This window comes from Macaca mulatta, chromosome 11 (genome assembly GCF_049350105.2).
Source record: "Macaca mulatta isolate MMU2019108-1 chromosome 11, T2T-MMU8v2.0, whole genome shotgun sequence".
NCBI lineage: Eukaryota > Metazoa > Chordata > Mammalia > Primates > Cercopithecidae > Macaca > Macaca mulatta.
The window spans coordinates 55,462,593-55,606,771 of record NC_133416.1 but is presented as its reverse complement, the minus strand read 5'-3'; the positions used below and the strand labels follow the sequence as shown (position 1 = coordinate 55,606,771).

Genomic DNA, 144,179 nt, shown 5'->3' with positions numbered 1-144,179 from the left:
TTCTAGCACTATGCTGAAGAGGAGTGGTGAGAGTGGGCATCCCTGTCTTGTTCCCATTCTGAAGGGGAATGCTTTCAACTTTTCCCCATTCAGTATTATGTCGGCTGTGGGTTTGTCATAGATGGCTTTTATTACATTGAGGTATGTCTCTTGTATGCCGATTTTGCTGAGAGTTTTAATCATAAAGGGATGCTGGATTTTTGTCAAATGCTTTTTCTGCATCTATTGAGATGATCATGTGATTTTTGTTTTAAATTCTGTTTATGTGGTGTATAACATGTATTGACTTGCATATGTTAAACCATCTCTGCATCTCTGGTGTGAAACCCACTTGATCATAGTGGATTATCTTTTTGATATGTTGTTGGATTCAGTTAGCTAGTACTTTGTTAAGGATTTTAGCATCTATGTTCATCAGGGATATTGGTACGTAGTTTTCTTTTTTGGTTATGTCCTTCCCTGGTTTTGGTATTAGGGTGATGCTGGCTTCATAGAATGAATTAGGGAGGGTTTCCTCTTTCTCTGGCTTGTGGAATGGTGTCAATAGGATTGGTACCAATTCTTCTTTGAATGTCTGGTAGAATTCCACTGTGATTCTGTCTGGTCCTGGACTTTTTTTTTGTTAGTAATTTTTAAATTGCCATTTTAATCTCACTGCTTGTTATTGGTCTGTTTAGGGTATCTAATTATTTCTGATTTCAGGTAGGAGGATTATATCTTTCCAGGACTTCATCTCTTCTAGGTTTTCTAGTTTGTGTGCATAAAGTTGTTCATAGTAGCCTTAAATTATCTTTGTGTGCATAAAGTTGTTCATAGTAGCCTTAAATATTTCTGTGGTGTCAGTTGTAATACCTCCTGTTTCATTTCTTATTGATGTTATTTGGATTTTCTCTCTTCTTTTCTTGGTTAATCTTACTAATGGTCTATCACTTTTATTTATCTTTTCAAAGAAGCAGCTTTTTGTTTCATTTATCTTTTGTATTTTTTTTGTTTCAATTTCATTTAGTTCTGCTCTGTGATCTTGATTATTTCCTTTCCTCTGATGGGTTTGGGTTTGGTTTGTTGTTCTTCTAGTTCCTTGAGGTGTGACCTTAGATTGTCAGTTTGTGCTCTTTCAGTCTTTTTGATGTAGGTGTTTAGGGCTATGAACTTTCCTTTTAGGACCGCCTTTGCTATATCCCAGAGGTTTTGATAGGTTGCGTCGCTGTTGTCATTCAGTTCAAAGAATTTTTAAATTTCTATCTTGATTTCGTTTTTGACCCAATGATCACTCAGGAGCAGGTGATTTAATTTACATGTATTTTCATGGTTTTGAAGGTTTCTTTTGGAGTTGATTTCTGGTTTTATTCCACTGTGGACTGAGAAAGTGTTTGATATAATTTCAATTTTCTTAAATTTATTGAGGCTTGTTTTGTGGCCTATCATATGGTCCATCTTGGAGAAAGTTCTATGCATTGTTGAATAGAATGTGTATTCTGTGGTTCTTGGATGGAATGTTCTGTATATATCTGTTAAGTCCATTTGTTCCAAGGTATAGTTTAAATCCATTGTTTCTTCGTTGACTTTCTGTCTTGATGACCTGTCTAGTGCTGTCAATGGAGTATTGAAGTCCCCCACTATTATTGTGTTACTATCTCATTTCTTAGGTCTAGTAGTAATTGTTTTATAAATTTGGGAGCTCCTGTGTTAGGCGCATATATGTTTAGGATTGTGATATTTTCCTGTTGGACAAGGCCCCTTACCATTATATAATGTTCCTCTTTGTCTTTTTTAACTTGGCAGACACAAAATAAACAGAGAAAGCTTCAGGCCAATATCCTTGATGAACATTGATGCAAAAATCCTTGACAAAATACTAGCAAACTGAATCCAGCGGCACATTAAAAAGCGAATCCACCACAATCCAATAGGCTTTATTCTTGGATGCAAAGTGGGTTCAATATATGCAAATCAATAAATGTGATTCATCACATAAACAGAACTAAAGACAAAAACCACATGATTATCTCAATAGATACAGGAAAGGTTTTTGATAAATATCAGCATTTCTTCATGTTAAAAACCCTCAATAAACTAGGTATCAAATGAACATTCCTCAAAATAATAAGAGCTATCTATGACAAACCCACAGCCAACATCATACTGAATGGACAAAAGCTTGAAACATTCCTCTTGAAAGCTGGCACAAGACAAGGATGCCCTCTCTCACCACTCCTATTCAACATAGTATTGGAAGTCCTGGCCACAGCAATCAGGCAAGAGAAAGAAATAAAGGGCATCCAAATAGGAAGAGAAGCAGTCAAACTATCGCTGTTTGTAGGTGACATGATTCTGCATCTAGAAAATCCCATGGGCATGGCTCAAAAGCTCCTTCAGTTGATAAACAACTTTAGCAAAGCTTCAGGACACAAAATCAGTGTACAAAAATTATTAACATTCCTATACACCAACAACAGCCAAGCTGAGAGCCATATTAGCAATGCAATCCCATTCACAATTACCACAAAGAACAAAATAACCTAGGAATATAACTAACCAGCGAAGTGAAAGATCTCTACAATGAGAATTACAAAACACTGCTCAAAGAAATCAGAGATGACAGAAACAAATGGAAAAATATTACATGCCTAGGAACAGGAAGAATGAATGTCATTACAATGACTATACTGCTCAAAGAAATTTACAGATTCGATGCTATTCCCATCAAACTACCAATGACATTTTTTACAGAACTAGAAACAACAATTTTAAAATTCATATGGAACCAAAAAGGAGCCCAAATAGCCAAGAAAATCCTAAGCAAAAACAACAAAGCTGGAGACATCATGCTACCCGACCTCAAACTATACCTCAGGGCTACAGTCACCAATACAACATGGTACTGTTTTAAAAAAAAAAAACAGACACAAGACCAGTGGAACAGAATAGAGGACCCAGAAAGAAGCTCTCAAACCTATAACTATCTGATCTTTGACAAGATGACAAAAACAAGCAATGGAGAAAGGGACCCCAATTCAATAAATGGTGCTGAGGTAATTGGCTATCTATATGCAAATGATTGAAAATGGGCCCCTTTCTTATATTATAAACAAAAACAATTCAAGACAGATTAAAGAGTTAAATGTAAAATCCAAAACTATAAAAACCTTGGAAGACAACCTAGGCAATACCATTCTGGACATAGGAACTGGCAAAGATTTCATCATAAAGATGCCAAAAGCAATTGCAACAAAAGCAAAAATGGACAAATGGGATCTAATTACACTTGAGAACTTCTGCACAGCAAAATAAAATATCAACAGAGTAAATAGACAACCTACAGAATGGGATAAAATATTTGTAAACTATACATCTAACAAAGTTCTAATATTCGGCATCTATAAGGAACTTAAACAAATTTACTAAACAAAACAAACCAAAAAACAAAACCCAAACAACCCTATTAAAAAATGGGCAAAAGATATGAACCGATACTTTTCAATAGAAGACACACATGTGGCCCGCAAGTATATAAAAAAAGGTCAGTATTACTGATCATTAGAGAAATGCAAATGAAAACCACGATGAGATACCATCTCACACTAGTCAGAATGGCTACTATGGAAAAGTAAAAAAATAATAGATGCTGGCGAGGTTTCAGAGAAAAGGGAATGCTAATATACACTGCTGGTAGGAGTGTAAGTTCAACTGTTGTGGTAAGCAGTGTGGTGATTCCTCAAATAGCTGAAAACAGGACTACAATTTGCAACAGAAATCCACTACTGGGTATATACCCAGAGGAATAGAAATTATTCTACCATAAAGACACATGCACACATATGTTCATTGCAGCACTATTCACAACAGCAAAGACATGGAATCAACATAAATGTGCATCAGTGACAGATTGAATAAAGAAAATGTGGTACATATTCACCATGGAATACCATGCAATCATAAAAAAGAACGAGATTATATCCTTTGTGGGAACATGGATGGATCTTGAGGCCATTATCCTTAGCAAACAAACACAGAAAACCAAATACTGCGTTTTCACTTATAAATGGGAGCGAAATGATGAGAACACATGGACACAAAGAGGGGAACAGCACACAGTGGGGCCTACTTGAGGGTGGAGGATGGGTGGAGGGAGAGGATCAGAAAAAAATAACTATTGGGTACTAGGCTTATTACCTGGGTGATGAAATAATCTGTACAACGAATCCCTGTGACACAAGTTTACCTATATAACAAACCTGCACATGTACCCCTGAACCTAAAATAAAAGTTAAAAAAATTGCTTTTATTTTTATTTTAAATAAGCTTCACTGAGATATAGCCTACATATAATTCACCAATTTTCAGTTTACAATTTGATGATTTTTGAAAAATGTATATATGTATTAATCACCATGACAATCATAATACAGAACATTTCCATTGCAACAGATTGTTTCCTTCTCCCACCCCTTGGCCCTTGGCAACCACAGATCAACTTCCTATGACTATAGTTTTGATTTTCCTACAATTTCACATAAATAGAATCAAAATAAGGTCGTCATTTGTGTCTGGGTTCTTTCCCTTAGCATGGTAATGTTGATATATTTATCAATTCCACCATACACGTATATGAATAGAAGTCTTTGTGAAGACATATGTGATCATCTATCTTGGTAAATACCTATGAGTGAAATTGCTAGGCCACATGGTAAGTATGTGTTTAACTCTATAAGAAACTGCCTAAGTACTTTCCAAAGTGTCTGTACTATTCTGTATTCCCATTGGCAACATATGAGGATTTCAACTGCTCTCCAAATCCTTGCCAATATTTGCCATTGAAGATATTTTTCATTTAAACCATGCTAGTGAGCATCAAAAAATTGAATTTTTACTTAAAAATTTCTCATGAAGAAAACTCCAGGTCCGGATGGTCCTGAATTTTAACAAACATTTATAGAAAGAAATAATACTAATTATAAACCAAATTTTCCAAAACATAGAAGCGGTAAATATTTCCTAATTCACTTCTTGAGACTCTGATACCCAAACCAGACAAAAACATACAAGAATAGAAAACTCCGAACAAATATCCTCATGAATATACATGCAAAACTTATTATTTCAACATCATCAAGTGAAATCCAGCAATATTTAAATCAGTAACATTTCACGACAAGATGGGATTTACTCCAAGAATGCAAGGTTGCTCTTAGCATTCTAAAACCACACAATGTAATTCACCATATTATTAGACCACAAACGAAAAGCATATGGTCATCTAAACAGATGCAGAAAAAGTCTTTGATAATGTTTATCTTCTGCTTATAATTAAAAAGAAAACAACTCATCAAAGTGAGAATAGATGAGAACACCCTTAACTTGTAAAGGGACATATAAATTTTAAAAATTGAGCTCTACCATTATATTTAAAGGAGAAAACACTGAATGCTTTCCCTCTTAGATGGAGAACAAGGCAAGGATGCCTGTTTTCACCACTTCTATTCAAGACTGTAGTGTAGTTCTGGCCAATATAGTAAGACAAGAGAAAAAAAGATAGATTGAAATGAAAAGAGTAAATGAAATGAAAAGAGTAACACTCTCTTTATTAATAGATTAATGGAGAAAATTTAAGAAATTTACAAAATGTTAGTAGAACTAGTCAGTTTAGCTCAGTCACAAGGTACAAAGTACAAGATATTAAAAATCAATTGTATTTCTATATACTAGCAAGAAAACACAGTACATTGATACATTCAATTTTAATAGAGGAAGCTAGAGGGCTATTTAGCTTAGACTGAATCACTTTATTCTTCTTTAATTTGGGGGCATTCAGATGGGTACAAATCAAATGCTTGATTTTATGATAATTTTATTTCTGTGACCGCTACTGAATTTTTGCATATTTTCATTTTTTTGTGAACCATTTGGTGTTACACTCCTGTGGTATGCCTGTACTTATCTTCTTTGGAGCATTTGTATTTTGCTTATCTACATGTAAGTATTCTTCGAATGTCAAATAATCTTATCTCTTTTCTGTAGTATTTGTTGAAAATATTTTTCCAACTCTAATATTTCTCTATCGACTTTGCTTGTGGAATTTCTGTCTTTCAAAATTTTAATTTTATATAGTCAAATACACTTTTTATTATAGCATTTCCTGTGTAAATTTCTTATCTTGGCTGAGAAGTTCTTCCTCACCCCACAAGTGTATGTTGTCTACATGTTCTAGTATCTTCTCATATAAAACTAAAACAACTCAGAAATTATTGTAAACTGTATAAGATGGATATAAACTGTTTTATGTTATGAATATATAGCCATCTCTGACAGATGCATTTGAAATGAAAGTAGTTCCTTCTTCACAGAAGAAAAATAAAATCTGTGACATAGTTTGGCAACTCTGTCTGGGTTTACTATTTTATATTAATTCATGCTTTTCTTTAACAAATGTATTAGTTGTTCTAATACCTGGTAAAAGAAGTCTTCTCAAAATGCTTTAACTAGTGATCCTTTTCATCCCTTTCTTGTTTATTCTCAAGAATTTATTCTTCCATGTGAGTATCAAAATCTTATCAAATCATGAAAAAATAGGATTCTAATTAAATTCTCATCAGCTGCACATACTTATTTGAAGAAAATTGATATTTTCACTGTCTTTCCAATCATAAACATTGTTTCTCAATCTCTTCATATATTGTTTTATGTCATTCAAAGAAATATTAATTTTTCTTATAAAAGTTGCCTCTAAGAACTTCAGAGTTTTTTTGCCATTCTGAATAAGTATGTTTTCCTATTTCCATGATATGACAATTTCTAGTACAGAAAAATCTGTCAAGTTTTGTATACTCATCGTGTACTCAGTGTAGAAGATACTAGATTGAGTCATTCCAGTTTATTCCAAAACCCTTCTAGAGTTCAAAGTGTAGAAAGCTAAAAGCATGGCCTCCTGACATAATTCAGTTCTAATTAGTCAGATGCATTTTGCTCATATAAATCCTGATGGAAAGAAATGGTTCTTAAGCAGAAACTGTAGCAACTATATCCTAATTCAGCTTTTGGTTTCTCCATCCAGCAGGTGTTGTTACAATAGAGACAGATGTCTAGAAGTCCTGCAGTCAGCAGTAGCAATAGCAGCTCCCTGATTCATCAACTTCCTGCAATGCTGTTATCAGTATTTTTTTTTCAACAGAAGCAAAGCTATTTTCAGTGTAAGGATATTCATTAGAGAATCTGAGAATAGAGCCTCTTCTTTTAACCCTTCTCACAATTATTATTTAATACAACATTTACTGTTTTAAATCATTTTTTTGTTAGAGTGGATTCTATTTTCTGCTAATTGAACGTTAATAGATACACCATCTGCATAATAAAATTCTCTTTTTAATTCTTATTAGTTCTCTTAGTTTTGACTTTAGAGTCTCTTGGATTGTTCTTGGCAAATTAACATATTAGCACCAAATATATATCATTTACTTATTTTCTAGTGTTCATACAGTGGTTTCATTTTTGCATTCTTTAAAAAAGCAACCACTCACAACAATAATTCAAAATGCTGGCCGGACACAGTGGCTCATGCCTGTAATCTCAGCACTTTGGGAGGCTGAGGCTGGTGGATCACCTGAGGTCAGGAATTGAAGACCAGCCTGGCCAACATGGTGAAACCCCGTCTCTACTAAAAATACAAAAATTAGCTGAGTGTGGTGGCGTGCGCCTATAGCTCCAGCTACTTGGGAGTCTGAGGAGTCTGAGGCAGGATAATCACTTGAACTGGGGAGATGGAGGTTGCAGTGAGCTGAGATCGTGCCATTGCACTCCAGGCTGGGTGACTGGGTGAGACTCCATCTCAAAAAAAAAAAAAAAAAAAAAAAAAAAAAGCATATGATATGGTTTGGATCTGTGTCCCTACCGAAATCTCATGTTCAACTGTAATTCCCAATGTTGGAGGTGGGGCCTAGTGGGAGGTAATTGGATCCTGGGGGCAGTTTCTCATGGTTTAACACCACCCCCTTTGGAGCTGTCATTGCTACCTTGTTGAAAAATGTGTAGCACCTCCCTGCTCTCTCTCTTCTACTGCTCCTTCCATGTGAGACACCTGCTCCCACGTTGCCTTCTGCCATGACTGTAAGTTTCCCGAGGTCTTCCCAGAAGCCAAATAGATGGGAAACCTCATGCTTCCTGTATACCCTGCAGAACAGTGAGCCAATTAACCTCTTTTTAAAAATATAAATTACTCAGGCACAGGTATTTCTTTATAGCATTGCAAGAATGGACTAATATGGCATATAGACAAAAGGATAAGAATTAAGTACCTTAGAAGAGGTGCCTGTGCAGAGAGGAATAGGAGTAGAATATGAGGATAAAAGGAAACCAATGAAGAATAAAGCTTTTAAATGAACAATGATAATGAGGTGCTATTAACTAAGAAATTTTAACTCGACCTGTACAAGAGTTAAAATTAAATCCATCCATCAATACATACCATACAAGCAAATGTGGCACCAGACATATTAAACAGGCAAGGAAGACTTTATTCAAGACTATTGCAATAGCAGAGAGAGATTAAACTCAACTCCTCTGAAACCAAAGGCAGGGGAGTTTTTCAACACTGGGGTAATCATTTAGAAAAGTACTGGATGACATTAGCAGAGAGCTGGTCATTGGAATGTGTCCACCACATTAAGTTATTCCTGCGTTTGCTACATTTTTCTCTGTGATTAGGACATCTGTGTTTACGAATTGGCATCTAAGTTAGGCTCCTATCCTCCCACAGAGACTGGGAGATAGAGATGCTTTCTCCTTCAGTGTTTGCATTTCAAAGAGATGGTTCCCAGGTCCTTAAGAAAGATTATTCCCTGGGTTGTAAAACTGGCAAGAGGATTGGAGAATATTTACATCCATTTCAAAGAAGCAGAGAAAGAATTTGCAATTTCCAGTTTTCTAAAGTAAATGCTCTAAGAAAAGGGTGGCTAAGGCTTATATTCAGGAAGAAACTTGTCTAAAGTTTAGTCAAACTGAGGTGAATGTTGAGGCTGTCTTGGTCACTACATCCACACATATAAGGAAATTTCTAAGATAATGAGGTCAAAAATTTGCTTCTGGCTGAACGCCAAGGAATGCAAGACATCAACTCAGCTGCCTCCTGGGCTTGCAGGCTCAGTTGCCCACCCACTGGGTATTATCATCTAGCTGCTTTTCTGAATGGCTGGATTTTAGAAGTCTTTATTTGCATGACATTCTTGGGGTAATATTTAGAATGATAAGAGAAAGCAGTGAAAAAAAAAAAAAACCAACAGTGGAATCGTGTTTGAAATAGTCTAAGTGCTCAAATATGTTGTTAAGAATCAGAACTTCTCAAAATTATATTTCTCTTGTTTTTGGATCCAGCACAAGATTAGAACAATCTAGAAAAGGGTTTTGAGCTCTTTACCTGGAAGGCTCCTGGCACATGAACTAATATATTTCTTTTTTCTTTCTTTCTTTTTTTTTTAACAAGAGAAAAACAAGTAATTTTATTAATATATGCAGTGTACATCACACAGGAGAAAACTCAATGAAAAGGTAAACACAAGTAGTGACTTACAACTCTGGATTATATTATGTAGCATCTTCCACAAAGAATACGTTTCAGAGAAATGTGACAAGACAAAGGAAAGCAGTTTTAGGCTTCCAGAGGCAGAAACCGTGGGAAGGTAAACATATGGCAAGAAACTAACAGTAAGCTTTGTTTGTAGATTTCTCTGGTACTGTCTCAGTTGATTAGAGCCATCTTCTCATCTTGGTATCAGGAAAGCATCTTTCTCAAAGAAGTCTGTATGGCTTGCTACAGGTAGGAAAGGACAGTTAAGATAGCCATTTCTGCAACTACTGTTTCTCAAGTACCTTTAGCTTGAAATAATCAGTATGCCAAATTGGTGTATTTGGGGGTGGCATGTTCAAATTTCCCTCAGATCAAAAGAACAGAAAGGTCAGAATCTGGCCCTTATATAGTAACTGCATGACAGATGTTGCACTTGAAACATTGATACTAGGAGGAAGAGCTATAAATGTGCAAAAATAATTAAAACAAGATTCCAAAATCATGCCATAAACGAAAACAAATTTCAGTTGGACTAAGCATCTAAATGTTAAAAACAAAAATTTTGTAACTTTTGGAAGGCTGAATAAGACTATTTTTATGACATTTCCTATACAAAAACCAGAAAAAGCAAATCATTATGAAAGATTGGTAAGATTACATTAAAATTTAAAAATTCAAGATTTCATAACCAAAATATGAAGACAAACCAGACTAAACAAGATAATTGAAACATACATAACAGATTATTAGTATTCAAAATATGTGATATCTAACAACTGACAAGTAAAAAAACAAAATGGAAAAATGAGCAAAAATGCCTGTAATCCCAGTGCTTTAGGAGGTGAGATGGGAGGATCGTTTGAGTCCAGGTTTAAGGTTACAGTGAGCTGTGATCCTGCCACCACACTTCAGCCTGAGCAATAGAGTGAGATCTTGTCTCTTAAAAAAAAAAAAAAAAAAGGAGTAAAAAATATGGCCTCAGAAATCACACACTGCACTTGCTCAATATCCTGGTAGTTACAAAAGTCAGCACTGTAAAATGCAGGAGAAGGCTATATGGGGGGAATGAACACCAGGAGGCCAGGGATCACTGGTGACCATCTGGAGGCTGGTTACCACATACATAAAACAATATTTTATAGCGTTTTAAAAAATGTATTTGTATTAAAAATATAAAAACACACGCTAGAATATATGCCACCTCTAGTGGTTATCTCTGGGGACTCTGGGGAGGGAGGAAAGGGACAGGAACAAAGAGGTAACAAAATGAACTTCAAATGTATCTAATATTTGCAATTACATATATATGTGTGTCTGAAGAAAATATAGCCAAATCCTAACATTTATTACATCTGCATGGTAGAAATACATGGATTTTCTTGAACTCATTTACCTCTCCTGTATCTTTGAAATATGTCAGTAAAAAGTTTTAAGGTAATGAATCCAAAGAAATGGAAATAAAATGTGCTTTTAATAAGAATTTAGTTTTACACATTTAAAAAATTGCAATTTTCAGGACATGTAAGAATATTTTTCTAATACTGAAATAAGCATATCTTTGGCATAGAAATCACACCCTATGTGTGATCTTTAACTAAAAAATCTAATCAAGAACTATGACTAATATGTTAAACAAAACTATTCTTTGCCCATCCATCTGTCCCCTCTCATAGCCCCATTGCTAGGTGTTAGAATATAGTTCTGTACATATCTTCATATCTACAAAGAATTAAGATGTTGTATCAAAGATGTCCAGAAGTTATATATGGTGGAGGATTAGTTGGCTTAATCGTTGACACACAACACAAAATACCAAAAGCAACATAATATATAGGATGCAAAATAGAACTGTCACTAAGGTCAAATAATACAAAAAAAATCACATCATTTAAATTTGATGCATTGCAAACAAAATAACTTCTTTAGAATTATTATGTACGCAACTTGCAAAGCTCAAAAAGTAATAGCACAGAGCCATAAATCTGACAAGGCACCTTAAAAATAGCCATCAAACATATACAAATATCAGATACAAACACAGTTAAACTCCAAAAGCAGTAACCACAGAAATAAATAGGGAAAAAATATGCATTCTTTCTAGACAGTCTCCTTTTCTGAAGTAGTCTTAAAAAAAAGTACAAAAAATATTTATCATATATTTTAAAACCTATCATCAAAGTCCAAATCTCTGTTAAAAAAAGAATGTTTTTCTTCAAGTCAATAAAGTTCAGATTCATACATTTTCTAAAGAAACAATGACAGTCTTCATGCTAAATATAGGAAGAGAAAAAGCTTTTAATTTTGTTTGTTAACTCGTTTATTCAACAAACATTTAGTGAGTGTTGTGTGAACCTGTTTTAGGTGCTGGGGATATAGAATAAAGACACAATCATTAGCTGCAGACAACTTAGCCAAATGGAGCTGGATCCACCACTGGCAACCTTAAAGTTACCTCCCATGGTCCTTAAGATGAAACGCAACTTCAAACTCTGCCATGCTTAGCATCTTGTTGCAAAACAAATAATGGTCTACCTAGTTTGCTAATGGTAGCACTGTGGCTCTATTAATATTAACCATGTATTGATGAAGTTGACTTTCATAAAGGATTCTGTGAAAGTTCAGAGGCATAAAGTATTTAAGGACAAACTAGTACTGGTCCGCAACAAAAACAGCATCGGTATTCTGCTTTCACAGAAGCCAAGAAAACCAAGAAAAATTTCATTCTGAGTATATACAGAACTGCTTGACAGAGGTCATTCTATACGTGTGGTACATGTACAAATATGACATAAGACGTATGAATGATTGCAGTCGTTGTTAAATAACGAAGTATGCCAAATTAGTCATCAGGTTTCAAAGAATCATAGACTTCTTTCAAGAGGTCTCGCCACGTTTTAAGGAAACATGCATTTTCTGTACATTTGAAGGCAAGCTCTTCCACTTGAGCTGATACTGCAGATGTGGCTTCAAGAAGTTTGGTTAATGAAAAGGCTGCATCTCCCATCTGCAGCTCCACTTCCTCCAGCGGGTCCACCGTTCGGCCGCTGCTCCTGCTGGGAACTGGCCAGCCCAAACTCGCTGGGCCGCCCGGGGAAGATGCTGCAGAGGCGTCTCAAGAGGAGGGAGAAGAGAGAGGCGGCGGGGGCGGCAAAGAAACCTGCAACTCCTCAGCGTCTGCCATGGGGAAGGGCTGGGACTGCGGAATCCGACCCCAGCAGCCGAACCGACACCAACCGTCTTTTTAATATATTTCTTTTTTCTAATACTGATACCTAGATCGACAAAAGAAGTCTGTTCCTAGAGAAAGGTAGTTGTTGTTCTTTTCCTCCTATGTGAAGGTTTATTGGGGCATTTGTTAATGGGTCAGAGTACCTTGAGGCTCTCTCCATTGGGGATAACAAGAGTTAGGTCGACCTTGATGTCTCTGGCCAGCTCCTCAGGCACTCATCAGTTCTTTTCATCCCTTCCTCTCCTCCATGTCTCCCTTGCTGTGTACTTTCTTTGTCATTGAGCATTCCTGGGGCTCTGCTCTCATAGTAGGGTCATTCTCTCCCACCCCCCATCATCTATCCCTCCTTGATCTTGTTTTTATTTCTCTATTCACTAATATATTCTGATCTGCTCTCGGGATTGACTCTTCTTTTGCTTGGGAACATTAAAATATTAAAATTAAGGCAATGGGTAACATCAAAGTCTAATCATAACCAATTGGCTAATTGTGCTGATCACTGCCCATAAGTTATCTAAATAAAAGTCTTAAAACCATGCAAGAGAGATGTTACATGCCATTTTATGGCTGAAAAAATTAGATAAGAAAGGCCAGTGGATCTCCCAACACAGAGGCTGAGATCTGAGAATGGACAGACTGCCTGCTCAAGTGGGTCCCTGACCCCTGAGTAGCCTAACTGGAAGACATCCCCCACTAGGGGCAGACTGACACCTCACACCTCACAGGGTGGAGTACACCCCTGAGAGGAAGCTTCCAAAGCAAGAATCAGGCAGGTACACTCACTGTTCAGCAATATTCTATCTTCTGCAGCCTCTGCTGCTGATACCCAGGCAAACAGGGTCTGGAGTGCACCTCAAGCAATCTCCAACAGACCTACAGCTGAGGGTCCTGACTGTTAGAAGGAAAACTAACAAACAGGAAGGACACCCACACCAAAACCCCATCAGTACGTCACCATCATCAAAGACCAGAGGCAGATAAAACCACAAAGATGGGAAAAAAGCAGGGCAGAAAAGCTGGAAATTCAAAAAATAAGAGCGCATCTCTCCCTGCAAAGGAACACAGCTCATCGCCAGCAATGGATCAAAGCTGGACGGAGAATGACTTTGACCAGATGAGAGAAAAGGCTTCAGTCCATCAAACTTCTCAGAGCTAAAGGAGGAATTATGTACCCAGCGCAAAGAAACTAAAAATCTTGAAAAAAGAGTGAAAGAATTGATAACTAGAATAATTAATGCAGAGAAAGCCATAAACGAACTGACAGAGATGAAAACCATGACACGAGAAATAAGTGACAAATGCACAAGCTTCAGTAACCGACTTGATCAACTGGAAGAAAGAATATCAACGATTGAGGATCAAATGAATGAAATGAAGCAAGAAGAGAAAAATAAAGAAAAAAGAAGAAAAAGAAATGAACAAAGCCTGCGAGAAGTATGGGATTATGTAAAAAGACCAAATCTACGTCTGATTGGGGTGCCTGAAAGTGAGGGGGAATATGGAACCAAGTTGGAAAACACTCTTCAGGATATCATCCAGGAGAACTTCCCCAACCTAGTAGGGCAGGCCAACATTCAAATTCAGAAATACAGAGAACGCCACAAAGATACTCCTCAAGAAGAGCAACTCCAAGACACATAATTGCCAGATTCACCAAAGTTGAAATGAAGGAAAAAATCTTAAGGGCAGCCAGAGAGAAAGGTCGGGTTACCCACAAAGGGAAGGCCATCAGACTAACAGAAGATCTCTCCGCAGAAACTCTACAAGCCAGAAGAGAGTGGGGGCCAATATTCAACATTCTTAAAGAAAAGAATTTCAACCCAGAATTTCATATCCAGCCAAACTAAGTTTCATAAGTGAAGGAGAAATAAAATTCTTTACAGATAAGCAAATGCTTAGAGATTTTGTCACCACCAGACCCGCCTTACAAGAGACCCTGAAGGAAGCACTAAACATGGAAAGGAACAACCGGTACCAGCCATTGCAAAAACATGCCAAAATGTAAAGACCATCAAGGCTAGGAAGAAACTGCATCAACTAACGAGCAAAATAACCAGTTAATATCATAATGGCAGGATCAAGTTCACACATAATAATATTAACCTTAAATGTAAATGGACTAAATGCTCCAATTAAAAGACACAGACTGGCAAACTGGATAAAGAGTCAAGACCCATCAGTTTGCTGTATTCAGGAGACCCATCTCACATGCAGAGACATACATAGGCTCAAAATAAAGGGATGGAGGAAGATCTACCAAGCAAATGGAGAACAAAAAAAAGTACAGGTTGCAATTCTAGTCTCTGATAAAACAGACTTTAAAACATCAAAGATCAAAAGAGACAAAGAAGGCCATTACATAATGGTAAAGGGATCAATTCAACAGGAAGAGCTAACTATCCTAAATATATATGCACCCAATACAGAAGCACCCAGATTCATAAAGCAAGTCCTTAGAGATTTACAAAGAGACTTAGACTCCCATATAATAATAATGGGAGACTTCAACACCCCACTGTCAACATTAGACAGATCAATGAGACCGAAAGTTAACAAGGATATCCAGGAATTGAACTCATCTCTGCAGCAAGCGGACCTAATAGACATCTACAGAACTCTCCACCCCAAATCAACAGAATATACATTCTTCTCAGCACCACATCATACTTATTCCAAAATTGACCACATAATTGGAAGTAAAGCACTCCTCAGCAAATGTACAAGAACAGAAATTATAACACACTGTCTCTCAGACCACACTGCAATCAAACTAGAACTCAGGACTAAGAAACTCAATCAAAACCGCTCAACTACATGGAAACTGAATAACCTGCTCCTGAATGACTACTGGGTACATAATGAAATGAAGGCAGAAATAAAGATGTTCTTTGAAACCAATGAGAACAAAGATACAACATACCAGAATCTCTGCAACACATTTAAAGCAGTGTGTAGAGGGAAATTTATAGCACTAAATGCCCACAAGAGAAAGCTGGAAAGATCTAAAATTGACACTCTAACATAACAATTAAAAGAACTAGAGAAGCAAGAGCAAACACATTCAAAATCTAGCAGAAGGCAAGAAATAACTAAGATCAGAGCAGAACTGGAGGAGATAGAGACACAAAAAACCCTCCAAAAAATCAATGAATCCAGGAGTTGATTTTTTGAAAAGATCAACAAAATTGATAGACCACTAGCAAGACTAATAAAGAAGAAAAGAGAGAAGAATCAAATAGACGCAATAAAAAATGATAAAGGGGCTATCACCACCGACCCCACAGAAATACAAACTACCATCCAACAATACTATAAACACTTCTATGCAAATAAACTAGAAAATCTAGAAGAAATGGATAATTTCCTGGACACTTACACTCTCCCAAGGCTAAACCAGGAAGAAGCTGAATCCCTGAATAGACCAATAGCAGGCTCTGAAATTGAGGCAATAATTAATAACCTACCAACCAAAAAAAGTCCAGGACCAGATGGATTCACAGCTGAATTCTACCAGAGGTACAAGGAGGAGCTGGTACCATTCCTTCTGAAACTATTCCAATCAATAGAAAAAGAGAGAATCCTTCCTAACTCATTTTATGAGGCCAACATCATCCTGATACCAAAGCCTGGCAGAGACACAACAAAAAAAGAGAATTGTAGACCAATATCCCTGATGAACATCGATGCAAAAATCCTCAATAAAATACTGGCAAGCCAGATCCAGCAGCACATCAAAAAGCTTATCCACCATGATCAAGTGGGCTTCATCCCTGGGATGCAAGGCTGGTTCAACATACACAAATCAATAAATGTAATCCAGCATATAAACAGAACCAAAGACAAAAACCACATGATTATCTCAATAGATGCAGAAAAGGCCTTTGACAAAATTCAACAGCCCTTCATGCTAAAAACTCTCAATAAATTCGGTATTGATGGAACGTATCTCAAAATGATAAGAGCTATTTATGACAAACCCACAGCCAATATCATACTGAATGGGCAAAAACTGGAAGCATTCCCTTTGAAAACTGGCACAAGACAGGGATGCCCTCTCTCACCACTCCTATTCAACATAGTGTTGGACGTTCTGGCTAGGGCAATCAGGCAAGAAAAGGAAATAAAGGGTATTCAGTTAGGAAAAGAAGAAGTCAAATTGTCCCTGTTTGCAGATGACATGATTGTATATTTAGAAAACCCCATTGTCTCAGCCCCAAATCTCCTTAAGCTGATAAGAAACTTCCACAAAGTCTCAGGATACAAAATCAATGTGCAAAAATCACAAGCATTCTTATACACCAGTAACAGACAAACAGAGAGCCAAATCATGAATGAACTTCCATTCACAATAGCTTCAAAGAGAAAGAGAATAAAATACCTAGGAATCCAACTTACAAGGGATGTAAAGGACCTTTTCAAGGAGAACTACAAACCACTGCTTAGTGAAATAAAAGAGGACACAAACAAATGGAAGAACATACCATGCTCATGGATAGGAAGAATCAATATTGTGAAAATGGTAATACTGCCCAGGGTTATTTATAGATTCAATGCCATCCCCATTAAGCTACCAATGACTTTCTTCACAGAATTGGAAAAAACTGCTTTAAAGTTCATGTGGAACCAAAAAAGAGCCCGCATTGCCAAGACAATCCTAAGTCAAAAGAACAAAGCTGGAGGCATCACGCTACCTGACTTCAAAGTATACTACAAGGCTACAGTAACCAAAACAGCATGGTACTGGTACCAAAACAGAGATATAGACCGATGGAACAGAACAGAGCCCACAGAAATAATACCACACATCTATAGCCATCTGATCTTTGACAAACCTGAGAAAAGCAAGAAATGGGGAAAGGATTCCCTATTTAATAAATGGTGCTGGGAAAATTGGCTAGCCATAAGTAGAAAGCTGAAACTGGATCCTTTCCTTACTCCTTATACGAAAATTAATTCAAGATGGATTAGAGACTTAAATGTTAGACCTAATACCATAAAAACCCTACAAGAAAACCTAGGTAATACCATTCAGGACATAGGCATGTGCAAGGACTTCATGTCTAAAACACCAAAAGCAATGGCAACAAAAGCCAAAATTAACAAATGGGATCTAATTAAACTAAAGAGCTTCTGCACAGCAAAAGAAACTACCATCAGAGTGAACAGGCAACCTAAAGAATGGGAGAAAATTTTTGCAATCTACTCATCTGACAAAGGGCTAATATCCAGAACCTACAAAGAACTCAAACAAATTTACAAGAAAAAAACAAACAACCCCATCAAAAAGTGGGCAAAGGATATGAACAGACATTTTTCAAAAGAAGACATTCATACAGCCAACAGACACATGAAAAAATGCTCATCATCACTGGCCATCAGAGAAATGCAAATCAAAACCACAATGAGATACCATCTCACACCAGTTAGAATGGCAATCATTAAAAAGTCAGGAAACAACAGGTGCTGGAGAGGATGTGGAGAAATAGGAACACTTTTACACTGTTGTGGGACTGTAAACTAGTTCAACCATTATGGAAAGCAGTATGGCGATTCCTCAAGGATCTAGAACTAGAAATACCATATGACCCAGCGATCCCATTACTGGGTATATACCCAAAGGATTATAAATCATGCTGCTATAAAAATAAACACGTATGTTTATTGCGGCACTATTCACAATAGCAAAGACTTGGAATCAACCCAAATGTCCATCAGTGACAGACTGGATTAAGAAAATATGGCACATATACACCATGGAATACTATGCAGCCATAAAAAAGGATGAGTTTGTGTCCTTTGTAGGGACATGGATGCAGCTGGAAACCATCATTCTCAGCAAACTATCACAAGAACAGAAAACCAAACACTCCATGTTCTCACTCATAGGTGGGAAATGAACAATGAGATCACTTGGACTTGGGAAGGGGAACATCACACACCGGGGCCTATCATGGGGTGGGGGGAGGGATTGCATTAGGAGTTATACCTGATGTAAATGACGAGTTGATGGGTGCTGACGAGTTGATGGGTGCAGCACACCAACATGGCACAAGTATATATGTGTAACAAACCTGCACGTTATGCACATGTACCCTAGAACTTAAGTATAATAATAATAATAATAATAATAATAATAATAAAGAAAGGCTTAAAACTCTTCCAAAGATCATAGAGCTAGTAAGAAACAAAACTAGGACTATGTCCTAATCCCAAGCATGTCTTCAAGTCCGTCTTTATTTTCATATATCCTGCTGCCTTCTCTGGTCTTTGGAGCAAAGAGCCTACATTTCTTTAGGGTAATGAAACTTCAGGGAAGCTGAAATTAGAATTCTGGCACTTGCCAGTCTAGAAAAGATAGAAGAGAGGACATTAAGAAGGTAATTTGAGTTCCCTGTGGCTCAATAGATTATCTCAACCAACATCCCACTTCTATGGATGTCAGAGCATTGATATTTCTGCTCTTATAAGATCTCTAAATTCTGTCCACCTATCAGGACAGTGAGCTACAGGAAATGAAAAGGATGCAAGATTCATGCATTTTTTTTTTCTGGAGAAAATGAGGGCAGGTGCCATCTTACAACCAAACATCTAGGCTATCTCTGGGCTATGTTACTTGGGCTCTACCTTTTAAAATTGAAAACTGTAACATATTAAATTTTTTTTAACATCATGTGGCTTCTTTTCTAAAAGAGAAAGAACTAAACAACAGAAAAATCTTCATCTTAATTAAAATAACAGCAAATGAATTCCTTGTGTCCCTGTTTCCTTTACATACACTACCTTCAAAAACCTCAATTTCAACCACATTATTCTAACACAGTCACATATTTTCTAATTAATATGATTTGGTGTTCCCAAGCCAACCATTCCTCACATGCATTGAGAATGCTGATCCTTGTGTCTGCCACATTTTCATTCTCATGCCACTCATATCATCACTTCTCTTTTTACACAGACTAAATTCACTTCTTAAGTCATCTTTTCCTCTATCCCCTCACATGTCTGACATAAAGGCAACTTACTCTTCACATATGCCAAACTGGGGAAAAATCACAAAACAATGACCACTGGACTCAAATAAATAATAAAAATATTGAATAGACCTTCCACACTACTATCAATCCAACATTAGCCTCCCTAGCACACTCTTATTGATGACTTACCTTGCACTTTATTGACAGCACAGAGGAATAAATAGAGAAGGTCTTTCCCTTCCAGACACTACAATTCCTACCTTCCCTGTACCACTTTATACATGCTTTGCTTTCCTTCATTTTGCACGGATAAGGAATCCCTATTCCCAAGATGACCTCCACTATTCTCTGGATCATTATGGAATTCCCATTTGCAATAAATTCACGCCTTCAATCAGCCCCTTTGCTGCTGCATTAGCAATTTCTTCCTGCACTGGCAAATGCTATGGTCTGTTTTCCATCTAAATATTTTTTTTCTAGCAAAGACATGGAATCAACCTAGGTGCCCATCAACGCCGGACTGGATACAGAAAATGTGGCACATATACACCATGGAATACTGTGCAGCCATGAAAAATAATGAGATCATGTTCTTTTTAGCAACATGGATGCAACTGGAGGCCATTACTCTAAGCAAATTAGTGCAGGAACAGAAAACTAAGCAACTCATGTTCTCATGTATAAGAGGCAGCTAAATATTGGGTACTCATGGACATAAAGATGACAACAATAGACACTGGGGACTACTACCAGGAGAGGGAGGAAGGGAGACAAGGGTTGAAAAACTAACTGTTGGGTGTTACACTCGTTACCTTGGTGATGGGATCAATTGTACCCCAAACCTTAACATCACACAATACACCCATGTAAGAAACTTGCACATTTACCTCTAAATCTAAAACAAAAGCTGAAATTATAAAAAACTTTTTTTGAAAGACCTAATGGCATCAGACTGGACTAAGGTTGAGGGTATAGAATATAACAAAATCAAAGATGTTAATTGTGTCTAAAGAATTAGTGAAGATGGTTCAGAATTTGAGCTTTAATTCCAAGGTCAAGAAATAATGTGCAAACAGAATTAAGATTCAGAGGAAATAGGGAAGCAGAAAATGAAGTTTTAAAACATTTATTTTATTCCGAGGGAAAGTTTTCTGTTTGATTCTGAGGAACCACAGCATTATCTCCAAGTTCATCCTCCTTGGAATGTCTATTGACGCCCACATTCAGGTTCTGCTCTTTGTGCTGTTCCTGGGAGTTTACTTCCTGGCCGTGATAGAGAATTTGGTAATGCCACTGATGACCAGAACTGATTCCACATCTGCACACCCATGTGCTTCTTTCTGGGATGTCTTAGTTCATTTTTCTGCTGTCACATAGTACCATAGATTGGGTGATTTATGAAGAAAAAATTTATTTGACCTATGACTTTGGAGGCTGGGAATCCAAGGTTGAGGAGTTGCATCTGGTGAGGGCCTTCTTGCTGTGTCACATAACATGGTGGAAGGGCAAGCATGCACATGAGACTGAGGGGAAATCATATCAAACTCATCCTTTTAATCAGAAATACATCCCATGATAACAGCATTAATCTATTTATGAAGGTGGACCCTAATCATCTCTCTCTCTCTCTCTCTCTCTCTCTTTTTTTTTGTTTTTTTGGAGACGGAGTCACCCTCTGTTGCCCAGGCTGGAGTGCAGTGGCATGATCTCAGCTCACTGCAACCTCCACCTCCTAGGTTCAAGTGATTATCCTGCCTCAGCTTCCCGAGTAGCTGGGATTACAGGTGCCTGCCACCATGTCCAGCTAATTTTTTGTCTTTTTAGTAGAGAAGGGATTTCACCATGTTGACCAAGCTGGTCTCAAACTCCTGACCTCAGGTGACCCACCTGCCTCAGCCTCCCAAAGTGCTAGGATTACAGGCATGAGCCACTGTGCCAAGCCACCTGTTAAGGACTAATTGCCTCTTAAAGGGCCCACCTCTTAATGGTGATACAATAGCGATTAAATTTCAACATGAGTTTTGGAGGGGTAGGTGGTGTTTGAGTCAATATTGAATGACAAAAGAAGCCCACCATCCTCAGAAGGAAGGACATTCCAGTCAGAAGAAAGAGCTAATGCAGAGGCCTTGGCACAGAAGAAACTTGAGTTAATTGGGGACAGAAAGAAGGCTGCATGACTAAAGTTTAGCAAGCGATGGGTAAAAAAGGCTGTCTGCAGTCAGATCCCATAGTAACTTTTAGACCATGATATCAGGAATCTGTGTTTGATTCTCAGTGATATAGGAGAGTTTTGAAGGATTGCTCTGGCTTCTTTATGGAGCACTAATTATAGAAGGACAAGAGTAGAATCAGGGATGATGATTAGGAGCTATTGCAAGACTCCATGTGACATCTGATGGTATTTTTTACTAAGATTGATCAGAGAAAAAGAGAAGAGAAATTTGGAATATATTTTGGAAGTACAGTTATAGGGCTTGCTGCTACATTAGATATAGACCAGAAAAGAAAGAGAGGGCTTGAGGTAAGTCTAGATTTTTTCTTGGGCAACTGGGTAGATGATGGTACATCATTTACTGAAGTCAGGATAATTGGGGAAATGCATATTAGGAAGGCAAAAATTGAGGATTTGTTAGTGTGGCTGGTTGGTTGCATTTTGACTAAAAAGCCCAAGTCTGTATTAGATATCAGAGTGGAATGTCAAATATCCAGTTATATATATTATTTTGAAGCTCTAGGAAATGGTCAGGGCTAACATTTGGGGTGTAATGTAGTATTCAGAGCCGTAAGACTGGCATAGAACATCTAAGGAAAATGTTTTCGAGAACATCTAAGGAGAGCGAATTCTGGAAAGAAGCCCTGCAGCATGCCAACATTTCTAGTTCAAGCTGAGGATTATCCACCGAGAGAAACTGAGGCACAGCAGCCATTGAACAAGGAGGAATTTTGTATCACAAAAGCCAAGAGAAGAGAGTGCTTCAAGAATAGAGAGGTCAGCTGTGTTGAGTACTGTTGAAAATTCAAATAAAAGAACAGAAAAGCTACCACTGGATTTTGTAACATTGGATTTAAAAGTAGTTGATAATATTGATGAGAGAAGTTTCAGCTAGATAAGTTGAAAACAGAATGGTGGGTGAAAAAGTAGAGAGATCAACCACAGTTAATTTTATTGAGAAGTATTCCCGTGAAGGAGATTGAGAAAATAAAGCAGTATGTTTAGAGGATGTGAAGTCAAGGGAGCTATTTGTTTTTGTTTTTTGCTTTGGTTTTTGTTTGTTTTTAGTATTTTGAAAAATACTGAAGTTTGCGTGTTCATGGATATGGTCACATAGGTCATGTAATATCAGGATTATAGATAGGATGGAGGCAAACAAACTTTGAATCAATTCTACAACCAATGATGGGAATGAGTTCTTGATGACATTCAAATGGAGGCTGGATGGACACATTGGAGATGCTGAATGGGGCTCATGTATTAGTTGGAGACAGAAATAAAGTGATCCATGTGATCTTTTATCTCCATAGACTCCTGCGATTCTAGAAGGAAGGCTTGTCTGTTTGCATTTGTGTGAGAGAATGTGGGTGTGAGTATGTGTGCATGCAGGTGTATAGTGAAGATCAAACCTGAGGAGGCCCATGCTGGTCCCTGGCTAGCAGAAGGGTTAGCAAGCCTTCAGTGCCTCACTCCATGGTCTTTCCCTAGACCACAAAAGTGGCAGGAGTGGATGCCCATCTCAGGGGCCCAGATCACTGGATACTACTACTTTCCCCGTGAGTATGGATTAATCCCCAGCAACTTGGGGCCCAGATTACTCTCTCTCCTTCTCCGAGGGCCAGCCTGGTGCATGGATACCAAGTAGAAAAAGACTAGTAAAAGTGAAGAAAGTCACACGAACTGGCTAGGAGCCATCCTCTGAACCAGGAGTGGTAAAGGAGTAATGAGGTGGAAGAAAAAGAGGGTGACCCAAGCCTCTTAGCAGGTACTGACTGAAACCAGAGCCCACGCATGCCAACACACTAGCCTTTTCCAAAACTAAACACATGTTGAATATTGTTTAAATGCACTACCATACAGTTGTCAACTGGTTGGAAAAGAAAACCAGATTTTCCAGAGACCTGCGTGAGTTCTTTGAGCATCCCACATCATTTGTTTCTCAAAGTGAGGCAGTAGGCAGTAGCTCATCTCCAGGAAGAACTGGAGTCAACAGGCCTTGTCAGTCCTTCCCATACGGCCACATGTGAGGAATCTTAATAAGCAACTGTTCCAAACTTTTCATTGCACAGCACAGAGAACTGGCTCAGAAAGAGGAAGCAGAAAGCGCCTTGCCAAATTCACAAAAATAGGTCATGAACAGAGCTGGAATAAGATATTTTAGGAAGTTGAACAGTTTGTCACTTTATCAATCTGTAATTGTTTGTCCTTTTCCTTCATTTATCAGATTTTGGACAAAAGGCTAAGATTCCTTTGGAATAAATTAGTGGGGGTGAAGGGCCATAGTTGCTAGATGGGGAGCTGGATGGAAGCCAAGGAGGAGCAATCGTGAATTATGGGTAACAGTGAGTTTGGAGTATTCTCATTTTCTCTGGTGGGGGATTTCCTAACTAAATGCCAAGATCTTTGGCTGAAATTAATTTGAGAGGTCATTTATAGCTCAAGGTCCCATCCTCAAGCAATACAAAATAGGTAGAAAGCAGAGACTAATTGCGCAGTTCCATAGAATTTTTCAGGATAAAGCAAACTCTATAATCCCCGTTCATATTCTTGCCACAAAACATGTAAAAACGTTTTCATTCCTTAAAAGCCAAAACAACATGTGTCTACAAAGATTTACTCAGGGAGACCACAAAGTCTGCAACTAGGGTGTGGGAAGAAAGAGGAAAAGAACATCTTTGATACCACTTTCTTCCCACTCCACAGGAGCACAGCATGCTTCACTTCAAGACACTCTTCTCTTCAAAAGCTTTTCTTTTGCCTTCGCTACTAGGGACCTTTCAATGCAGAGAAACCCCAGCCTCCAACCTCCTCAGTGGCCTCAGGATGGTCCTCTTCTTCAGACAAGTTTCCTAGACCACAGATTTGGGATTGAAGAGTGCTAGACAGAGGGCAGGCAAAAGCAGAAAAACTAATAGAAAAATCAAACTGTTGAGCCATTTTTATTCTCCAACTGAGCAACCAAGCCTCCTTCTTAAAGGAATGGCTTCTCAGCCAAATGCAATTTTATTAGAGGGTATGTAGGGCAAAAATAGAATGGTAAAAGAAGAGGTGCATATTCCTTGTTGGAATTAGGCTTAGTTAATTGCTGAATTTGAAGCAAAAAGGTAGAATGTGAATTTATATTACTCCACCCAAAAAGATATTTTTCATTAAAAGTATAAAAAACTTATTTTTAAAAAAGTAAAATCAGGCTGGGCATGGTGGCTCATGCCTGTAATCCCAGCACTTTGGGAGGTCAAGATGGGCAGATCACCTGAGGTCAGCAGTTCAAGACTAGCCTGGCCAACATGTTGAGACCTTGTTTCTATTAAAAATACAAAAATTAACCGGGCATGGTGGCATGCACCTGTAGTTCCAGCTACTCGGGAGGCTGAGACAGGAGAATTGCTTGAAACCAGGAGGCAGAGGTTGCAGTGAGTCAAGATCGCACCATTGCACTCCAGCCTGGGTTACAAGAGCAAAACTCTGTCTCAAAAAAAAAAGTAAAATCAAAAGAATTGTTCACTCTGTTACCACCCTAACAACTCAGCTGTTTATTTTTCCATTTTAAGTTCCATATAAGCCCCTACAGTGTGCACATTTTTATATAATCAAATGAATTTAAACTAACTGTGTTTTCTGATCTTTTTACTAGATAGCATATCAAGAATATTTTCTGTTTTTGCCTCTCCTCTGTAATTATTATTTTAATCATTAGAAAATATTTCATTATGTGCTACTAAAATGTAAGTAGCTATTCCTCCGTTATTAGACCTTTGGATTGATCCTAGTGTAACTATCTTGAAAAAAAATACTGAAATATAAATTTTTCACACACAGATTATTTTTCTCTTCAATCATTTGCTTAGGATATATTTTCAAAAGAAATTTGAGATTTCATCTTGCCAAAAGTATTGTATCAACATATAATGCTTCCAACAACATGGAAGGATATATCAGTCTCACCAAATCTTACTAGCACTAGGTATTATCATTTAAAATAGTTTTCATATAAATAGATGTAGACCTGGTGTCACCATCTGGTTTCAATTTACAAGTCTTTGATTATAAGTAGAGTGGAAATCTTTCATTATATTGATAGTATATGCACAGGATTTCAGAGTATTTATGTTACTGTTTTAGTTTTGTCTCAGAAATTGCAGAAGCTAGAAATCATTGCAGAAGGAGAGAACCTGAAGGCAAAGGGGCCACGAATAAGACTTCTGAAGTCATTCAGTGCTAGATGCGAAATCTTATAAGGCAAATATGGTAGAATAATATTGAAAGAGGAAAATTTAAGAATACCGAGGAGACAAATAAAAGAGCAATAACATTTGTTAGGCGGAAATGGGAAGACTACCTTGTGCCTAGCAGTGTGTTTAGACTAAGCCAAGAAGAATCAACTAAGAACTAGTTAAGTTAGTTCCTATTAGAAATAGGGAGTTCATACACTAATAAGTTGCATTTGTTTTGCAATCAATTATATTCTATTAAAGACATGTTATTACCCCTAGTTTTTTTCAATAATGTAACAGACCCTCCCTGTGGTGAACTAAGTAGTCCAAAGTTTCCAAGCTAATCCAATTAGTGTTGGAACTAGGACCAGAAACCAGATTTTATGGTTTAAAATAATTCATTTTTATATAGTGTGTCATGTAAACCTCAAAAGATATCTCAGATGAGAAAATGAAGAATTAAATTTGTCTGTTTACCCAAAGTCAGATGCCTGACTAGTTGTAGAGCTGAGACTCACGTCAAGGTCCTCTGACTCTTTATACTGCCCCATCACTATCCATCCAAGAGAGCCACAGCAGCTTCAAACTGGCCCCTTCCTTGGAACAGGACCATAGGTATTACATCATATATGACATCTTACTCCCAGAACAGCTTGCAGTCTCACAAATGGGATTGCCTATGAATCATGCATTCATTTATATATTTGTTCTTTTATTTATTCAATAATCAAAATATGTTCCTGGGCCTGGTGTGGTGGCTCACACCTGTAATCCCAGCACTTTGGGAGGCCAAGGGCGGTGGATGACCTGAGATCAGGAGTTCGAGACCAGCCTGGCCAACATGGTGAAACCCCGTCTCTAATAAAAATCCAAAAATTACCCGGGCATGGTGGTGGGCGCCTGTAATCCCAGCTACTCAGGAGGCTGAGGCAGGAGAATCGCTTGAACTGAGGAGGCAGAGTTTGCAGTGAGCCAGGATCATGCCACTGCACTCTAGCCTGGGCAATAGAGCAAGACTCCATCTCAAAACTATATACATATTTTTATGATCTCCTAAAATGCATTAAAACAGAATAGACTTGTGCAAAAGGTAGCTTTGTGATGTTTTTATTCATTTACTCTATAAAACTTTACTAAGTACCTACTAAATGCCAGGCGCCATGCTTACCTCTGAAGATAAAATGATAAAAAATACTGACAGAGTCCCTGCCCTTATGGAACTTACTCAAAACATGGAGGGACATGAAACAAATTCATTTGGTCATTTAGCCATTCAGCAAATATTTACTGAACTCCTTCTACATTCTAGGCACTCCTCTAATAAATGCTAGGGATATAGCAATGATCGAAACAGATGAAGTCTGGATACCCCATTCTCCATGATGTGTTTATTTCACACTGCATGCCTCTATCAGAACATCTCATGGGCCCCGTAAATATATACACCTAGGTACCCACAAAAATTTTTTAAAAAGAAAAATTGAAGATGACCAAACAGGAACAGCTCTGGTCTGCAGCTCCCAGTGAGACTGACACAAAAGATGGGTGATTTCTGCGTTTCCAACTGAGGTACTTGGTTCATCTCATTGGGACTGGTTGGGCAGTGGGTGCAGCCCATGGAGGGTGAGCTGAAGCAGGGCAGGACATCACCTCACCTGGGAAGTGTAAGGGGTTGGGGGATTTCCCTTTCCTAGCCAAGGGAAGCCGTGACAGACTGTACCTGGAGAAACAGTACAATCCTGACCAAATACTCTGCTTTTCCCACAGTCTTAGCAACCGGCAGACCAGGAGATACCCTCCCGTGCCTGGCTCGGCAGGTTCCATGCTGACAGAGTCTTGCTCACTGCTAGCACAACAGTTTGAGATTGATCTGCGATGCTGCAGGTTGACGGGGGCGGCAGGGGGGCATATAGTATTGCTGAGACTTGAGTAGCTCACAGTGTGAACAAAGCCTCCGGAAAGCCAGAACTGGGTGGAGCCCATCGCAGCTCAGCGAGGCCTACTGCCTATCTAGGTTCCATTTCTGGGGGCAGGGCATATTTGAACAAAAGGCAGCAGACAAATTCTGCAGACTTAAACGTCCCTGAAGAGAGCAGTGGTTTTTCTCAGCATGGTGTTCAAGATCCGAAAATGGACAGACTGCCTCTTCAAGTGGGTCCCTGACCCTCATGTAGCCTGACTAGAAGACACCTCTCAGTAGGGGCTGACAGACACCTCCAACAGGTGGGTGCCCCTATGGCATGAAGCTTCCAGAGGGAGGATCAGGCAGCAGTATTTGGTGTTCTGCAGCTGCCACTGGTGATACCCAGGCAAGCAGGGTCAGGAGCGGACCTCCAGCAAACTCCAACAGACCTGCAGCTGAGGGGTCTGACTGTTAGGAAAACTAACAAACAGAAAGGAATAGCATCAACATCAACAAAAAGATCATCCACGCCAAAACCCCATCTGTAGGTCACCAACATCTAAGACCAAAGGGAGATAAAACCACAAAGATGGGGAGAAACCAGAGCAGAAAAGCAGAAAATTCCAAAAACCAGAACGACTCTTCTCATCCAAAGGACTGCAGCTCCTCACCAGCAATAGAACAAAGCAAGACAGAGAATGACTTCGATGAGTTGACAGAAGTAGGCTTCAGAAGGTCAGTAATAACAAACTTCTCTGAGCTAAAGAGCATGTTCTAACTCATCGCAAGGAAGCTAAAAACCTTGAAAAAAGGTAAGACGAATGGCTAACTGGAATAAACAGTGTAGAGAACACTTTAAATGACCTGATGGAGCTGAAAACCACAGCATGAGAACTTCGTGACTCATGCACAAGTTTCAATAGCCGATGCTATCAAGTGGAAGAAAGGATATCAGTGATTGGAGATCACTGATATCAGTGAAAGGAGATCAAATTAATGAAATAAAGCAAGAAGACAAGATTAGAGAAAAAAGGGTGAAAAGAAATGAACAAAGCCTCCAAGAAATATGGGACTATGTGAAAAGACCAAATCTGTTTCACTAGTGTGCTGGAAAGTGATGGGGAGAATGGAACAAAGTTAGAAAACACTCTTCCGGATATTATCCAGGAGACCTTCCCTAACTTCGCAAGGCAGGTCAACATTCAAATTCACAAAATACAGAGAACACCACAAAGATACTCCTCAAGAAGAGCAACCCCAAGACACATAATTGTCAGATTCACCAAGGTTGAAATGAGGAAAAAATGTTAACGGCAGCCAGAGAGAAAGGTCAGGTTACCCACAAAAGGAAGCCCATTAGACTAACAGTGGATCTCTCTGCAGAAACCCTACAAGCCGGAAGAGACTGGGGGCCAATATTCAACATTCTTAAAGCAAATAATTTTCAACCCAGAATCTCATATCCAGCCAAACTAAGCTTAACAAGTGAAGGAGAAATAAAATCCTTTACAGACAAGCAAATGCTGAGATATTTTGTCACCACCAGGCCTGTCTTACAAGAGCTCCTGAAGGAAGCACTAAACATGGAAAGGAACAACCGGTACCAGCCACTGCAAAAATATGCCAAATTATAAAGACCATCAACGCTATGAAGAAACTGCATCAATTAACAGGCCAAATAACCAGCTAACATCATAATGACTGGATCAAATTCAAATATAACCATATTAACCTTAAATGTAAATGGGCTAAATGCCCCAATTAAAAGACAAAAATTGGCAAATTAGAGTCAAGACCCATAGATGTGCTGTATCTCATGTGCAAAGATGCACATAGGCTCAAAATAAAGGGATGGAGAAGATCTAGCAAGCAAATGGAAAGCAAAAAAAAAAGCAGGGGTTGCAATCCTAGTCTCTGATGAAACAGACTTTAAGCCATCAAAGATCAAAAAACACAAAGAAGGCCACTACATAATGGTAAAGGGATCAATTCAACAAAAACAGCCAGCTATCCTAAATATAAATGCACCCAATACAGGAACACCCAGATTCATAAAGCAAGTCCTTAGAGACCTACGAAGAGACTTAGACTCCCACACAATAATAATGGGAGACTTTAACACCCCACTGTCAATATTAGACAGATCAATGAGACAGAAGGTTAACAAGGATACCCAGGGCTTGAACTCAGCTCTGGATCAAGCAGAACTACTAGACATCTACAGAACTCTAACTCCAAATCAACAGAATATACATTCTTCTCAACACCATATCTTACTTATTCTAAAATTGACCACATAATTGGAAGTAAAACACTCCTCAACAAATGTAAAAGAACAGAAATCATAGCAAAGTGTCTCTCAGATCACAGTGCAATCAAATTAGAATTCAGGATTAATAAATTCACTCAAAACCACACAACTACATGGAAACTGAACAACCTGCTCCTGAATAACTACTGGGTACATAACAAAATGAAGGCAGAAATAAAGATGTTCTTTTAAACCAATGAGACAAAGACACAACGTGCCAGAATTTCTGGGACACATTTAAAACAGTGTGTACAGGGAAATTTATAGCACTAAATGCCCACAGGAGAAAGCAGGAAAGACCTAAAATTGACACCCTAACATTACAATTAAAAGAACTAGAGAAGCAAGAGCAAACACATTCAAAATCTAGCAGAAGGCAAGAAATAACTAAGATCAAGCAGAACTGAAGGAGATAGAGACACAAAAAATCCTTCAAAAAATCAATGAATTCAGGGGCTGGTTTTTTTAAAAGATCAACAAAATTGATAGACCACCAGCAAGACTAATAAAGAAGAAAAGAGAGAAGAATCAAATAGATACAATAAAAATGATAAAGGGGATATTACCATTGATCCCACAGAAATACAAACTACCATCCGAGAATACTATAAACAACTCTACGCAAATAAACTAGAAAATCTAGAAGAAATGGATAAATTCCTGGACACATACACCCTCCCAAGACTAAACCAGGAAGAAGTTGAATCTCTGAATAGGCCAATAACAGGTTCTGAAATGGAGGCAATAATTAATAGCCTACCAACCAAAAATGTTCAGGGCCAGATGGATTCACAGCCGAATTCTACCAGAGGTACAAAGAAGAGCTGGTACCATTCCTTCTGAAACTATTCCAATCAATAGAAAAAGAGAGAATTCTCCCTAACTCATTTTATGAGGCCAACATCATCCTGATACCAAAGCCTGGCAGAGACACACACACACACAAAAGAATTTTAGGCCAATATCCGTGATGAACATCGATGCGAAAATCCTCAATAAAATACTGGCAAACTGAATCCAGCAGTGCATCAAAAAGCTTATCTACCACAATCAAGTCATCTGCATCCCTGAGATGCAAGGCTGCTTCAACATATGCAAATCAATAAACGTAATTCATCACATAAACAGAACCAAAGACAAAAACCACATGGTTATCTCAATAGATGCAGAAAAGGCCTTTGACAAAATTGAACAGCCCTTCATGCTAAAAACTCTCAATAAACTAGGTATTGACAGAACATATCTCAAAATAATAAGATGTATTTATGACAAACCCACAGCCAATATCACACTGAATGGGCAAAAACTGGAAGCATTCCCTTTGAAAACCGGCACAAGATACCCTCTCTCACCACTCCTATTCAACATAGTGTTGGAAGTTCTGGCTAGGGCAATCAGGCAAGAGAAATAAATAAAGGAAAAGAGGAAGTCAAATCGTCTCTGTTGCAGATGACATGATTGTATATTTACAAAACCCATCATCCCAGCCCAAAATCTCCTTAGGCTGATAAGCAAATTGGGCAAAGTCTCAGAATATAAAATCAATGTGCAAAACTCAAAAGCATTCCTGTACACCAATAATAGACAGAGAGCCAATTCATGAGTGAACTCGCATTCACAATTACTACAAAGAGAATAAAGTACCTAGGAATCCAACTTACAAGGGATGTGAAGGACCTCAGTTTGCAGCAGAACTGCAAACCACTGATTAACGAAATAAAAGAGGACACAAACAAATGGAAGTACATTCTATGCTCATGGATAGGAAGAATCAATATTGTGAAAATGACCATACTACCCAAGGTAATTTATAGATTCAATGCTATCCCCATCAAGCTACCAATGACTTTCTTCACAGAATTGGAAAAAGCTCTTTTAAAGTTCATATGGAACCAAAAAAGAGCCTGCAAAGCCAAGACAATCCTAAGCAAAAAGAATAAAGCTGCAGGTATCACCTTACCTGACTTCAAACTGTACTACAAGGCTACAGTAACCAAAACAGCATGGTACTGGTACCAAAACAGAGATATAGACCAATGGAACAGAACAGAGGCCTCAGAAATAACACCACACATCTACAACCATCTGATCTTTGACAAACCTGACAAAAACAAGCAATGGGGAAAAGATTCCCTATTTAATAAATGGTGCTGGGAAAACTGGCTAGCCATATGTAGAAAGCTGAAATTGGATCCCTTCCTTATGCCGTATACAAAAATTAACTCAAGATGGATTAAAGACTTAAAGGTAAGATTTAACACCATAAAAATACTAGAAGAAAACCTACGCAATACCATTCAGGACATAGACATGGGCAAAAACTTCATGACTAAAACACCAAAAGTAACGGCAACAAAAGCCAAAATACACAAATGGGATCTAATTAAACTAAAGAGCTTCTGCATAACAAGAGAAACTATCATCAGAGTGAAGAGGTAACCTACAGAATAGGAAAAAATTTTTGCAATCTACCCATCTGACAAAGGGCTAATATCCAGAATCTACAAAGAACTTAAACAAATTTACAAGAAAAAACAAACAACCAACCCCACCAAAAAGTGGGCAGAGGATATGAACAGACACTTCTCAGTAGATGACATTTATGCAGTCAACAGACATGTGAAAAAATGCTCATCATCACTGGTCATCAGAGAAATGCAAATCAAAACCACAATGTAATACCATCTCATGCCAATTAGAATGGCAATCATTAAAAAGTCAGGAAACAACAGGTGCTGGAGAGGATATGGAGAAATAGGAAGACTTTTACACTGTTGGTGGGATTGTAAACTAGTTCAACCATTGTGGAAGACAGTGTGGTGATACCTCAAGGATCTAGAACTAGAAACACCATTTGACCCAGCGATCTTATTACTGGGTATATACCCAAAGGATTATAAATCATGCTACTATAAAGACACATGCACCGGTATGTTTATTGCAGCACTATTTACAATAGCAAAGACTTGGAACCACCCAAATGTCCATCAGTGATAGACTGGATTAAGAAAATGTGGCACATATACACCATGGAGTACTATGCAACCATACAAAAGGATGAGTTCATGTCCTTTGCAGGGACATGGATGAAGCTGAAAAACATCATTCTAAGCAAACTATCACAAGGACAGAAAACCAAACACCACATGTTTTCACTCATAGGTGGTAGTTGAAGAATGAGAACACATGGACACAGGGTGGGGAATATCACACAACGGGCCCTGTCGGGGGGTGTGGGGCTTAGGGAGGGATAGCGTTAGGAGAAATACCTAATGTAAATGACAAGTTGATGGGTGCAGCAAACCAACATGGCATATGTATACCTATGTAACAAACCTGCACGTTGTGCACACGTACCCTAGAACTTAAAGTATTAAAAAAAAAGAAAAAAAGAAAAAAAGTTAATAAAAATAGATGAAGTTTTAGAGCTTGCATTCCAGTGTACGAGACAATTATAAATACATTACAAAATGTCAGGTAGTAAGTGCTGTGGAGCCAAAGCAGGGCAATAAGACAGAGATTGATAGCAGGGGATGGAGACAGGCTGAGGGAGGATGGGGAGACCTTTCTTACCTACTCAAAATGTTTTGCTTTGTTTTTGTTTTTACAATTATAATAAACATCATAAAAGAAAAACAAGTATAATAAAATAAAATTATAGTGTGCAGGATGTAAAGGATTCCCTGAGGAGAAAATTCCCTGGGCTGAGGCCTGAGGTTTCTTAACAGGATAGGCATAAAAGAGGAACAGGGGGTGGGTCAGTTGGTGAGTGATGGAGCTGGCATGAAGGGTCACGGGGCACTTCCCCTCACTGGGCCTCAGTCTCCCCACCTAGGAAGACAGGGCATTGGGCTCCATGACCTCCAAGGCATCCTTCAGATAAGAATGACTTGGGTTCATGGTTGACATACTGAATGAGTGCAGGGATCCTTTGTGAGCCTCTCTTCCTCTCTTTCCTGTTAAATGCTTCTGTCACATGGAACTCTATCCCAAAGCATCTTCTTTCTTGAGTGGGTTTTCTCTGAGTAAGCTTGTCAATGACTCTTTAACTCATATATTCAGCTCAAATATCTCTTCTGACTGTCAGGACCCTACATCCAAGTGCCTCCTAGGTATCCCCTCCTTATCCATGGGCTCATCAAAGGCAACATTTTCAAAACAGGTTATCATCTTCCTCACAAACATGTTCATTTTCCTGGGCCATCTATTTTGGTAAACGGGGCCCCTCCATCACCAAAACCAGAAACCTGAGGATAATTTTTTATTCACTTCTCTTTATTCTAAATATCTAATTGGGGATGAAATCCTTTAGCATCCAATTCAATGACATTTCTCAAATCTGTCTCTTCTAGCTTGCCTTCAGTGCTACAGTCTCTATTAGCCTCCCTCTGACCAGAGTTACTGCTATACTCTCCAAATTCTTCTTCCACAGATGAGATGTTCTCATGGATTGTGACCTCACCTCCTTCAAATCTTGGTTCAAGGGATACTGTCTCATTTGTCCTTTCCTGACCACTCTATTTTACATTGCAAAACTCACTGCCTTCCTCTACCCTGTCCCCATTAACAGTCTCCCTTTCCCTGATCTGTTATTTTCCATAGCACTTTCTAACATATGATATTTATTTATTATATCTATTATTTCTTTTCTGTCTTTCTGAATTAGAATGTAAGCTCTACAAGGACAAACATTTTTGTCTGGTGTGTTCAATGACGTACACTAGGAGTCTAGACCTGTGCCTGGTACATAGTAGGTAGATACTTGACAATTATCTACTGAATGAATGAATGAAACTGCTCTAGCTATATGCTCCATTGCCTCCAGCTTGTCTTCCACATGTCCAGGGCAAATGTTTCTAAACTACCAGTCTTATCATGTGACCCTGTGCTTGGCATCATATGCCACCTTGCATCACCTTGCATCCATCTATACCAGGCTAATGAAGTTCCTCAGAGAGATACTATGATTTCATGCCTTCCTATATTTGATCACACCGTTTCCTCTTCCAGGGGTGCTGTCTTCCCCAGGGAGAGTAAGTATCAGTCAAAATTAGCCTAAGTATCACCTCTTCTCTAAAGGTTTACCAGGTCATACAGAGATAACTGATTCACATTTGTGCTACCACCATATCCTGTCTGTTAGGTTATTATAGCATTTATTTTGTTTCTTTACATGTCTGTCCACCCCAATTAAATTATAAGTTCTTGGGGGGCAAGAATCATGTCTTATTCAATTTTGTATCCTCAGAGCCTGGTAGTGTCTGGCATTTAAATACTTGTTAAATATTTGTTGAATAAATAAATGGGTATCAAGAAAGCAGTCTAGGAGGAGGGACTTTGGAATGCTGAATTCATCTAGGATTGAAGTAATGATGGGGATGATGGGTGTGACCCAGAAACTCCTTGGTTTCATAGTTTGTTTGTATCTTTAAGCTGAAAGTAACATTTTTTACAGAAGAGGCAGTCCTGTGCATCTGGAATGACTCAACTGTGTTATATTTCTTCTTAGGGCTAGTATCTCTATGAAAAGTATCATCATCATTACTCAGTTTGTCCTTATGGAATCATCTAGAAATCCTCAGATCCAGACCATGACCTGTATGCTCCTAGTGATTTATCTGTTGTCACTGATGGAGAACCTGATGATAATCCTGGTGATCAGGACCAGTTCTCACCTTAAAACAACCATGTACTTCTTTCTGGGTCACCTATTATTACTAGATCTCTGCCTTCCTTCAATCCCTATGCCCAAGATACTGCAGAACTTATTAACTCATAGGTAAACCATCTCTATGTGGTACCGTATAGCCCCGAGTTTCTTTCTCATATTCTCTGGGAGCACAGAAGCCTGCCTACTCCTTGCTGTGGCCTGTGATCACTCTTCTTCCATCTGTCACCCTTGGCTCAACAATGTGGTTATGAATTGGCCTCTCTGTGTCAAGATGGTGATTGCAGCATGGGCAGTGGGATTACTAAACTCCTTGACAAAGAATCTTTTCATTTACAACTTATACTTCTGTGGCCCCAGTGTCATCCCTCACTTCTGCTGTGAGCTGCCTTCACTCTTCCCTTTGTCTTGTACTGATCCAGCTGCCAATGAGGTCCTTCTTGCTGGGTCATGTACATTGCTAGGATTTGTGACTTGTCACTGGTCCTCTTATTCTAACACCATCTCTGCCTCCTAGCCATTTGTTTTTTTGAGGGTCAAGGCAAAGCCTTCTCCACCTGCTACTCCCACCACACCGTGGTGCTTTTGTACTACGGTAAGGTTTTATTTAGGTACATGACCCCTCTCTTGGGTTCCATCTTGGAGCAAGTGGTCTGCATTCAGTACAGTGGGATGACATCCTCACGGAAGCCACTCATCTGCAGCCTCAAGAACCAGGAGGTGAAGGCAGCTCTGTGTAAAATGCTGAAGCAGTAAACATGCCCCTCCCTGTATGGAGGATTCGTGTTACATTTGGTCTGAAGGCAATGAGAAAAAATACTCAAGAGGATGAAGTACATAAATGGCTAATTTCGTCACTTAAGAAAATTGCCGTTTGATGAACATAACTGCTAGGGTCTGGGTAATAGAAGATTCAAGTGTGAGATGGCTTATTTTATTGTATTTGGTAAGAAAATAAACACTGAGAAATAGGCACTGTAATGGTATTGTGCGGGGAGACAGAGTCCAAACCTGCTTGTTTTGCTTAAGAGTTTTGAAAGTATAGAACTCCCAAGGGTTTTAAAAAATGAGAGTGTGAAATACTCCTCAGAGTGTAAACTAGTTACTGATTGAAGACGGTAATGAAGGAAGATTGCTTCATCCACCTGACTTGGGCGCCCCTAAAATGTTGATGTGTCTGATTAGAGTTGACTAACTTTCTGGTTGCCAGAAAGCAAAGACACAGATTGTCAAGAACTTGCCGTAACTTGTTCAAAGGAAAATAACTGTTTCAGGTGTGCTAATAATAACATTGTGAATGTCTTGCATAGAATCTGGTTGCTTGGTGACTAGAATGGGGACTTCCTTATGATCCAAGGTGATAAATGCCTGTGCTGTCTCAGAATGATGTTTCACTCAACCCTGGGGATACCAAGTCAATGAGTACACTCAGCATCTGCCAGGCCCATTTAGCCAAGCCTTTCCTGAACCCCTTGTCCAAGTGCCTTGACACACACACTGTTTCGAGTGACATCATTGCCCTTTTGTGTGCGGGAACTATGTATTGGCCCCTCTTTCTCAGAGTGATGTGCATACGCATTTGATCAAACACATTTATTTCTTGTCCCAAAAGATATATGGGGTTGGGGGACAATAAGCTCAAAACCCAATGTGGAGGCTGGCTCACATGTTCCCTTTAATGAAATACTTACCAGGTACCATTGTCTTTCTATCCTTAAGTATTAAACAAAACAAGATTTTCTTTTTATTTGGCATTTTCTTGATTTATTAAAACTTGAAGTAATAATCATTATTGGTTTGTTTTATATTTTTATTATAAACTTTTAATCTTAAGTGCATAATAAATTCCATACAATTAGTGTATAATAAATTCTATAGAATTAGTGGGGGAATGGGTAGCAGATGAACAAGAGAAATATTTTACAATTTTTAAAGATGTGAGTATAAAAAACCCACTTTTCTTAGAAAAAACTATACTTCATCTCAAAGTATATTTCTACAATAAGTGTAATGATTATATATCAATAGAAATTACCATTTGGGTCAGTTACCCTAAAAACTGACAAGTCAGTTTTTTTTTTTTTCAAGGGAAAGGGGGTTTTATTCAAGAGAGTGTAGTCAATCATATACCTCAGGTGGAGCATCTGGTTCTCCTCTAAGTGATCCAATTTCAAGATAGAGTAAGGACTAACAGGACTTAGGGACTTTTTTAAATAGGGAAGAGTTAATAACAGCATCATTATACACTTTCCCCCTTTCTTTGTATTTTTAAGATAAACTCTTAAAGTGGATCTGTTTAAATCCAGATTACAGGCATAGTGGAAAGGGTGGCCTTCCCCACACCAAACTCTAATAGAGGATACAAATGAGGTCATATAAATAGTTGTTAACAATATATTGTCTGCGTCTTATAAACACTCCCTTCCTCATCTGCATCCTTGAGGGATGGGTCCAACGACCAATCTATACACAATCTCTCCTCCCTTAGGAGACTAGGGAAGTTACTGGCACAAGCTGGCATGCATGCTTGTCACCTACTGCAGACCCTCATGGGCCATCCCACCAGCCTTCCACGTATACCCTGGATGTATGAATTTTGTTGGTGAAAGCATGGCTTACATTCAAACTGCAACCCCTCATCTTCTCATTCTCATTGTCTCTTCTGTTGCTCTGTTATCAGTGTTTTATGATCTTGATTTATATTGTTCTTGAGTTTGCATAAATATTTGTTTTAAATTACAGTCCAGCTGGGAGAATATTAGAGTCTAGAAATGCTACTTGCCAGGCCTAAGAATTGTTTTAAAATCATTTTTTAATATTTTTCAATTTGATAGGGATTAGATCTAATTCTTTCATTTGTTTGCATTTATTTTTCATCATAAATAACATTTAGTGCTTTCTGAAATGTTTATTAACATTTCCTATTTTATCATCAGCATACCATTTTCTATTTTCCTACTGAATGCATTCTGTTAATTTTTTATTTGTATGAGGCATTTACTTATTTACCTATTTTTTTACTGATACACAATATTTGTACATTTATGGGGTACATGTGATATTTTGTCACATAATGTAGAATATGCAATGATCAAGTAGGGTATTTAGGATATTCATTACCTTGAGTATTTATCATTTGTATGTAATGGAAACATTTCAAGTCTATTCTACTTCTAGCCATTTTGAAATACATACACTTTGTTGTTAACTTTAGTCACCTTATGCTAGCATAGAACATCAGAACTCATTCCTTCTATCTAAATGAATCTTTGTACCCATTAGCTAACCTCTCTTCACCCTGCCACCCAGCCCTCCCAGCCTCTATTATCCCTCTCAGTAACTATTATTCTGCTCTCTATCTCCATGAGATCAACTTTTTAAGCTCCCACATTTGAATGAGAACATGTGATACTTGTCTTTTTGTGTGTGGCTTATTTCACTTAATATAATGATCTCCAGTTCCATCCATGTTGCTGCAAATGACAGGATTTCATTCTTTTTTGTGGCTGAATAGTATTCCATTGTGTATGCATGCCATATTTTCTTATCTATTCATTCATCGGTGGACACTTAGGTTGATTCCATGTATTGGCTATTGTAAATAGTGCTGCAATAAGCATGGGGGTGCAGGTATCCCTTTGATATATTGATTTCCTCTCCTTTGGATAAATCTCCATTGGCAGGATTGTTGGATTGTATGGTAGTGCTATTTTTAGTTTTTTGAGGTGACTCCATAATGGCTGCACTAATTGACATTCACATCAAAAATGTGTAAGGGTTCACTTTACTCTGCATCCTCACCAGCATTTGTTATTTTTTGTCTTTTTAATAATAGTCATTCTAACTGAAGTAAGATGATATCTCATTGTGGTTTTGATTTGTGTTTCCATGATGATTGGTGATGCTGGAAAGCCCCAAAGCATCATTCAAGCCCCTTTCTACATCTTTGCTAAACTCAGAATGTCTAGGACAAGATGGTGAGCTCTATAGTTCTTGACTTTAAGGCCCAAACCTAAGTACAAAAGGCTTGGAACTAAACGTCTGAAACAATTTCATCTGAAGTATCCTGTTTGTTCGTATATGTGTACTCTTAATGGCCAAATCTTGTCCCAGAGAGCGAGGACAGGCTGAGGCGACGGCAGACACAAGAGTCCACACGAGATGGGACTTCATGTGCAGGTGCTTTCCACTGAAAATTATCTGCTTCCTGACCTGGTGGCCTGCACTGTGCTGTCAGGAGCTCTGGAAGGTGACTTCTTGCTTCTATACATTTTGCCACAAGACTATTTTTCCCCCATTTTTTCTTGAGGACTCCAGTCCCCTCTCGATCTTTATTTTTAACTATAAATGCTATCATGTGTTACAATTTACAAAATTGTGTGTACAGTGCAAAGAATAAAAATACATCAATCAACTGTGTATTCATCCCCTGACTGAAGCAACAGAATACTTCCAGAGCCTTAGAAGCCCTCTGTGTGACCCCCATTATATTGCTGTCTCCCTCTCCCAGAGGTGACCATTGTCCCAAATTGCACAGTACTCATTTCCTTGCTTCTATTTATAGTTTACCACTTATTTGTTATCCCTAAATAAGATTGTTGAGCTTTTCTTATTTTTGAAATTCATATAACTAGAATCATATCATATGTTTTCTACTATGATTTGCTTCTTTCACTGAACAGTATTTCTTCTCGTTTTGAGATGTCTTTGTAAGCAACATATGGCTGCATTTTGATTATGTTATCCAGTCTTAAAATTATTTTATTTTAAGAGGAAAGTTTCATCAATAATCATTATAATAATTATTAATGTATTCATGCTGGACACAGTGGCTCACACCTGTAATCCCAGCACTTTGGGAGGCCGAGGCGGGTGGATCACCTGAGGTCAGGGGTTTGAGACCAGCCTGGCCAACATGGTGAAAACCCATCTCTACTAAAAACACAAAAATTAGCCAGGCGTGGTGGCATACACCTGTAATCCCAGCTACTCGGGAGGCTAAGGCAGGAGAATTGCTTGAACCTGGGAGGTGGAGGTTGCAGTAAGCTGAGATTGCACCACTGCACTCCAGCCTGGGTGACAGAGTGAGACTCCATCTCAAATAATAATGATAATAATAATAATTATTATTATTGGTGTATTCAGATCCGTTTCTATTGTTCCCACATCTTCATCTTCCTTTTCTTTCTGGCTCTTTTTCCTATTCCATTTTTCTCTTTGCTTGTCTCTTCTTTTATTGGCTATGCTATCCTTTTTATTATACTAACATCAGCTAACGAAGTCTAAAGTTAGCATCTTTATCCTCTTCCAAGCCAATATAAAGGCTGTAAGACACTTTAAATCAAAACGTCAATTTATATGCTATTTCAATCCAGTATTTTAGTTCTTTCCTTTTCCTCCACACATTAGACATTTTCATTAGTATTTTAGTTGTACAGTCAGCTTTTGTTTAGGTCTACTCAAATGTTTACCATATCTTTGCTTACCTTTTTTCCTGAAAATAATGATTGTTTTTATACAGTATTATGCACAGGATGCTTAAGAAATGTAACTTACCAAAAGTTATACATTACCCTTTTAAATGAAAGGGGAATTTCATCATTTCCTCATGCAATTTTAACATAAAAATATGGATAGTACCTAACAGGTAGTTTTTTAAAATCCCCTCCCCCTCTGCCCTCTAGCAGCCTACAGTGTCTGTCATTCCTATATTTATGTCCAGATGCTCAATGTTTAGCTCCCACTTAGAAGTGAGAACATGTGACATGTGATTTTCTGTTCTTGCGTTAATTTGCTTAGGATTATGGCCTCCAGCTCCATCCATGTTGCTGCAAAGGACATGATTTCATTCCTTTTTACGGCTGCTTAGTGCCATGGTGTATATGCATTATATTTTTCTTATCCAATACCTAGGTGATAGGATCCATACTCCAAACCTCAGCATCATGAAATACTCTTACGTAACAAATCTATACATTTACCCTCTGTATGTAAAATAAAAATTGAAACAAACAAAAAAACCTTCCCCATTCTCCTCTCTGTATAGCCCCTGGTAACCACCATTCTACGTCTGTCTCTATGAATTTGACTACTTTAAGAATCTCATATAAAAGGAGTCATGTAATTAAAAAAATACATTCAAACAAAATGAGATATAACTTCCTTGTCTTTATGACTTATAATACACTGTGAAACCAAACCAAACTTACAAATTAAACATACACAATATTACAAAACTTATAAAACTCAAATTAACTACATCAATGGGATGGATACCACCACTTTCTGTTACAAAAGTGTCTATATTAGCTTTAATAATACAAGGCTGTATCTTCTTGCTTTATATTACATTGGTCAATTTTATTCATTTGATTCTAAGCATAACAGATGACCATTTGAGTCAGTGTCATTATTGTTTTTCTTTTTAACAACTGACTCTTTTTATATGCCATTTGCTGTTTTATAAAACAATTTAATGGCATTTCAGTAAAATACTGAAAATAATATTGTTTAATGAAAAGTCTTTCATTTGCATCTAATAATGCAGTTACTGCTAATTACCTTTATTTTTACACAGCACTTTGAAGTTTTTCAGTCTCCACCTAGCCCAAGAAATAATTAGGCTTCAACATTGGCTCTCATTTGCCATAACAATTAAAATGGCCTATTACTGTGGAAAGGTCTTTTAACTGTAAATATCACTGCAAAAGAGAGCCACTTTCTAACTAGTAACTGGTAACATAATTAAACAAGAATAAAACAGTGAGAGAGGATGGCTGTAGTATTTCTACATTTGAACATGCCAAACTCATAGCAGCCAGGTAGCTGAAAACATCATATTTAACTTCCATTGTTATTTCTTCTCTGACCTGTAGGTTATTTGAACGTTTATTACTTATTTTCCAAACATTTAATGTTTTTCTAGGTATCCTTTTAAAACTGATTTCTACTAAAATTAGAGAACATCATGTTCCATATGATTTCAATCTTTTGAAATTTGTTGAGGTTTTTTAGGTCCTGGTATATGGTGACTTTAGAAAATGTTTCATGTACATACGAAAAGAGTGAGTAGTTGAGGGGTGCAATGATTTATACAAGGAGGTCATGCGTTTTGTTTTGTTTTGTTTTGTTTTTGAGACAGTTCTCATTCTGTCTATCAACCAAGCTGGAGTGGAGTGGTGGCATCTCGGTTCACTGCAACCTCTACCTCCCGGGTTCAAACGATTCTCATGCCTCAGCCTCCTGAGTAGCTGGGACTACAAGCACATGGCATTACGCCCAGCTATTTTTTTATTTTTTATTTTTAGTAGAGATGGGGTTCCGCCATGTTGGCTAGCTGGTCTCTTAGTCCTGTCCTCAAGCAATTCACCCAAAGTGCTGGGATTACAGGCGTGAGCCACCGCGCCCAGCCATTGGTCTACTTTTTCTATCAGCTGGACTCAGTTCTTGACCATGGTCTGCTCCACATGTCTTTCAGGGGCCTGGGCTGAAGGTGCAGTGCCTACCTGGGGCATATGCTTTTCATCATGGAGGTTGGAAATTCTCTGAAAGATAAATGGAAACATGCAACACCTCTTAAAGCCTAGATTCAGAGCAGGCAGTCCACTACTTCTGCTTATATTCCACTAACCGTGGTAAGTCACATGGCCAAGCCCAACTGCAATGAGATGGGAAGTGTATTTCTCCTATGGGCCAGGGGAAGTAGTGGATATTTGCCAAACAATGATCTAATCTGTAACATGTGCTTACAAATTTAGAAGTGCTTATGTTCTTGTTGGATTGACTCTTTTATCATTATTAAATGTATCTTTTTTTAAATTTATTTTTTATTATTATTATACTTTAAGTTCTAGGGTACATGTGCATAACGTGCAGGTTTGTTACATATGTATACTTGTGCCATGTTGCTGTGCTGCACCCATCAGCTCGTCAGCACCCATCAACTCGTCATTTACATTATCTCTACTAATTTTTGAGTAAATCTATTTTTATATTAATATAGTTATAACAACTTTCTTTTTGTTAGTATTTGCTTGGAATATATTTTACATTATTTTACTGCCAATATAAGTGTCTTCATTTTTTGGAGATTTATTTTGTCTTTTTTTTTCCTTCAACTTTTAAGTTCAGGGATACATGTGCAGGATGTGTAGCTGTGTTACATAGTTAAACATGTGCCATGGTGGTTTGCTGCACAAATCATCCTATCACCTAGGTATTAAGTCTAGCATGCATTAGATATTCTTCCTGATGCTCTCCCCACCCCACCCACCACTCCAACAGGCCCTAGTGACCCACAATGTAGTGCCCCACATTGTAGTTCCCCACAATGTGTCCACGTGTTCTCATCATTCAGCTCCCACTTGTAAGTGAGGAAAGGCAGTGTTTAGTTTTCTGTTCCTGTGTTATTTTGCTGAGGATAATGGCTTCCAACTCCATCCATGTCCCTGCAAAGGACATGATCTCATTCTTTTTTATGGCTGCATAGTATTCCATGGTGTATATGTACCACATTTTCTTTATCCAGTCTTTATACAGTCACTAATGGGCATTTAGGTTGATTCCATGTCTTTGCTGTTATGAACAGTGCTGCAGTGAACATACATGTGCATGTGTCTTTATGGCAGAATGATTTATATTCCTTTGGGTATATACCCAGTAATGGGATTGCTAGGTCAAATGGTATTTCTGCTTCTAGGTCTTTAAGGAACTGCCACATTGTGTTCCACAATGATTAACTAATTTACATTCCCACCAACAGTGTAAAAGTGTTCCTTTTTCTCTGCAACCTCACCAGCATCTGTTGATTGACTTTAATAACAGCCATTCTGACTGGCATGAGATGGTATCTCATTGTGGTTTTGATTTGCATTTCTCTAATTATCAGTGATGTTGAGAATTTTTTCGTACGTTTTTCGGCTGCATGTATGTCTTCTTTTGAGAAGTGTCTGCTCATGTCCTTTGCCTACTTTTTAATAGGGTTGTTTCTTTTTCGCTTATAAGTTTGTTTAAGTTCCTTGTAGACTCTGGATATTAGACCTTTGTCAGATGGATAGACTGCAAAAATTTTCACCTATTCTGTAGGTTGTCTGTTCACTTTGATGATAGTTTCTTTTGCTGTGCAGAAGCTCTTTAGTTTAATTAGATTCCATTTGTCAATTTTTGCTTTAGTTGCAATTGCTTTTGCCATTTTTGTCAAGAAATCTTTGCCTGTGTCTATGTCCTGAATGTTACTGTCTAGATTTTCTTCTAGTTTTTATAGTTTTTGGTTTTACTTTTAAGCCTTTAATCTATCTTGAGTTAATTTTTGTACACAGTGTAAGAAATGGGTCCAATTTCAATTTTCTATGTATGACTAGCCAGTTGTCCCAGAATCATTTATTAAATAGGAAATCCATTCCTCATTGGTGGTTTTTGTTAGATTTGTCGAAGATCAGATGGTTGTAGATGTGCGGTCTTATTTCCGAGTTCTCTATTCTGTTCCATTGGCCTATGTGTCCGTTCTTGTACCAGTACCATGCTATTCTGGTTACTGTAGCCTTGCAGTATAGTTTGAAGTAAGATAGCATGATGCCTCTAGCTTTGTTCTTTTTGCTTAGGACTGTCTTGGCTATCTGAGCTCTTTTTGCTTCCATGTTAATTTTAAAATAGTTTTTTTCTAGTTCTATGAAGAATGTCAATGGCAGTTTAATGGGACAAGCATTGAACCTATACATTACTATGGGCAGTATAGCCATTTTCACAATATTGACTTTTCCTATTCATGAACATGAAATGTTCTTCCACTTGCTTGGGTCTTCTCTGATTTTCTTGAGCAATGGTTTGTAGTTCTCCTTGAAGAGGTCCTTCACTTCCCTTCCTGGCTGTATTCCTAGATATTTTATTCTTTTTGTAGCAATTGTGAATGGGAGTTCATTCATGATTTGGCTCTCTGCTTGCCTGTTGTTCGTGTATAAGAATGCTAGCAATTTTTGCACATTGATTTTGTATCCTGAGACTTTGCTGAAGTTGCTTATCAGCTTATGAAGCTTTTGGGCTGAGATGACTGGGTATTCTAGATAAAAGATCATGTCATCTGCAAACAAAGATAGTTTGACCTCCTCTCTTCCTATTTGAGTATCCTTTATTTCTTTCTCTTGCCTGATTGCCCTGGCCAGAACTTCTAACACTATGTTTAATAGGAGTGATGAGGGAGGGCAACCTTGTCTTGTGCTGGTTTGCAAGGAGGGAATGCTTCCTGCTTTTGCCCATTCAGTATGATATTGGTTGTGGGTCTGTCATATATGGCTCTTATTATTTTGAGGTATGTTCCTTCAAAACCTAGGTTATTGAGTTTTCTTTTTAATATGAAGGGATGAATTTTATCAAAGGTTTTTTCTGCATCTATTGAGATAATCATGTGGTTCTTGTCTCTAGTTCTGATTATGTGATGGATCACATTTATTGATTTTTGCATGTTGAACTAACCTTGCATCCTGGGAATGAAGGTGACTTGATCGTGGTAGACAAGTTTTTTGATGTGCTAGTGGATTTGGTTTGCCAGTATTTTGCTGAGAATTTTTGCATTGATATTAATCAAGAACATTGGCCTGAAGTTTTCATTTTCTTGTTGTATCTCTACCCGGTTTTTGTATCAGGATGATGCTGCCCTCATAGAATGAGTTAGGGAGGAGTCCCTTCTTTTCAATTGTTTGGAATAGTCTCAGTAGAAATGTCACTAGCTCTTCTTTATACCTCTGGTACAATTCAGCTGTAAATCTGTCTGGTACGGGGCTTTTTTTGTTGGTAGGCTATTTATTACTGCCTCAATTTCAGAACTTGTTATTGGTGTATTCACAGATTCAATTTTTTCCTGGTTCACTCTTGGGAGGGTGTATGTCTCCAGGAATTCACCAATTTTTTTCTAGACTTTCTAGTTTATGTGCATAGAGGTGTTTATAGTTTTCTCTGATGGCTGTTTGTATTTCTGTGGGGTCAGTGGGGACATTCCCCTTATCATTTCTGATTGTGTTTCTTTGATTCTTCCCTCTTTTCTTCTTTATTAGTCTAGCTAGAGTCTGTTTTATTAATGTTTTGAAAAAACCAGCTCCTGGATTCGTTGATATTTTGAAGGGCTTTTCTTGTCTCTGTCTCCTTCAGTCCAGCTCTGATCTTGGTTACTTCTTGTTTTCTGCTAGCTTTGGGGTTTGTTTGCTTTTGGTTCTCTAGTTCTTTTAGTTGACATTTTAGGTTGTTAACTTGAAATCTTTCTAGCTTTTTGATGTGAGCATTTAGTGCTGTAAATTTCCTTCTTAACACTGCTTTAGCTGTGTCTCAGAGATTCTAGTACATTGTCTCTTTGTTCTCATTAGTTTCAAATAACTTCTTGAATTCTACCTTAGTTTCATTACTTACCCAAGGGTTATTCAGGAGCAGGTTGTTCAATTTCCATGTAGTTGTGCAGTTTTGAGTGAATTTCTTAATCTTGAGTTCTAATTTGATTGCACTGTGGCATGAGAGAATGTCATGATTTCAATTCTTTTGCATTTGTTGAGGAGTGTTTTACTTCCAATTATGTGATCAATTTCAGAGTAACTGTCATCTGGCAATGATAAGAATGTACATTCTGTTGTTTTGGGTGGAAAGTTCTGTAGCTATGTCTCAGGTTCACTTGACCCAGAGTTGAGTTCAGGTCCTGAATATCTTTGTTAATTTTCTGTTTCAATTATCTACCTACTATTGACAGTGGAGTGTTAAAGTCTGTCACTATTATTGTGTGGCAGTCTAAGTGCCTCTGTAGGTCTTTAAGAGCTTGCTTTATGAATCTGGATGGTCCTGTATTGGGTGCCTGTATATTTAGAATAGTTAGCTCTTCTTATTGAATTGAACCCTTTACCATTATGTAATACCCTTCTTTGTCTTTTTTGATTTTTGTTGGTTAAAATCTGTTTCATCAGAAATTAAGATTCTGACCCTTACTCCTTTCTGTTTTCCATTTGCTTGGTAAATTTTCCTCCATCCCTTTATTTTGAGTGTATGCGTGTCTTTGCACTTGAGATGGTCTCTTGAAGGCAGCATACCAATGGATCTTGGATCTTTATCCAGCTTGCCATTCTGTGTCATTTAATTGGGGCATTTAGTCCATTTACATTTAAGGTTAGTATTATTATATGTAAATTTGATCCTGTCATCATGATGCTTGCTGGTTGTTTTGCAGACTTGTTAATGTAGTTGCTTCACAGTGTCACTGGTCTGTATACTTCAGAGTGCTTTTTGGCTGCAAATAATTTTTCCTTTCCATATTTAGTGCCTCCTTCAGGAGCTCTTGCAAGGCAGGCCTGGTGGTGACGAATTCCCTCAGATTTGCTTGCCTGAAAAGGACTTTATTTCTCCTTCACTTATGAAGCTTAGTTTGGCCGGATATGAAATTCTGGGTTGGAAATTCTTTTCTTTAAGAATGTTGAATATTGGCCACTAATCTTTTCTGGCCTATAGGGTTTTCACTGAAAGGTCCACTGTTAGTCTGATGGGCTTCCCTGTGTAGGTGACCTGGCCTTTCTCTCTGATTGCCCTTAACATTTTTTTCTTTCATTTTGACCTTGGTGAATCTGATAATTATGTGTCTTGGGGTTTATCTTCTCATGCAGTATCTTATTCGGTTCTCTAGATTTATTGAATTTGAATGTGGGTCTGTCTTGCTAGGTTGGGGAAGTTCTCCTGGATGATATAGTGAAGTATATTTTCCAACTTGGTTCCATTCTCCTTGTCTCTTTCAGGTACCCTAATCAGTCACAAGCTCGGTCTTTTTACAACATGGTTCTCAGATGTTTTGTTCACTTCTTTTCATTCTTTTTTCTCTATTCTTGTCTGCCTTATTTCAGCAAAATAGTCTTCAAGCTCTGAGATTCTTTCCTCCATTTGATCTATTCTGCTATTAATACTTGCGACTGCATTGTGAATTTCTTGTGTTGTGTTTTTCAGCTCCATCAGGTCTTTTATTTTTTATTTTTTTTGAGATGGAGTTTCGCTCCTTCACCCAGGCTGGAGTGCAGTGGCATGATCTCAGCTCACTGCAACTTCTGCCTTCTGGTTTCAAGTGATTCTCCTGCCTCAGCCTCCCGAGTAGTGGGGATTACAGGCACCCACCACCACATCTGGCTAAGTTTTGTATTTTTAGTAGAGAGGGGGTTTCACCATGTTGGCCAGGCTGTTCTTGAACTCCTGACCTCGTGATCCGTCCACCTTAGCCTCCCAATGTGCTGGGATTACAGGCATGAGCCACTGTGCCCGGCCCATCAGGTAATTTATATTCCCCTCCAAAACTGGCTATTCTGGCTATTATCTCCTGTATTGTTCTATCATGATTCTTAGCTTATTTGCATTGGGTTAGAACATGTTCCTATAGCTCAGCAAAGTTTGTTATTAGCCACCTTCTGAAGCCTACTTCTATCAATCCAACCATTTCTGCCTCAGCCCAGTTCTGTGCCCTTGCTGGAGAAGTGCTGCAATCATTTGGAGGAAAAGAGGCACTATAGCTTTTTGAGTTTTCAACTTTTTCCATTGATTCCTTCTTATCTTCATGGGCTTATCTAACTTTGATCTTTGAGGTTGCTGACCTTTGAATGGGGTTTTTGTTAGGTCTTTTTTGGTGATGTTTTTGTTTTCTGTTTGTTTTTCTTTTACCAGTCAGGCTACTTTACCATAGGGCTGCTGCAGTTTGCTGGAGGTCTGCTCCAGGCCCCAGTTGCCTTGTTTTTTCTTATACCTGGAGGCATCACTAGTGAAGTCTGTGAAACTTCAAAGATGGCAGCCTGCTCTTTTCTCTGGAAGCTCTATTCCACAGTGAGTAGGTACCTGTTGCTGCCACAGTGTGCCTGTGGGAGGTGTCTGGAGGCCCCTGTTGGGAGGTCTCACCCAGTCAGGAGAAACAGGATCAGGCAGCTGCTTAAAGAAGCAGCCTGGCTGCTTTTTGGTAGACCAGGTGTGCTGCCTTTGAGTGGGATCCCTTTCTCATCTGAACAATTTGTTTTCTCCAAAGCTGGCAGGCTGGAACTGCTGAGTCTACTGAACCACAGAGATCCAAACTCCCTTCCCCACCAGGAACTTGGACCTGTCTCAGGCAGATTCCAGCCCCTGCCATTGGCTGGCTGGAATTTTAACTGCTTTACTTCTTGGGTTCAGTCCCCTTCCTAGGGATACGTAGGGATGGATTTCTCACCTTGCCTGGAATCCTGGAGCTGGAATATGTAAAACTCCTGGGTCTCTGTGTGTGCCTGAGTGGTTGCCCGGCCAAGACTCCACACAGCTCTGTGTATCAGAGTTGAGGCCCTGGTGGCATAGACTCATGAGGGAATCTCCTGATCTGTGGGTTGCAAAGATACGTGGGAGAAGCGAGGTTTCTCAGGCAGGGTTGCACTATCACTCACCATTTCCCTTGGCTGGGAGTGGGGGTCCCTTTGGCTCTGTGCTGCTCCTAGGTGGGCTGCCACCGCCCCCCCAACTTTTCTTTGTTCTCCATTTGTTGAGTGGTTTGCCTAGTCAGTCTCAGTGCAAGAACCTGTATATTTCAGTTCAAGGTACTGAATTCACTCTCCCCTTTTCATTCCTCTCTGTGAGTGCCACGGACCACAGCTGCTTCTAATCAGCCATCTTAGATCCAGCTAAATATGTTTCCTATAAGTAACTTATAGTTGGGTTTTATTTTTTAATGCAATATGACAATATATAACTTTTTTTTTTTTTTTTTTTTTGAGACGGAGTCTCGCTCTGTCGCCCAGGCTGGAGTGCAGTGGCCGGATCTCAGCTCACTGCAAGCTCTGCCTCCCGGGTTCACGCCATTCTCCTGCCTCAGCCTCCCCAGTAGCTGGGACTACAGGCGCCCGCCACCTCGCCCGGCTAGTTTTTTGTATTTTTTAGTAGAGACGGGGTTTCACCGTGTCAGCCAGGATGGTCTCGATCTCCTGACCTCGTGATCCGCCCGCCTCGGCCTCCCAAAGTGCTGGGATTACAGGCTTGAGCCACCGCGCCCGGCCAACAATATATAACTTTTAACTGAAATGTTTAGTCAATTTACACTTAATGCAATTATTCATATATTCTGATATAAATTTAGCATCTGACTATAAGTCCCATTTGTGCTATCTAGTTTTTTTCTCTCCTTTCTTGTCTTCTTCTGAATTTACTAAGAAATTTTATTATCCCATTTTTCTTCTACACTTAGTAAATATACTTTTTCCACTGTTTTTACTGGTGGTTCTAGAGCTTACAGCATGTCTTATTGTAGCCTAATATAAAGTCGTACTCTTGCTAACTTCCAAAGTGCAAGGACCTTACAAATGTTTAACTCCATTTCTCCTTCCAGCCTTTTGTGTTATGGCTGGCATATATTTAAATTATATATCTATATCTATTTATGTATTTAATATATATAGAGAATATATAATTAATTTCATATATTTTAATAATATATTTAAGTAGTTAAATGTATTTTTAAATTAAAATATTGCATTTTAAAATAATAAATATTAAAAATATATTTAATTCTCTATATATAGAATATATGTATTTAAAATCTATATATATATTTCTTTTTTTTTTTCAATGTTCAGTTTCCTTTAATGACCCCCATCTCCCTGAAGGGCAGGTGCAGGCAGCTAGGCGATGGCAAGAGATGTTCACTTGAAGATCTTGCCCTGATTGAAGACTTTGCCTACATGCTGGAAGGCCCCCTCCCAGGAAAAGTACTCTCGAACCAGCGTCTGGGTCTCCTCGCTGCAGGATCCAGTTTCCGCCATGTGTATGACTCATAGTCCACCTGCCAATCTGGACTCAGTGGAAAGGCAAGGTCCTGGCCTCGGAAGACCCAGACTCCAGAAATGGAGCTGCTATTGTTGGTTCCAAAGAGGATGACACTGGCGAAGGCATTCTTCCTGAGCTTGTCCAGTCGCTGGAACATTCCAGTGATGAGATTGCAGCTCATGAAGGTATGAGTGAGTTCTTCAGGGAAGCGATACTCTGAGTACCACAGGGACCAGCTGTCCTTATCAAAGTGCTCCCAGAAATATGGCAGTGCCACAGAGAGTGTGTGCTCATTGGAGTACTTGCGTTTAAATTCATCCAACACGAAGGTACTCTTGGGCAAGTGAGCGAAGGGGTCCTTGGGCTTGGGCTCAGCAGCCAGCGCCTGCTTACATTCATCCATCTCCCCCTCAGGAGCAGGGGCAGCCGCCTTTTTCTCTTCCTTCCGCTCAGCCTGGGGCTTCTGCTTCTCTTCCTGTGAACCCTTCTTTTTCCGCGGTGTATCTTTTTTAGGCTGGGTCTCTGCAAACTTTTTAGCATCAAACTGGGCCATCTTCCCCCAAGACAGCCCGGAAGGGGGGTAGATTAATACAGGTGAGGAACCAGCGGTTGGTATTGGGAGAGGCCTGGCGGAAAGAAGGCTCTAGGACCTGCTTATAGAGACACAACAGGGTGCAGACAACTGTGATGTCAGCCAATGTCACTCGTTCGCCCACCAGAAAAGTCCTCGTCTTCAAGTGAGCATCCAGCAGCCCCAGAATTCGCCTCACTTCCTCCTTTGCATTCTCAGTGGCCTGTTTGTTGTGGTGCAGGATGCCCAAGGTGGGGAATACCCAGGTACTGGCTGGGGGCACTATATCGGAATCAGCAAAGCTCACCCACTGCACCACCTGGGCTGCTGCCTCTGGAGTACTTCCCCGCAGCGCCTCATTGCTCACATAGTAGGGCAATGGCGCTGCTCTCAAACACACAGAATCCATCCTTACCCAGAACCTTGCTGGCAGGAAATTTGCGGAGAAATTCAGGGGTGCAGTTGGTTTGGCCAAAATGGAAGTGGGGTGGTGCGGAGAGCACACGGACCTGAGCCCCACTGTACTGAGCAGGGATGAGAGCCTTGAAGGCCCTCCAGTTTTCAGGATAGGTATACAGGGTCCCAGCCGCCATGGTGATTCCGCAAAGAAAAAGCTAAAAAAAAAAATATATATATATATATATAAAATATATATATACACACATATATATATACATACACACACACATCAAACATGCAAGATGTTATTCTTGTTTAATACAGTTCTATTAGAATATATATCTATATATAGATATATATCTACGTAGATATATATATCTATATATATAGAGATATATATTTATATATATATAAATCTACGTAGATATATATCTATATCTATATCTACGTAGATATATATATCTATATATATAGATATATATTCTAATACAACTGTATTATATAGATATATATAGATATATATCTATATTCTTATATATGTGCAAATGTGTGTGTGTGTGTGATTTATTACTGGAAAGCCAAGAAGCCCCACAATCTGCTGTCTACAAGCTGGAGAATCAGGAAAGCTGGTCATGTAATTGAGTTCAAGTTCAAAGGCCTGAGAACCAGGGGAGTTGGTATCATGAGTTCCAATCCAAGTCCAAAGGCCTTGAGAACCACAATCCCTGAGGTCCAGTGGCGGGAGAGACAGATGTCCCTGTTCTAACAGAAACAAATTTGTTCCTCCTCCACCTTTTTGTTCTACTGAGGCCCTCAACAGATTGGATGATGCTCACCCACATTGGTGAGGATGGTTGTCTTTACTCAGTCTACCAATTCCAATACTAATCTCGTCCAGAAACACCCTTATATACACAGCCAGAAATAATGTTTTATCAGCTATCTGGGCATCCTCTCATCCCACCAAGTTGATACATAAAATCAGCCATCACAACAGTCAATATTAGTTTGGATTTACCCACAAATTTACAGTTTTCTTATTGATCTTCATTCCTTCTTGTTTTTCTTCTTCCAAACTGAATCATTGTCCTTTTTCCTGAAGGACTCTCATGAAATCTGCTGATGATAAATTCTCTCATTTGTAGTCTAAAAGTTGTCTTGATTTAACCTTTGTTTTTAAAGAATATTTTTACTGGCTATAGAATTCTTGCCAGTTATTTTCTTCCTGAATTTTTGAAGCTCACATACCTTTTCTTTTAACTTCCATTGTTTTCATGGAGAAGTTAGAGGTTTTTAAAAAATTTTATTTCCATCATTTTGGGGAACAGGTGGTTTTTGGTTACATGGATAAGTTTTTTAGTGGTAGTTTACTAGATTTTGGTGCACCCATCACCAGAGCAGTGTACACTGTACCTGGCATGTAGTCTTTTATGTCTCACCCCCCCTTCCACCCTTCCTCTCAAGTCCTCAAAATCCGTTATAGTATTCTTATGCTTTTGTATCTTCATAGTTTAGCTCTGACTTGTAAGTGAGAAAATACAATATTTGATTTTCCATTCCCGAGTTACTTCTCTTAGAATAATGGTCTCCAGCTCCATCGAGGCTGCTGTGAATGCCATTATTTTTTCCTTTTTATGGCTGAGTAGTAGTCCATGGTGTATATATATATATATATATATCACATTTTTTATCCACTCGTTGGTTAACAGACATTTAGGCGGGTTCCATATTTTTGCAATTGCGAATTGTATTGTTATAAACAAACATGCATGTGCAAATGTCTTTTTCATACATGACTTATTTTCCTCTGAATAGTATTACTTTCAATATTACTGCTACCTAAAAGGTAATACATCTTTTCTTTCTTGCTGCTTTTATTATTTTTCTTTGTCACCTCTTTCACTATGATGTATCTTGGTTTGAGATTCTTTATATATATCCTGTTTGGAACTTGGAGCTTGGAGCTATTCCTGAATCTTAGCTTGATGGTACCTTTTGTCAGTTTGAGAGAATTATCTTGGAATACTGCATCTGCCTAATTATCTCCTACCTCTCCTTCTGTGGTTCCAATTATTTGTACATTATGTGTTCTCACCATTCCCTCATATATTTTATATTCTTCTCTGTATCTTCTATCCTGTTTTCCTCAGTTCAGTCTGGATGTTTTCTTCTAACCCATCCTCATCGAACTTCTTTCTTTTATGTTTAATATGCTGTTATACACATCCATTACATTATTTTGTATTGTTTTCTTTGAGAGACAGGGTCTCACTCTGTTGCCCAGGCTGGAGTTCAGTGGCATGAGCAATCCTTCGGCCTGAGCCACCTGAGCAGCTAGGACTACAGGCATGTAACATCACATCCAGCCAATTGTTAACTTTTTTTGAGAGAGATAGGATGTCACTATGTTGTTCAGGCTGGCCTTGAACTCCTGGCCTCAAGCGATCTTCCCACCTCAGACTCCCAAACTGCTGGAATACACGCATAAGCCACCACGCCCAGCCCATTAAGTTCTTGAGTTATTGTAGTTTTAGTTATAAAACTAATATGTGATTCTTTTATATAGGTTCCACTTCTCTGGAATCTATATTGTCATCTAATTTCTTAATATATTAATTATTTGGGCCTGAATAGAACAAAATATTTTTAACATAAGCCAGTCATTTCATAATCATAGCAAAAGAATGATAGTTTGAATAGGCATCCTTGTTTTGTTCCTGACTTTAATAAAAATGCTTCTGGTAATTCACTGTTAGGTATAATATTAGGTATCAGTTTATAGACAATTTTTTATTATGTTATAGATATCCATTTTTTAGATTTAAGGAGATACTATCAAAATAGATATTGATTTTTGTAAAGTAGATTTTCAGCATTTACTGAGATTATCATATATGTCTTCTTATTGGACCATTATACATTTTTTTTTTTTTTGAGACAGAGTCTCTCTCTGTCGCCCAGGCTGGAGTACAGTGGCCGGATCTCAGCTCACTGCAAGCTCTGCCTCCTGGGTTTATGCCATTCTCCTGCCTCAGCCTCCCAAGTAGCTGGGACTACAGGCGCCCGCCACCTTGCCCGGCTAGTTTTTTGCTTTTTAGTAGAGATGGGGTTTCACCGTGTTAGCCAGGATAGTCTCGATCTCCTGACCTTGTGATCCGCCCGTCTTGGCCTCCCAAAGTGATGGGATTACAGGCTTGAGCTACAGCGCCCAGCCCGGTTATAAATTTTTTTAATATTAAATGATCATTACATTTATGAGAAAACCCCTCATGGATGCACTTTTATTTATTTATTTATTTTTGAGATGAAGTCTCACTCTTGTCCCTCAGGCTGGAGTGCAATGGCATGATCTCAGCTTACTGCAACCTCCGCCTCCCAGGTTCAAGCGATTCTGCTGCCTCAGCCTCCCAAGTAGCTGTGATTACAGGCGCCTGCCACCACACCCAGCTAATTTTTGTATTTTTAGTAGAGACGGGGTTTCACCATGTTGGCCAGGCTGATCTCCAACTCCTGACCTCAGGTAATCTGCCCACCTCAGCCTCCCAAAGTGCCGGGATTACAGGTGTGAGCCACCGCGCCTGACCTATGTATCTTCTTTTTACATACCATTACATTAAGTTTATTTGCATTTGGAGGTGTTCATATATATACACATATACAAACAATTAAAAGCGGTGGTATTTAGGTTTTGGTATTAAGTTTGTGTTACCTTACTCACTATGCACTTAAATCTTAAATAGTGTTGATTTTGACCCATCTATCAAAGATAAAGAGCGGTATGTATAAGTTTGCTACAATTGTGGTTCTGGATATATTTCCTTGTATTTTCATGTTTTTGCGTCATTCATTTTGAAAGTGTACTAAATAGCATAGAAGATGTATACTAAATAGCATACATCTTCATTGTGGATGATAGCACTCCTCATTATAAAATGGAACTACTTTTTGGTTTAATGTTTTCTTCTTAAATTTCACTTGCTGTGATGTTAATATATCCATCTGTTCTTTCTTTTTATATGCTTTCACCTTATATATGTTTGTCCATCATTTTAGTTTTAACATATCTTTATTATTTTGTTATATGTAGATTATCTTCAAGTGGCATATCATTAGTTTCTTAAAACTGTGCCTTTTAATAAGGAAACCTAAAACTTTGTATTTAATACTACCATGATTTTTACATTTATGGTCATAAATTATGCTTTACTTTATTCCTGTTGCTTTATTCAATAATTTTTTGTTGTAAGCTTCCTTTCTCTACTTTTATTTTTTGCCATAAAAATAGACATAAGAGTTACCATTTATTGGCCAGATGCGGCGGCTCACACCTGTAATCCCAGCACTTTGGGAGGCTGAGGCGGGCAGATCATGAGGTCAGGAGATTGAGACCACAGTGAAACCCCATCTCTACCAAAAATACACAGAATCAGCCGTGCGTAGTGGCGGGCATCTGCAGTCCCAGCTACTTGGGAGGCTGAGGCAGGAGAATGGCATGAACCTGGGAGGTGGAGTTTGCAGTGAGCTGAGATTGTACCACTGCACTCCAGCCTGGGTAACAGAGCAAGACTCCGTCTCAAAAAAAAAAAAAAAAAGAGTTACCATTTATCACATAATCAACCAGCACACTGTTCTATATACATTATCTTTTTAACAGATTTATTGAGACATAATTGATACAAAAAGAACACTTTATACAAATGTGTACAATTTGATGAGTTTGGACATATGCAAACACCCATGATACTATCAACACAATCAAGGTAACAGACATATCCGACACCTCACAAAGTTTCCTTATGTCTCTTTTGTTTAAATTTTTTGTTTGTGTATGTGTGTAACAGCACTTAATGTGAGGTCTACCCTCTTAACAAATGTTGAAGTATGTGATATCATATTGTTGCCTATAGGTACTATGTCGTACAGCAGATATCTAGAGTTTACTCATCTAGCGTAACCAAAACTTTATACCCATTGAACGACAACTCACCACTTCCCCCACCCACTGGCACCCTGTTAACCACTATTGTATTCTCTGCTTCTATGTGTTTGACTATTGCAGATACCCCATATAAGCGGAACCATGCAGTATTTGTCCTTCTGTGACTGGCTTATTTCATTTAGTATAATGTCCTCCAGGTTCATCCATGTTGACACAAATGGTAAGATTTCCTTCTTTTTAGGGCTGAGTAATATTCCATTCTATGCATATTTTCTTTATCCATTCATCAGTCAATTGACACTCAAAGCTTCTGTACAGCTAAGAAAATAATCAACAGAATGAACCTATGCAATGGGAGATAATATTTGCAAGCTATATATCAAATAAAGGGTTAATTTCCTAAATATATAAGGAATTCCTACAACTCAATAGCAAAGAAACTAATAACCCAATTATAAACTGGGCAAAGCAGTTGAACATACATTTCTACAAAGAAGGCATGCAAATGGGCCAGGTACATGAAAGATTCTCAACATCATTAACTATCAGGGAAATGAAAATAAAAACTACAATGAGATATCATCTCACAGCTACTATAGAAAAAAAAAGATAAGTTGCTGAGAATGTGGAGAAAAGGAACTCTCATACACTGTTGTTAAAAATGCAAAATGGTACAGCCACTATGGAAAACTGTATGGAAGTTCCTCAAAAGATTAGAAAAAGAACTACTATATGACCCAGCAATCCCACTTCTGGGTATATAGCCAAATGAAATGAAATTAGGATCTCAAAGAGATATTCACACTTGGCCAGGTGCTGATGGCTCATGTCTGCAATCCCAGGACTTTGGGAGGCTGAGGTGAGAGGATCACTTGAGCCAGGAATTCAACACCAGCCTGGGCAACAGAGTGAGACCTCTCTCTCTCTCTCTCTCTCTATCTATATATATATATATATATACACACACACATACATACACACATATATACACACATACATATATATGAGATATCAACACTCCTATGTTCATTGCAGCATCATTCACAATAGCTAAGATATGCTTTGTACACTTTAAAATAATCTTAATTATTCATTACAACAATCTTGCAAGGTAGGCAGTCCCTTCATATAAATGAAAAACCTAAGGGTTGCAGAGACCATTAACTTGCCTAAGGACACTAACCCAGTAAGTGGCAGAGTTGGGACTAATACCTAGGACTTCTACACTTTACAAAGTCTTTAATGACTATTTTGTTTCTCTCTTGCTCACTCTCACTCTCTCACCCTCAAAGCATTTGTTTTATCATCTGATCATCTGCAGTTATTGGAAAAAATACATTTAGAGTTTCTGATTTTAAAATGGTATACTGGGCCACGTGTGGTGGCTCACGCCTGTAATCCTAGCACTTTGGGAGGCTGAGGCGGGTGGATCACTTGAGGTCAGGAGTTCAAGACCATCTTGGGCAACATGGTGAAACCCTGTGTCTACTAAAAACACAAAAAAATTAGCCAGGCATGGTGGTGCATGCCTGTAGTCCCAGATAATCAGGAGGCTGAGGCAGAAGAATTGCTTGAACCATGGAGGCAGAGTTTGAGGGAGCCAAGATGACGCCTCTGCACTCCAGTCTGGGCAACAGAGTGAGACTCTGTCTCAAAAAAATAAAAAATAAAATGGTATACTGAGCACATGATGTAGTGCTTAGATGTACTGAGATAGATGAATTGACAGAAGTAGGCTTCAGAAGGTGGATAATAACAAACTTCGCTGAATTAAAGAAGTATGTTCTAACCCAATGCAACGAAGCTAAGAACAATGAAAAAACATTAAAGGAGCAGTGAACCAGAATAACCAGTTTAAAGAGGAACATAAATGACTTAATGCAGCTGAAAAATATGACATGAGAACTTCACAATGCACCCACAATTTCAATAGCTGAATAGACCAAGTAGAGGAAAGGATCTTAGAGCTTGAAGACTGTCTTTTTTTTCTTTTCTTTCTTTCTTTTTCTTTTTTTTTTTTTGAGACGGAGTCTTGCTCTGTCACCCAGGCTGGAGTGCAGTGGCACGATCTCAGCTCACTGCAGCCTCCTCCTCCTGGGTTCAAGCGATTCTCCTGCCTCAGCCTCCTGAGTAGCCGGGATGACAGGTGTCTGCCACCACACCTGGCTAATTTTTATATTTTTAGTAGAGATGGAGTTTTGCCTTGTTGGCCAGGCTGGTCTTGAACTCCTGACCTCAGGTGATCCTCCTGCCTCAGCCTCCCATAGTGCTGGGACTACAGGCGTAAGCCAGTGCACCCAGCCTGAAGACTATCCTGCTGACAGGCAGACAAGAATAGAGAAAAAAAGAATGAAAAGAAATGAACAAAACCTCTGAGAATTATGGAATTATGTAAAAAGACCAAACCCATGACTGATTGGGGTACCTGAAAGAGACAGGGAGAATGAAACCAAGTTGGAAAACACACTTCACTATATCATCCAGGAGAACTTCCCCAACCTAGCAAGACAAGCCAATGTTCAAACTCAGGAAATCCAGAGAACCCCAGTAAGACACTCCATGAGAAGATCACCCCCAAGACACATAATTTTCAGATTCTCCAAGGTCAAAATTAAGAGAAAAATGTTAAGAGCAGCCAGAGAGAAAGGCCAGATCAACTACAAAGGGAAGTCTATCAGATTAACAGCAGGCCTTTCAGGACAAACCCTACAGGCCAGAAGAGACTGGAGGTCAATAATCAAAATTCTTGAAGAATGTCCAACAGAGAATTTCATATCTGGCCAAACTAAGCTTCGTAAGTGAAGGAAGAATAAAATCCTTTTCAGACAAGTAAATGCTGAGAGAATTTGTCACCACCAGGTCTGCCTTGCAAGAGCTCCTGAAGGAAGCACTAAATATGGAAAGGAAAAACTGCTATCAGCCACTACAAAAACCCACTGAAGTACACAGACCAAAGATACTATTAAGCAACTACATTAACAAGTCTGCAAAATAACCAGTCAGCATCATGATGACAGGATCAAATTCACACAAAATAATACTAACCTTAAATGTAAATGGGCTAAATGCCCCAATTAAAAGACACAGGATGGCAAGCTGGATAGAAAGACAAGACCCATTTGGTGTGCTGTATTCAAGACTCTTCTTGTATGCAAAGACATACATAGGCTCAAAATCAAGGGATGTAGGAAAATTTACCAAGCAAATGGGAAGTAGAAAAAAGCAGGGGTTGCAATCCTAGTTTCTGATGAAACAGACTGTAAACCAACAAAGATCAAAAAGGACAAGGGCATTACATAATGGTAAAGGGTTCAATTCAACAAGAAGAGCTAACTCTCCTAAATATATATGTACTCAATATAGGAGCACCCAGTTTCATAAAACAAGTTCTTAGATACCTACAAAGAAACTTGGACTCTCACACAATAATAATGGGAGACTTTAACACCCCACTGTCAATATTAGACAGATCACTGAGACAAAAAATTAACAAAGATATTCAGGATGTGAAATCAGCTCAGGATAAAGTGGACCTGACAGATAGCTACAGAACTCTCCACACAAAATCAACAGAGTATACATTCTATTCAGTACCACATGGCACTTACTCTAAAATCAATCACGTAATTGGAAGTAAACCACTCCTCAGCAAATGCAAAAGAACTGAAATTATAACAGACAGTCTCATACCACAATGCAATCAAATTAGAACTCAAGATTAAGAGACTTACTCAAAACCACACAACTACATGGAAATTGAACAACCTGCTCCTAAATGACTCCTGGGTAAATAATGAAATTAAGGAAGAAATCAAGAAGTTCTTTGAAACCAATGAGAGACAATGTACCAGAATCTTGGGATGCAGCTAAAGCAGTGTTAAGAGGAAAAGTTACGGCACTATGTGCCCACATCAAAAAGCTAGAAATATCTCAAATTGACATTCTAACATCACAACTAAAAGAACTATAGAACCGAGAGCAAACCAAGAGAAAAGCAAAGCTGGCAGGAGACAAGAAATAGCCAGCATCACAGTGGAACTAAAGGACGTAGAGACACAAAAAACCCTTCAAAAAATCAATGAATCCAGGAGCTGTTTTTTTGAAAAAATCAATAAAACAGATGTACCACTAGCTAGATTAATAAAGAAGAAAAGAGAGAAGAATCAAATAAACACAATAAAAAATGATAAAGGGGCTATCACCACTGACCCCAAAGAAATACAAACAAGTATCAGAGAATACTATGAACACCTCTATGCACATAAACTAGAAAGTCTAGAAGAAATGGATAAATTCCTGAACACATACACCCACCCAAGACTGAACCAGGAAGAAGTTGAATCCCTGAATACACCAATAATGAGTTCTGAAATTCAGGCAGTAATAAATAGCCTACCAAACAAAAAATAGCCGAGGGCCGGAAGGATTTACAGCTGAATTCTACCAGAGGTACAAAGAGGAGCTGGTACCATTTCTTCTGAAACTATTCCAAACAATTGAAAAGGAGGGACTCCTCCCAAACTTATTTTATGAGGTGAGCATCATCCTGATACCAAAACCTGGCAGAGATGCAACAACAACAACAAGAAACTTCAGGTCAGTATCCCTAATGAATATCAATGCAAAAATCCTCAATAAAATATGGTAAACTGAATTCAGGAGCATTTCAAAAAGCTTACCTACCATGATCAAGTCAGCTTCATCCCAGGAATACAAGGCTGGTTAAACATATGCAAATCAGTAAACATAATTCATGATGTAAATAGAACTAAAGACCAAAACTGCTATCTCAATAGACGCAGAAAAGGCCTTCAATAAAATTCAACATCTCTTCATGTTAAAAACTCTCAATAATTGAAACAAGGCATTGAAGGAACATACCTCAAAATAAAAAGAGTCATATATGACAAACCCACAGCCAATATCATACTGAACAGGCAAAAGCTAGAAGCATTCTTTTTGAAACTAGTACAAGACAAGCTTGCCCTCCCTCACCACTCCTATTAAATATAGTATTAGAAATTCTGGCCAGGGCAAAGAGGCAAGAGAAAGAATAAAGGATACTCTGATAGGAAGAGAGGAAGTCAAATTGTCTTTGTTTGCAGATGACATGATCCTATATCTAGAGAGCCCCATCATCTTAGCCCAAAAGCTTCTTAAGCTGATAAGCAATGTCTGCAGTCTCAGGATACAAAATCAGTGTGCAAAAGTCACAAGCATTCCTATACACCAACAACAGACAAGCAGAGAGCCAAATCATGAATGAACTCCCATTCATGATTGCTATAAAGAGAATAAAATACCTAGAAATTCAGCTAACAAGGGAAATGAAGGACCTCTTCAAGGAGAACTGCAAACCAAATCAGAGAAGACACAAACAAATGGAAAAGCATTCCATGCTCATGGATAGGAAGAATCAGCATCATGAAAATGGCCATACTGCCCAAAGCAATTTACAGATTCAATGCTATACCCATTAAACTACCATTAACATTCTTCACAGAATTAGGAAAAACTATTTTAAAATTCACATGGGACCAAAAAAGAGCCTTTATAGCCAAGACAATCCTAAGCAAAAAGAACGAAGCTGGAGGCATCATGCTACCTGACTTCAAACTACATTACAAGGTTACAGTAACCAAAACAGCATGGTACTGGTACAAAAACAGACACATAGACCAATGGAACAGAATGGAGAACTCAGAAATAAGTTCTACAACCATCTCATCTTCAATAAACCTGACAAAAACAAGCAATGGGGAAAGAAAATCCTTTAAATGGTGCTGGGAGAACTGGCTAGCCATATGCAGAAAATTGAAACTGGACCCCTTCCTTACACCATATACAAAAATTAACTCAAGATAGATTAAAGAGTTAAATGTAAAATCCCAAACTATAAAAACCCTAGAAGAAAATCTAGGCAATACTATACAGGACATAGGCATGGGCAAAGATTACTTGACAAAAATGGCAAAAGCAATTGCAAAAGTGAAAATCAACAAATGGAGTCTAATTAAACTAAAGAGTTTCTGCACAGCAGAAGAAACTATCATCAGAGTAAACAGACAACCTACAGAATGAGAGAAAAAATTTGCAATATATCCATCTGACAAAGGTCTAGTATCCAGAGTCTACAAGGAACTTAAACAAATTTACAAGAAAAAACAAATCCCATTAAAAAGTGGGCAAAGAAATGAACAGACATTTCTCAAAAGAAGACATTTATGCAGCCAACAAACATATGAAAAAAAGCTCAACATCACTGATAATTAGAGAAATGCAAATCAAAACCACAATGACATATCATTTCATTCCAGTCAGAATGGCAAGTATTACAAAGTCAAAAAACAACTGATGCTGGCGAGGCTGTGGAGAGATAAGAACGCTTTTACACTGTCGGTGGTAATGTAAATTAGTTAAACCATTGTGGAAGACAGTGTGGCCATTCCTCAAAAACCTAGAACTGGAAATACCATTTGACCCAGCAATCCTCTCACTGGGTGTATACCCAAAAGAATATAAATCATTCTATTATAAAAATACATGCATATGTATGATTGTTGTAGCACTATTCACAATAGCAAAGACATGGAATCAACCCAAATGCCCATCAATGATATGAAGAATTTTCTTCTGGGTGAAGGAAATGTGGTACATATACACCATGGGATATTATGCAGCCATAAAAAGGAATGACATCGTGTCCTTTGCAGGGACATGGATGGAGCTGGAAGCCGTTATCCTCAGCAAACTAATGCAGGAACAGAAAGTCAAACAATGCATGTTGAATAGTGAGAAAACATGGACACAGGGAGGGGAACAACACATGCTGGGGCCTGTCAGCAGGGGTGGGTGGGGGATGTGGGTGGCAGGGTGAGGGAGAGCATCAGGAAAAACAGCTAATGCATGCTGGGCTTAATACTTAGATAATGGGTTGAAGGTGCAGCAAACCACCATGGGCACATGTTTTCGTATTAAACAAACCTGCACATCTTGCACATATACCCGAGAACTTAAAATAAAATAAAAAATTTAAAAAGACAGAATAGTGCTATTGCAAGAGCAGACAGATCAAGAAGTGCAATAAGAAAGATAGAAATAAAAAACATTAATATAAGCATTTAGAACAAGTTTATAAATCCTCATCTCTAATTCTAAACTCTCCAAAACGCTCTAAAAACCAAACTTTTTTTTCCCGAAACTAATTTGGAGGAAAATTGGAAGTTAATTGACATGAGGATATTTGTAGCCTTTTATCCCACTTAGAAGTACTCAGACATTTCACTATAGATAGTAATGTGTTTGATTATGGGCATGTTACATAATATGTGGTATATTACATATGTCTATTTTCTGAAGGATTGGGACAATCTCAGAAATGAATTAAAATACAGATGGGTGAAGGTTAAATTTTCACTAACTTGTACTTTCCTCTTTCTCTTCAACAGAAATATCTAAATCTTAGTGTTTTCATATGTAGAGGCCTTTAAAGTCAATGTATTATTCATGGAAGGTTTTCAAACTTGATTATATTTTTAGGGCTTCTTCTGGAGGAAAGGGGGTTACTAAGTGCTCCTGCTCTGTTTTTAAACGGAGAAACATAAGTCGTTTCTACAAATAAGCTGAGTAGAAAGTCTTGATGGAAAGGTGGATACAAGAGAAGAAAAAGAACACGGTTGGTTCCGGGAGATGCTCAAGAAGAATGGTGCTATCTCTGGGTACTTACTCAACATCTCACCTGGCGCAATATTACCAACAAATTGAAGAAATAGAGACAGGTCACACAAAGTAGTCAAGAGCTTTCCGCAGGACTGAAGGAGACAAAAGAGTAAAATAAGAAGTACCAGATTCTCTTAGCTGGGACCAAAAGACTCAAGAAAACCTCCACTGGATGTCACAGTACCTTAGCCTCTACCGAGAAGTGACCTTGAAGGGAACTGCTCTGAGTTTGAGCATGACTTCAGACCTAGCATTGACTGTGAGCTAAGCGTGCTTTGTGGGAAATGCAATTGGAGCCCTCTGTGGAAGACAACTACTGCTGGAGAGAGTTTTCTTGCACACGTTGCATCCCTACTGTGGAGGCAGCTGACAGCCTAGCTCAAAATGCAGTGTGCATTCTGGACCCGGGACAGCCCTGTTCACTGAAGAGGTAAGGGAGCCAGACCTACTCGAATTGGGGGGGATCTGAATGGGCCTTAGTTATAAATTTCTTTTTTAAAATAAACTTCTTATTATAATTAGAAACTGTACCAAGGATGGTAAGATTGTTGCTCAAAGTCACAAAATCAGGTAGTGACTGTCCTCTAAGTCTGACCTCTCTATCCACTTGCCCATTGGGGTTTTCTATTCTGTTTTTTCACGTATCAGGATCTGGACAAAAACAAATAAAAAAGCTTTCTTTGAGATGAAAGATGAGTGGAGTGGTGAATATAGAGACCAGAGAAAGAGTCTTTCTCCTTACTTCTGATCAAAGATTCCTTAAGTGACTCATTTTAAAAGTTGCTTTATTAGCTAAATAATTTGTTCATTAAAATAAAACTCACTGCAAAAGTCACATACATAAACAAATAAATGAAGAGCCATGGTGATTACAGTACATGAGGTGGGGTAGGCAGAGACCGACACACGGGACCAGCCTCTCAGCGCTTGCAGCGGCCCCTGCAGCTCGCGGGCAGCATATTTGTGCTCCACGGAACACACTTGGAAAGTTCACTAGAGTCTGGGATCCTGGGGGTTTCTAGAGTTCAGTTGAGGTCAATGCTGTGCCTCCAGATGTGTTTCTAATATAGCACAGTGGCTATATTAGAAAGAGTATGATAAAGAGAAAGATCAAAAATGAAAAGTTAAATTTGCTATTGCTATTTTTAGGAAAGGGACAAGAAGAAGACTGTTCTTTGTATGAATAAATCCTAGTCCTTCCCGTGTTACTTACTTGATGCATCACCACCAGATGCTTCAGGTAGGAAAACAAGTGAGGGAAAACTGGAAGTGCCCTCTCTGACACCCCATTTCCCCCATCCTTGTAGAGTTCTACTTCTTTAAGTCTGAATTGCCTTCAATCCTCCATCTGGCTTTACCTTAGTCTTCTCTTCCTGGAATTTTCCGTGACCCAGAAGTCCCCATCTTTCTTCCAAGAGGTCAGACTCCTCATGCCCATATATTTGTGAGCATTGGGACAATTTGAGGAAGAAGTTCCAGGCATGGTCAATAGCTCAAATGCCCAGGGCCACTTCACATTCCTGCCTGGACTCCCAAGTCTCCTCAAGAAAATGCATAATCTCCAAACCAAGAAAGATTTTCCCATAAGCACACTTTTGCAGTATTGCAAAGCAGTAAAAACATAGGATTTGAAGTCAAAGGGCCTTGGGCATGAGTCGCAATTCCACCACTTTGTAAGGTGTGTGACTGAGTGTGCCACTTAACCTTCCTGACCCACAGAAATGGGGTCAGAAATATCTGTATTATCAGTTTTTGTGAGAATTAAATGAGATCAACAGCATTCTGTTATGATGTCTGAAATATATTATGCATAAAATAAATGCTAGTTATCATATGAGTATGTAAGTAGGTGGGAACAGCAATAAGAATAAGGAAATGAGGTTTGAAGGAGGCAAGGAAAGAAAAAGTGTTTGTTTGTTTGTTTTCTGATGGGATAACAATATAAAATACAAGGGTGAGTCAGCATGTCTTGGCAAGAAAGAGGAGAGTGACTGTCCGGAGAGAATAAATAATGAAAAAGGCTTGGAAGTCCGGCTGAGAGGAACTGTGAGCCAGAAAGCACTTTTCCTATCTAAAAAAATGCGTTTACTGAAAACATAATTTTACAGTACAGGTGAAATATTTCATGGGGAAAGTTGTGCACAATCTAGACACCAAAAGATCTCAAATTTTTCTTTTACTCATATTCTATTTCAGTCTTATACATATTTTTCAAAACTTTTGTTAAAAGTATGTCATATCTTATGAAGATTTTAATCACATTTGCTCCAATTTTATACCCATTTTGCATTGGGGAAGGTTACGTCTTGAAAAGTTTTCACAGACTTTTCAAGGTAATCAGCAAGGGCTTCCTAACTCTGAGTCTAGTGCTCACTTTACCACCATAGTAGCTGCTGTAGAACCTTAAGGCACGTTGCAAACTCACAGGACCAAGAAATATTGCGGTCACTCCTGTCCTGCCCAGTCTACACCCGGCTCAATGCAAAACTGCTTAAATCCACAAATATCTATTGCCCATGTGTGGCGCATCAAAAAGAGAACTGGATGAGAAATCAGAACACCTTGCTTGGTCTTGGCTCTGAAACCATCTAGCTATGTGACCTTGTGCAAGTCATGTCATTTCCCTGTTCCACATTGTAATTATGTGAAAATACAGAGGTCAGATAACATGCCTCTGAATGTTCCTTTTAGTTGAAACGTGCTAAGAATTTAAGCTCCAATTGTTCGGAAAAATGGTCTCCCACAAAAGAGTTTCTCTCACTTTGGCATCTTTCTACTCATTTCAACTCTAGGGCTCACCTAATCTTGGATGTTACCAGCTGAAAGGCTGGGGAAGAGTACAAGAGGATAGAGACTGGGCGAGGTGTCTTGCTTCTAAGCAGAGAGCTGGTAGCATGAGGGTTAGGGGAAGACATTATAGCTGAGGAGGCATTCGTTCTTTCATTCGGCAAATACTGAGAGCCTTCTAATTGGGTCTACTGCGTTTCTAGGACTGTGACACTTCCCTGATCATCTTCTCTTACTCAAAAGTTTTTTAAGACAGTGACAATTATTGGCGTTGGGGAGTGCATCAGTGTTATGCTGAACTCCTATCAACTCCAGTGGGGATGGCACCTGGTTCAAGAGGCCAAAGAAGAGACTCAGAGCCAGCAAATGAGACATGGAGTTTTATTGGGGGCTTACATACAGGGGAGAGAGTCCAGTGGCGATGGGCTAGATAACTGCACTGTCCAGTGGCAGCAGGCTGGACAGGAGAACCATCTTAGGTACAATACAGCAATGGCGGACTGGGCAGAAGAACTGCAACTGCTTGCAAAAGGCCTGTAGTTTATATAGCAATGTCACTTAGCAACCCCCGCCCCAACTCCCCCACCTCCCTGCGCCGCCACCGCAAAAGAGTCTCCATCTGGCAACTTTCACTTAACCGGAAACAAAAGACCTTGATCCCCTGTATGGCCCACATTCTACTGGACGAGCCGGAGGCTCACCTGTTCCTCATGGACAAGGAACAAATCTCTGCGCTGGCCACTTCCGGATTCCCTAGCTTGGAACACACATTCAGGTGTGTCTGCGGTACAGGGTCATTCTCAGGGTATGCTTAAGTTACTGCTATCAGGTGCGTTTGCCATACACTCCCTAGGGGAAAAAAAAAGACAAATTTTCCTGCCTGTGTGTAATATAGTATAATATAAATTCTAGAAGGCAGAGATAATTATTTAATGTACTAAGTCAAGTATCTGTTAGAAAGCATCAAGTGTTATGGGGGAAAAGAAGATGAGCTGGATATGGGGCTTAGGAGAGCTTGGCAAGAGAAGGAAAGCTGCAGTATTTAATGGAGTAATTTGATATTCCTTTGTCCTCAGATTTAATATCCGGATTGAAGCTAAAAGGTGATTCTTTTTTTTGAGACGGAGTCTCGCTCTGTCGCCCAGGCTGGAGTGCAGTGGCGCAATCTCGGCTCACTGCAAGCTCCGCCTCCAGGGTTCACGCCATTCTTCTGCCTCAGCCTCCCGAGTAGCTGGGACTACAGCCGCCCGCCACTACGCCTGGCTAATTTTTTTGTATTTTTAGTAGAGACGGGGTTTCACTGTGTTAGCCAGAATGGTCTCGATCTCCTGACCTCATGATCTGCCCACCTCGGCCTCCCAAAGTGGTAGGATTACAGGTGTGAGCCACTGCGCTCTGCCAAGGTGAATTCTTTATAGGTTAAAATCACTGAGAAGGACTCAGATCATTGTCCTCCCAGATGAAATGTGAATATTTCTTTCTAGGGATAGTATCTCTAAGAAATCATCAAAAGCATTATTGATGAATTAACTGGGGCTGTCCAGTGGCCCCCAGATACAGACCCCACTCTTTGTGCTGTTCCTGGTGATTTATCTCCGACCCTGATAGGGAATCTGATGATGCCGTTGGTAATCAATGCTGATTCTTGCCTCCCTACCCCCAAGTAATTCTTCCTTGGGAATTTTTTCTTCCTAGATAATATGTTACTCCTCAGTCATTGCCCAAGATGCTGCAGAATTTCCTGTTTCATAAAAAACTACCTTGGTGTGGGGCTGTATCACCCAGAGTTTCTTTTTCATTTTTTCTTGGGGCACCACAGGCTGCTTGCTCTCTGCCATCACCTATGCCTGCTATGCTGCCATCTGCCACCCTCTGCTTTCTACCACGGTCATGAACCAACGTCTCTGCACTGCAACAGTCAATGCAACAAACAAGATGGGGTTTCTGAACTCACAAGTGAACAATCTTTGTATCCAAACTTGCAGTTCTGTGGTCCCAATATCATTCTCCACTTCAGTTGTGAACGGCCTTCATGCTTCCCTCTGTCCTGCACTGATTCCATGCTAACACCATTCTGCTAGCTGGATCTATTGCATTTCTCGAGACTTGTGACATTTCCTCTGATCCTCTTTGCTTACTCAAAAATTATGTTTGCCATTCTAGGTATTTCTTTCTCTGGGGCCAAGGCAAAACCTGCTCCTCCCACCTCACCATGGTGCTTCTGTTCTATGGGACAGCTCTATTCAAGCACATCAGTCCACCTTTAGGATCAGGTCTGGAGCAAGCGGTCTCTATACAGTATGCACAATCTCATACTTGCATACTGTATAGAGGTGTGATCACCTCCTTGCTGAACCCCCTCATCTATAGCCTCAAGAAACAGGAAGTGAAGGCTGTTCACTTTGAACATAGGCAACAAATGGCATATGTGCCTGCAAATGGTCAAGGAATAGTGAAAACAAAGAATGAACATATTAAATGTCCATTGACAGATGAATGGCTAAAGAAAATGTAGTATTGGGTCAGCTGTGGTGGCTCACACCTGTAATCCAAGCACTTCTGGAGGTTGAGGTGAGAGGATCACTTGAGCCCAGGAGTTCAACACCAGCTTGGGCAACATAGTGAGATCCCAGCTCTACAAAAATGAAAAACTAGAAAATTAGCTGGGCATGGTGGCATGCACCTTTAGTCACAGCTACACAGGAAGCTGAGACAAAAGGATCACTTAAGCCCAGGGGGTTGAGGCAGCAGTAAGCCATGATCATGCTACTGTACTCCAGCGTAGGTGACAGAGTGAGACTCTGTCTCTAAATAAATAAATAAGAAAAAGAAAAGGAAAGAAAAGAAAATGCAATGTATATACATACAATGTAGTATTATTTAGTCTTAAAAAAGAAGAAAATCCTGTCAAGTGCTACAACATGGAGGAACCGTGAGGATATTATGCTAAGTAAAATAAGTTAATCACAAAAAAAACAAATTCTGTGTGATTCCAATTATACAATGTATGTAAAATAGGCAAACTGATAGAAGCAGAATGTAGAATGAAAATGGTAGTTACTGTTCAACAGGTACAGAGTTTCAGACATGCAGAACAGAAAAGATAACTGTTGGGTACTGTGCTTAATACCTGGGTAATGAAATAATCTGTACAACAAACCCTTGTGACACAAATTCACCTATGGAAAAAACCTTCACGTGTACTCCCATACCTAAAATAAAAGTTAAAAAGAATAAATTAATAAATTTAAAATCAGGACATGAAATTTTGCAAACCTGAAGTGCTAAACTTTCTTTAAAAGGTATATGTGGGCTGGGCACAGTGGCTCACACCTGTAATCACAACACTTTGGGAGGCCGAGGAGTGCAGCTCATGAGGTCAGGAGTTCAAGACCACCCTGGCCAACATTATGAAACCCAATCCCTACTAACAGTACAAAAATTAGCTGGGCATGGTGGTGCACACCTGTAATCCCAGCTACTCTGGAGGCTGAGGCAGGAGAATCGCTTGAACCTGGGAGGCAGAGGCTGCAGTGAGCCGAGATTGTGCCACTGCACTCCAGCCTGGGAGACAGAGAGAGACTCAGTCTCAAAAAAAAAAACCCCAAAACCAAAAACAATGTATCTAAAATAGGCAACATGATAGAAGCAGAACATAGAATGGAAATGGTAGTTGCTGTTCATGGGTATACAGTTTCAGTCACGCAGAACAGAAAAGATAACTATTGGGTACTGGGCTTAATACCTGGATAATGAAATAATCTGTACAACAAACCCGCGTGACACAAATTCACCTACGTAACAAACCTTCACATGTACTCCCAAACCTAAAACAAAAGTAAAAAAAATTAAATTAATAAATAAATTTAAAATCAGGACATGAAATTGTACAAACTCGTAAAGCTAAACTTTCTTTAAAAGGTATGTGCGGGCTGCGTGTGGTGGCTCATGCCTGTAATCCCAGCACTTTGGGAGGCTGAGGAGTGGGGATAACCTGAGGTCAGGAGTTCAAGACCAGCCTGGCCAACATGGTGAAACCCTGCCTCTACTAAAAATACAACAAAATTAGCTGGGCATGGTGGTGGGCAACTGTAATTCCAGCTACTCGGGAGGATGAGGCAGGTGAATCACTTGAACCCGGGAGGTGGAGGTTGCAGTGAGCCGAGATCGCGCCATTGCACTGCAGCCTGGGCAACAAGAGCAAAACTCCATCTCAATAGAAAAAAAACAAAAAAGGTATATGCACCCCACAAAAGGCTTGAAATAAAAGTATGCCAAAATACAAAAAAAAGAGTTTCAATTATGCAAGTTTAAAATAATAAATATCATTAAATACAATGATAAAATGGGCAAAGAAATACACATTTTGACCACAATTTATATTAGTTATTTGACCACAATTTATTTGACCACGAGTTATTTGACCACAATTTATATTAGTCAAATTATCTCAGAAACCAATCTAGGTATATGTAATAAGAACCATAAAATGGTCATGCACATTTTAAAACCTTATCCTTCTTATAAGTGAAGTTTTTACCCTTTCCCTAAAATTAAAAGTTGTACCAGTCCCAACAGTCATTTTATCCACTGCTGTTGTATTAATTACTCCTCATATTCTGTCATAGTCCCACTGAATACCTGTTCCTTAAAGATTATACTGTAGTGCTAAACTCCAAAATGAAGAAAGCCTCCAAGAAATATGGGATTATGTGAAAAGACCAAACCTACATTTGATTGGTGTACCTGAAAGTGATGGGGACAATGGAACTGAGTTGGAAAACACTCTCTAGGATATTATCCAGGAGAACTTCCCCAACCTAGCAAGACAGGCCAACATTCAATTTCAGGAAATACAGAGAACACCACAAAGATATTCCTTGAGAAGAGCAACCCCAAGACACATAATCATCAGATTCACCAAGGTTGAAATGAAGGAAAAAATGTTAAGGGCAGCCAGAGAGAAAGGTCGGGTTACCCAGAAAGGCAAGCCCATTAGACTAACAGTGGATCTCTCTGCAGAAACCCTACAAGCCAGAAGAGAGTGGGGGCCAATATTCAACATTCTTAAAGAAAAGAATTTTCAACCCAGAATTTCATATTCAGCCAAACTAAGCTTCATAAGTGAAGGAGAAATAAAATCCTTTTCAGAGAAGCAAATGCTGAGAGATTTTGTCACCACCAGGCCTGCCTTACAAGAGCTCCCAAAGAAAGCACTAAACATGGAAAGGAAAAACTGTTACCAGCCACTGCAAAAATATACCAAATTGTAAAGATCACCAACACTATGAACAAACTGCATCAACTAATGGGCAAAATAACCAGCTAGCATCATAATGACAGGATGAAATTCACACATAACAATATTACCCTTACATATAAATGGGCTAAATGCCCCAATTAAAAGACACAGACTGGCAAATTTGATAGAGTCAAGACCCATCAGTGTGCTGTATTCAGAAGACCCTTCTCACATGCAAAGACACACATAGGCACAAAATAAAGGGATGGAGGAATATTTACCAAGCAAACGGAAAGAAAAGAAAAAAAGCAGAGGTTGCAATCCTAGTCTCTGATAAAACAGGCTTTAAACAAACAAAGATCAAAAAAGACACAGAAGGGCATTAGATAATGGTAAAGGGATAAATGCAACAAGAAGAGCTAACTATCCTAAATATATATGAACCCAGTACAGGAGCACCCAGATTCATAAAGCGGGTCCTTAGAGACCTATGAAGATACTTAGACTCCCACACAATAATAGTGGGAGACTTTAACACCCCACTGTCAACATTAGACAGATCGAGACAGAAAGTTAACAAGGATATCCAGGAATTGAACTCAGCTCTGGACCAAGCAGACCTAATAGACATCTACAGAACTCTCCACCCCAAATCAACAGAATATACATTCTTCTCAGTACCACATCGCACTTATTCTAAAATTGACCACATAATTGGAAGTAAAAGACTCCTCAGCAAATGCAAAAGAATGGAAATCATAAACAGTCTCTCAGAATACAATGCAATCAAATTAGAACTTGGGATTAAGAAACTCATTCAAAACCGCACAACTATATGGAAACTGAACAACCTGCTCCTGAGTGACTACTGGGTAAGTAACAAAATGAAGGCAGAAATAAATAAGTTATTTGAAACCAGTGAGAACAAAGACACAACGTACCAGAATCTCTGGGACACAGCTAAAGCAGTGTTTAGAGGGAAATTTTATAGCACCACATGCCCACAGGAGAAAGTGGAAAAGATCTAAAATCGACACCCAAACATCACAATTAAAAGAACTAGAGAAGCAACAGCAAATTCAAAAGCTAGCAGAAGACAAGAAATAACTAAGATCAGAGCAGAACTGAAGGAGATAGAGACACAAAAAATCCTTTAAAAAAAATCAATGAATCCAGGAGCTGTTTTTTTGAAAAGATTAACAGAATAGATAGATCATTAGCCAGACTAATAGAGAAGAAAAGAGAGAAGAATCAAGTAGACAATAAAAAATGATAAAGGGGATATCACCACTGACACCACAGAAATACAAACTACTGTCAGAGAATACTATAAACACCTCTATGCAAATAAATTAGAAAATCTAGAAGAAATGAATAAATTCCTGGACACATACACCCTCCCAAGACTAAACCAGGAAGAATTAGAATCCCTGAATAGACACGAAGTTCTGAAATTGAGGCACTAATTAATAGCCTGCCAACCAAAAAAGGCCCAGGACCAGATGGATTCACAGCTGCATTCTACCAGAGGTACAAAGAGAAGCTGGTACCATTTCTTCTGAAATTATTCCAAATAATAGAAAAAGAGGGACTCTTCCCTAATTTTATGAGGCCAGCATCATCCTGATACAAAAACCTGGCAGAGACACGACAAAAAAAGAAAACTTCAGGCCAATATCCCTGATGAACATCGATGTGACAATCCTTAATAAAATACTGGCAAACCGAATCCAGCAGCACATCAAAAAGCTTATCCACCATGATCAAGTCGGCTTCATCCCTGGGATGCAAGGCTGGTCCAACATATGCAAATCATAAACATAATCCATCACATAAACAGAACCAATGACAAAAACCACACGATTGTCTCAATAGATGCAGAAAAGGCCTTCGATAAAATTCAACACCCCTTCATGCTAAAAACTCTCAGTAAACTAGGTATTGATGGAACACAGCTCAAAATAATAAGAGCTATTTATGACAACTTATATACAAAATAAAAAAGCAGAAGAGAGAAAAAGAAGGAAAATTTGTTAGCATATACAAATAAATATATACATCCATAAGCAAAGAGGAAATATGCAAACTTACTACAGTCCTCGTTTCTCTAATTGGTCATGAAGCCATAACTGGTGTCGATGGCTTTCTTCTTCATTACTCATTTCATATTTCCCCTTCCCTCAGCCAGAATCTGGCCAGAATTATTTACCTGTGAAGTATCCCAAATCTTCATTCCTGAAGTGTGTGAGTCCTCAACTGTTCTGCCTTTGATTAGGAGGGGAGCATGTATAGTTTTCTGTTAACCTTTACTACTAGGCATGGATGGACTAAGAGGAACTCCATAGGATACCCAGAGTTCCAGGTAGTCATACTTGCCCTCACTTGGTGGCAACCACCTGATTTCCCCTTGATAATCAGGATTAGTCACACCAGCCATTTGAATAACCCCTGCTTTTTTTTGTCTGTTGATTCAGAGGCATGAAGAATCCAAAATGGCCAGGTGGCTGTCTCATCTTCCAATTCACTGGAACCACTGATATGTCCCTGGTTGAAGCACTTCCTCTTGGGGAATAAGACCTCCAACCTCAAGTTTGCTGGAATGGGTTACTGGTAATAGTAGTTAGAGAACAACTCACTCTTTCTCCCCTTGATTCTCAGGCCGATATATGGGGGAGATAATAGCATACAATAGTTTGATTCAAATAATGTCTTGCATCCTCTAACACAGGACCCTATATTTTGGGGTGTAGTTTCCCAACTGGTACCATAACTGAGTCTTCAGGAAGCCCATTCAACCTTTCAGTTAGTTCAGTCGCCTCTGGTTGATGGGGTATGTGGTAAGCCCAGTTATATCCATGGGCAAGAGCTCATTGTTGCACTTCCTTTTCTGGGTAAGGAACTCCTCGACAGGAAGCAATCTCTATTAAAAAGCTGTGTATCAAATAATCAATTTTTTGATGTCTGACTGCTAACAGCTTTTTAAAATTATTATTATTTTTATTATACTTTAAGTTCTACGGTACATGTGCACAACATGCAGGTTTGTTACATATGTATACATGTGCCATGTTGGTGTGCTGCACCTATTAACTCATCATTTACTTTAGGTATATCTCCTAATGCTATACATTCTTCTCAGCACCACATCATACTTATTCCAAAATTGACCACATAGTTGGAAGGAAAGCACTCCTCAGCAAATGTAAAAGAACAGAAATTATAACAAACTGTCTCTCAGACCACAGTGCAATCAAACTAGAACTCAGGATTAAGAAACTCAATCAAAACCGCTCAACTACATGGAAACTTAACAACCTGCTGCTGAATGACTGCTGGGTACATAACGAAATGAAGGCAGAAATAAAGATGTTCTTTGAAACCAGTGAGAACAAAGATACAACTTACCAGAATCTCTGGGACACATTCAAAGCAGTGTGTAGAGGGAAGTTTATAGACTAAATGCCCACAAGAGAAAGCAGGAAAGATCTAAAATTGACACCCTAACATCACAATTAAAAGAACTAGAGAAGCAAGAGCAAACATATTCAAAAGCTAGCAGAAGGCAAGAAATAACTAAGATCAGAGCAGAACTGAAGGAGATAGAGACACAAAAATCCCTCCAAAAAATCAATGAATCCAGGAGCTGGTTTTTTGAAAAGATCAACAAAATTGATAGACCACTATAAGACTAATAAAGAAGAAAAGAGAGAAGACTCAAATGGACACAATAAAAAATGATAAAGGGGCTATCACCACCGACCCCACAGATATACAAACTACCATCAGAGAATACTATAAACACCTCTACGCAAATAAACTAGAAAACCTAGAAGAAATGGATAATTTCCTGGACACTTACACTCTCCCAAGACTAAACCAGGAAGAAGTTGAATCCCTGAATAGACCAATAGCAGGCTCTAAAATTGAGGCAACAATTAATAGCCTGCCAACCAAAAAAAGTCCAGGACCAGACGAATTCACAGCCGAATTCTTCCAGAGGTACAAGGAGGAGTTGGTACCATTCCTTCTGAAACTATTCCAATCAATAGAAAAAGAGAGAATCCTCCCTAATTCATTTTACGAAGCCAACATCATCCTGATACCAAAGCCTGACAGAGATACAACAAAAAAAGAGAATTTCAGACCAATATCCCTCATGAACATTGATGCAAAAATCCTCAATACTGGCAAACCAGATCCAGCAGCACATCAAAAAGCTTATCCACCATGATCAAGTGGGCTTCATCCCTGGGATGCAAGGCTGGTTCAACATACGCAAATCAATAAATGTAATCCAGCATATAAACAGAACCAAAGACAAAAACCACATGATTATCTCAATAGATGCAGAAAAGGCCTTTGACAAAATTCAACAGCCCTTCATGCTAAAAACTTTCAATAAATTCGGTATTGATAGAACATATCTCAAAATAATAAGAGCTATTTATGACAAACCCACAGCCAATATCATACTGAATGGGTAAAAACTGGAAGCATTCCCTTTGAAAACTGGCACAAGACAGGGATGCCCTCTCTCACCACTCTTATTCAACATAGTGTTGGAAGTTCTGGCTAGGCCAGTCAGGCAAGAGAAAGAAATAAAGGGTATTCAGGTAGGAAAAGAAGAAGTCAAATTGTCCCTGTTTGCAGGTGACATGATTGTATGTTTAGAAAACCCCATTGTCTCAGCCCCAAATCTCCTTAAGCCGATAAGCAACTTCAGCAAAGTCTCAGGATACAAAATCAATGTGCAAAAATCACAAGCATTCTTATACACCAGTAACAGACAAACAGAGAGCCAAATCATGAATGAACTCCCATTCACAATAGCTTCAAAGAGAATAAAATACCTAGGAATCCAACTTACAAGGGATGTAAAGGACCTCTTCAAGGAGAACTACAAACCACTACTCAGTGAAATAAAAGAGGACACAAACAAATGGAAGAACATTCCATGCTGATGGATAGGAAGAATCAATACTGTCAAAATGGCCATATTGCCCAAGGTAATTTATAGATTCAATGCCATCCCAATGAAGCTACCAATGACTTTCTTCACAGAATTGGAAAAAACTGCTCTAAAGTTCATATGGAACCAAAAAAAGAGCCTGCATGGCCAAGACAATCCTAAACCAAAGAACAAAGCTGGAGGCATCACACTACTTGACTTCAAACTATACTACAAGGCTACAGTAACCAAAACAGCATGGTACTGGTACCAAAACAGAGATATAGACCAATGGAACAGAACAGAGCCCTCAGAAATAATACCACACATCTACAGCCATCTGATCTTTGACAAACCTGACAAAAACAAGAAATGGGGAAAGGATTCCCTATTTAATAAATGGTGCTGGGAAAATTGGCTAGTCATAAGTAGAAAGCTGAAACTGGATCCTTTCCTTACTCCTTATATGAAAATTAATTCAAGATGGATTAGAGACTTAAATGTTAGACCTAACAGCATAAAAACCCTAGAAAAAAACCTAGGGAATACCATTCAGGACAGAAGCATGGGCAAGGACTTCATGTCTAAAACACCAAAGGCAACCGCAACAAAAGCCAAAATTGACAAATGGGATCTATTTAAACTAAAGAGCTTCTGCACAGCAAAAGAAACTACCATCAGAGTGAACAGGCAATCTACAGAATGGGAGAAAATTTTTGCAATCTACTCATCTGACAAAGGGCTAATATCCAGAACCTATAAAGAACTCAATCAAATTTACAAGAAAAAAACAAACAACCCCATCAAAAAGTGGGCAAAGGATATGAACAGACACTTCTCAAAAGAAGACATTCATACAGCCAACAGACACATGAAAAAATGCTCATCATCACTCGCCATCAGAGAAATGCAAATCAAAACCACAATGAGATACCATCTCACACCAGTTAGAATGGCAATCATTAAAAAATCAGGAAACAACAGGTGCTGGAGAGGATGTGGAGAAATAGGAACACTTTTACACTGTTGGTGGGACTGTAAACTAGTTCAACCATTGTGGAAAACAGTGTAGTGATTCCTTAAGGATCTAGAACTAGAAATACCATTTGACCCAGCCATCCCATTACTGGGTATATACCCAAAGGATTATAAGTCATGCTGCTATAAAGACACATGCACACGTATGTTTATTGTGGCACTATTCACAATAGCAAAGACTTGGAATCAACCCAAATGTCCATCAGTGACAGATTGGATTAAGAAAATGTGGCACATAAACACCATGGAATACTATGCAGCCATAAAAAAGGATGAGTTTGTGTCATTTGTAGGGACATGGATGCAACTGGAAACCATCATTCTCAGCAAACTATCGCAAGAACAGAAAACCAAATACCACATGTTCTCACTCATAGGTGGGAATTCAACGATGAGATCACTTGGACACAGGAAGGGGAGCATCACACACCGGGTCCTATTGTGGGGAGGGGGTCGGGGAGAAGGACAGCGTTAGGAGATATACCTAATGTAAATGATGAGTTAATGGGTTATTAACTCCACCAACATGGCACATGTATATATATGTAACAAACCTGCACGTTGTACACATGTACCCTAGAACTTAAAGTATAATAAAAAAAGAAAAAAGAAAAAAGAAATCTTTGGATTCCCTCTTCCATGTCATACCAAAGAAGCTCTGCCATCTCAACCTCATTAGAGTAGCCCATTGGGCTTGATATTCAGTTAGCTAAGTAAATGGCTGGCACCACCTTCAGTTGCATGCGCTGACCGGTTAAGTCTAGAACCTCCAGTAAGTGCACCCATATCAATGAAATTGGTCTTATCTAGTGTTATATTCTTCCCTTGCTGGTTCAACAACCTCAGGATCCACTCCCACACATGTTACCCAAGCTTCTGCTGACATATATTGGCAAAGTATTTCAATTCTTTTGGTATGTGAGCTATTTCCTCCTGGCCCATATTGTGTATTTGTCCTTCTGGAGCACACGGAGATTTGACTCCAGGGTGGGAGTCTGTGATAGATTTTGAGGAGAATGAATATCTCCTTTTAAGACATCTGTCCCAAGAGGCTGTTACAGAGTTTTCAAGCAAAAGAAGACTAGTGCCCTCTGACGCTAAGGGCAAGTGACTCCATGGCAAGGGAGGGTCAATGTGGCTTGGGGATTCAACATCATGTTTCAATCTAGGTCCAACCAGATGTTCCCCTTCCAAGTTTCAGGATTCCATGATTACATTTACTTCCAATCAATGCAACTTTAAAAAGGTGGTAAGACTAGGAATTCAACTGTCCTTGTGTTTCGACAACCCAAACAATTAAGTTTCATGTTTGATTTTCAGCAACATCATCCCTGTGATTACAAAATATAAGAGCTTATTTTAGAGCTGCCATGAAAGCTCTCTGGTTCTCAAACCCTGACTTGAGTTGAGAGTTAAAGGACCTAAGCTTGTCATTTTCCTCTCTAAGCATTCAAGTATACTCAGAAGAATCTATCCCACTCCACAATCATATTTACTGCCATAATAGCAAGTGGGTCCCCAACGCACTTTCCTCTGTTGGCAATCAACCACAGATGACAGCTTGATTAAATATAATGACACTGCATACCATGGATTACTAGCACCCATTTCCCATAGGCAAAGAGCTCAGTACTGCACTCAAACCCAAGGGCATGACCAAACCAATCACAAAATCCAATATTTGTGGGTCTACATCCTAAGAACATTCCAAGAACCAATTCTGTATCATTCAGGTGCAAGCAAGAGACATAAACCACATGGTATATTGAACAGGAAAAATTTAATACAGAGAATTACTAACTATAACAGAGGACTGGCATAATGAGGAATTGGCCAGAAAAAAAGTAAAGACAATTCTAAAGAATAGAGAAATAGCAGATATAGGAAGAGGTCACTATTCCCAAGACCAAGATAGAGCATCCAAGAGACAAACAAATTTGGAATACTTTCCTCCTTCCCCACCTTCACAACCAACCAGGGCAAATATCTACACTTAATTGGAAAGGGAATATCCATGGTTCACAGAATGGCAGAGAAGTACACCAAGGTGGTAAAGTCATCTGAGTGGGTGCCAGGGAGGCCATTAACAGGGAAGTGGCAGGTTGGCATCACTCCACTGCAAAGACACACAAGTGAGTGCCGAGAGAAGCCATTCATAGGAGTAGGAGTTGCTGCTGCTGAGCATGGCTAGAACCAGGCGCTGCAAAAGTCATGGAATTAATAAGAGTTAGGCAATGTATAGCCATGTGCACTGAATGAGCCTGGCACTTAAAAAGCCATGAAGGCTGCAAGAGCCTGATGCTACAAAAGCCACACACACTGCAGGAGCCTGCCTAGAGGAGCACACCTGAACCAGGAAGAAAACCCTGTCATTCACCACTATCCCTCCATTGCCTCTATTGTCAAGGGTTAACATCAAGTCAGCCGATAATGAAAAACTTATTCACAGATTCATTCTCCATTATCACAGAATAGATAATGAAAGGTGGATTTGGAGCTGAGGAGGAATAAGCCTAATAACCGACAAAATCAAACTGTGAAGAACTGACATTCTTACAGTATTGTGTTTTCCAACCCACGTACATGAATTTAGTACGTCATTCCATTTATTTAGTTCTTTAATTTATCTAAGTAAAGTGTTACAGTTTTCTATGTGGAGGTACTGAATATCTTTTGTTAGATGCATTTTTAGGTATTCAATAATGCTACTATAAAATGGCATTTTAATTTCATTTTCTAATTGTTGCTTATTTATAAAATATAACTTAGTTTTTGCATATTGACACTATGTGGCAAACTTTCTAAATTATCTTATTAATTCTAATAATTCAGCTGCAGATTATTTTGACTTTTTCCATAGAAAATTATGTTATCTTTAAAAATCCACTTTATTGAGGTATTATTGACATACAAAAAGCTATACATATTTAGTGTTACAACTTGATGAATTTGGAGATAAGTATAAACTCATGAAACCATCACTACTATCTATGTCATAAACCTATCCATCATCTCCAAAAGTTTCCTCCCACCCTCTTATTATTTTTGGGTATGGTATAAAGACACTTAAGATCTATCCTCTTAGTAAATTTTAAGGTATGCAATATAATATTGTTATTTATAGTCACAGTGCTGTACAGTAGATCTCTAGGACTTACTCATCCTGTATAACTAAAACTTTGTACCCTTTGGCTAATATGTCCCTGTTTCCCCCATCACCTAGACCCTTACAACCATCTTTCCAATCTCTGCTTCTGTGAGTTTCACTGTTTTAGATTCCTTGTGTAGTGAGTGTACGTAGTATTTGTCGTTCTGTGTTTGTCTTATTTCACTTAGCATAATGTCCCCCAGGTTCATGTATGTTATTGAAAATGTCAAGATTTCCTTCTTTTCACAGGCTGAATATTCTATTGTGCACACACACACATGCACACACACACACAGTATTCTCTTTGGTCATCTGTTAGTCAATAGACATTTAAGTCACTTCCATGTCTTGGCTATTCTGAATAATGCTGCAATGGACATGGGAGTGCAGATATCTCTTTAAGATCCTGATTTCAATTCCTTTGTATATATACACAGAAGTGAAATTCCCGGTTCATATGGTAGTTCTATTTTTAATTTTGGGGGGAATCCTCATATTGTTTTCCATAGTAGCTTCACTCATTACAGTCCCATCAACGATGTATAAGAGTTCCCTTTTTTCCACATTCTTGCCAACATTTGTTATCTTTTGCTTTTAAAAAAGTTATTCTAACAAATGTGAGATGCTAATTGAAGCTTTAACATTTCCTTGATGATTAGTGAAGTTGAACTTTTTTCATATAACTGTTAGCCACTTGTATATCTTCTCTGGAAAATGTCTATGCAAGTCCTTTGCCCTTTCTAAAATTGTATTGGTAGAAGGTTTTGTTTATGTTTTGTTGCTATTGAGTTGTAGGAGTTCCTTTTATATATTGGATATTATATGTAAGGAACTTCATCAGACATATGGTTTGCAAATATTTTCTCCCATTCTTTATGCTGCCTTTCATTTTGTTGGTTATTTCCTTTGCTGTGCAGAATCTTTTTGGTTTCATGTAATCCTACCTGATTTTCATTTTTGTTGCCTCTGATTTTGATGTCATATCCATGAAATTATTGCCAAGGCAGATGTAACAAGATTTTCCCCTAGAAATATTCTTATATAAGCCTCTTAGAAGACATGTTTTTATTTCTTTTGAGGACATAGAAATGAATGTGCTGAGATACAGAAAGGAATATATTTAATTGTATAAGAAATTGATAGATAGTTTTCCAAAGTAAATGTATCATTTTAAACTACCACCATCAATGTATGAGAGTTTCATTTGCCTCATATCCTCACCAACATTTAGCCTTGTTAGTCGTTTTAATTTTGGTCATTATAATGCTTACAAAGTGGTATCTCATTATGGTTTAGTTTGCATTAGTCTGAGAACTAATGATGCTGAGGATTTTTTCACGTAATTATTTCCCATTCATATAAATTCCTTGTGAAGTGTCTGCTCAAACGTTTTCTCATATTGAGTTGTTTATAGTTTTTATGACTGAATTATAGAAATTCTTAATTTTGATAAATGCATTATTTATCAGATGTGTATATTGCTAATATTTTTCCAGTCTATGGTTTGACCTTAAGTTTAATTTTCTTAAAAGTATCCTTTGATGACAAGTTGTTAATACTGATGAAGCCCAATTTATCATTTCTTTAGAAGTAAGGCTTTTCTTTTTCCTCCTCTAATAAAGGCTTTCTTACTATGAAATCATGAAGATACTCTTGTATATTTTCTTTCAAAATCTCTTTAGTTTTAGCTTTTACAGTTAGGTCTATGACCCATTCCAAAATAAGTTTTATGCATGTTGTGAGGAAAGTGTCAGGGTTCATTTTTCCCCATACATTTATTTGGTTGTTCCAGCACCATCCACTGAAAATATTTTCCTTTCCCTATTCAATTATATTGGTACCATTGTTGGAAATCAATTCATGGTAACTTCCTGTGTATATTTCTGGGCCTTCTCTTCTCTTCCATTTATCTATTTGTATATTGTTACAATATACAAATACCACACTGCAGTGATTACATACTTTTCCATAAGTGTTAAAATAACATAAATTGTCCTAATTGTTTTTCCTTTTTTATTTAAGTGATAAAAATTGTATATTTATCATTAACAACATGATGGGTGGAAACATATATACATTGTGGAATGGCTAAATCAAGTTAATGTATGTATTACCTCACATTATTTTTATGTGGTGATAACACTTAAAATATGCACTCAGCAATTTTCAAAATATAATACATTGCTATTAACCAGAGTCACCATGTTGTACAATAGATATCTTGAACTTATTCCTCCAATGTAACTGAAGTTTTGCATCATGTGACCAACAACAACTCAACCTTCCACCTCTCAGTCCCTGGTAACCACCATTCTACTCTTTGCTTCCATGGGTTCAACTATTCTAGATTCTACATATAATATGTGGCATTGGCCTTTCTGTGCCTGGATTATTTCACTTAACATGCCCTCCAGATTCGTCCATGTTATTGCAAATGGCATGATTTCCTTCTGTTTTTAAGGCTGAATAGTATTTATTGCCTATATGTACACCACAATTATTTGTCCATTCATCTGGCAATGAACACTTAGGTTGATTTTGTATTTCGGCTGTTCTGAATAATGCTGAAATGAATATCAGAGGGCAGCTATCTCTTCGATATTTCATTTTCTTTGAATATATACCCAGAAATGGAATTGCTGGATCATAAGATGGTTCTATATTTAATTTTTTGAGGAACTTCCATACTGTTTTCCACAGTGGCTGTACTAATTGACATTCCCATAGAGGGCATACAAAAGTTCCTTTTTCTCCACATCCCTGCTGACAATTATCTTCCATCTTTTAAAAAAACAGCCACTCTAACAAGAGTGAGGTGATGCTCATTGTAGTTTTGATTTGCATTTCCCTGATGCTTAGTGATGTTGAGCATTTTTCATGTACCTGCTGGCCATTTGTGTCTTCTTTTGGTGTCTTTTCAGGTATATTGTCCATTTTCAAATTGGATTATTTGTTTTCTTGCTATTGAGTTCTTTATACATTTTGGATATTAACACCTTATCACATGTATGGTTTACAAGTATTTTCTCCCATTCCATAGGTTGTTTCTTCATTCTGGTAATGGTCTCCTTTGCAATGCAGAAGCTTTTTGGCTTGATATAATCCCATTGTCTATTTTTGCTTTTGTTGTCTGTGCTTTCCCGGCCATATCTAAAAACTCATTGACTAATGTCATGAAGGTTTCCCCATATGTTTTCCCCTAGTACATTTAAAATTACTAATTTTGTTTAAATGATTAATCCATTTTGAATTAATTTTTTATACGGTGTGAGACAATGGTCTAATTTCATTTTTCTGCATGTGAATATTCATTTTCCTAACACTGTTTATGGAAGAGGCTGTCCATTCACAATTGTGTGTACTTGCCATCTTTTTTAAAAACCAATTGACTGCAAGTGTATGTGACTTGATGCTTTTCACTTGCTGTTTTTTAATTTTTAAATTTTTTTTCACTTGCTGTTTTTAGAATTCCCTCTTTGCCTTTGATTTTGACAGTTTGACTATAACGTGTCTCAGAAGAGACCTTTTTGGATTGAATCTATTTGGGGAATTTTGAGCTTCTAGTATCTGGATGTCCATGTCTCTCCCAAAGCTTGGGAAGTTTTCAGCTATTACTTTATTAAATAGGTTTCTATCCGTTTTTCCATCTCCTATCCTTCTAGAATTTGCATAATGTGAATACTTGTTCACTTGATGGTGTTCCATATGTCTTGTAGGCTTTCTTCTTTTTATTTTTAATTTTTTTTCTGAATGGGTTATTTCAAAAGACCTGTCTTTAAGTTCAGAAATTCTTCTGCTTGATCTGGTCTATTGTTGAGGATCACACTGTATTTTTTATTTCATTCACTGAATTCCTCAGCTCCAAGATTTCTGTTTGGTTCTTTTCTATATCTATTTGTTGAATTTCTCATTCAAATAATAAAGTATCTTCCTGATTTCATTGAATTACATGTGTTCTCTTATATCTCATTGAGTTTCCTTAAGATCACTATTTTGAATTCCTTTTCAGATATCTCATAGCTTTCCTCTTTATGGGGGAGTCTACTACTGAAGAATTATTGTGTTCCTTTGAAGGTATCATGTTTCCTTACTTTTTCATGTTTCTTGTGTTTCCTGTGTTAATATCTGTACATCTAGTGGAACAGTTATCATTTTTTCCAACTTTATAAAATAGGTTTCCTAGGGAAATAATTTTTTCTTGTAGATGTGTCCTATAGTGTCAGTTGGGTAGGCTGCTTTGGCTTTGGTTCTGGGTAGGTGCAATAGTGCAGTCTCAGTATGATTTTTCTGCTGGAGCAGGCCTAGGCCCTGGGTCTACTGAAGCTTGGGACACATGGATGACCTGGAGCTTGGGCCAGTCTTGTGTAGGGGCAGGTCTCGAGCCTGGGATTATAGGTGCTGGCCTGAAGGCTAGATCCACAAAGGCTGGCCTGGCTACTGATGCTACAGGGGCCAACCTGAAACCTAAGTTCATAGGGAAGTTCTGGAGCCTGGGTCTGTGGGAACTGACCCAGCACTGGAATTACTGGAACAGGCTTGAACCCTGAGGGTCAGTCTGGTGGTACAGATGGTCCAGAGCCTGAGGCTGCTGAAGCCAGCTTGGGGAAGGTCTGGAGACTGCGTCTATAGGGCAGGCCTGGACCCTGAGTCTGTGGGGACTGGCCTGGTGCTAGGGTAAGCCTGAAGCTTGGGGCCACTGGGGATGGCCCAGCACTGAAGCCAGTCCAGAGCCTGGGGCCATTGAGGTCAACTATGTGATGGGCCCAGAGACTGGGTTTCCCAGGCAGGCCTGGAGCCTAGGTCTGTGGGATCCAGCCTGGCACTGAGATGGATCTGGAGGATCAGTCTGTGAGTCCTGGCTGGAGTCTGCCAAGCACCAATGAGTCCAGTGGTCACTTCCTTCTCCTCTTCCCAAGAAGAGAGTTATCTCTCTTCATACTATACCGCCTGGCATTTGGAAAAGGATGACACAGGTAATGTAAAACTGTTCTTCCTACTCTCTTCAATATGCCTTTTCTTACTTCTATGCTACACCTGGGTGCTGTAATCTCTTACCTGGTTTCCTTAGCTCTGGTGAAGGTATTTTCATGTGCGTACAGTTGTTCAAATTGATGTTTCTATGGGGGAGATGAACACTGTAAAGTCCTATTCTGCCATTTTTCTGATGTCATGCCCCCTGCTATTATTCTTTTTCAAAACAATTTTGGCTATTCTGAGTCTTTGCAGATAAGCTTTATAGTAAGCTTGTGAATTTCTATCTCCTTCCCCTGCCCCCCAAAAAATACCTGCTAGAATTTTGATTAGGATTGCATTTGAATCTATGGATCAAGTTGAGATTTGACATGTTAACAATATTGAACTTTCCAAACTATAAATGTGATATATCTCTCCACTTACTTAGGTAGTCTTAATTCTCTTACAATCTGTAATTTTTAATGTAGAGGGCTTGTATATTTTGTTAAGTTTATTCTAAGTATCTTATGATTCCTGATGCCATTTGAAATTATATTTTTAAATATCATTTTCTAATTATTTGTTGCTAGTATATGCAATTGCAGTTATTTTATATGTTGATCTTTACCATTAGACAGTGCTAAATTCATTTATTAGTCCACATAGTTTATTTGTAATTTCCCTATTTTTTCCATAAATAAGAATGCATCACAGAATAAACAGAGTTTTACTTCTTCATTTTCAATATATATGCTTTAAATTTCTTTTCTTTACCTTATTACACTAGCTAGGACCTCCAGGTCAATTTACAATAGAAGTGGTGAGAGCTGACATCTTGGCCTTATTCCCAGTCTTAGCTGATATCTTTGCCTTGTTCAATATTTCATCAGTAAATATGATGCTAAATGTAGACTTTTTGGTCATTCTCTTTATCACATTGAGAAAGTTCTCTTCTATTCCTGGTTTACTAAGACTTTTTATCACGAATTTCTTTAAAATCTGTCAGTATTTTTTCTGAATTTATTGTAATCATCATTGAAGTATTTTTTCTTTATTCTAGTAAAGTGACAAATTATATTGATTTTTTAAATGTCAAGCCAACCTTGCATTCCTGAGATAAACCTTGGTCATGCTGTATTGTCCTTTTCATATATTCCTGAGCATTATTTACTAATATTTTGCATCTGTATTTTTTTGCATCTGTATTAATGAGTGTATTGGTCTGTAACTTTCATTTGTTGTAATATTCTTCTTAGATTTTGGTATTAAGGTAATATGTGTCTCATAAAACAAGTTTAGAAGGGTAATTTCTCCTCTATTTTCCAAGAGTTCATTTTACACTGATATTTCTAAAACATCTAATAGAATTCATCCTAAACAAGTTCATATTTAAAAAAAAGAATTCAACAGTAAGGGTATTGGATCTGGAGCTTTTTTAAAAATAAGGGAGTTGTTGATTAACTTTTAGGTTTACAAAGTCAGATATGCATTCTAAAATTTCTAGGTTACGATTACAGTGATAAAAATAGGCTGTATATCAGAATTAGTGAGGGGATGATAATTATACCACTCAATCCAAAATAAGGCATAAAGAGAAAAAAATAAATCAACTTAGAGAAAACAAGTCAAATATGTAGCACAAAATAAAGGGACAGAAAAATTCCAAAATATCCATAATAACAAAAAAGTAAATAAAATCTGCATGTAAAGACAAATATTTTCAGGGAGGATTAATTCTTAAACATCAATCTATATACTATACACAAAATATGCCTTGAACATAATGACAAAGAAAAGTTAGAAATAAAATTATAAAAAAGGGTATACATACAAGTACTAACAAAATAAAAGCTAATTCATGTCAAACCAAATGGACTATAGCTGTTAAAGCTTAGGGCACAAAGCATTACTGTAAAATGATAAGTTTTATTTCACAGAGAAGTTATTTCATCAAAACATGTATCAGTCTAATATCATAACCTTAAAATATATAAAGCAAAATGGACATAATTATAAGAAAAATTTAACAAAACCATAAACGAACTGGGAGATTTTCATATACTTGTAGTGGCCCCCCAAAATATATGTCTGTGCTTAAATCCCTGGAACCTGTGAATGTTACTGGCAAATGGCTTTTTAAATTCATAATTAAGGTTTTTGAGATCATCCTGGACTATCCAGTAGGCTCTAAACCCAATGACACATGTCCTTACAAGAGAAGAAAGAGGAGAAAACTCAGGCACACAGAGGAGAAAGCAATGTGAAGACAAAGGCAGAGGCTGGAGTGATGGAGCTGCAAGCCATGGAATGCAAACGACTGCCAACAACCACCAGAAGCTTGGGAACAGGCATAGAATGAATCCTTCCACAGAGTCTTCAGAGGGAACACAACCCTGCGGTAACTGTGATTTTGAACTCCTAGCTTCCAGAACTCTGAGGGAAAAAAATTCTTTTGTTTGTAAGCCACCAAGTTTGTGGTAATTTATTACAGCAGGTACAAGAAATGTATACACCTCCCTCATTCTTAAAAAAGAAAAAACGCATAGACCAAAACTAAGAAAAAAAGAATCAAACTATATAACTAACATTTTTATTTTCTTTTCAGATAAGAGTCTCACTCTGTTGCCCAGACTGAAGTGCACTGGCACAATCATAGCTCACTGCAACCTCAACCTCCTAGGCTCAAGTGATCCTCTTGCCTCAGCCTTCCCAGTAGCTGGGACTCTAGGCACGCACCAACATACCTGGCTAAATTTTTTAATTTTTTGTAGAGATGGGGTCTCACTATACTAGCCAGGCTGGTCTCAAACACCTGGCCTCAAGCAGTCCTCCCATCTTGACTTCCCAAAGAGCTGGGATTAACAGGCATGAACCACTGTACCGAGCCTAATTAAAAATTTTGATCTGATAGAATATACAGAGCACTGCATCAAATAATCAGAGAGACTTTTAAAAAATTAGCACTCATGGGCTGGGCGTGGTGGTTCACCTCTGTAATCCCAGCACTTTGGGAGGCCGAGGTGGGCAGATCATGAGGTCAGGAGATCGAGCCCATCCTGGCTAACACTGTGAAACCCCATCTCTACTAAAAAAAAATACAAAAAAATTAGCTGGGCGTGGCGGTGGGTGCCCATAGTTCCAGCTACTTGGGAGGCTGAGGCAGGGGAATGGTGTGAACCCAGGAGGCAGAGCTTGCAGTGAGCCGAGATCGGGCCACTGCACTCCAGCCTGGGTGACAGAGCGAGACTCTGTCTCAAAAAAAAAAAAAAAAAAAAAAAATTAGCACTCATGAAATTTTTGTGAACTGGGCATAAAGCAAGTCTCTAAAAATCAGTATCATGAATCAAATTATCTGACTATATTAAGTTTTAAAAAGACCAAGAAGACTCTTACAGTGTTTTAAAAATCTAAAGGCAAGCATTACAGATAAAATAACATTGGGTATTTTTACATAATCAGAAATGAAAGATAATGAAAATTCTACATGTCAAAACTCGTGGTGCATACCTATAGCAACAAAGAGAAGTATATTCTTATATGATGAAAAATGAAAATAATAAGCTAAGTATTCAAATTAAGACTTTATTAAAAGGAAAAGAGCATAAATCTAAAGAATGTTAGAAGTGAGAAAATAATAAAGAGCAGAAATTAATAAAATGGAAAGAAAATACTTAATAGAAATAATTTTTAAACTGAAAAATTGTTCTCCAAAAGAACCTCTGGAAGACTGAACGAAAAGAAAAGAAAATACCAAAAAAAAAAAAAAAAAAAAGAATAAAAGGAGGGCATAACTATAGGTGCAAAAGATATTTTTAAAGCTATGGTGGACCTTCATCTGCTGATTTTTGTTGTTTCCATTTAGATAGGAACTGGCAGTGCATGTGTGTGGCCAGATGAAAGGATAAGCATAAGCTGATGTGACCTGCAATTTGGGCCATCTGCCTTTTTCTAAAAATTAAACACTAACTTCTGGCAATCTATCAAGAAAAGCTCGTATGAAGTTTTTTTGACTCCTAAGAGTGCTTTTCTTATATTGCTGTGATCAATATTTTGTTTAAACTGTTTATTTGTGCAACAAATCTTGGAATTCTCACACTAAGAACATTGCTAGCCTATTCTAAATAAATTCGTAACATATCTCTATTTCTGAGTGCAGCCTGTTTTCTGCTATAATTAGCACCATGCTCTGACGCTAATGTTCTTTAGTTATGGAGTTATGATATGAGATCCTCCACCACGCATCTATTTTGAAAAGGTGAAAACCTTACTACTTTTTTGCATCAAAAAGAAATGAGGCAATCCATACTGAAAATGCTTCAAGGAATAATAAGAAATATAGTTAAAAGTGCTTGTAGTTCTTGACTGTAAAGTGTCACTTACATGCTAATTAACCACACTATAAGTATGTATTCCAGAATAGGAAAGTTGACCTCCCTTACAGTATAGTGTAAAGTAACTAACACAATATAATATCCTGCTATGCTTAAGTATTTTAAAGTTAAAGATATAATATCTGCAAATTTGACAAACTCACTCAAAAGTTTAGATAGAAGAACATAAAATTAAGAAGTCAATATAACCCTGAATCATAACATGATGAATAGATTTTCCTTCTTATATATCAAAATTTGCCATAAAGTTTTATAATAAGGATAATATGGTATTTGCAATGAGATAAACAAATAAACCAATGAGATCAGAATAGAGACTAGGCCAGAAATAAACGAGTGTACCCTTGAAAAATTGATGACAGGCTGGGCACAGTGGCTCATGCCTGTAATCCCAGCATTTGGGAGCCCAAGGTGGGAAGATCATGAGGTTAGGAGACTGACACCATCCTGGCCAATATGGTGAAACCCCGTCTCTACTAAAAATGCAAAAATTAGCTGGGCATGGTGGCATGTGCCTGTAGTCCCAGCTACTCGGGAGGCTGAGGCAAGAGAATTGCTTGAACCCGGGAGAGGTTGCAGTGAGCCAAGATCGCGCCATTCCACTTCAGCCTGGCAACAGCGCCAGACTCCATCTCAAAAAAAAAAAAAAAAAAAAAAAAATTGATGACAAAGCTGACAGTGTAAACCAAACATGTATTTCCCTATATTTTGTAGGAAACTTTTAACATGTTTTTTACACTTAAGACTGTAATCCATCTAGAACTGATTTTGTGTACATTGATAGAAGAATCAACTTTATTTTCTCCAAACAATACCAATTGTTTCATTTATTGTATAGCTCTTCCCTTTCCCATTGATTTGCTATGTCCACTTTGTCAAATATTGTTTTCATCTAATAAACATAATTTTGAGAGAACAGAACATATCACAGAATAATACATCTGTTATTTCTTTTATGTAGTATTTTTAAACGTGCAAAACTAAATTTACTGTTTAGGAATGCACACATTTGAGGTAAAATTATAAAAAGAATACTAGGAAACCATAAACTCAAAACTTAGGGTAACAGTTATTATAGGAAGGAGTGAAGAGTTGTTATTGTTTTATTTCTTCATCTGGGTGAGATACACTGAGGTCCAATTATCTTCATTCTCACTGCATACAGACATTATATATAGTCTTTTAATGTATGCTTCATAATTAAAATAGAAAATATATAATGGTTAAAATGAATAAATAGTTGAGACAAATAGTAAAAGAATATAACCAATAAGTTAATTATTGAGCTGAAAGATCTGGTTGAAAAGCTCTTCTAGATAACACCAAGATGGACAAAAAATTAACAATTCAAAATGAAAAGATGAGAAATCCAAAAACGAAAAATTTTCAATAACCATCCTGGAGGAAGAAGGAAAAAAAAATGACCAAGGCATATTTAAAGAAATAAGAATCTACCACTTGCAGGTGATGGAAATGTTCATTATTTTGATTGCATTGATGGTTTCATGGGTACATATATCTGTCAAAACCCATCAAATTACACACTTTTAATATATGCAGTCTATTATACAATAATTATATCTCAATAAAGCTGTAAAGAAAAAAATTCATATGGAGTAAAAACAGAGAAAAACAAACTAGGATTAAAAGCACTCAGAGTTCCAAGTTAGAAACAGGATAGATAAACATAAAAAATAAAGAAAACCACTTAAACACTTAAAATGAATCTTGAGGACTTCTAAGACAAATAAGATGCTCCTAAAAGTTTCTAAAAATGTTTGTAGAGATGAAGAACTGCCTACTAAGGAAAAAATATCACATTGAAATCAGACTTTTCAAAAGTAACATCAGATACAGAGAGTAATGTAAAATTTCCAAAGCCTTGAAGAAAATAAATTTAAAACTATGAATATGTATCCAGTGACACTCTCTTAAAAGTTAGGGCCCAATATTTTAAATGATAGAAAACCTCAGAAAATTTACCAAACTGCCACCTTATTTGAAAACTTCTATTGGGAAGGTATCCTAGCAAGAAGCAAATAAATCAAGGAGGCTATATTTCACATTGGGGACTGTATGATCCAGAGTTTTGTTCATCTCTTCAAGGTACCCTGAAGCCTGACTATTCACTGCTATGGCCTGTGACAGATAAACTGTCAAGTGTCACTCTTGTTCTATTTCTCAGTCAAAAGCAGTTTATTTGCATTTCTCTGGAGAAGGAGAGGGAACAGAAAGTGGAAAGTAGGTTCTGACCTCCTTGCTGACCAATAATTTCATTAATAACATGGAAGATTATATTACTGTTCAAAATATTTGCTAACCCTCCTGGGGAAGAATTATGCTTTCTCCCTACCCCATTGATCTCAGGTTTTACCATGTAGTCTCAACATACCTCCCTGTAAGAGGATGATTTATCTCTGTAAGAGGATGATTGACTCAAATGTGGCCATGTGTCTTACTTTGGAAAAAAAGTCACAGGTATCGCTTCTGAGCACAAGTTTTAAAAACCAGTTTATAGTTCACCATTCCTCTCTTTTCATAAGTCCAAACACCAGCCATATCCCAGTTTAAAGGCTGCTCTCTAAGTCTAGGTCCTGAGGTAAAGACCATGTAGTAACAAAGCCACAGCTGTCTCAATGACATATAGCATGATAATTAAATCTTTATTGTTGTTAGCCATTGAAATTCTGGGTCACATGTTACTGCAGCATAACTTGGCCTAAGTTGATGGACACATTCAACTTAACGCTTCTGTAAGCCCTATAACCTCTCTTCAACTCTGAGCTGCCTCTACTTCTCCTTCATCCAACACAGATCTTATTGCCAACAGGTAATTTTGGTGAGATAACTTCCATTTCTGGCTGTGTTCATTCATTTGCATGGCTACAAAGAAATATCTGAGACTGGGTAATTTAGAAGAAAATAAGTTTATTTGGCTCATGGTTCTGCAGGCTGTACCTGAAGCACGGAACAGGTATCTCCTTCTAGGAGGGTCTCAGAAGGCATACAATGATGGTGGAAGGTGAAGGGGAGCCAGTGTGTCACGTGGTGAAAGTGAGCAAGAGAGAAAGAAAGGAGATGTCAGGCTCTTTTAAACAACCAGATCTTATGTGAACTCGTAGAATGAGAACTCACTCAGTACCGCTAGGATAGCACCAAGATATTCATAAGGAATCTGCCCCCATGACCCAAACAACTCCTTCTAGGCCCACTTCCAGCACTGGAGGTCACATTTCAACCTCAGATTTGGAGAAGACAAAACATCTAAACCATATCACAGGGAATCATAAAGTATCCCAAATCTTTTCTTCCTACTCCAGAATTGACCGGGGCATCTGCTCTTCTGGGGGCCAAGGCAAAGCCTTCTCCACCTGAGTCCAGCAATGCTCACCAATCAACTGTAGTCTTTATGTATATCTTGGTGTTCTGAATATAGTAAGTGAATTGTCCCTAGGGGTGATAGAGGTAGCAGAAAAAAAGAGATGACAATGGACTGAGAAGTGAAGGAGGAGATTGTGGCATAGACTATCCTTCCAAAAAAAAAAAAAAAAAAAAAAAAAACTGGCTATAAAGAGAAACAAAGACAAGGAAGTAGTTGGGGGATCAAACAGCCTGGAGTTGGATAGCCTTTATTTTTATTTTTATGCATTTATTTTTGAGACAGGGTCCCACTCTGTCACCCAGGCTGGAGTGCAACGACCCGATCTTGGCTCACTGCAACCTCTGCCTCCCGGGTTCAAGTGAGTCTCCTGCCTCAGCCTCCTGAGTAGCTGGGATTACCGGCACCTGCCACCCACCTGGCTAATTTTTGTATTTTTAGTAGATATGGGGTTTCACCACGTTGGCCAGGCTGGTCTCGAACTCCTGACCTCAGGTGATCTGCCCGCCTTGGCCTCCAAAGGTGCTGGAATTATAGATGTGAGCCACTGTGCCTGGCCTAGGCTTTCTTTTATACTCCAAATGCTTAGCTTCCCTTTAGTCCTGTTACAGAAGAGTAATTCCCAGTTTACAGAGGTAAGCCAAAGTTTTGGTTTCATCTTTCTTGTGTCTGTACTCACCATGTTTCTTTAGCACAGCTGGTATTTCCCTGCCATTCCCAGGACAACTAAGGCTGGTTTGAGGGAAGCCAACTCTCTCCAGAGGAGGAAGGGCTACTAATTGTGCCCACTTCATTTTCAAATAGGAAAAACTTGAGCAATAACAGTGGTAAAGCCCAACATATAGAGGGAGATATAATAAAACTAAAGTAGGGAAAGGAAGATTATCTCTGTGAAATAGGAGGTAAGAGCCCAAGCTGAGAGTTGGAGAAGCAAGAGTAGTTAAAAAGTAAATGGCATCATAGGAGTAATGAAACTTTTCAACTGTGTTTACCTAGGTATAGGTGTGCATGGGCATATACAAACTCATGTTCAGAATCAGAGCTATCAGAGACAAGACTAATCCTTTCCAGAGCTTCTTGATCCCTTGATTCTGAATTAGTAGAATTTGTGGCTAGGAGCTTTCTACACTCCTGTGTCCTTAGCCAGACTTCTCTTGGTAACAGCCATGTCAGTAGCCACTCTGTCCCGGGACCAGAGGCCCCTTTGCTCTGGCTAATGCCACCTCATCCATGAGCACTGAGCAATTCCTGACTCTCTGGGGCCCCTTCTTACCACCCCACACCAGGGTCTGCCTGGCACAAGATCCCAGGGATTTGACGAAAGAATAAATAGAAATCACACAAACTGATCAGGAGTTTTCCTCAGGACTGAGGGAGTAAAAGGTGATAAAACAAGAGAAAATTCTAAGTCTTAAGACAGCCATCTCCAAAAAGACCCATGCCTGTGCCAGCAGATACCTGAACACTTTGGCTTTAAGTCGCTGCCTGTCTGTACTTGTCTCTGGTCATATCACTCACTGGAAAGCAAAGTCCACTTTTCCTGGGGTCTGTCTGGAGGCCTCTCAACTCCAGCTGCAGGAACCAAGTCTCCTTCCAGCAGCAGTGCCCTATGGCAGGCAGCCCAGCTCAGAAGTCAGAAGACCTGTCAGACCCAGAGCACCTCTGCTCAGCAAGGTTGGTGAGAGAAACCCGGAGGCATACAGACATATGTAACGGGGGGGATCTGCAAAAACAACAGGTCCAAGCCCCATATCCTCCTACACAGGAGGAAACTGGACACAGATTAGGGATGTGTGTTTCTCAAAGTCAAACACTGCTACCTCAGTCAACCAAGTAATGGCTGAGCCAGAAGGTTGAGGCTTCTGCCCTTCCTCCATCTGGAATCTTTCTATTCTGTTTCTTTATGTATCAAGTTCTGGATCCCCAAAAAAGTTAGCCTTTTATTTTAAAATGTGTTACTAGCTGCAGCAGCCAGATGAAGAGTAGGAGGGAGATTTCCTGGAGGATCAAAAATGAAGAGAGTGGAGAATAGGGATAGAGATTTTTATTTCTTCTGGCCATTAAAGTTGTAGTTTTAGAAAGGGATTTAGTCATGGAATCCTTGCTTCAATGAAATCCTACTACACAAATCAAGTATTATTAAACAGATAAAAGGAGAGACAAATCGATTGGGGTGGCTATGAGGGCAGAGAGGCACCCTCTAACTCCTCATCCCCTCAACACATATGGTGGCCCCTGAAGTGCTATCACAGAGCATACAGGATTCTGTTTAATAGACTTTGTAAACACTGTTGGGGCAGTGTTCTGGGATCCTAGGTCTGGGGCATTTCAAGAGGGCATCTGGTCCAGTCACATGTACCCAAGTGGAATCAAACTACTGAGATGTCCAATGATGATGGGGGGAAGAGACCATGAGACAAATTTTTCTTTAGAAGTTCAGCTTCCTTTGCCCTAGCACTTTTCTCTCACTTCAGTTCAGGTTTCTCCTTTGCCTTTTATCTCTGGAGAAAACAAAACTAGGCTGGGTATTTCCTGAAAATCTCCAAGTCCTTTTTACTGCACACATGCACGCAAATATATATATATATATATATATATATATATATATATATGTTCAATGAAAAAATAATTTTACAACATCAGAGAAATAACAATGGAGACTCAGAAGGGTAGGAGGGTGGGAGGGGGCTAAAGGATGGGAAATTACTTAAGCGGTAAAATGTACACTATTCAGGTGATGGCTACACTAAGAGCCCAGGCTTCCCCACTATACAATATATCCATGTAACAAAACTTCACTGTACCCTCTAAATATATATAAATTAAAAGAAAGAAAAAGAAAAATGTCCATCAGCCTAATACCCAGTAGAGAAATCTATTTTTCAAAATTCAATGTCAGTCTTTGTTCATACATATATAAATTTTATTTTTGTATAGCAGATCATAGGCTATATGGTTTACAAGGGCATTTATTTCGTTTACTCAGTTTTACAAATAAATAAGTTAAGGCTTTAAAAAGTGAACTCTTCCCAGATGATCCCACTAGAATGTGTGGGCCAGGACAAACTAAGCCCCTTACTCTAAGACTAGTGCTCTTTCCACTTCAGTAGCAGTTGACACAGAACTATAGAGACCATTGGTTGGGTGTCAGAGCCAAGGAATACTGGCATATATTACAATTTAAGTGAACTCCCTACTAAGCCAGGTGTGGTGGCTTGTGCCTGTAAATCCAGCAATTTGGGAGACCATAGCAGGTGGATGGCTTAAGCCCAAGAGTTCAAGACCACCATGGGCAACATAGCAAGACCTTGTCTCTACAGAAAATAAAAATGAAAAAAAAATGTCTGGGCATGGTGGTACATACTTGTAGTCCCAGCTACTCAGGAGGCTGAGGCAGCAAGATCACTCAAGCCCAGGAGGTCAAGGCTGCAGTGAGCCATGATTGTGCCACTGCACTCCAGCCTGGGCAACATGGTGAGACTCTGTCTAAAAAAAAAAAAAAAAGTAAACAGAGCCAGAGCCCAGGACCCTTCTAAATCAGGATACTTTGCAGCTATACAGATGGGACATTCATGGAGCCAGACTTACCCTTTCAATGTATCTCCTCACAAAAGATTTAGATGCGTGGGGAGCTGAAGGAAAAAATTTAAGAGGCGAACTCCCTACTAGCAAAGTTGCACATGATCCGCTAACCACACAAGACTCAGCTCTAACAATTCAAAACCACGAAGTATGATGCACTTGGACACATACAAGACTAGCTGAAACACCTGGTTCTACTTTCAACCTTGACTGGTTTTAGTCCCAACCTAGTCCTCACTTTGCTATGAGACCATAGGCAATGCATTCTCTTCATTTGTAAAATGAAGGGATTAAAGTATAATATGTAAATATCCTTACATAGTGTGAGTCTATGATCTTACCATTCTGAGAAGGAATAATTTTCCCATAGGCCTCCCAACGCTTACCCAGAGAAGATTTTCCAGGCTTTGCCACTGGGGCGGTTTGTCTCATTTTGACTCCAGGACCTACCTGATTCGTATGCACTTGGTACTTTTACTAAAGAGTGATGGAGGTATAGAGTGAAGGCTTCAAGATCATGCAGAGACAGTGCTAGAAGGTAGGAAAGAAGGGCAAGTGAGGAGATTGTATTTAAGATGACACTTCCTTATCCCAAGTTTCCCATTTTGGGCCATAGGTAAGAGATATACTCATCTGTTAAGCAGAAAACTCCTGTTCAGTGAGAATGACTCAGATGAACGCCCTGCCAAGTAGAGAACCCTTCATTTCTTTTGAGGGAAGCAACCATAATAAATGTCAATGTTAGTCCTGAGTTTGTCCTTCTGGAATTTTCCAGTGATGCCGAGATCCAGACCATGCTCTTTGTGCTAATCCTGGTGATTCATCTCCTGACTTTGACAGGGAAGCTGGTAATGATCCTGGAGATCAGGGCTGATTCTCACCTGCATAGACCCATGTACTTCTTCCTTGGACATCTGTCCTTTCTGAATCTCAGCTACTCCTAGTTACTGTGCCCAAGATGCTACAAAATTTCCTCTCAAAAGAAAAACATCTCAATGTGGGGCTGCCTCACCGAGTTTCTTTTTCACTCTCTCTGGGGGAACAGAAGCTTGTCTGCTCTCTGCCATGGCCTGTGATCACTACGCTACCATCTGCCACCCTGTGGTCTATACCATGGTCATGAACAGACCTCTCTGTATGGTGATTGTGAGCATTGCTTGGGTAGTGGGATTTCTGATTTCCTTGATGTACAGTCTTTTCATCCACAAGTTACATTTCTGTAGGTCTGACATTATCCCCATTTTAGCTGTAAGCTGCCTCCATTCTTCCCTCTGTCCTACATTGATCCCACTGTCAATGAGATTCTTCTAGCTGTGTCATGGGCATTCTGGGGGCTACTGACACTTTCCCTAACCTTCTTCTCTTACTCTAGAATCACATCTGTCATACTGAGCATCCGCTCCTCTGAGGGCCAAGGCAAAGCCTTCTCCGCATGCCCTTGCCATCTCACTGTGGTTCTCTCATTCTATGGGATAGCTTTTTTCAGACACCCAGACTCTACTTCAGGCTCGGTGTTGGGGCAAGTGGTCTGTGTTCAGTACAGTGTGATCACGTCCTTGGTGAACCCTCTCATCTATAGTCTCATCTATAGTGAACCAGGAAGTAAAAACAGCTCTGCAGAGGATGTTGAGGCCAAAAAAAAAAGAAGGAAAAGTATGTCTTAGGGAAAGAAAAAGATACGTGATTCTGCTGCTTGGGAAATAGAGAAATAATCTCTAAAGAAGAAAGATTTTTGTTCTTGAGGAGATGTATAGCCAGCCAGAAGCACAGGTCAAAACTTGGAGCTTTCAATTGGCATCTAAAGTAGTCAGTCTTATGGGACTGAGCCCTTAAGCTGTGGGATCTGATGTTATCTCCTGGAAGATTGTGCCAGCATTGCTAACACAAATTAGGGGATGACCACTGGTATACACTTGAGAAATGCTTGGTGTGCAGGGAAAAAACCTACAAATCTGGTGTCAGAAGTATTGCACTGAGTGACTGAGAGTAGAGAGTAGGGAAAATCACTTTGGTTTTTCCTATCTCAACTAGAGAACATCTTAAAACTACTACCACAGCTCTACAGTAAGAAAATAATCCTAAACGGATATGGAAAACAACTTTGAGACTATCATTCCAACCATTATATGCAATAAGTATTTATGATCTCATAATTTAACCCAGCTTCTAACTCTTTCTGCCACTGGGTCCTAGATGGTGCCAGGTATTTGTCTATAATGACGCAACAATATGGCCTACTTAAAATATTTTTAAGTCATAGATGACAGAATTAAAGAGTACGTTTTCTGTAGCATACTAAAATGCAGTGTTCAACAAAATGCTTATATGAAATATAAGATGAAGCAAATAAGTCTGCTTAGAGCAAGTTTTTGCGCTATTTTAAAAAATGACAATTTGAAATTACACCACTTAGAAGCTGTCCTAGTATAACATATTTCACAAGTGCTGTCTTGACCCAGTCTTGATGTCATGAACTCTCAGTTACTCTTGAGAACAGTGTAGCAAGCTCCTAGCCCAACTACTTCCCTTATCAGGCTCTAACACTCCTAAGTTAAAATATACAATACCCATCTGCCAGAGGTCCCCAGATCCTTAACACCCAAGACCAGCCCCCTCTTTCTTTTTTTTTCTTTTGAGATGGAGTCTTGCTCTGTTGCCCAGGCTGGAGTGCAGTGGCGCAATCTCAGCTCACTGCAAGCTCCGCCTCCTGGGTTCACACCATTCTCCTGCCTCAGCCTCCCAAGTAGCTGGGACTACAGGCACCCACCACCACGCCCAGCTAATTTTTTGTATTTTTAGTAGAGACGGGGTTTCACCATGTTAGCCAGGATGGTCTCATTCTCCTGACCTCGTGATCTGCCCACTTTGGGCTCCCAAAGTGCTGGTGCTGGGATTACAGGCATGAGCCACCGTGCCCAGCCCAGCCCCCTCTTTCTTTAGGCCACAGAATTATTCAAAATATCCAATCACTGGGAAACCCAACATACCTTGCTAACGCCATCCTGTTTGCCATACATAAGCCTCCTGCAGCTCCAGCATGAAGTTTCTTTGTCCTTGGGTGCAACCCTCTACGTGGCCCTGCATGGCAACCTTCTCTGCTTTAGAGCTATACATAACAAAGAGATCTGCCTTTAATCTATCCAAGTGTCTCTGTGTCGTGTCCCACCATCAAAAGAATCTTTAAATCCTGTCACTGACAGCTGCCTAGGGTTCACTATCTACACTGACTACAAATTATTTCTACCAAGTAATGCCCATTGCCAACATCTTACATTTGAATTGGGCTTTATAAACTCATACCACATGCCTATACTTTTTCTTTTTTCTTTCTTCTTCTTTTTTTTTTTTTTTTTTTTTTTTTGAGACAGAGTCTTGCTCTGTCACCCAGGCTGGAGCACAGTGGCACCATCGCGGCTCACTGTAACATCTCACCTCCTGGGTTCAAGTGATTCTCCTGCCTCAGCTTGCAAGTAGCTGGGATTACAGGCACCTGCCACCAAGCCCAGATAATTTTTTTATTTTTAGCAGAGACAGGGTTTCGTTATGTTGGCCAGGCTGGTCTCGAACTCCTGACCTCAGGTGATCTGCCTGCCCTGGCCTCCCAAAATGCTGGGATCATAGGTGTGAGCCACCATACCCGGCCTATTTTTTCTTAATTTGGTCATCATAACAGCTTTTAAGGAAAAGAAGAATGACATATCTATTTGATAGATGAGGTTAAGGATCTAATCTGTCACCCAGAGACATAGCCAAGATCAAAAACAAAGCCTTTGGTTCTTAACTTAGTGCTATTTCTTTTCTTTTCTTTTTCTTTCTTTTTTGTGAGACACAGTTTTGCTCTTGTTGTCCAGGCTGGCGTGCAATGGCACGATCTTGGCTCACCGCAACCTCCGCCTCCAAGGTTCAAGTGATTCTCCTGCCTCAGCCTCCCGAGTAGCTGGGATTACAGGCATGCACCACCATGCCCGGCTAATTTTGTATTTTTAGTAGAGATGGAGTTTCTCCACGTTGGTCAGGCTGGTCTCGAACTCCTGAACTTTCTACCACAACTCCTGCCTACTTCTTAATTTAGTGCTGCTTTTTTTAATTAAAATTTTCCTACATAAAGAGTCCACAAGAAACTGTTACCTACCCTCTGGTAAGGCCACTCATTCCCTCTCCCTCAATATCAAGAACAGTAGCAATTAAAAGGGTAGGCCACAGAACCTCTTAAACCTTGATACCACTCCCACTACCAACCCCATTGCCAAGTATGATGTAAGGTACCCACCCTCAGAGCTCTGGTACTTCTGGAAATATACCCCTCCTGTAGCCTTAACCTGTCCACAACAGGATTGAAAGAGGGCCGACAGAGCTCAGCACACTTGTAGTGACATCTTCATTCTATGACCCATATAACTTCTACTCAGCCCAATCAACCATTGCACCTCACCTCACCACTGATTAGCTGACCGAGAGAACAGTCTATAATTAGAACTAATTATCCACCTTACTAGATGACTACTAATCCCATCATGCCCTAGATCTTTGCTTCCCATACTCACACAAGAAGCCTTACCCTCCAGATCATTCCTCATCATATAAATTCTTACCCTGTTAGAGTCGCCTACATTGCCTAACATGAATCAGGCTCCAACCCCAGCACAACCCCTTACTCCTTCCACTGTAACCTATGTAATTCAGGGTCAGTCATCCATAAAATTCCCTATATCCTTCAACTTCTATGATGGATGTTTATTTTACCCCCTTTATCTAACTGAAACCTGGCTCTCTCTTATGGAAATAGCACGCTTCCCTTTCAGCCCTCGAAAGAGGTGGCAATTTTTAAATCCTACAATCTATATAATAAAGGCTTTTCAAATGGTGGCTTGCAACCCACTAGTGAGTTGTGAAATTAATTTAGTGGATAGTTAACAGAAAACTTTAAATCAAGTAACAACATAAAACTTCAGCATATACTGTATGTAGTTAAACATTGTTTTATGAAAATTTTGTTTCAATTAAATAAATGATGGGTGTGCTGGATCATAATCTAAATGTATTTTTTGGCCGGGTGCAGTGGCTCACACCTGTAATCCCAGCACTTTGGGAGGATGAGGCAGGTGGATCATCTGAGGTCAGGAGTTTAAGACCAGCCTGACCAACATGGTCAACCCTGTCTCTATTAAAAATAGAAAATTAGCTGGGCATGGTGGCACGCACCTGTAATCCCAGCTACTTTGGAGGCTGAGGCAGGAGAATCACTTGAACCTGGGAGGTAGAGGTTGCAGTGAGCCAAGTTCACGCCACTGCACTCCAGTCCAGCCTGGGCAACAAGAGCGAAACTCTGTCTCAATAAAATAAAATAAAAATAAATGTATTTCTTGCTGTATATCACAATATATACTTTGAACACACATATATATGCACATATATTTGTGGGTTTTAAAAATTATTTATTTTTAGACACGAAGTCTTGCTCAGCTGCTCAGGCTGGAATGCAATGGTGCAATCGTAGCTTATTCTAACCTTGAACTCCTGAGCTCAAGTGATCCTCTCACCTCAGCTGCCCAAGTAATTAGAACTGCAGGTGCACACCATTAAGTCCAGCTAATTTGCTTTAGAGGTGGAGTCTCGCTATGTTGCTCAGGCTGGTCTCAAGCTCCTAGCCCCAAGCTATCCTCCTGCCTCAGCCTTCCAAATAAGTAGGATTTCAGGCATGAACCACTGCACCCAGCTATATACATATATTTGAAAGCCATTGCTTTATATCACCGAGAGTTACAAGTGCAGTAAATGTTCTCTTTTCTCTTCATTGCTGCTTCAAGTACCATTTTCATCCTTCCTCTGTAAATAACGTCCAGCTGCACTGAAGCACACGCCATCAAACTATTCCACACACACTCCTCCTTGTTATTATTACCTACAATACTCCTGGTCACCTTTCATTTAAGACTCCATCAACTGGCTTACTATCCCTCTCTCCATAATGCCTTCATTATTCCTAGTGACTTCAACATCCACGTGGACAATGCATCTCCTGCATATGAGTATGTGCAAGTATAATTGTATTCCTTGCGAAAATACTGAAATATTTTCATAGCCACTGTCAATCCTCTTCAATGTCATGCCTTAATGCTCTAGCCCCTCATCAGGATTCAACAGATCTCTTCACAATTCAGAAACAAAAAGTAATCATCTAACACAACAAGGTACCTGCAGGACCCTGCACCAGCATTATGGGCTACGTCTATTTTGACAGGTCCATGCCATGCTAGTAGTGGTAGTTAAATATTTTGAACCCCATCCCTGCTAGCACTCTAGTCTCTCAGTTCCTTGGCTTTATTTTACCTTAAATGATTGTGTTCACCACTGCAGCCACTCACTCTCACAGTCATATCCTATATCTACTTGTGACCAACAGCTGCAGGAAGAATGCTGCTATGTCCCAAGGAACTCTGTTTTCCACACATTAGAATCCACCTGTGTGCCCGACTCATTCCAGTTACCAGAATTCCATCAACAGAGCAGCCCAGGACCACCAAGTCTCCTTACAAAGATATAATTAGGACCATCAGGTGTATCACTTCCTTTTAAACACAAATATAACGACTCCCTATCACCTGATATAGCAAATAAAAAATTATTCATCCACTACCTTCATCCACTGTTCTATCAATTTCCCTGTTTCTTCTCTACTCTAGACCGACACCCCCACATGTGTGTTCTTCATTCCACAACATGCCACAGCATGTCCATTTCTGCCTTCTGATGCTACATGGGATGCCCTTCCTACATTTCACCTTCAAAGCTGATCTTGAAACTCCTCCATCAGAAAGTCTGAAAAAGATGGAATCATCTGCCTGCTACTCAATGCATATTTAATTAATTCGTGCTGTAACATTGCATAGGAGTTTGTACTTGTCCTTAAAATTTCTGTAAAAGGTAAGGTACCACTCTGGTGAAAGGTGCACCCGGTGAGAAGTCAGACTAGGGCTCAATTCCTGATTGTGCCTGTTGGCTCACTTAATGTCCCTGAACCCATGCAGATCTACACCTTGCAGAGTTTGTTAATTGACAACTAAAGAGATGGCACACCAAAGCATAATATAAGGACATTTTGCATTTATTCCTTGTGATGTTTAAGACAAGGTTCTGTACAAGTACTGAAAACCAAAGCAAAAATGGACAAACGGGGTCACATCAAGTTAAAAAGCTTCTGCACAGCAAAAGAAGCAATCAACAAATTGAAAAGACAACACACAGAATGGGAGAAAATATCTGCAAACTACTCATCTGATAAGGGATTAATAACCAGAATATATAAGGATCTCAAGCAACTCTATAGGAAAAAAATCTAATACTCTGGTTAAAAAATAGGCAAAAGATTTGAATAGACATTTCTCAAAAGAATACACACAAATGAAAAACAGATGTATGAGAAGGTGCTCAATATTACTGATCATCAGAGAAATGCAAATCAAAACTCCAGTGAAATATCATCTCACTCCAGTTAAAAAGGCTTATATTCAAAAGACAGGCAATAACAAACGCTGGTAAGGATGTAGAAAAAAGGGAACCCTCATACACTGCTAGTGGGAATATAAATTAGTATAACTACTAGGGAGAACAGTTTGGAGATTCCTCAAAAAAACTAAATATTGAGCTCCCATATGATCCAGCAATCCCACTGCTGGGTATATACCTAAAAGAAAGGAAATCAGTTTATCAAAGAGATATCTGCATTCCCATGTTTGTTGCAGCTCTATTCACCATAGCCAAGATTTAGAAGCAATTTAAGTGTCCATCAACAGATGAATGAATAAAGAATAAGTGGTACTTCATATGACCCAGCCATCCCATTACTGGGTATATACCCAAAGGATTATAAGTCATGCTGCTATAAAGACACATGCACACGTATGTTTATTGCGGCACTATTCACAATAGCAAAGACTTGGAATCAACCCAAATGTCCATCAGTGACAGACTGGATTAAGAAAATGTGGCACATATACACCATGGAATACTATGCAGCCATAAAAAAGGATGAGTTTGTGTCCTTTGTAGGGACATGGATGCAGATGGAAACCATCATTCTTAGCAAACTATCGCAAGAACAGAAAACCAAACACCGCATGTTCTCACTCATAGGTGGGAACTGAACAATGAGATCACTTGGACTCGGGAAGGGGAACATCACACACCGGGGCCTTTCATGGGGAGGGGGGAGGGGGGAGGGATTGCATTGGGAGTTATACCTGATGTAAATGACGAGTTGATGGGTGCTGATGAGTTGATGGGTGCAGCACACCAACATGGCACAAGTATACATATGTAACAAACCTGCACGTTATGCACATGTACCCTAGAACCTAAAGTATAATAATAATAAAAAAAAAAAAAAAAAAAAAAAAAGAATAAGTGGTACTTATACACAATGGAGCACTATTCAGCCATAAAAAAAGAATGAGATATTGTCATTTGCAACAACATGGATGGAACTGAAAGTCATTATGTTAAGTGAAATAAGCCAGACACAGAAAGACAAACATCACAAGTTCTCACTTATTTGGAGGATCTAAAAATCAAAACAATTGAAACCCTGGAGATAGAGAGTAGAAGGATGCTTCCCAGGGGCTGGGAAGGGTAATGGGGGAATGGGGACAGTGAGGATGGTTAATGGGTACAAAAAATAGTTTGAATGAATCAATAAGACCTAGTATTTAATAGAACAACAGGGTGACTATAGTCAATAATAACTGTACATTTTAAAGTAACTAAAAGAGTATAATTGGATTGTTTGTGACACAAAGGATAAATGCTTGAGGGGATGGATACCTGATTTCCATGATGTGATTATCATGCATCGCATACCTGCATCAAAATATCTCGTGTACCCCATAAAGACATTCACCTATTATGTAACTACACAAATTTAAAATTACAAGTTATTTTTAAAAAGAAAAGATTCTGATATAAAGAAATGGTATACATTTAGCCTCTTTTTTTTTTTTTTGAGACGAAGTCTCACTCTGCTGCCCAAGCTGGAGTACAATGGCACGATTTCCGCTCACTGCAACTTCCACCTCCTGGGTTCAGGTGATTCTCCTGCCTCAGCCTCCCGAGTAGCTGGGACTACAGGCACGTACCACCATGCCCAGCTAATTTTTGTATTTTTAGTAGAGACGGGGTTTCACTATGTTGGCCGGGCTGGTTTTGAACTCCTGACCTCGTGATCCGCCCGCCACGACCTCCCAAAGTGCTGGAATTACAGGCGTGAGCCACTGCGCCTGGCCTTTTTTTTGTTTTGTTTTGTTTTAAGGAAACAATCTCACACTGATTTGTTTCCCAAAACAGTCGAGGAGAGTTTGAGCTATTATAATATCTATCGGTTCTTTCCAAACATTCTTTTCAGGTAAAGTCAGGTTTAGGTACTTGGTTATGTTCAATTTAACTCTGCGTGACAGAGGCAAGGCTGTGTCCACCAGCCCCCATTTCCTTTTCTAGGAGGCACACATACTTTATTCCCAGCCACCCTGCTGGGTGGGGCCATGTAACCATGCGCATAAATTCCCGCTAAGGCATTGGGGTGAAAATGATACACAGCACTTCCAGGACTGGCCCCTAATATCTCTGACAAGTTAACCACAGCCAGCCTCCCTTATCTGAGGGCCACAGATTTGGCTACATTACCAAGGCCTCAGGGCATGGTAGAACCACCAAATGCAAGAAGCCTGGTCCTTCAATGAATGCAAGAAGTACAGACCCCACCCTCTGGCCCCAACCAACTTGTTACCACACTGTGACTTGTATGAACATAAGCCTTTATGGAGTCAAGGTCCGAGATACTGGTTTTGCTAGCCTACCCCAATTAACACATCTTATATTTATCACCAGTGGTAGCATAAGTGAAAAGAATCCCTGGACTTAGTTCCAGACCCGGGATAAAAATTCTGGCTCTACTACTCCCCCCACGTCCCCCATGATCTGCTCCTAGAATATGCTCTATACCCTTCCCAACTGCGTGTCTACTGCATTTTCCTCTTTTTCACTACAGAGCCCTCCCAACTCTTCTCTGCCTCACGATTTCTGTCAGAGGGAGGCCTTCTCTGACCTCCGTCACATACATGCTCACTTCTCTTTGCTCCAAGTGCGGCGTACATTCCTCTGTTTTAGCATCTACTATGTTTTATTGCAAATATTTGTTGACGTGTGGTTCCCCAGACTGTGAATCCTTTCTTTAATTTCCCGCATTTAGTTACAGTGTCTGGCGCATGTAGAAAATAAATATGTATTAAAGGAATGGTTGTCACATATGACCTTAAGTGAGTCACTTATTTTTTAAGTCTACTAAATAAAATTTTTCAAAATTGTTGTAATGATGAAATAAGGAATGTGAATGTGACTTGTAAGTTATAAACAGATTCTAACAGTAATGGGTTTACTCACTGTTTGTAGGCCCTTCTCATCTTTTCCAGTCAAATCCATCTTAATGCTCCAAGGTAGCACTATCCAACAGAAATATAATGCAAGCCATATTTGTAATTTTAAAACTATTTGTAGCCACATTTAAAAAGTTAAAACCAAGTGAAATTAATTTTAATATATTTAACCCAATATACCCAAAATATCAGTTTTTAAATTAAATCTTCTAAATCTTCGAACACATCTCTGTTCAGACCAGCCACATTTGGAGAGCTCACGTGTCACCTGCGGCTACGGCTCCCGCAAATTGGACAGCAGCCGCAAGGCCTACTTCAAATAGCAACCTGACTTCCCCTTAGGCAGAATGAGTGACTCCTCTTCAGTGTCTCTCAAGCCCTTTATCCTATTGTGAAAACTAGAGAGTAAGCTACTTGAGGAATTCCAGACTCTTGTCTGGAGAAACCACTCTCGGCCTCGGTCTGGCGTGTATCGGGCCGTTATGCAATTCCAGGTAACTGATGAACCCCTGAGGACACAACTCCGTGGGAGGCCCCGTAGCCAGAGCGGAAAATGGTCAGTCTGGCAAGAGTGCGGGCAAGTGGCCACGGCAGGCTGCTATCCCGGTGCCCACCGCCCTCCAAGCGCCTCGGGCCGTACCCTCCCCAAGGCAGGGGGCGCGGAGGTCCCGGGTTCGGCCAATTCGGGGGCGCCTCAGCCGCAGCCCCTCCCCGCTCCCACGCGTCTCCCTCCCACGCCCCTCCCTCCCACTCCCCGCGCCTCCGCCGCCGCCGAGCCCCGGAAGCGGGCGGGGATTTCCTGTGCCCGCCCCGCCCGCGCCCGCCGGGCCGCCGTCTCCGCCTGTCTCTGGCTCCGCCGGCCGCCGGCTCCCAGACGCAAGCGGAGGGCGGAGGGGAGGGGCAGGCGGCGCCCGGGAGGGAGGCACCGGGCCGCGGGCCAAGCCGACCGGGGGTGAGTGGAGCCGGGCTGGAAGGAGCTGCGGCTGGAGGGAGGGACTCCTGGCTTCCCGGGGCGGCGGGTGGGGGCTCGGTCACCCATGGGGGCGGGGAGGAGGATCGGCGCGGCTTCCGGGTTGCTGCCTTTCCCGGGGGTCTGCCCCGCTGACATTCTGTGCCCGCCCCTCGCCCTGTCTCCCCGTGCCCATCGCAGCTGTCAGGCCCTGCGGGCTTCCGCCGCTGTCACTCGCGCACAGGTTACCCCGTGGCTCCCTTTCTCTTCACTTGCTCATGCCCCAGCTAATGGGAAACCTGTTTTCTGACCTCACTTCCCCTGCTCCACTTCTGCCTTGCTCGGATTCTCTGAAATCTGACCCTTTCCAGGGGCACTGTGACAAGAAGGAGGGAAGAAGCAACCTTACCCCTGAGCAGGCTCCCGTCCCGCCCATGCCCCACCCGTGGCAGGGGCCAGGGTTCTCTGATGGACGGAGCACAACTCGTCCGTGTGCCCTTGGGCTACTCATTTTTATAACATGGCCCCTTTTCTGTTCATCAGCACTGGCTGCAAAAACTTCCTTTTGCAGGTCCCTTGCTACCCGTATGTGTGAAGAAAAGGGGGAAATGAAAGCCCTAGAACGCAGACTCCAGTGGGCATGGGATCATCCTGGAACCAGGAGAAACGAGGTTAGGGCTACCACCTTAACCGCCCAGGTGCTGGCTCTGCGTGAACATCTTAGGAAATGCAGGCTGAGGACAGGTACCCATCCCATCCTTTGCTGAGATTTTTGCTAGCACTTCCACGGATTTCTATCAGTGGTATAGAAAGGCTAACAGCTGGCCCAGTGGGCTCTACAGAAAGAGGCTTCCTATTAAGAGACTCTGCTACCTGGGGGAGATGGAGAAAGGGTTTGAGACAAGTGTCCAGATATGTAGCTAGAGGTAAAGCCTTCAGGGAGGATTTGCACAGGGTCTAGAGAACCAGAAAGATGGGATGAAGAGGGGGAATTAGTGCCCTGTGTGTTAAAAGTGGATACAGAGCTGGAATTCAGAGAAGAGAGCTAAAATGGAAGTTTCCCTTCATTACTTTAGCAAAAATTTTCCTTTCTCATGAAAAGTCTCTGAAAAGGAAACCTCCAGGGTGCTCCCATGAGGCCCTGAGCCATCTTTGGACTTTTGAGATGAAAGGGGAATTTGTTTTTCCTGTGCATTGGCTTAGGGTTCCCACCTACCTCTTTTGTCAAAGACAAATAGGCAAGAAAATAGATGACTTGACATCTGTCATTACCTACCCTGGCCTTCAAGGTTCTTGCAAATGTTATTAAAAGGATGTAAGTAAGCCAGGATAGTTACCAAGTTTCTGACTGCTCTTGGAAGTCTTTCACGGACTCGAGTGTTTGGTTATTGAATAAGAATACCCAAAATATGTTGCCAAGCAGAAAGAGATTCTCAGATCTCAGATTATTTCTCTGCCATAAAGCCCTATCACAACAGAAGTGTGATCTATCCTGCTCTTAAGATGTCCAAAGAAAAAGAAGAGCCCACTATCTGGTTTTGTACACTGCAGGATTATTAATAATTAAAAAATAACAATAACCTAAATCTCTTCGCTTGCAATCAAGACCCATTTTTTCTGTTTGACCTATGTAGAGATAGAAGGGACCTCTGTTTTTATTCATTAGTAACATCATTCATCAGCCTTCTCCAGACCGAAAAAACTACATCCGACATTTTAAACTTTCCCAGTGGCTGTATTTCCCATCCCTTTCTTGACTTTCATGTCTTCTGATGGACACACCCTGGCTTCTCCATATGCTTCTTTCAAACTGAATATATTTTTCTAACGAGATCTGACTGGTGCCTGACAAACAGGTTTGTTCATCTGGGTCATGTTAGCAGTACTTCTTCCCCCTTTTCCAGCTCTGGCTCAAACTCTTTCTGTTCCTTTTTACTTTTCCTGATTAAACTTCAGCTCCTCACTGACCAACAATTTCTCTTACTTGTTAGGGTTACTTTGGAGTCTTACACCTGCTTTCCAAGTTATTAGTTTTTCTACCGTATTTACTACCAGTTCTCATTGCCTTTTTGTTGAGGCTTGTCCCAAGTGAGGTACCTTTTGGCTCAGCCTCATGAAAGAGGTGTGTGCTCATGATACAAATACGCCCTTTGGTTGGGACTTCTACCTATAGTAATCATTTCATTCTAAACTGATGAGACTGTGATTTGTGGCAGAAAATCTTCTGTGTGATTACATCCATCTTGTTGAGTGCAGGTCTATGTGTATTTCTTCCTGTATGTTTCCAAACTGCTTACTTTCCTGTACTTCATGTGCTTGAAATTAAATGGATAGCCTTTGAATTTTTGGGACAGTTCTTTTTTTTTAAATGAACTTCTTCTAATCTTCAGGTATATTCTGTTTCCATCATGAGGTCCACAAAATACCAGTTAGTGGCTTTGCTACATAGCACCTGCCAATTTCTTAGTTCCTCCAGGAAGCTTGGTGCAGGCTCAGTTGATTGGAACACATCAAGCTTTTAAAGTTCATCTTCCAGCAAGCTCCTCCTATCTAGTTTCATCTATTATCCCTGGGCCTGTTCTTCATAACTCCCTTAGGAATATCACTCTTTTCCCATTTTCATGGGCATTGCTGATATGAATTTGTTCCAGGTCACAATTTGGGTCTGCAGCAAAAATGCTTTCAGAACAGACAGCAGCTCTGGGGACAGGATGGGAATCAATCAATGTACAGCTGGATGGAGCAGAGCCCCAGGTGGAAAGGGGAAGCAAGGAAGAGGGGCCATGGAGAACAGCACCAGGGCCTCTGGAGCACCTGTGCTGCGACCTTGAAGAGGAGCCACAGTCCCTTCAGGAGAAGGGTGAGAGCCCACAGTGTGTGGGAAGCACAGTGCGTAGTCTCCTAATATTTGTTCCAGAAGTAGGGCTAAAAATCTCCAAATTGCCATGGACTAAATAGCATAAACTTTACCAGGACCAGTCCATTCTTTTTGAGACCTGGTCACAGGTACAAAATAGGCTTCTGAATTCAGCAAACCATGCAACTGGGCTTCTCTTGTTTCTTCATAATTACTCCCTCCACATACAAATGCATAATTAGTGATACTGAATGAGGGAGATGAAGGAAATGACAGCAACCTGATTACTGTTGGATAACTCACTCAGTAAGCTGCACTTTACTAGATGAAAATTACATTCAAGTACTGTAAATTCAAACTATAGCTAGTCTAACTAAAAGCCATCTGATACCCTTTCAGAACATTTTGAGTGATGGCCTTCTCATCTACATTTACGCATTTGAGTTTTACCAGCGGGCATAGATACAGAAGCTGTGGCCCTTAAGCCTCTCTAAAATGGGGCCCAGGCCCTATTGAGAAAGGGTAGATAGTTATTCTCTAATGTTTCTTCTCTCTCCTCATCAGCTCAGTCTGCTCCCTGGGTTCCTGCAATTCCCCAGGAGGGGAACACTGGAGACTGGGAGATGGCAGCTGCACTTCTTGCAGCTGGATCACAGGTGAGCTCTGCTTCCTTTGGCCTCTGCTGTGGTCCCATCACTGGTGCCTTTGTATTGCTTTCACAGCAGCCCATTGATGAGTTGGCTCACATGATCATCAATGGTATGTTCATCTTATAACTGAATAGAATCTATCCCTTTCCAAGGGATCATAAGACCCTTGGAAAATTAAATGGAGCCACAAGAAAGGGAATTCTTGAGGTTAGGGTTTTTTGGGGTTTTGTTTGCTTTGTTTTTTGTTTTTGAGACAGAATCTCACTGTGTCGCCCAGGCTGGAGTGCAGTGGTACGATCTTGGCTCACTGCAACCTCCACCTCCTGGGTTCAAGCAATTCTCCTGCTTCAGCCTCCCAAGCAGCTGGACTACTGGCACATGCCACCACACCTGGCTAATTTTTGTGTTTTTAGTAGAGACAGGGTTTTGCCACGTTGGCCAGGCTGGTCTTGAACTGCTGACCTCAGGTGATCTGCCCACCTCAGCCTCCCAAAGTGCTGGGATCACAGGTATGAGCCACCGTGCCTAGTCAAGGTTAGGGTTTTTAATGGATGGCTGTGTTTGTTATCCACAGGAGGATTTTAAGAATAATTACCTTCCCTTAGGAAATAAATCTGGAAAGATTAGGAAAAGAGGACCTGAAGAAAGCTTAGAAGAACCTAAAGTGGAAGGATTGGGTGGATGATGGAACATTTATGGAAAAGAAGAGGAAGAAGGATATAAAGAGGGGCAGAACCTGGGAGGAAAATAGGTTTAGATTCAGAAGGCAATAGGAGAGCTGTGGAAAGCTAATAATAATAGTGTTAGTACTAATAGGAGTACACCCCCAGAGTGCTTATCACGTATGCCATTTTCTGGGTGCTTTATGTATATTAACTCATGTAATTCTGAGAACAACTCAAGTTATCCAATTTTACAGATGAGAAAATGGGGCAGGGAGAGATTAAGGCACTTGTGTAGGGTCATGCTGTGAGAAAGTGGCAAAGCTGAGTCACTTGGCTTCAGATTCTGAGCTCCTAACCACCATACTGTGCTGCCTAAAAATATAAAGATATGGCCAGGCACGGTAGCTCACGCCTGTAATCCCAGCACCTTGGGAGGCCGAGGTGGGCGAATCACGAGGTGAGGAGTTCGAGACCAGCCTGGCAACATGGTGAAATCCCGTCTCTACTAACAATACAAAAAAATAGCTGGGTGTAGTGGTGGGTGCCTGTAATTCCAGCTACTCAGGAGGCTGAGGCAGGAGAATCGCTTGAACTTGGGAGGTGGAGGTTGCAGTGAGCCGAGATTGCGCTACTGCACTCCAGCCTGGGTGACAGAGTGAGACTCCGTCTCTAAATAAATAAATAAATAAACAAAAAACAAAGCAAACAAAACCCCAAAAAACCCTAACCTCAAGAATTCCCTTTCTTGTGGCTCCATTTAATTTTCCAAGGGTCTTATGACCCCTTGGAAAGGGATAGATTCTATTCAGTTATAAGATGAACATACCATTGATGATCATGTGAGCCAACTCATATCTTTAATGCTGTGGCAAGGGAGGCAAGAAAGAATGTTTTATCTGTAGCATTTTGTGCTGATAGAAAAGGCAAGGTCCAGTGGAAGGAGGAGGAAATGGTACACAATTTCTTCTTCAAAAGAGTAAGGCCAGGGAGAAGTGACTGAGTAGACACCTGTCAACAGAGGGGGTGATGAGTTTGTGGTGCCTCCAGCTTCTCATGGCCCCACTTGGGAAATTCCTCCAGTAACATTACACTCACTCACTCCTTGACCATCTACCTTCACTCTTCTCCTTATTTCCCCTTTACCAAAACTGTGTGCCCTACCCAGGGACTTCTGGGCAGCTCTTTTCTCAGATCATTTCTCACCCTCTCTCCTCTACTAAATTAGCCTTTCATACTGAATCACATTTTCCTTGAAAAACAGCTGCTGACAGAAGATGCTACATTTTGTTTCAGGGCCTGGTAACCATCAAGGATGTGTCACTGTGCTTCTCTCAGGAGGAGTGGCGGAGCCTGGACCCCTCTCAGACAGACTTTTATGGAGAATATGTCATGCAAGAAAACTGTGGGATAGTAGTCTCTCTGAGTAAGCATGACCTTCTCCAGCCACTAGAAGATTATACTCTGGGAGGACAGAGCCATCTGCTTCAGGGCTATTGGACAGTGTCTGTCTAGAACCCCTTCTGTGGCAGGGAATCTGTCTATGCTTCTGCCAGAGAAAGAACACTAGGGCCAATCCCAAGAGAATGAGAGAGTAAAGCATCATTAAAAATAAATAAATAAAAAAGCAATTGATGCTGAATTGTGGAGTACAGAACTTGAGGTTTTTCTTGGTTGGGAATTAGGAGGTTCTCACAAAGCAGAGAGAACTGGAACCGGGTCCTTGTAAACTTGGGAACCATATAGAGGAAGACAGGGATGCAGGGGGTAGGACTGTTGTAGGAGGACTAAAGTGAAGTTATGCCCAGAAAGGCCAGTTGGGCTGGAAAATCTGAGTGGAAGAAAACAGGTTCATTGGGAAGGAGAGTGATTTTCTAGGCAGAGAAGAGGGACTTAACAGAGATGGGTGGGGGAAGAGGTTGGGGTGGGGAGATGTTTCTTTCTTGACCTTCTTTTGTCTAGAGTTCCAAACAATAGGAAACAGTTTTTTGTTTGATGGTTTCAGAAATACAGAATTGCTGTTGAACTAATTGACAGCTCTGTTTTTCTTCCCCACGAGCAGGATTTCCAATTCCCAAACTGGACATGCTTTCTCAACTAGAAGGAGGAGAAGAACAATGGGTCCCTGACCCCCAGGACTTAGAGGAGAGGGACATTCTGAGGGTCACATATACAGGTAAGAACCTAGAATAGGCTTTCAGCCATTTCCTTCACAGTTCAGGGCATCATCATTCCATGTTCGTCTCATCCCTACTCTGCCTCAGAGAGTTCCAGAGACGAAAGGTTTAGAGATCTTTTTCTTCAAAAGCAAGGGAGCGTAGCAGCATGGTGTAGTAGGCACTTTGTGGATTGGAATTCTGGACTGTACTTGTGGGACCTTTGAAAAGTAATAAAACTCCCTTTGGTTTCTTCATCTGTGAATTATTGTGAAAATTAAATATACGAATATATTAGAATATTAGAACAGAACAGTGCCAAGCACGTAATAGGCACTCAATAAATGTTAGTTGTTGATATTGTTGTCAACCTCCCACCAATTTCAGGAATGCCTTGAGGATTGCTGACAGTTGTCATTCAGCCAGTGGCAATTGCAGCACATTCTGTAACCCTCTCCATCTATGCTTAGATAGAAAGATGCTGATTAATAGTAATATATAGTAGTAAATAAATAATGGTAATAAATAATAACAATAGCATATACCATTTACTAAGTACTTAAACTATGTGCAGGTCCTGTGCTATCTATCTTATAACCACCTGAGAGAGAGGTATTTCTTCCCATTTTACAGAAGAAATGAAGGTTTAGAGACGTTAAGTGGGAAAGCTGAGATTCCATCTTGGGTAATCTGCCTCCTAAGCCTAGGCTTTTAACCTCTATATCTGTTGCACTATCTTGTACGACATTAGACTATGTTCTCTCAGCCCTTCTGGGGTCAAGTCTGGGCGCTGGCAGGTATCAGACAACCTCATTTGTGACTTAGGAAATGTTGTGACTCTTCTCTTGGGGTTGGTATTTCCCCTTCTCCACAGGAGATGGAAGTGAGCATGAGGGGGATACCCCTGAACTAGAAGCAGAACCTCCCAGAATGTTATCCAGCGTTTCTGAAGATACTGTTCTCTGGAACCCAGAGCATGATGAGAGCTGGGATTCCATGCACAGGAGCTCCAGAGGAATGCTCCTGGGGCCCCCTTTTCTTCAGGAAGACGGCTTCTCAAACCTGCTGTGTAGCACAGAGATGGATTCCCTGTTAAGACCCCACACATGCCCCCAATGTGGGAAACAGTTTGTGTGGGGCTCCCACCTTGCCAGGCATCAACAAACACACACTGGGGAGAGGCCCTACAGCTGCCTCAAGTGTGAGAAGAGCTTTGGGAGAAGACATCACCTCATCAGGCACCAGAAAACCCACCTACATGACAAGCCCAGCAGGTGCTCTGAGTGTGGTAAGAATTTCCGATGCAACTCCCATCTGGCCAGCCACCAGAGAGTGCATGCAGAAGGCAAATCCTGCAAGGGCCAAGAGGTTGGAGAGAGCCCTGGCACAAGGAAACGGCAGCGTGCCCCACCCGTGCCGAAGTGTCACGTGTGCACTGAATGTGGGAAGAGCTTTGGCCGAAGGCACCACCTTGTGAGACACTGGCTGACCCACACTGGGGAGAAGCCCTTCCAGTGCCCTCGCTGTGAGAAGAGCTTTGGCCGAAAACATCACCTGGACAGGCATCTGCTGACCCACCAGGGACAAAGTCCCCGGAACAGCTGGGACAAAGGAACATCTGTCTTTTGAAATCTGTTTCCACTACAGCTACGGTCAAGTCTATCAGCTGGTGCTACTAGGAGTCACTGCCAGGGCTGCCGTTCTTCTGAACCCCAGGGGCCAGAATCATGAGCCCTAACCCCATCCCTAGAAAGATGAGGTCCCAGCAGTGGCCAGAGCATTTCTCACCAGTTCTGTGAGATAGCACATAAAAATAGAGTTCTTTGGGCAAAACTTTTGGAAACAATGCATCCTACATGGGCTGATATTCAGCCTGAGCCATTCTCAAGAGGAGAGTGGTACTGGCAGTTTATGGCTGAAATCCATTCTGATTTGTTGGAGTCTATGCTATACCAATTGTTAAATATTTTGAGTATCACTTTTGCATACTGTTACTATTTTCTCTCTATATATAGAGAAAGGCCATTTTAGCATAGTAAAGGCTCTGAAAATTTCTGCAGTAGACCAAACTGAAGATTCTATTAATGCAGTGTTTCCTAAATGTATTTGACCTCAGTATCCTTTCTGTTTGCATCCCACAGAACCGGTGACTATGAAACACTCTGGTGAACACTGGGTTAGAGAGTAATGAGGAAATGAGACTTAGTGATCAGGCGTCCAGAGCCCCTCCTTTTATCCATATGAAAGCCAGCGGGGCCAGGCCTTGTTTCTGTGTGGGTCTGTCTGCCTTACCCCAGTCAGCAGTATATACATCTACACCTCTCACCCTCACTTGCTGAAAAACATAGTAACCTTTTTACCCCTTATTCCTACTCCCTTCATCCTGCACATACATATATCCAGCTGAGAAATCACACTGCAAGGCTAAGAGATGACCTAATACCCCCAAATGACCCAGGTCCACACAGAAAAAAAAAAAAAAAATTACCCTCTTGAGCAGACCCCTCTCTCCTCTTGACTGTCTTTTTGTGTCTTGTGTATTTGTGTGCAGGGTCTTTGAAGAGAGCATGCTATGTGCAAACTGTACAAGCTAGGTTTTCTAGGGGCTGTGTTCTGGGGATGAGGGTAGTGGGGATTATATGGGTTTCTGTTTCAAGACAGGAAGCAGTCTGATTAGGGAGCACTAGTGGAAAGGGTTAAATGACAGGTTAAGTTGTGGGAGTTGAGTACAAAGCTTTCCCAGTTATTGCTGAGATCAAGACAGTTGTAAATGTGTGTGTAGGTCTGAATCTCTTGGCTGCAGATTGCTTTTAACTGGGCAGAGAAAAGTCTGGGGAGGTGAGCTGTTTCTTGTTGATTTCAGGCAAGAGGCACAGAAACTTTGTATTGAGTGGGGATTTTGTTTTAAGTGCTGGAAAATTAGAGCAGAAATTACCATGTTTGCAAGTTGTTGCCATCACTCTTGTTTGACTTTGCCGCATCAAGGGGCAAGAGTTATTCTTGAAGATCTCATTCTCCCAGAAACAGAACTTTAGGGGAAATGGCTGTGGCTTAGCTTTTCAGCTGATGCAGGGTAATGAGCTTTCTGGTTGGTTTTCCATTTCTGGAAAGATGTCCACACTGAGACCCTTAACTCTAGGGCTTGCATAAGTATTCTAGCATCGTTAGTTGGTCATTTTTTCTCTTTATCAATGATTGTGTTAATATCAATCTTATAACTTAAAAATTATCTTGTATGCAAGAGCAGTTTGGTGTTAGGGAGGAAGAGGAGCAAAGTGGGATATTTTCTTTTTAATGCTTAGATATTGTTTCTTCCCTAAGATGTATTTCACAACCACAATTGGTGGAGTGAACCAGAGAGGCAAGAGAAAGTGAGTTGCAACAATTTAGTTTAGTGACTGTGCCTTTTGCAGGAAAAACTGGGTGAATCACAGCTCCTCAGAGTCCTGGACTCAATTAGAATTGAAGATAGACTTATTTTGCTGACTGGGCTTCTTAGAGTTTATGTGACTTGAGCAGCTTGGCCCCTGCCTCCTGCTACTCTGAGCAGCCTTCCTTCTTCCTGGAATGCACTTCTCTTGTTTATGATCCTATGAATAAGGCAAAATGGCCGGCCTTTGTAAGGCAGGTCTTGCCCTAGGTTCTCAGAATCAGGAGCATTTTAGGATCAGTATTAGGAGATGCCCCAGGGAGTAAGAAAGCATTGGGTTCAGTGATAAATCTGGACTCTGCCACTTCTTTTACTCTCCCTCTTTAAGACTAAAAGCTCTGCATAAGCAATGGTTCAGAACATGTCTTAGGTACAGACCTGTTGAATCTGACAGAAACCAGAAACGCACTTTTGAGAAAAAGACATTTGTAATTCACTCAGTTTTCCATACACATTTAGCAGGTTCAAAGCCTATCTGTGGAATCCCTAAACTGCCTTCAAAGAAAGGGAGTTACCTGGATCTAAAATGGTCATTATATATTTGTGTCAAGAGGCAAGGGTCACTAAATATTTTAAGGATTAAGGTACCAGAGGTATCAGTGTATAAGCATATAGTCTGGTCTTTAATTATGACAAGGGTATTGATTACATTCTACTCTCTGGGTTTCAAAAAGATCTGACATGCTGACAAATCCAGCTCCTCACAAATCTTGTTTGAAGGACTTGTGGGAAGTGGTATTCCTTACTATTAGATCACGCCTCTTAATAACTACATGTTAACGTCCAGCCTTTTATCTGTTTGAGTAATTGTAGGGATAGAAAGTGAAGCCCCCAGAGTTAGGTGCAAGTGTAGCACCCAGCTGAAAGGCATCATGGAGTCTAAGGACCTTCTACAGAAGGGGCAATCCTTTGGGTTGTTTCTGGTGTACCGCTGTCTTCTCTACCTCGGTCCAACACCACCTCCCTTGGACGAAAAATAAAACAAGCAACAGCTATCAGATGAGTGAATAGATTTGAATGATTTTTCCCACAGGGAATAAGCCTCAAATGTTCATGTTTCATCCTGTCCCCTTTAAAAAGAGTCTCTATGTTCTCTTTGGGCAAAATGTAAAACAGAGACATCCATCTTCAGGAACTTGTCACATTTTTCCATCTGTGATGCCTCCACCCTATTCTGAGTATCCTCCCCTTTCCACCCCAACATAGTATCTTTCAAAGAATTCCTTGCATGGGATAATGTATCCCAAAGTGTTAGCTTTTCACAAGGCTATTTACACTTTAAGCCTTAGTTCTCACTGTAGAAGGAAAAACTTTTCCTTTGTCAAAGTAATGTTAATGGCTTTAGAGAACTAAAGAGGTGATAATTTGGGACAAAATTCCTCCCTTTCCAACATTCCTGCAATCAAACTACTGTTTCCTAGTTCCATAAAGGGCAGGTCCTGACTCAGACCTAGAGGCGCCAGAAGGCCAGTTCTTTCCATCTCTGTATTAGGATGAATGCACTGAATGGGAGTGGGTGGGCCTGGGCAATAACAGAAAAGTGAAATCCATTTATTTAGAGCCTTAGAGAGCCTCAGCTAGCAAAATTTCCCTCTGTTCCCTTGTGTGCCATACCAAACTGTGGCTCTCAAAATTTGGTCTTTGGGCCAGCAGCATAAATATCACCTGGAAACTTGTTTGAAATGCAAATTCTTAGCACCTGCCCCAGGAGGAGAACTGAATCAGAAACTTGGGAAGGAGCTCAACATTCAGTCTTTTAACATGCCCTCCAGGATGTGTGATATAAGCTAAAGTTTGAGAACCACTGGCTAGGGGGTTCATATTTCAAGCAGTGGTACCTCACTGTTTTCAAATGGATCTTCACACTCCTGTTGTCAGGTTTATTCTCTGCAGCCTCACTAGGCTAGGCCTCAGTTCCATTCCCCTTAGTTGCAAGGTCGTCTTCCACTCTTAACTCATTAAAAGAACTGGGGCTAGTCACCAATATCAGAAACTGTGGTGGGGCAACTACCAAGCCCCTATGATTGATTGGGGCTGGGGCTTCCAATATGGGCACTGAGGATACTTGGGTCCAGAAATCTGAAAGGACAGAAAGGAACAAACAACTCAAAGATAGAAAATCCCATGTAAAACTGAAAAACTGACATCCAAGGAAATGCTTCCCCTTTGCTTTGTCCTTTTCACTGGCTCTTCTAATAAAAGGCAGGTGGAATGGGCACCTAGCACAAAGGTAGAGTAAGGCCTGCTATGCCAAGCCCTTAAGGACCCATGTTTTCCAACATAAAAATTGGATTAAGGACCAACGAGGGACCATGGAAGGGATTTCTAACCATGATTTGGCATACCCTATGGGCAAGGGCAGCAGGAATATCAGAGTAACCAGGGCATAAGAGGGAACTAGGTTTTTCTAGTAAGATTTGACACAAGCAAGATTTAAATCCAGACTCTGCTTACTAGGTAGAGGTTGTAACCAATGAAGCCATGGTACCCAAAATGCATTCTGTTGCTTAGAAGATTCTAACAGATTCAAGCTGTGGGGAGGAACCTGCCTTGCAGTCTCTGACCCTGCTACCTCCTCCAGTTCCTCTCCCAGGTGCACCTATGAGGATAGACTGAACTGACAGTTACAATTCTGCCCACAGGCCTTCTCCATGGTCAAAAGATTAGACCCCTAGGCTGAGACTTTCTTCAACTCCAGGCCTTATGCTCTCTCCCTCTTTCCTGCCACCACCTCCATTTTCCCAACAGGCAGCATTCTTCCTCTACTCTTTGTTCCTACTCTTTTTCCGATTTTTTGTTTGTTTGAGTTTTGCCTTGTTCTGACTGAGCAATAACATGCCTTTCTAAGGGCATTTGTTCTCTCCAATCCCCATCCTTCTTCCATTCTAGTTTCTCTCTTCAAATTTCTGGCCAATTCTATTCCATCATGAGCCCACTTACCACCTATTCCTCTGCCTACTGTTCAGTTTCTTTTCTATCAGCTTTAAGCCTACTAAGCAGGGGTCAATTCATACTTCCCACTTTCATCCTCCAAATTCTTGGTTTGGCTATAGCAATTCATCAGCCTCCTCACCACTCTGCCCCTTTCTCATACACACCCCCACAGGACCCCCCCACCACTCCACCCCCTGCCTAGTACTGCCAAATCTGATCCCTCCATTTCCTAGACGTTCTTCTTCCTTTCAGATAACTTCCAAAGTTGTTTTCCACTTTTCACCATTTTTAATTTACTTCCTTCCAGTCTCCTGTGACTCCTGAGAATCAAACTCTTAATTCTACAAGCAATTTTTTGTGTCCTTATTACGTGCCAGGCACTGGAATTTCAGGCCTGGGAAATCAAATGTGGCCCTTGCTCCTGCTCTCAGTGTGTTCTTCAGTCGAGCCCTCCCCCACTTTCCTGCCTTGTCTCTTGCCACCAGGCACCTGGGCATCCTCTTCCAGGAAACTTTGGGGATGAATGCCCACTTGCCATGCAGCCCAGCTGCTCTGTGCCTATCAGATTTCTAGCTATTATCTGAATTGGTTCCTTCTGATGAACTGTGAACTTCCTTGGGTTACCCAACAGGGGACTTATGGTCCCTGTCAGTTTAATAAAAGTGTTGGCTGTGTCTCTTATTTCTTCTCTAGGTCTTCTCCTTCACTTTTCCCTCCATTCCTGCTCTTTGCTCCTGACAAAAAGACTACCACAGAATGGGGGAAGATAAGCCGCAGAATCTTCTGAGAACCACCTCATCTCACTGCCTGAAACATAAGCCTCCAGACACAACAGGTTGGGCCTCGCCACCTCCCTCTGGCATCCTGGCCCCCATATGCTCCTGAGTCAGCCAGACACTCGATCTAACCTGTAGAGGCTGGAGGATTGGGCTGGTGGTCTACTCCCAGGGAGCACTTCAGCAGCAGACTGCTGAGCAGGGCCAGGACTAGGGAGATCGCCCAGCACGTGAGTTTAAGGAGGCCCTCAGTTTCAAGGCCCTGCAAGGGCTGACCTTACTCTTGAAGATCTAAGAGTGCTGAGCTCAAGTCTGGAGCCACCAAGTGGTGGCGGTAGTGAGTGCGACTTGACCCCTTAGGCATGTTCGCAGTAATTGGATATTCCTGGGATTGAGAGGATAGGGTAGGGTAGGAAATGGTTGTGGGAGAAAACATGGAAAGCAGGTGTGGAGGTAGGGTCAGAAGCCACTGTCCATTAACTCAGTGACAAAGCCTCCCCTCTTGGACAGGAAGGGCCTGTGGTGAGTGCAACTCAAAGGCGTGGCTCTTCCTCTACAGGAGTTGCCTTAAAAAGCCTCAAGCCTATTGCTTAGGGGATGAATGATCCTCAGATGCCTTGCAGCTTTCCTTACCCCAGCCAGATTGTTTTGTTGCCCCGGGCCTCATAAGTTTCCTTATTTTCTTGTGTTCACTCTTACTTCCCCTTGGCCACTTGGAGTCTGGTCTTTTCCATCACCAAAAAGGGAAGGAGGTAAGGGAATTGAGAAAAGGGAAAAGAGAAACACAGCCACTATGACTGTCCACTAGCTAGAAATCTGGCAGGCACAGGGATGATATAAACTCCCACCAACACTGTAGATGACTGCCTGTTTCCCCACAGCCTTACCAGTAGAGTAGGCTCTCAAACATTTGGATTTTTGCCCATCTGATTAAAAATACTTTTTATTTTTTTTTTGGTATTAATGTGTAGTATAGTTTAAATATGCATTTCTAAATTGGACCTTTTCATGTTTTTAAAAGGACATTTTTGTTTCTGTTAAGTGTTTTTCAAACAACCATTGAATATTTGTTCTAGAGGACATCTAACATTCGTTACAACTCAAGTCCAACAATGATGTGATCAGCATTACACTAAGCAGTTGAGGTAAAAGAAAAGCAAAGAATTGCGTCAGGGTCATTCAATTTGCTCTGACTAAAGTTAAATACCCAAATGTGCCACTCAAATGTGAGCTCAGAAAAGTGGAGATTATGTTTTATCCATTTTAGTATTCTCAGCACAGGGCCTAGAATCTTGCAGGCACTTAGTCATTAATGAATACTAGAGATGAGATTAGCTGTTCTTGGGAATGCCTCTGGCTGAGTACCCAGCCAACATTATGATCTTGATAATCTGGGTAGCTTGCTAACGAGATATGGTCATTTCTTATATTTCATTGGAGTACAGCCACCCTAAAGCTTATCAATGAAAAATAATCTGAGATGACCATTGTTAGCTATATAAGGTCAAGATCTGGGTCTCTCATGTCTGCTACTGTTCCTGCATATGGTGGGCACTTAATAAATTGGATACATTTTGGTGAATGAATGGAAGTTTGAAATGAAGAAACCATCATAAAACAAATATAAGTGTGATGGTTTTTAGGAAATCTAGAAAACAAATTTTTCCCAGTATCATTAGATACTTAGAAGAAAAAGACTAATACTAGACCACCTAGTATTGCAGCCTTCTTATTCAGTTTAGTGAGGTCTGAGTTCTTGTCCCACGACCAAGAAGAAGGCAAGTGGACACCAGAGAGTGAGTAAGGCAGAGTAGCATTTACTAAGCAACAGAAAAGCTCTTAGCAGCAAGAGGGGACTCAAAAGTGGGTTGCCAGAAATGGGGCTGAGTTATGGGTTTTTTATGTGGCAAAAAGAAGTCTTCTGTGGTTTCTGTCATAGTGGGAGGGGTAAAGTTCCCCCAGGGGTGTTGCACCATAGTGACTCCATCTTGGTTATTACCCAAGCGCCTTAGTGAAACCCATAATGGTGGGGAGGTGCCCAAACCACAGTGCTAATGATATTACAATTAACTCTGGGTCGTGTTCAGGACATTTAGTTGATTTATTGTGCCTGTGCCTAAGTTGGGACAGTCCCTTCTGAGCAGACATCCTGGTATAAGAGGAAATTCTTAACCACATTTCCATCTGCTAGTTACACCGTAGGGACAATACAGGTGCAGTCCCACGGGCGCCGTCTCTCTCCTAAGACCCTCCCTCTCTATCTATCTAGCCAGCCTCTAATTGCCTCCTCTCTCACTGGTTCTTTAGGTAAAAACATCCTAAGACTAGAAAGGGGGTAATACATCTGGCTATCATCAGGGCACTTGATTAACTTGATTCTAATTGTGTTCAGTAGACAATGTTTGATTTTCTCATTGCCTCTTTTCAGAGGCCTTCTTCCACTCACATTCATGTGCATAATAAACTTAATTACAACATGGGGAAATATCAAGTTCCGATCATCTATAGATGAAATAACGCTACAAGAATTCTGCAGTTACTAGGCTTTGCATAGGCTTAAAGCAGTGATTCTCAAGGGTGTGAAAGGGTAAATATTAGCATCACTTAAGGGTGGTTTTTTTTGTTTGTTTGTTTTGTCTGTTTTAAATACACATACCCTGTTGCCCCTTGTAGGACATATCATACTCTCCTAAGGAAAAGCTTGGTCAGGTATACCTGGAGAAAGCTCCCAGGAGGTTCTAATACCTTCCCACTGCCACTCTTACCTCTTTAAGAATAAAAAGCACTTCCCAGCCACTTCCATGTCCCCATTCCTTTGACTTCAGCTGAAAACAGCTACTCCTTTCCTTGAATCAGCTACTTTGACGTTTTACTTCCCTAGGAATCATTTCTGTGTCCTGTCAGCCTATGGCATGAGAACTACTCTTGCACTGTTCTTAATCCCTGCATTCAGAACTAAAATCATACATTTATTTCATACTTGTTACACAGTGCTCAATACATGTTGTTATTGTTAAGAAAAGCAAAAGACCTATTCATTATCTAGCCTTCTCCATCTCCTTGTATTTCTGCTATGCATTCTGTAAATCTTCATAATTTCCTCTTTAGGAGTTGGCACTTTCTCAGAAGATAATTTCCTTATTGCTGAATTTTGTCAAGCAAACCATTATGCCATGATGTTTAAGTCCCCTTTTCATTTTAATGACATTTAAATCACTTAGACATCATCTTAGCTCAATCCCAACATTTTACCGAGAAGGAAACCAAGACCACGAATGGTTAAGAAATGACTCAGCAAAGGTCAGACTAGCAGAACTTTGACTAGAATCCTGGTCTTAGTACATACTGGTCCAGTAGTTTTCTGCTGTAGCACATTACCACCCCGTCGGAAATTAATTATACACACATTTAACTCTCAGTGATGAGTACCTACCCTATGCCAGGCCCTATGCTGTATGCTTTCACACACTTACTTAACTGAGGATTAACCTAAGAATATTTTTTAAATTAAACTAGGTTATCAATTCAAGGCAAAAACCACAAACTCATTATAATCAATTTTGGGAGGACTTTGTCCTAAAAGGAATTTCAGGTAAGAACACTACAAATCAGTGGGGCCACTTAACTTAAAGACTGTCCACACTTTTCCCAATATGCCCTCCTCCCCAGAACTCAATTTGAATTTGCTAGAGTATCTAACAACTTCAACACTTGTTAAGCTGCTGGTTTTCCTCTGTTTTCTGTCCTTCTAAAAGATATTTCTCTGAGTTTTGCAGCAGGAACAGAATCTGTTAATTTACTCTCTTCGCTGCACGTTACCACCACCCACCCCTTCCCTTCCAGGTGCGGCAAAGAGGAAACAGACACAAGGTGGTCGAGAGGTCCATTTCATTAATGAGTGTGAGAGCCGCTCTTCTTGGGGCCTATGGGGGAAAGGCATTTGTCCGTGGTGGGAGTGAAGCTGCTCCCACAAGATGCACTCCCGACTGCATTCCGAAGACCTTCAGATTTAGGGAAGGTCTTTGTGGAAGTCTTTAGTGGAGTCTTCCCCTGCCCGCTAGATGTCCGGTCGGTTTTAGCCGGCGTTGGCTTCTGGATGGTCCGCTGTGCGGGCTTCTTAGGCTCCTGCTTCTCTTCCCTGGGTTTGGAGCTTCGCCTCTTGTCCTTCCCTGACCTCGGCCTGGTGTGTTCCTTCACGGCCCGTCCTCGCCTCTCGCCTGCCGCTGTCGCTCCCGCTTCCACCTTGGCTCTGGCACACGGCGGCTCCTTGGCTCTCGGCCTCGCCCTCCTTGTCCTCCTCGCCCTGGCATTGGCCTTGGCTTTCGCCCTCGCGTTCAGTCTCCACACTTCTCTGGCCTTCCTGGCCGCCTTGCGAAGGGGCTGGCGGCGCCTCCGTGAGCTCCGGGACGCGGCTGCGGTCCTCCGGCTAGCACGCGCGCCCTCCTCTTGCCTCGCGCGCCCCGGCTTTCTCCTGGGCTTGGAAACCTTCCAGACCCTGAAGCAGCCGGCGGCGTCGCTGCCGCTGACCCGGAGGAGCGTGGCCTTGGCCTGCCCTCTGGGCGCTTCGTGGCGGCCGCTCTTCCTGCGCACTTCGTAGCCGGCGTTTCCGAGCTCCTTCCTGAGAGCTGCCAGAGTCAGCCCTTTGTGAGCGGCGATGGCCCGGAGCACCAACTGGGACACTTTGAGCACGGACCGCGGGCAGCGCCTCGATGGTCCCCCGACAGTTTTTTCCGCTGGCGGCTGAGTGACTGAGTGGCCTCGAGATTCGCCACTGGGCCCAGGCGCCTCAGCCATGGCCCCACTCCCGCCTCTGCGGGGCCACTGGCTTTGGGCCTCACCAGTCAAGGCCTGTTCCATAGCTGAGGTGGACGGGGCCACGTCACAAAGGCGGGCCTGGCAGAGATTTTCAGGTCCTAATTATGAGGCTGGCAGATCTCACCCAGGGAGGGGCCCTTTTCACTTATAATAACCAATCAAATGCCACTTCCTTCTAGGTCTAAACCAATCAAAGTCTTCAGCGCCTGTCCACCCCCAACAATCACCTATACAGTCTCCAGGGTTTTGTTCCCAAATCAAACTTACTGATCTTGATCTCCACCGATTTCTTTTTATTTATTTATTTATTTATTTATTTAATAAAGTTTTATTTTTCCAAATGTACAGTTGGTTGGACCTATTCATGCATCTTCACCAGCAGCTGGAGCATCTTCGCCCTTGGTATTTCTGGTGTAAATTACTTGAGCTCTGTGCTTTGAAACCAGTTTGATAAGTCCTTTACTAAGGAGCTCCTGAAGGGCTGCCCTGGCCAGGGAGCCTCGAATCTTCAGTCTCTCAGAGACCACAGCTGGGGTTATAACTTTATAGTTGGGAACTTCCTTACAGAGTTTGTCCTAGGAAGCTTTGTCAAACAAGACTAAGTTATTGAGCTTGTCCCGAACTTTGCCTTTGGACCACTTCTTTTTGGCCTTGCCCCCAGATTTGTTCACTGGGTCTTTGTCTTTCTTGGCCGACTTTCCGGCGTCCTTCTTCTTGTCGTCCTTGGGCGGCATTGCGAAGCTCGGAGAGCAGCAGCGGACACCACAGGCTTCCTAAGATGTCGGACAAAAAGCTCCACCGCTTTCTTTAGTTGGCTATTTTGTGTGTGTATATGGTCCCGCACACCATCTACTCACAGTTCCTTAAGGTGAGAGAAGCTGCTCCCAACTATCCAAAACAAGCAACACACTGCCTGTAGAAAGCACACAGGGTAGCCCATGAAACACAACCCAGCCTAGAAACTACCACCTTTAATTCCACCAGTCAGGTATCTGAAGTCATGTCTCCCTAATTCTACACAGTGGATTCTGTGCAAGAGCATGAAGTAAAAGAAGGAACCAACTGTGTGGTCCCTCTAACCTAAACACTGATTCCCACACCTGGGAAATTTAGATGACGCATTCAATTGGACTGAAACAATCTAGATTTCACACCGCCTGAGGACACTGGTCTAATCCTTATTCTTTGAACATACTGTGTTTTTCTCCCTCTCATCCCCTCTCTTGGATTGCTCATCCTCTTTGTCTGCCCAGATAAGTCCTGCTCATCTTTCAAGGTACTGCTACATTATCCTTCTTCACTGAAGACTCCCCAAACTCTTTCAAATGACTTCTTCCCTCTTAACTACCACAACCACAAAAATTCCTTCTGCAATCTTATATGGCTTTTTCTTTATTTTAAATTAACTTGGCATTAGAGGGTATAATGTGACACAATATTTTTTAAAAAGAAAAAAACTTGGACTTGGAGCTGGAAGATATGGATGCATATCCTAGCTCTTTAGGAGCCATATGACATTAACAAATCCCTTAATATCAGCAGTGTGGCTGTGGGATGGATGTGCCCGCCATCTGACTTCTTACCTAACATCACATTCCCTTTCTACCAACATCACAGAATTATTGCAAAGTTTCAGAAGAGGTAGATAAGCAAGGGCTACCTAAATATAAGGAATAAATTTACTTTACTTTGAATGTTTCTGTCTTGTCTTTCCAACTAAATAAAAATATCCCCAAGAGCTATAGGCTTTGAACTTCTATGCCCCATGCTGCACCTAACAATATGCTTCATTATATATAGCAGGCATTTAATTAAGCCTGCTTACATCATTCCTCTCTGGTGAGGAGAGTTTCTCTAGATTCAGAAAGAAACTTCCAGAAGATCAGGAGAAAGGAGCAGAGTGAATTTCAAAGGGTTGGAAATGAAGGGGGCCAAGTAAGGATTAGCTTCTCAAGGACCTATTTTGGATACAGTTTAGTTGGGAATAATTCAAAGAATTATTCTAAGAATACTTCAAATTGCCAAGCATATCATACTTTTCCAGAGGGCAATCACATACATTCGGCAGTCACAGGCTAGACAGTGACAGTTTCTTTTAAAAATCAAAACTCCAGGAAGTAGCTTAGACCAGTGCTTTGTTTTTTTTTTGAGACAGTCTCGCTCTGTCGCCCAGGCTGGCGTGCAGTAGTGCAATCTCAATCAGGATCACTCCTGACCTCAAGTGATCCACCCACCTTGGCCTCCCAAAGTGCTGGGATTACAGGTGTGAGCCACTGCATCCAGCCCGTATTTATTTATTTATTTATTTATTTATTTATTTATTTTTTGGTAGAGACGAGGTTTTGCCATGTTGGCCAGGCTGGTCTCGAACTCTTGGTCTCAAGCAATCCACCCACTTCAGCCTCACAAAGCAGACCAGTGCTTCTTAAACTTCAATGTGCATATTTAGTACCCTGGGATACTCATAAAGTACAGATTCCAATTCATAGGTCTGAAGATAGGGCTAGAGGTTTTACCTTCTAAGAAGCTTCCATGTAGTTCCATCTGGTTAAAACATAGGTGTGTGTTGAGGGGCAGGGAGAGGGTGGTAGACAATGAGAAGGAAGTAGCAGGAGAAGGGACCGAAAAGGTAGGTAAGGGACGTTGTGAAGGACAACTAATGATAATGACAGAGCTGTAAGTGGTGACACAATAGCAAGTGGTAAAGTTTGGAACCAAACCTAAGTCTACTTAATCCTAAGGCCTAAGTTCTTAAGTACTGTGTTAGGTTTCCTTTTCTCTAGGGTTGACCCTCTCCCTATTATGTAACTCCACCATAGAGCAGGGGCTAGTTTATGTCCATAATCACAGTTCAGAGCTGCTCAGATTCAAGAGTATCTAAAGGTACTCACTGTACCTTTTCCCTTCTTTAAAATCAGGGCACAATAATGTGACCCTGAGGATTTACACGGCAGGGGACTACTGCATCAGCACAGGGACAGTGCACTCAGGAAGGATTGCCAGATGGAAGGGCAGGACCACATTGAGCAGGATTTCTCCCATTTGCATAGTCTCTTGGTCTAGCTACCCTTCCTGGTTGCAGAGACCAGTGGCCACAGGATGGGGCAAACACCAGATAAAAAAGAGGCAAAACTGTTTGCTTTGAGAATAAGGAAAAAAATGAGTGAAGTCAGACCCTTAAAGTCAGCTGATCCAGAGAAAAATAGACTTGACTGTACATAATGGTATAATCATGAAAGACAAGAACAAAATCAACCAACCATGTTTATTGATGCCCCTGTGATCAGAAGGGAGGTCAAGTAGAAACCTTTGGGAGAAGCCAAAATCAAAGGAAAACAAATAAATGAAAAAAAATCAAAAACATCAACAGCAAAAAAGCAAACATTTTCATTTATACATATAAAAACATTCATTTTTGTATAGATCTCTGTATATATATGCTGTAAGCAGTAGAGGAATACTTTTTTTTTTTTTTTAATAAGAGCAGGAAACAAATGTCCCACTTGCCACTCAGCTGGCTCAGAGGGCAAGAAAGCTAGCTGACAGATATTTTCCAAATCACCAATCCCTTAAGAGTTCTTTTCTTCCTCTTTGGAAGAAATCTACTTACTAACTCTCTTCTTCTGACATCCCAAAAGGAAAAGATACTTCAGAAAAGTGATCTCTTTAGGAAAAAGTCAGTAAAAACCAGCACCACACCACTAATCCAGAGATACCAACTCCAGCTCCACAAAGGCAAGCCTGAAGTATTTCTTTGAATTTTAATGGTCTAAGATTATAATTCAGAAGTTATCACTTAAAGAGGATGGCATCAACCTTTTGTGAGAAAGAGCAATAGCTCTTAATTTAATGAAGCTTTGTGGGTCAGGGGTGAGAGGGTTGTAGGGAGGAAGAAGGATACTTGGGAATGATGTCTTACCTATATCCTTCTGCTTTGAGTTCCAGAGCAAAATAGTTTTTGTTCTTGGAGGTCTCTAGAGGAACTTGGTTGATTTAAAGAGTAAGCAACATTTAAATGCTAAATTCCAGTAACATCAGAAGTTTCATTAATCTCACTCCCTCATACAGAGTTATACTGATTTAATTTCACCAAGGATAACTCCATGCCAGAGCATAGCAGAATTCAGTAGTATACTGATCTAACGTGAGTCTATCTCACTGCCCCTCCCTGGATCCACAGGCCTTGGATTCCAAGGTCCTGAGTCTTTCTGACTCAATTATCTTTTATAAGGAATCTTTTATTTTATCCTACTCCAGGGATTGCCAGCAAACAACCAGCACACCTTTCCCTTCCCACCAGCCAACTGATGGTCAATATGTGGGTGAAAGCCCTATAGACTCTCCCTGCTGTACACCAAGGAAGTATAAGCAACTAATCTGTGTCCTCTCTCTCCTCACCAGCAATGAGATGGCCCCTCAGAGGCAAAGCCTGTTGCCTCTTACCCTAGGACAGGCAAGTGTGGCAGTGGCAGATTCGGCAGAGAACCCTATCAACAGCGCAGGGAAGCTAATGCTCTGGTCAGAAACCCAGGAGTGGGGAACCCCAGGAACCAAAGAGTGAGTAGAGAACCAAGAAAATGAGGGGGCCGGAGAAAGGGCACATTAAAGTTAGTGTATGGAGTCCTTATCTCACCCCTAGTTGTACCTGCTAAGATTGATGAGAATCAGGGCTGGGCGCAGTGGCTCACACCTGTAACCCCAGGACTTTGGGAGGCTGAGGCAGGCGGATCACGAGGCCAGGAGATCGAGACCATCCTGGCCAATATGGTGAAACCCTGTCTCTACTAAAACACAGAAAATTAGCCAGGTGTGGTGGCACAGGCCTGTAGTCCTGGTTACTCAGGAGGCTGAGGCAGGGGAATTGCTTGAACCCAGGAGGTGGAGGTTACAATGAGTTGAGATCACGCCACTATACTCCAGCCTGCTGACAGTGAGACTTTGTCTCAAAAAACAAAACAAAACAAAACAAACAAAAAATATATATATATATGTATATATATAAATTTCATAATTAGAAATCTCAGTAACAGAAATAGTAAAATCACTGTAGGGGTTCATAGCAGAATAGAGATTACAGAAGAAAGAGTTGCTGAACAGATAGAAAGTATCCAATCTGAAAAACAGAAGAAAGGCCAGGCACCGTGGCTCATGCCTGTAATCCCAGCACTTTGGGAGGCCAAGGTGAGCAGATCACTTTAGGTCAGGTGTTCAAGACCAGCCTGGCCAACATGGTGAAACCCCATCTCTACTAAAAATACAAAAACTGGCCAGCCATGGTGGCCACACACCTGCAGTCCCAGCTACTTGGGAGGCTGCGGCAGGAGAATCACTTGAACCCGGGAGGTGGAGGTTGCAGTGAGCCGAGAGCTGAGATCGAACTACTGCACTCCAGCCTGGGAGACACAGCAAGACCCTGTCTCAAAAAATTAATAAATAAATAAATAACGGAAGAAAAAAGTTAAAAAAAATAATTCTTTTAGAATCAGATTTGACCCAGCAATCCCATTACTGGGTATATACCCAAAGGATTATAAATCATTCTACTATAAAGACACATGAACACATATGTTAACTGCAGCACTACTCACAATAGCAAAGACTTGGAACCAAACCAAATGTCCATCAGTAATAGACTGGATAAAGAAAATGTGGCACATAATACCACAGAATACTATGCAGCCATAAAAACAATGAGTTAATGTCCTTTGCAGGGACATGGATGAAGCTGGAAACCATTATTCTCAGCAAACTATCACAAGAACAGAAAACCAAACACCGCATGTTCTCACTCATAACTGGGAGTTGAACAATGAGAACACGTGGACATAGGGAGGGGAACATCACATACCGGGGCCCATTGGGGGATTGGGGATTAGGGGAGGGATAACATTAGGAGAAATACCTAATGTAGGAGATGAGTTGATGAGTGCAGCAAACCACCATGGCACGTGTATACCTATGTAACAAAACTGCATGTTCTGCACATGTTCCCCAGAACTTAAAGTATAATTAAAAAAAAAAAAAAAGAATCAGAGACCTCTGAGATAGTATTTTTTAAAAAACACGTTTGTGTTACAAAAGTTCCAGGAGAGGAGAAAGACATTGGAATAGAAAAAAAATACATATTTTAATAAATAATGGTTGAAAACTTCCCAAATTTGGTAAAAGGCATAAACTTACAGATCCATGAAGTAGAGCAAAACCAAAATATATCAATTTAAAAGAAAACCACAGTCAGACTACAAAATCAAACTGTGTAAGATAACTGGGAAAAGACATGGAAAAAAAAAACAACTCTGAAGCAGACAAATAAATATGATAAGATTCAAATGATTGCATTGAGGCCAGAAATAAGAGGAACATTTAAAAAATGTCTAGTAGAACATTTAAAAAATGGTCTACATGGCTTGTAAAATCTCTTCTATGGGTTGTAATTTGAATACGGTATTTCCATACAACTGGATAAGCAATTGTACACACACAAAAAAGGAGATACTGAATAATTCAGTAAAGCTTAATGCCTTCTCTGCATGAAAAAGATTAGAAAGCAAAAGAAAAGGCCTTACAATTCTCTAGGGAAGCGATTCTCAGAATACTGTCCTTATACTCAAAAGGAAACCAAACCCTTTGGAGGAAATAACACAAAGTCAAAACTATTTTCATAATAATTCTAAGACGTTACCCACCTATGTTGACATTTACACTGATGGCACAAAACCAATAGTGGGCAAAATTCTGGCCTCCTAGCAAAAATCACTGTATTCTTCATCACCACACACACTCACAGGGAAGAAGAGAAGAAAAGCAAGTTTAATTTTCAATATCTTTGATGAAGCAATAAAAAGTATTAATTGTACTAAATTTCAACTTTTGAGTACTGCCTTCATCTGAAAAATCACAGTTCAGTGGGAAGATGCCACCTAAAAAGTCTAAGATCCTTGCCCCAAATGGACTGTGAGAACTAAAAGAGGGTATGTTTGAGTTCTCACTGCTCTGAATTTCAAGACTTACAGTCGGACTCACAGTATGGCAGTTGTTTATCTGTTCTTAACTAGCATTTGGTCTGCTCAGGACCCTCCCTGTCACCAAACGGGAAATGCAAGGAAGGAAGGGTTGGCTGCTGGGCTGCTGACAAGCTAATCACAGGACTCAGTGACCTTCAATGAAGAGGCCTTTACTGGACTCATCTCAGTGAAACCTGCCCAGGAATGAGACACAGGAGAACTACCAACATGGTATCATCCAGGCATCATATGGACAAACTCCGTTTGATCTCTTGGTTAGAGAAAAAAGATGAGTTGATGACAGAAGATGAAATTCCCCAAGTACCTGTTCATATTTGTAGGTTCTACTTAAAAATCAAAGGGTCAAATCTTAAGTAGGACATTTTTAGGTAAGACATAAAAGTTAACACAATTGCACAAAAACAGAAATAAGTTATCTTAGAGAAACACTCAATGAATATCATCAGTGCAAGATGTAACTTTATTCAACACAAGAAAATTTGAACTGGTGAATTTTCTGCTCTGCATATAACTAATATGAAAAATGCTTCAGTAGTAACTCTTAATTTTGAGGTACATGTGAACACAAAACGGAGAGAAACCTTACAAATATAAGGACTGCAGAAGGCCTTCAGTTACCACTCATCCCTTTGGATACACATTATAATCCACAAACACAATGATTGTAAGTAGCATTTTCAAGTCTTTAGCATTAGATCTGTCCTTAGAGAAGAGAATACTGAGGAGAATCTCTATAAATGTGATTGATACAGAAAAGTTTTCAGCATAAGTTCCACTCCCATTGTGTTCATGAGAATTTACACTGGGGAAAAACCCTGTAACTGTCATGATTACATTGGAAAAATATTCAGGGAACACTCACTTTTGATGTACACATGAAAGCTCAAACTTTCATTTCATAATCAATTTGGAAAGGTTTTCCCTTACTGTGTACAAGAGAATACAAAATAGAATGCAAAGACTGTGGGAAAGCCTTTAGTATTACTTCATCCCTTAGAAAACACGAGAAACCACACTAGTGAAAAGCCCTATGAATGTAATCAGTGTGAAAAATCCTTCCAATATAATCCTTCATTTACTGCACATAAGAGTATATAATGGGGAAAATCCCTATGAATGTGGGAAAGCATGTATTGATCTTTAATCTGTTAGGCACATGAGACAATTTATATTAGACATCTTATGAATGTAGCCAATGAGTAGGGGACAATTTCTCTATCCTTAGGTAACCAATGAGCAGTTGCAGCAAAGAGAAACACTTCGAATGCCATCAGTGTGAGTGAGCCTTTCATTGTGCACAAGACAAATCACACAACAGGAATATATAAGCAATGGGTATCCTTCATCCATTGGAGAAGAATCTTTTAATATAATCAGCAAGGCTGGATTCACGGACATGTTACTACACAGGGCTTCAAGCTTGGGTTTTAATGCTGAAGTTGCTGTCTTACAATTCTTAATTTATTTTTGAATTCGTGTTTTGTAAGTGAAGTCTTATGGAACAATGTAACATGTACTAGAAGCCTTAAAGCTCATGCTACCTCCCCCATTACTGGGGAAAGATTCTATGTAACCATATACACAAGAGCTCTAAAATTATTTTTACAGATAAATAGTATACAAAAATTTTTTTTGATGCTAATATATACAAGTATGCCAAATAGAGACACAGCCTTCTTTACAAATCCTAAAATAAATAAACTCATGGATCCATGGACTTAGGCTAGAAATATGAATCATGTAACAATACTGCAACCACAAGCCTGCTACAAAACTTAACAGATAAAAGAGTTAACTTTAACAAAGCACCTAAATTGGTTCAGAAATTATACTCTTTAAAACAGAGAATTCTATTAATACACTGTGCTACATAAACATTGATCTAGCACTAGCTGCCACAGGATGACAGCAAGTCCTGGAAACAAATCCCACATATTTCAACCCCCACCTCCATCACCACCAGAAGCAAATCTGTCCCTCAAAAACCAAATGGCTCTGCTATAATAGCAGCTTTGATGGGCCAATACTTCAGAGGACAACTCCAACTTAAAATCAACCCAACATTTTGCTATATGGAAATATTTGGTAAGTTTTTCCTCTAACACTGGATTCCTGTTCACTTATCAGCTCCCATATTTCTCAGACTTCAGAAACATTGAGATGTTCTTTCTCCACCACTCATTTCTAATTTCCCTTTTTGGATGCTTGGGAAATACTTGCCTTCATCATACTTGTCCCACTGTCTTATATGCTGCTTTCTTAAACCATCAAAAGAATAAATAAAATTTAGTTTCTAATTATGTTTTAAACTATTTTAAAAACCAATGCGGAAAATGTCTCTAGGGCTTCTATGAAGCTTTTGGAGAGAAAAATGTATTTTTAAGCATTAGAAAAAAGTTGAATTTCAGGACTAGTATCTGAAGGCCTTAATTAACCAGAAGAGGGTAAAATCTCCTTCATCTCATGTCTTAGAATTCTAAAATATGACTTTCTAGAAGACAAGGATCAGGCTACATGTGATTTACTTTACAAAGTGTCTGTTTTGTTGAGAATTATTATTTTGACGCTTTATAAACTTTCAGATACAGTTGCTACTTTCTCCTAGTCCACTAATTGCTTACATATAGCCATTCTTCATAAGCCTGTCACCTAAATGGGTCTTTTCTCCATGATGCGTTTGCCTTAAAATCCCTAAGACACAAGTATCAAGTCTCTTCATCATGCATCAATAATAACAGCAATGCCTACAGTTGGATAAAACTGAAGAAGGTATCCCTAGTCCTAAAAACTTCGAAATAATATGTTAGATAAACAATTCTGTCCTGTCTGCAACTCCTGAACTTCAACAGTTATTTTTCTTTTTAAATAATAGTTATGTCCTACTTTTCTGACTCATTAATATAAGTGCATTGAATAGAATGTAGAAAATACAAAAAGTGCTACAGACCAGGGGTCTCCAACCTCCAGGCCCCCAACCGGTACCTGTCAGAAACCAGGTAGCACACCAGGTGGTGGGCAGCCAGCATTACCTCCTGAGTTCTGCCTCCTGTCAGATCAGCGGTGGCATTAGATTCTCACAGGGTCAGCACCCTATTGTGAACCGCTCATGTGAGGGATCTAGGCTGCCCACTCCTTATGAGACTCTAATGCCTGATGATGACTATCATCCTGAAACCATCTCCCCAACCCCCACGTCCATGGAAGAACTGTCTTCCACAAAACTGGTCCCTGGTGCCAAAAAGGTTGGGGACCGCTGCTACAGACTAGGAAAATAAAGTGTGCATATTCCTAAGGCCTTATCAATGAAATCACCTACTCTGAAAAAATTAAGGAAGACCTTTTTTAGAAAGAGAAAAAAAGTGAGAGAAGGGAGAGAGCCCCCAAATGAGTTAAGACTGCAAGGAGGATTGCTCCTCTTATAGTTACCAAAACGTAGGGGCTTTTCACTTCTTAAAAGAAAGGGAAAATTTCCCAAAGAAAACGGAATACGCAACACATCCTCTGCTTATTCCATCTTCCTTCTGTTCACTTTACCTGCACTGATTGTATAATGGGTCTTTTTCCACCTCTTCCATTTTTAGGAAAACGTTTGTCTTCAGAAAACCTCCATTCCCGGTTCTTCTGAAAACAAAAATTAAGAATTATTTAAAAGATTAAGAATTTTTAAAAATTCTTAATCTTTCCCACCCTAGAAGTGTGGGCTCATAACAGGAAGACCTCATAGTGACATGGGCAGAAGGCCCCAGGGGAGCTGGAGGTGCCCTCAGGAGGCCAGGGGAGTCCCAAAATCACATAGTAGCTCCCGGTGCTGGGGAATCTCCTTTTCAGAGATGGGTGAGCCACCCTTCCACTCTTCCAGAGCTGCCCGGACAGAGAAAGGTAGGGGACGGGCCTTGAGACTCAGGAAAGCACATGCTAAACGGCACAGAAGCCCAAGGATTAGGGTGCTGCTTCCATCCAAGAAGAAAAACAAAACAAAACATAACCAAAAGCCAAAAAACTGAAATTCTCCTCCCAGCAGTCTCCGCGCGGTGGGAAGCAAGCCCGTTGGCCGAGAGAGCTGCCGTTCTCCTGGTTCCGCCCCACCGCGGTCCAGTCTTATTTCCGGAGGTGGGAGAGAAATGGCTCCTGAGACCCTTGCTGGGGATAGTTACTGAAAGGGGCACTTCTTTTTTTTACAGCCCATAAAGAGCACTTTCCCGTAAGGAGAAGCAGAATAACAAAAAAGACAAATTGTCAAAGGGCAAAATGTGCGGCGCATTTGGAAAGGCCCCCGGAGTGAAGGGAACACAAAGGGGATGACTTCTGCGAGGTTGAGGATTGATACTGGCCAAATCGATGCCTGAGACTTTTGGAGTTGAGAAGGAGATGCTAACCAAAGGACTAGGCTGGGTAGAGAACAGGAAGCAAGACGTTTAGTTAGAAGGAATGGCATAGGCAGAGACAGCCTTTCTCCACCATACAATGCAGATTTTTTATTTTATTTTGAGACAGGATCTCCGTCTGTTACCAAGGCTGGAGTGCAGTGGTGCCATCACGAGTCACTGCAGCAGCCTTGACCTCCCCCAGCTCAGGCGATTCTTCCACCTCAGTTCCCAGGGTAGCCGGGACTACAGGCGCACGCCACTACAGCTGGCTATTTTTTTTAATGTAGAGATATGGTCTCCCTGTGTTGCCCAGGCTGCTTTGGAACTCCTGGGGGCAAGTGATCCTCCTGCCTAGGCCTTCCAAAGTGTTGTGATTACAAACGTGAGTTACCTGTCTGGCCCAGGATCTGGAATTTTTGCTGTTAACACTCCAGGTAATCGGGGTGGGCGGGGGGGGGGGGGGAGAGAGAGAGAGAGAGAGAGATATTTCATGTATTTATTTATTTATTTTGTTGCTGAGGCCAAGATTTTGCCACGTTGCCTCAAGGTGGTCTCAAATTCCTGGCCTCAGCAGTCCTTCCCCATGGTCTCCCAAAGTGCTGGGATTACAGGCATGAGCCACCAGGCCCGGCCCAGATTTCTGAATAATTAAGAAAGAATTCTTTTTCCCTCCCTCTATCCGTGTTCAGGCTTTCTCTTTACTTTATTCAGCCCATCATCAAGTTTTTAGCTAGCCATATTATTAAAATTAATTCCCAATATTACTGCTAGTTTATGCCTTAAAATGTGCAAATGATAAACATAACAAAATGCTTGTAAGTACAAATATATCCTCAGGGGAATTTCAGTTTTGTTTTCTCATGGTGGGACCTAATTATCAAACTTTGTTCGTTGGAAACATCTGAAAGGTTTAAAAATCACATCGGGCCGGGCATGGTGGTTCATGCCTGTAATCCCAACACTTTCGGAGGCCGAGGCAGGCAGATCACTTGAGCTCAGGAGTTTGAGACCAGCCTGGGCAACATGGTGAAACCCCATCTCTACAACAACAACAAAAATACAAAAAATTAGCTGCTGGTGATGGCATGTGGTCCCAGCCACTCGGGAGGCTGAGGTGGGAAGATCACTTGAGCCCAGGAGGTGGAGGTTGCAGTGAGCCGAGATCATACCACTGCACTCCAGCCTGGGTGACAGAGTGAGACCCCATCTCAAAATAAAGCAAAACAAAACAACAGATTGCTGGGCCCTACCTGAAAAGTTTCTGATTTAGTAGGTTTAGGGTGAGGCTCAATAGTTTGCATTTTTAACAAATTTCCAGATGATGCTGCTGTTCTGATGACCACACTTTGAGAACTACTGGTCTAGCATACCTAATAATAATAGGTAGCATTTACTGAAGTTTCTGCAGTCTGTTAAAGGAGTGGTTGACTTAACATGCAATTCTTATCAATACCATAACAGATAGGGGATAATATTTCTATCTTATAGGAAGAAACCTGGCTGAGGATAATGACTGAGATTACTTACTGTGAGAGAAGGCTGCTGAAGTTTAGAAAAACACACCTATCCACCATCAGGCGGGCCACCGGCTTCACATTCTTCTTTTATCTAAAAAGTAAGCAGGCATAGAATGTTATGTGCTATGGTTTTAAAATACCTTTGCTAAACAGAGTGTTCTCTCGGGTAATAGTTTTGGGCAAATAATTTCACCTCTGCAAGTCTTAGTGTCCTCAAAATGGGGGACAGATTGGACTACTGTAGTTAGGCCATCAAGAGCCCTAACCTGTTACTATTTTCCCCCATTGGGTCCCATGTTTTGAATGATTTTTATTTTTATTTACTATTTTATTTTATTTTTTTATTTTATTTTATTTATTTTATTTTATTTTATTTTATTTTACAGACACAGTCTCGCTCTGTCTCGCAGGCTGGAGTGCAGTGGTGCGATCTCGGCTCACTGCAAGCTCCGCCTCCTGGTTCATGCCATTCTCCTGCCTCAGCCTCCCCAGTAGCTGGGACTACAGGCGCCTACCACCATGCTCAGCTAATTTTTTGTATATTTTAGTAGAGACCGGGTTTCACCGTGTTAGCCAGGATGGTCTCGATATCCTGACCTCATGATCCACCTACCTTGGCCTCCCAAAGTGGAACAATTTTTATTATATTAGCCAAAGACGTTTTTGTTAGCATAAGATAACCATGGTTGCCACCCTGAGTTGGTATTTCAGCCAAAAACAAAGAAACAAAGTTTTATTTAGCATGCACAAACTTAGGTCACTATGTGATTTCTCTTAGAACACTGAAATATTGAGAGTTGTTTATGAATGCCTAGAGGTTTGTAGACCACAGGCTCGACACAATAGAAGTGGTTTGTTTTCAAGGTTCTTTCTTGTAATACTAAATGCATCTGTAAGACTCAGTGCTGATGTAAGGTGTGGAAACTTGTACCACAGCAGTCATCATTGCCTTGACCAGTGCTTGAGTATGTGGGATAACACCTTCGATGCCTCTGTTTCTATACTTTTGCCAAGAGATGAAATAGGAATGAGAAGTTGAAATGGAGTTCAGGAAAATGAGGTTCTGTTTAATACCAACACACTGCTGTTCCTTTCATTATTAATGTCTGTTAATTGTGTGGGGCTCTTTCTATGATATTACATTCTCTGTATTTTTATATTTTCAAGTATTTCACTGTGGATAAATTTAACTTTCTCTCTTTTAAGATAGATAATGCTCTGTTTGCCATTGGATATGGCCTGTTGTTATTGCCAGCGGTAGTAGCCTAAGTATTGGTATTCCCATTTCATTCCTTGGCAAAAGTATAAAAAGAGAAGCATTGAAGGTGTTATCCCACTGACTCAATACAAAATCCATACATTTTTCGTGTAAAATAATTCTTGCACTATCCTCAAAATGCAAGAGGAGTTGAGAAAAAAGACATATTTTTAAGGAAGAAATTGACTGTACTACATATCACGTATTTGGGATAACCATTTGCCCAAATAAGCATAATGGCCGCATTAAACAGGAAAACTGTGTTAGGCCCTTATAAAACAATCAAGGGCAGGGACCATCCATTTGTTCTTTTTTGCCTTCAAGACTTTAAAAGACTAGTAGACTACAAATGATAATATTACCTTATGTTATTGAGCCCTTATGAGTTGTTTTCAATAACATCATTCACAGACTGAGGCCTCCATCCCAGAGAGGTCTGTGCCACCATGTCACTAACTCCAACACAGTGACTGGGTCCTAATCAAGAACCCTTTATGAAATTGCTCACTGGCTCTTTTTTGGATCAGACCATAGCAAGTATCCTTGATAATTCACACCATTCAAAAGTGCTGGATGAGAAGTCTGAATACAATGCATCTCACTGTTGGAAATTTTCTATTCTAACTATTAATGTAGCAGACTACCTTCTTTTGATTATCAGGCAGACGTAAAATGCCATCAACAAAACAGAGTGCTTTTATGTGTTATCACTATCAATTGATATGCAAAGAAATAATCGAGATAAGGGTGTTACATCTTCTTGGGAACCCACTATGTGAAGGATATATCCTGTGAGGTGCTATGGACAGGTAACTAATACTTTCACAGACTAAATACAAATACTTTTACAAACGAAATGAAATCTTAATTATCTGCAGAGCAACATAGGCAAAATCTATATAGTTGTAGAATAAATGGCGAGGTAACCAAATTGGTATTGTTGATACCATTTTTAATATCCTTAATTGATTCACCTTGAGTATCGCCAGGCCGGCCTTGATTGTAACCTTTTCCTTGTTCCCTCTTGTATTCCACTGGTCCCTGAAATCACCTTCTCCTTAACCCCTCCCCAATGAAAAACCAGCTAATTTTCTAGAAACCCTTCCATTCTAAATAGAAGAATACGTTTTATCATTCAGTGATAGAATTAGTCACTTCTCAAGACTTCCTCTTTATTTGGATTCCCAAACTTAATTCAGCTACTGATTGGTGTTTTAATTGATTGAATAAAAGAAGGGCATACTCTTACCAAAATTTAATTATATCATTTATTATTAGACTCACTATGTTATAATAAATTTCTTTTTTTATTTACTTAAGTATTTAAAAGTTATATTAGGCAAAATATGATATAATAAATAATTCTACTAAAAGTATTACTGGTGGAGGGTGTCCAGGTTCTTGGCATTTTGAATGAAG

At 40.0% G+C, this 144,179-nt stretch overlaps 2 protein-coding genes, 2 long non-coding RNA genes and 3 pseudogenes across 9 annotated transcripts; 1 reads left to right on the top strand and 6 right to left on the bottom strand.

The window, feature by feature from the left end:
• Positions 1-12,395: 12,395 nt before the first annotated feature.
• On the bottom strand, positions 12,396-12,737 carry LOC100423910 (renal cancer differentiation gene 1 protein-like; annotated as a pseudogene).
• Positions 12,738-51,629: 38,892 nt separating this feature from the next.
• Positions 51,630-53,027, bottom strand: LOC708442 (elongation factor 1-gamma pseudogene; annotated as a pseudogene).
• Positions 53,028-57,613: 4,586 nt separating this feature from the next.
• Positions 57,614-110,142, bottom strand: LOC114670838 (uncharacterized). The gene is made up of 3 exons (XR_003720608.2): positions 110,005-110,142; positions 109,372-109,430; positions 57,614-58,071 (listed from the first exon to the last, which is right to left on the bottom strand). It is a non-coding gene; the product is annotated as an uncharacterized LOC114670838 (long non-coding RNA).
• Positions 68,976-72,086, bottom strand: LOC114670839 (uncharacterized). The gene is made up of 3 exons (XR_003720609.2): positions 72,005-72,086; positions 71,390-71,471; positions 68,976-69,108 (listed from the first exon to the last, which is right to left on the bottom strand). It is a non-coding gene; the product is annotated as an uncharacterized LOC114670839 (long non-coding RNA).
• Positions 110,143-110,197: 55 nt separating the features above from the next.
• Positions 110,198-126,263, top strand: ZNF641 (zinc finger protein 641). 6 transcript variants are annotated; one of them, XM_077954003.1, is made up of 7 exons: positions 110,198-110,316; positions 110,885-110,984; positions 112,965-113,173; positions 113,735-113,826; positions 115,779-115,908; positions 116,545-116,658; positions 117,513-121,066. In XM_077954003.1, exons 3-7 carry the CDS (start codon positions 112,990-112,992, stop codon positions 118,265-118,267), a joined length of 1,275 nt encoding a protein of 424 aa, XP_077810129.1. In that variant the 5' UTR covers positions 110,198-110,316; positions 110,885-110,984; positions 112,965-112,989; the 3' UTR covers positions 118,268-121,066. The 6 variants fall into 6 exon arrangements, with proteins under 6 accessions (XP_077810129.1, XP_077810128.1, XP_077810131.1 ...); XM_077954002.1 differs by having other exon boundaries at positions 110,885-111,057; XM_077954005.1 differs by lacking the exons at positions 110,885-110,984; positions 117,513-121,066 and adding an exon at positions 123,696-126,263.
• On the bottom strand, positions 124,719-128,850 carry H1-7 (H1.7 linker histone). Its single transcript, XM_077954007.1, has one exon. The coding sequence runs from the start codon at positions 128,633-128,635 to the stop codon at positions 127,670-127,672; it is 966 nt and encodes a 321-aa protein (XP_077810133.1). The 5' UTR covers positions 128,636-128,850; the 3' UTR covers positions 124,719-127,669.
• A 74-nt stretch (positions 128,851-128,924) lies between these two features.
• On the bottom strand, positions 128,925-129,386 carry LOC708147 (small ribosomal subunit protein eS25 pseudogene; annotated as a pseudogene).
• Between the last annotated feature and the right edge of the window lie 14,793 nt (positions 129,387-144,179).

Coding starts and splice junctions, on each gene's coding strand:
- H1-7 (XM_077954007.1), bottom strand. CDS start 128,635: ATGGAACAGGCCTTGACTGGTGAGGCCCAAAGCCAGTGGCCCCGCAGA.
- ZNF641 (XM_077954002.1), top strand. Junction 113,827..115,778: donor TTCTTGCAGCTGGATCACAG/GTGAGCTCTGCT, acceptor ATTTTGTTTCAG/GGCCTGGTAACCATCAAGGA. Junction 116,659..117,512: donor TCTGAGGGTCACATATACAG/GTAAGAACCTAG, acceptor CCTTCTCCACAG/GAGATGGAAGTGAGCATGAG.